Source organism: Canis aureus, chromosome 8 (genome assembly GCF_053574225.1).
Source record: "Canis aureus isolate CA01 chromosome 8, VMU_Caureus_v.1.0, whole genome shotgun sequence".
Classification (NCBI taxonomy): domain Eukaryota; kingdom Metazoa; phylum Chordata; class Mammalia; order Carnivora; family Canidae; genus Canis; species Canis aureus.
In genome coordinates this window covers 63,207,768-63,327,002 of record NC_135618.1, presented here as the reverse complement: position 1 = coordinate 63,327,002, position 119,235 = coordinate 63,207,768, and the positions used below count along the sequence as shown (strand labels likewise).

Here is a 119,235-nt window from a genome sequence, read left to right as displayed (position 1 = left end):
GTTTCCTAATTTTTGGGGCTAAGTCCCTAGGTCTTTAGGCTCAAAACTGGGTCCTCAGGGCCCATCAGGGGTGTGCCAGGGGGTCTCTAAGCCTGGGTCCTCGGGGCCCATCACTTGTGTGCCAGGGGGTCTCTAAGCCTGGGTCCTCGGGGCCCATCACTTGTGTGCCAGGGGGTCTCTAAGCCTGGGTCCTCGGGGCCCATCACTTGTGTGCCAGGGGGTCTCTAAGCCTGGGTCCTCGGGGCCCATCACTTGTGTGCCAGGGAGTCTCTAAGCCTGGGTCCTCGGGGCCCATCACTTGTGTGCCAGGGGGTCTCTAAGCCTGGGTCCTCGGGGCCCATCAGGGGTGTGCCAGGGGGTCTCTAAGCCTGGGTCCTCAGGGCCCATCAGTGGTGTGCCAGGGGGTCTCTAAGCCTGGGTCCTCAGGGCCCATCAGGGGTGTGCCAGAGGGTCTCTAAGCCTGGGTCCTCAGGGCCCATCAGGGGTGTGCCAGAGGGTCTCTAAGCCAGTGGATAAAAGCATCTCATCTTGGGGCACTGGGGTGGCTCAGTGGTTAAACCTCTGCCTCTTGATCTCAGCTCAGGTCGTGATCTCAGGGTCCTGAGTTCAGGCCTCATGTTGGGCTCCGCGCTGGGCAGGAAGCTTACTTAAAATAAAAAAATAAAATATTTTTTAAAAGCCTCATCTTTCTGGAGCATCAGTGTTACAGCAGGATATTGGGGGATACACCAGGTACATATTAGGATATAGAAAGCAGAATTCCTACCAGTACGAACATAAAAAGGAACTCTAAAAACTTTGACTTTGATGGGTGATCACTCTGGACACCCTGCCTCTTAGAGCTGCTTGGGTGAAAAGGCTTGACCTGCGCAGCTCTCTTCCCTGAATTGTGATCCCTCATTGTAAACACGGGGACAGGAATATTTGCGCGGCCCGGCAGTTGTGGGGATAGCATCTTAGGGCAGCACTGTGTTAAGTGCTTCATGTAATAGAGGTTTGCGTGATTCTGCACTAACTCTGGTGGGGAGGGGTACTATGACCATCCCCTCACCAGGGAACTCAAGTGCACAGAGGTTAGCTCCTAAGCTTACAGGGCTAGTGGGTTGTCCTGGCTGGGGTCCAAACCCAGGCAGAATGGCTCCAGAGTTGTATACTAGATTATGCAGGTCCACCATTTCTCACCTGAAACTTTTTTTAAAAAAGATTCTATTTATTTATTCATTCATTAGAGACACAGAGAGATGCAGAGACACAGGCAGAGGGAGAAGCAGGCTCCCTGCAAGGAGCCCGACGCGGGACTCCATCCCGGATCCTGGGATCACAGGCTGAGCCAAAGGCAGACGCTCAACCTCTGAGCCATCCAGGCGTTCCTCACCTGAAACTTTTGAGGACACGTGGTTCAGGAACATGTGAGCGGTTACCTGGTACACATACACTGTAATGTGAGGTTACATTCCTGCCAGGCTGTGATGGGCACACCATAATCAAATGCATTAAAAGTTCTGTGGTGAAACACATTAATATACAAGCGGAACGTGTGGACGCTGTAAATAGCTTCAGCTCAGACTTCTGTTGGCAAATGAGGTCAGGACAGCTTTTGCCAATACGTTTTGAAAGGCTTTTAGATGTTTTTAGAATTCAGAACAGCAGAGGGGATTCCTGGGTGGCTCAGCGGTTTGGCGCCTGCCTTTGGCCCAGGGCATGATCTTGGAGTCCTGGGATCGAGTCCCACGTCAGGTTCCCTGCATGGAGCCTGCTTCTGTCTCTGCCTCTCTCTCTCTCTGTGTGTCTCTCATGAGTGAATAAATAAAATCTTAAAAAAAAAAAGGAAGAAAAAGTCATTAAAAAAAAAAAAAAGAACAGCAGAGGAAAAAGTTGTGGACACGGAGTGCCTGGATGGCTCAGACAGTGAAGCGTCTGCCTTCATGTTGTGATCTCTGGGTTGTGATGGAGCCCCACATCTCAGCTCCCTGCTCAGTGGGGAGTCTGCTTTCCCTCTCCCTCTGCCCCTCCCCTGCTTGTGCTTGCTCTCTCAATAATAATTTTTTTTAAATCTAAAAAAAAAAAAAAAAATGGCCCTGGACTGTCCTGACAACTAAATGAGCGAAAGTAAGAGAAACAACACAAGCAGAAGAGCAAGGGGACTGCAGGAGCAAAAGTCACACGGGCATAGGTCGTTTAGGTGGTACAAGCTCTTGTCCACCTCGTGGGCAGTATCCCCAGGAAATAAATGGCAGTTGTGAAAATAAGCAGCTCAGTTTCTCCTACCGGTGGGGAGACAGCCTGTGTGCCAGAACTAGGGCAGTAATAACCTGCCAATAATTTCTGCTGCGCCGCACTGCAGCGGTGTGAGGAGTCAGTCATCCACCCCATCAAAGGACACGTGTCGCATCGCACTCATTCTGGGGCGGACCACCAACTGTACTAAGCACCTTACAGCTATTGCCTCACTTGATCCTCACGGCAACACTTTCCCCCACTAGATATTTGAGGAAACAGCGCCACAGGGAAGTCGCATGACTCCCCGGACTCCAAATATATATTAGTGGAGCACCTGCCTGGGCCAGACCCCGTTCCCAGGGATGAGGGGACGGCTGTGAATTAAACAGAGCCCCTGCCCCTAAGAGCTTGCATTCCAGACACGCAACGCGTTAGCAGATAATGCCAGTGGCTGGAAAAAGAAAGCAGGGTGAGGGGACAGAGCAAGTGCCCTTGCACACCTGTGCCAAGGTGCAAGGGCAAATCATATTCGCTATTCATGATTTAAACAAACTCTGCAGCCCGATGCTCCTAACGATCTTCATGATGCACACCGAGTGCGTGCAAACTCGTCACTTTTTATTGCCCTGGGGCTGCATCAGAACCCCAGCGCCTGGGATAGAAGAGGAGGAGAGCTCTCGGAATGCCAGGTGCCGGGAGCGAGCAGCCTGGGACCCTGCACACGCCCCTTTTGCCTCTCAGCGTCAACCGAGCACGCACTTGCATCCCGTTGGGGTGACTGCCGCGCAGGCGTGCCGCAGAGCCTCCGCGAGAGAAGGCGGGGGGCGCCCTCTGGGAACCGTTGCGCTCCACCCCCGGCTCCGGCACCGCTGCGCTCGCCGCCCCGCACCTCCCCGCGCGCGGCGCGTCGGCCCGCGGCTTTCTCTGCGCACGCGCACGGTCGGCCGGGCTCGCCGGCGCCGGCCACATCCGGGGCCCCGCCGGCGGCGCGGTTACCATGGCAGCGGGGGCGCGGCCGGCGCGCGGGCTGGCAGGCCCGGAGGCTGCGGGCGGCCGGGGGGCCCGCGGAGCCGCGCAGCGGGACAGCCGCGCCCGCAGCGCCCCGGGCCGGCCGGGCAGCGCCGCCGCCATGTCGCAGGGCACCGCGGAGCCGGCCTCAGAGACGGTAAGCGCGGGCGGGCCTCCCCGTTCCCTCCGGCTCCCGGGCTCGCGGGGCCGGGCGCGGGCCGGAGGAAGGGGCGCACGGCTGGCGGCCGCCGGCTCACAGCCGCCCTTATTGTTACCGCACAAGAGCGGCCCTCGGGTCCCCGCACCCAGCCTCCAGCCGCCCCTCGACCCCGCCCGCCCTTGCACAGGCCGCCGCTTCCAGGAAGCCCTCCCGGACGCCGCGTCCTCGCCGCTCGGCGCCTGCGAGGCCCCGGCCTGTGCCGAGCCTGCGACCGCGGCCCGCGGGGCTACGGAGCTCACTGCGTAAGTGCCCGCCCCTCCCCGTGCCTCGGGGCGGCGGGGTGGGGGGCGCAGCGGCCGGGTGCCCAGCCCGAGCCCTCCAGATGTGCGAGGCGTGGAGGTGGGGGGAAGGAAGCCCCGCGCCGCCCCCCCCCCCCCCGGACCTGCGTCCGGCCCAGCGCCGAGAGGAGGCTTCCCCGAGAAGGTGCCCCCAAGTTCCCCCCTAGGGTGAGGGCAGGCGTGCTGACAGCTCGCGCCTTTGCCAAGTGTTTGGGGGCGCCTGCCCCCCGCTGGAGGTGTCACGATGGGTGAATGAGTGGCACTGCGGTGCAGGTGCGGGGAGAACGAGGCCTGCAACCGCACTCAGGTGGCCCGAGCAGAACAGGGAACAGGCCCCTGGGGCCGCGGTGGGTTGCAGAGGGCTGCTTCAGGCCGGGTGCTGGAGCAGGTGCCCAGGACTCCCTGGATGCCCCTGCGCAAGGAGACCTGAGAGGTGGGAGGTGGGACGGTGGGGACTGTTCCAGGGCCTGAGAGAGCTTGCTGCCCCCTGCCCCTCCAGAAGGAGAGCAGGGCCTGACCACAGGGAGCCTCGCAGGCCATGCAGGGAGTTTGCACCTTATTGTGGGCACCGTGAGAAGCCTCTGGAGGGCTCCAGACAGGGACATTTTGGCCACGTTGCTTCCTTCTCAGAGGGCCGAGCCCCGCAGGGCTGCACAGAGCTTACCCAGTACCGGAGCATCCCTCAAGGCACCAAGGCCTGGCCCATCTCCAGCTCACCTACCTGGGCGCACTCCTTGCTCCTTCATCTTTAGAAAGTGACTTCCCAGGTCGTGATTACGAAAACCATGACTGCTAGAGAAAACGTAGACAGCTTACCCATGATCTAACCACCTGCGCCAGACCACCTCAATATCGGGTGGACTTCCTCCCAGTCTTTCCTCCGTGCATCTCTTCCCACGTAGATTTTCTAAAAATCGAGATCATTGTGTTTAAACACGTTTAAATTGTGTTGTGGGATCCCTGGGTGGCGCAGCGGTTTAGCGCCTGCCTTTGGCCCAGGGCGCGATCCTGGAGACCCGGGATCGAATCCCACGTCGGGCTCCCGGTGCATGGAGCTTGCTTCTCCCTCTGCCTATGTCTCTGCCTCTCTCTCTCTCTCTCTCTGTGACTATCATAAGAATAAAAAAAAATTAATAAAAAAAAGATTCTTTAAAAAAAATAAAATAAATTGTGTTGTGACCTTTACCATTTAATTTGTTGACGTTTTCCCACAGCCACGTGTTTTCAAGAGCGTGATTTAAAGTCTAACCTGTGGCTACTCCTACTTTACCTGTTCCCCAGCTTTCCCTCTCTTGTTTTCACTTTTATGTGACTATACACATTCTTACACGCACAAGCATTTGTTAAGCCCCCTATACATGGGAGTCCGAGGCACAAAACCAGTTATGCTCTGGTGCCTTAGTCTCAAGGAGTCCAGTCGTGGAGGAACTGGCACAAAGGTCTCTTGGCGCTTAGGAGACTCTCAGCCCTCGGTCCAGGCTGACCTGTGGCTTTCTGCTGATCTCGGATCAGTCTGAGATTAGACAAAAACCTCTTGAGAGCAGGAACTGCTCTGTCTGTCCGTTCCCTAAGTGGAATGGAGCTGCCTCCAGGCTGGCCGGTGAAGTTCACAGAGCATGTGCTGTGTGCCAGGGGCTCACTGTGCGGGCTGTAAGCAGCCCCGCTGACCACGGTACAGAGCCACAGGGGTGACATGGAGCCTGAGTGGGACCACCTGTGATGTAAGAGCCAGTGCTGGTAAAAGGGCTTGAACATATTTATTATGGCTGCTAGTCTATTACCTGAGCCTCTTCAAAAGACTCTATTTCTGCTTTTCTCCCTTATTCCACTCATGCTTTCCTGCTTCTGTGTATCATAGTTTCTCATCGAAAGCTAGACATTTAGATAGAATGTTATAGCAACTTGGTATTGATCCCTCCTCCCCATGGGAGCGATGGGGTTTGCTTGGTGGTTCGTCTGTTTGCTGAGCGATTTGGCTGGACTCACTCTGCAGTTGGTCTTCCCACACCTGTGCGGCCTCTGATTCCCTGCTCACATTCTTTCTTGTTTGCATCTTTTAGCCTAACTACCTAGGGGTCACCCCTGGGTCAGCAGAAGCCACTTTCTGGTCAAAGGTTATGGGTAAGCTCCTTGGCCAGTCAAAACTTTGCTCTTTATCACTGTGTGTACATGTGTGCATGCATTTGCATGTGTATGCATGCATGTGTGCACATGTGTACCTGTGCTGTGTTACATGCATGTGCATGTATGGTGTGTGCGTGTGCATGTGTGTTTGTGCACATGTGCATCTGGAGCATGTGTATGTGCGTGTGTGCATCTGAGGTATGTGGCCTGGGGGCTGCTGCCACAGGATGGGGATTTACGGTTTTGCCCCTGCAACCAGGGCCTAGCAGCTTGGACTGCTCCCCTCCCATGTCGCCTAAGAGGGCAGCCTTAGATGAGCACGTGGCCCCCCAGACTTCCAAGGATGTGTGATTTTACCTCTAAGCCTGGCTTCCTGGGAGCTGCTCTTGGGTCAGAGCTTCTTGTTCAACTAGTGTTTAGTTTAGAGTCATGCTGAGGCCCCAAGTGCTGGTGGGCTTGTGCCCCTTGGTTGATCTAGGTGCGTGTAGGGGGTGTTTCCATGTCCACCTTGAGCCTGCTGCTGATGCGTGCAGTCTAGTGCTTGTAGGCAGCCTCCCTGAGCCTCAGGGTTGACCATGACCCTGGGAAGGCTCTCCTGGGCCTGTTGTAGTTCTGCTTGCTCTGCTGGTTAGTTTTCTGTTGGTATGATTGCACCGTGAGGGGGCTTTGCAATTGCTCTCCATTGTGTCACTGTGGTCTTCGACTTGGCAGTGGAATCAGGGAAGCATGAAGATGCTCCACTACCTGCCACAAATAAAGCCAGTCCCCTTGGGCACAAGTGTTGACCTGCCTCTCCCCCGGGAAAGGACCTTTGTGCTACTGCACAGAACTGACAGTGGGGATGGCCACATGCTTCTCCTGGAGTGACACCTCTGCTCCAGGAGGGGTGCTGTCCTTCTGGGCCTGACCTTCCCTGTGTGGAACCTCTGCCCTACAAGCAAACTGGCTTAGGGGTTTTGGGGACCCAGAATCCCTAGCCTGCCACACCTGGGGCAGAGCTTACACTCTACTTCTGGAACACTCCCCCACCATTCCCCACCATCCTGCCTGCACCCACCTAGAGCAGGTCTCTCTGAAGTAGAGAGTTTCTATGGGATGGAGCTTGGGAGGCGAGGAGTGCCCCAGACTCTCACTCAGATTCTTCCTCAGATTTAGTAAATTTTCTTGAATGAATCTTTCTCTATTGCTGTATGCCTTTAGGTCAATTTCCAGAAACCTCAACCAATTGTTTGTTTTATAACTTTCTTGTTTGTTGAGACAATCACCCAAGCTCCTCACCTCACCATTCTGGAAGACGTCTTCCTCTCTGTCATGTACTGAGTCCCTAGAGGCCCCTGCATCTCCTGGACATGCCATATCTTCTGCCCCAGGGTTGAATTACTAGTGTATGTATACTTCCAGTGCTTTTAAACATCTGGTAGAGGAACATGTCCTCCGTTGTCAAGGCAGCTGAGCTGCGGAGGGTTGGTGGCGTGGCCAACATCACAGCTGGCCCAGAGGCCTGCTGCTACTCCCGGTCTTGCAGGACCCCCCTGCCTGCCTGCCCAGTGCCCAGAGGCCCCTGTGTTCCTGACGGGCCATGAATGGGTGCTGTCTAGTTCGCCAGCCTGCAGCAGCGCGGATCATGCTCAGGGAATCAACCATTAATGCTTTGGTTGTTTTTAACACTGTGTGTGGTCTCTCTCCTGGGGACTGAAGGGGCGGGTCTGAGGAGGCTCTGTGGTTCCAGATCTGACTGGTGGGGCACAGGTGGTGACCCGTGGTGGGGGACAGGCTGGGGAGAAGGCATGGTGGGTGAACAGACCTGTTGCAGAGAAAGGTAACACACATAACCTCAATCCCTCGTTGAGCCTTCAGGTTATTACACAGTTTTCAAGGTTTTATTCAGAACAAGTCATAATGATGAGTCTCCACAAGAGAAACTTTTTTTGGCTTCTGTATGTAGTTTTCCTGGGGGTTCACACGTGCGGTTGGCAGGTGTGTCCTTTGTGATGCCAGGGCACCAGGACATGGTTGCTGCTGTGGCTCCTCTGGTCTTGAACAGGATCTGCACATCAAATCCTCTGCCTTCCCTTCCTTAATGTCGCACATCATATTAATCCACTTTGCTCAAAGAAAACTCCTCTCTATAATGGGCATGTGCTATTTACACCTGAAAACGTCACCCGTTTAGTGACATCGAAAATCTAAGTGGCTGATAAAAGGTTCTGTTTATTTGAGCACACTACCTTCCCCCTGGTCCCACGTCAAGTCCCGCTGCACCATTAGTCCAGACTGTGTCTCAGAGAGGCTGTATAGCAACACCTGATCCATGTTCCGCCGCGGTCCTGTTTCCAGGGGACCTTCAATCTGCTAGCAGAATTATTGCTCAAAGTGCTGATGCTCAGCCTTGGATCATCTCTGTGCTTTTCAGAAGGCATCAGAGCCCCCCCTAGGATAGTAAGTGGGTTCCACCACAGATGGATGGATGGCTCGCTGAGACGTACTCACCCCAGCAGCCAGACGCAGTGTCATTGGTTCACAAGAGGGGCGTGCAGTCCTCTCAGCAGCAACTTCAATCAGCAACACAACAGTCTGAAGGATTTAAATTTTGTTCCTCCTTTCTCTCTCTCTCTCTCTCTCTCTCTCTCTTTAGGATTTAAACTTGGGTGAGTTAACATGGAAACACTCTTCTTTTGGGAAATGACATCCTAGTACTGAAATTAGGTGGTACAGATTTTATTTCCTAACTTACTGAAATTAGGTGGTACAGAAATATACCCCCAACCCCCAGTCCAGGGCAGGAAGCTTTATTAGTCCAAATAATAATGCATGTATTAATGAATGAATGTGTTTTTTAAAATGACTTTGATTTGCTCTTATAGGATCCAGTTACAGATTCCTCATGTTTTGATGTGAAGGTGATGCGAGCACATTTAAACAGTGCAGAAAACGAAATCCTTTTATCCTGAACTGTTTCTTTATCAACAGTACCCAGCAGTTCCCTGAAAATGGTGTCTCTGGACCAACAGACACAGAGCAGCCCCTCAGGCAGGGTTTCTGTGCTGTGTCCCCCACCCATTCCTTCTGCTGGATGGAGCCATCTGGCCACCACCTGTTTCGTGTGTCCTGAATTTCTTGAGTCTCTGCCTCCATAGCTGTGGATGAGCTCTTTCTACCTTGTGTATATGACTGTAGGGAGCCAAGCAGGTGCCCTAAAATTTCAATGTTTGCATCTCTTCTTCTAGGGAGATGACAGTCTATCTGCAATTACCTTTGACTCTGACTTTGAGACGGTGAGTGTGATTGAGGGGCAGCCACATATCCTAGCACCAGCTAGGCTATTTTGCCCCTTTTCTTGTAACTCAAACATGTGCACCAGGTCAAACCCCACAAATGTTGTGTTTGGAGCTGGAATACAAACTCCAAATGCTACTCAGCCCTTAGTTGGATGTAAACAACTGTGGTTATCATTTTAAAACTTGTATCCAGATGTTAGTCCTGAGCAGAGTATATTTGAGGCAGATTATAAACTCCTATTCTGCATCTAGTTTTGGCCTACAACCTGCACCACCCCCCTCCGGATCCCCAGTCAGGAGAGGGCTCCGGGTGAGAAAGAGACCCTTTGGCAGCCACAGCCCTGGCACTGCATGATGTCCTGGCCAGATGGCCCCTGGAGTCCCCAGGGTGCAGGGAGCTAGGCTGAAGCATCTCCAGGCAAACTAGCCCCCATCCTGGTCTCTCTGGGTTCATCTGGGAAGCTGTGCTGGATAGAAAAGCCCACCAGCCACGCAGTTGGGAAAGAAGAGCACAAGGAGCGTGTGTCTAAAAGGCAGGGTCACAGACAAACGTCTGCACAGAGTTCTGAGGGCATGTGGCCCCAGCAGATCCCCATTCCACAAGAGCCTCATAGGTTCCTTGTCTGTCGTGAGGAACCTCTGCAGAGTTAGGGATGTTCCCTCCACACCACTGAGAACAGGAGCCCAACATGTCCCCTGGAGAAGTAGGGATCCAGCCCGTCCACTGGGTAAAATTCAGAATGTAGAGTTCATTGTTTCTACCAGAAGGGAAGCAAAGGGGATCCTCTGTCTAGTGGGAAGCAGTTGAGGAAAACAAGGCGCCAAAGGTGTGTCATTTCCCAAGCCTGCAAGTAGTGGGTAGGAGAACCAAGTTGGTGCCCAGTTCTGCACTTGGCATCAGGGTTGGCCCGGGAGATGGTGAACCAACACATCTGTCCTCTGCTGGACCTTCCCTCCCCAGGAGGATTCGCAGGTGCCTTATTCATAAGGCTTTCTTCTTGTTGAATCTGCCCTCATGGACAGTCACACCCTGGTGCTCCAGGCGCTGACATGAGGACAGTGGCGTGGTCACAGATACACCATTTGTGTGGTATCTCCTGTCTGCACTTAGGTGGTGTCACCAGAGCTCCCAGGGACCTGGCCCAGCCAGAGTGCTGTACTCATTACGTTTCCTGGGGTCGCCCTGCTTTGCAATGGGTTTCTTTCTTGGCCCAGACTATGCTAACATCTCTGCTGGGTGAATCTCGCTGCCCTTGCACCTGCCCTGACCCATCCTGATCACACCTGTGCTTCACACCTGAGGCTGCTGGGCTGCTCCAGAAGGCTGGGCATGCTTTACCTCATTTTTTCTTTCTTTCAGAAAGCAAAAAGGAAAAGTTTCCACAAACCTCCACCCACATCACCAAGTAAGTATGACCAGGCCCCTCATCCCTCAAATTTCTTTAGTTTAACCCAGAAAATGATTTTCAGAAACTGTCCTTCCCTGGCATCTTGGGAGAAAGATCACGAATATCTTCTTCAAACACTTAGGGTCATTGAGCTAGGACACTCCACTGCTTGGCTCTGTTTTGTGTTAGGGTGTTTGGAGCTGGCGCTCTTGGGGTCCCTGCCTTCCCCCGTGGCCCCAGTGGTCCCCATGGGAGGAGGCCTGATGAGGGGCTGAGGCTCCTGAGTGGTTGCTGTCCCTGGGGCCTCTGGTAGACGCAGTGCTTCTGGCCTCTTGTGCTCTTTCCTTTCTCTTGTGCTCTGCTGTGGCCAGAGGGCCTTGTGCTCTAGAGTCAGAGGGGTTTGGCTCTAGAGTCAGAGCTGTTGTCAGCACACTGTGTTGAGCAGATGTAGTGGCTTTCTTGTGGGCTCTCCCTGGCTGCATTTGCTGGCAGGTTCTGTTCCCCATCCTCAGCAGGGGTGGCAGATCTGTCCGGGAGACACTGTCCTTGGCCGTGGGCAAGCATGTGGCTGCCTGTCGGGGAACCAGGTTGTGGGGATGGGTCCTCCACCCAGGCGGCTGAGTGCCTTCTGAATAACAGGCATTTACTTCTTATGGTCCTGGAGGCCAGAGGCCCAAGACTAGGATCCCAGCATGGTTGAGTTCTGGTGAGGCCTCTTTTGGGCTGTAGACAGCCACTACCATTGTATCTCACACAGAGGAAGGGATGAGGGAGCTCTGTGGGGTCCCTTCTATAGGGGCACCAATCCCATCACAAGGGTCTCATCTCATGACCCAACCATCTCCTGGAGGCCTCACCCCCTAATGTGATCACATTAGGGCTTTAGGTTTCATAGTAAGGCTTATGGGAGGCACAGGCATTTAGTCCGTGGTGCATGGAGTTAGTCCAGATGGCCAGCCCGGCCTCTCTCATTTTCAACTGTCTGACATTGCTCTAGAGCACAGTGAACCAATCACATGTGAATCTTATGCTTAGGAATGTTTTTATGACAAAGTTTGAATCCTGGATTGGCTTCCTTTTGCGACTCAAAAACCTGAGGCTGTCCCTGACTTTATTTTATATATATGTTTTTTACATACATGTACATTTCTTTTTTTTTTTTTACATGTACATTTCAAACAGACTGTGTCATGTATGTGACACACTCAGAGAATACTAATGGACTTTTCTATTAGCCCAAGAAAAACATAATTGGAACGATAAATTCCAGCAAAGGAGAGAAGCATGTTTTATGTTACAAAGTAATATAAGCATTAGAAAGAAACTATCAGCTTGAATTTTTGATGTCTCCTCTCCTTCCATGGAGGAAATTGACAGTCCATATGAAGTAGAAATGTGGTATTTGTGTTTTAATCCTTCTTGTTTTATTTTACTTTTTTTTTTAAGATTTTTTTTTAATTTATTCATGAGAGACAGAGAGAAAGAGACAGAGACAGAGACAGAGAGAGACAGAGATACAGGCAGAGGGAGAAGCAGGCTCCATGCAGGGAGCCTGATGTAAGACTTGATCCTGGGACTCCAGGATTACACCCTGGGCTGAAGGCAGTGCTAAACTGCTGATCCACCCAGGCTGCCCCCTTCTTGTTTTAGAACCATTTTGTTTGAAGTCCTTTTTGGCTACAAGGTACCTAAGGTAAATGTCACAGCATCTTTCATGATTCTTACTGAAAGTCAGTGTTTCGAGTGTTTAAAATCATAAAAATCAAATTGTTTTTAACTTGATTTCTGCAAATGTCAGAATTGCATTTCATGTAATATACAATGGTGAGAACCCCCAAATCACAACTCGAGAGGGTTGCTGAACCTCAGCGGCCCCACTTCTTCTCGTGCTTTCTCCTGGCGGCCTAGCAGGGCCTCTCGTCCAGCACCAGTGCCGATTATCAGTGTCCTGTCCCCCTGCTCTGACGCCTCTTTCCCTGGGCTGGCGTGGCCTCACACTGGTTGGCCTGATCTCCCTTCACGGCCTTCGGAACGCCCCTTCAGCAGGTGCACTTCTGTCTGGATTCCCCGGGCTACGACAGCAGCAACTGCGTTTCCTGTTCCCTTAGCTTGTTACTTCTCTGTAATGCCTAAGCCAGTTTCGCATGTTTGTAGCTTCCAAGGTGTGGGGGTTTGGTGCTTGCAGCCCTTCTCGCCAGCGTACTTCCCGCTTTGGTCTACGCGTATACATGTTCCTGAGGAATTCTTACTATTTGTTGATGAATCGCATACATTTAGGAGGGAAATGTTACTTGGGGAGCTGTTTTACTAACCACTAATTTACTTTATAAATGAGCACTTAAATGAACAAAATTTGGAAGGCTTTCATCTTCCGGTGAGGGAAAATGCATCCAGGTCTAATGTATCTTTATTCTCCTGTTCTAAATCATAATGGGAAATTTCTCATAAATTTTGAAGCCATGAAAAAAACATAGAAGTTTTTTAAAAATTTAAAAAATGTTAGCTTTTTGGGACCTGCTATAGACAGACATTTCTTTGCTAATTATAAACATGTTTTATGACGAACTAAGTTTTTCCATAAATTTGTCATATCTTCCAGAATTAAAGAGATGAAATCCCAGATTAAAAAAAGAATTTTAAAACATTTCCCTTGTTTTGATAAAACTAAAAATGCCATAGAAAGGTCATTTTTTCTCATTTCTTCTAGATTTTTTATTTTTATTTTTTTAAGATTTTATTTTATTTATTCATGAGACACACAAAGAGAGAGGCAGAGACATAGGCAGAGGGGGAAGTAGGCTCCCTGCAAGGAATCTGATGTGGGACTCAATCCCAGGACCTTGGGATCATGACCTGGACCAAAGGCAGACACTCTATCACTGAGCCACCCAGGCACCCCTCTTCTAGATTTTTTAATATATTAAGTTCTTGATATTATTGCTTATGTCACAAAATGGACCATTTTTTACAACGTTAAGTACAATAGACACAAAATTGTATGTTCATTATATCACAACTATGTAAAACTACACATGCATCTGAAAACGTCAAATATTGGTAGAATTAAGGATTTGTGTTTTTAGACAAATTTCCCATTATGTTGTCTTTATAATGGAATTTAAAAAGAAATATAAGTATATGTACATATATCATAGCTGTGTTTTTGACTTTTGTCAGAATGTTCTGGTGAGTATGCTGTTTTGCCTCTCTGAAGCACATATGTTGAGGGGGCATTGATATCTTGCACTTCTGAAACCATATATTGGCTTTCCAGAGTCACCTTATCACTCTAAACCGCGAAAAGTGGCATCCTGGAGATCTCTGAGGACAGCAGCAAGCATGCCTCTTGGTAACAGAATGTCCTTAACCCCACAGAAGCTGTGGCTGGGAAGCACAAAGCAAGGTATGTGGTTGCTCCGACAGAAACTTTTCCTGCTCCAGAGGAGAGTTTTAGGACTTGCAGGTGGTAATTTAGGATAGAGTTTCTGATATGACGTATTTGAATGACATTGTTTTTAATCCTCTCAAAGACGTTGCATTAAGTGTGCTTTCTGATGGTTTGCGTGTGTGACACTGTATCCCTTTGAGTCTTAGGATGTCTCAGCGGTGCTGGCCGTGGCCAGCTCCTACTGGCTTGCAGGAGCCAATTGTTCAGTTTCTAGGAATTTTGTGAGCTGGTCGATGTCACACTGCCAGCTTGAAATTGGATGTGGTGGGAATATTTATACCATGGAAATAGGTAGATGCTACAAAACTGGGCTTTGTTTTTTGAGAGCTGCTGATTAAACATCTATTAGCCTACCAAGATTGTCAGTATCTGCTGGTTGACTTAAACTTTCCTCAATCCACGAAGATTGATTATTAGGGGCAAAACCTCCTGTTTCATTTATCTGTCCTGTCCTATTAAATCCGTGCACATTCAAACCAGGAAGTCTGACCCAACCCCTGAAGTCAGACCTGACCTTGGAGCATGCATGGACCAACCCCCCGAGCAGCACTCCCGACTATCTGACAGAAGCTTTAAGAATGAAGAGGTCAAATCTCAGGCGTTCCGCCAGCAACGGTGAGCACGCTAATGGTGACGAGGCCACAAGGAGGGAAAGCCCGAGATTTGTGCTTTGACATAATGAGATTTGGGGCTTCCTGTACTGGCTCCATCCCTATGAGATCATGGAGAGAGGACAGGGACCCTACAAGTCCACTCTGCCTCCTAGAAAGCAGTTTCCCTAATGTGGACAGTGGTATCTTCCCGGGCTCCAATTGGGCCTGCCTCCCTAAGCTTAGAGTCTTATTGAAATCTATTGTGGGGGGCAGCCCCGGTGGCTCAGCGGTTTGGTGCTGCCTGCAGCCCAGGGCGTGATCCTGGAGACCCGAGATCGAGTCCCATCAGGCTCCCTGCATGGAGCCTGCTTCTCCCTCTGCCTGTGTCTCTGCTTCTCTCTCTCCTCTCTGTGTATTCTCATGAATAAATAAATAAAATCTTAAAAAAAAAAATCTATTGGGGGCAGCCCAGGTGGCTCAGCGGTTTAGTGTCACCTTCAGCCCAGGGCCTGATCCTGGAGACCTGGGATCGAGTCCCACATCAGGTTCCCTGCGTGGAGCCTGCTTCTCCTTCTGCCTGTGTCTCTGCCTCTCTCTGTGTGTGTCTCTCATGAATAAATAAATAAAATCTTAAAGAAATCTATTGGATAGGGATGCCTGGGTGGCTCAGCAGTTGGGCAGCTACCTTTGGCTCAGATCATGATCCTGAGATCCGGGATTGAGTCCTGCATTGGGCTCCTGCTAAGAGCCTGCTTCTTCCTCTGCCTATGTCTGTCTGTCTGTCTGTCTGTCTCTCTCTCTCTCATGAATAAATAAATACATTTAAAAAAAAAGAAATCTATTGGATAAACAATATTAGAAATAACAATTGCAAATAATAAAAAGCCCAAATCTCACCAGAAAGGCTGGGTCTGTTGTCCTGTCTCTGCCTTTCTGTCTCGCCTTTATCCATGTTTCCTACCTGGCTCTCACTGCTCTCCTTGGAGACTTGTGCAGGAGCATGGTGAGCCCATGTCACCTTGCCCCCTGAGCTGACCCCCTCCCTGTGTTTGCTGGCTCTGTGTTCTACTTTAGGCTTGAATGTTCTAGAGTCTTAATATATTAAGTATCCTCCTGAAACCAGAGTATGCTTCATTCACTACACTTCATTCACTGGACATTGGAAGGGGTGTTGTTCATTGCCTTTTTACTTGGTTTGCTATTTAAAAACTTGAACTTACCACTTCTTTTGACCCCTTCTTTCCTTTTCCTGCATGTGAGCCCTGTGTTCACACCTTTCCATTTCCTCCTGCTTTATCTTTCTGGATCACTCTCAGTTTTAGTCTCCTTACTTTTGTGGGGAGTATGGCGGTCAGTCTAAAAGTGTTGAAGTATTTTTACTCTTTTTTTTTTTTAAGCCTCCTTTTTTAAAAAAGGTAATTTTGTCAACTTCCAGGTTTTCCTTCAGGTACAGCCAAGAATTCTATCTACTGTTCAGATGATCTTATCCAACATTTGCTTGTCCCCCTCCAGGTCACGTTCCTGGAACCCTCATCTACAGAGAGAAGGAAGACATGTATGACGAGATCATTGAACTGAAGAAGGTAGTGTTTCTGTCTATCCCTTGCTGGTTTTCGACAGCAAGAGCCTTCTGCAAGGACAGCAGGGAAGGTCGGGGTCAGTGCTGACATGTCTGCCCGGGAAGAACATGAGCTTTGAAGGGACACCCGAGTTCAAACCCCGGCCCCGTGTCATGGAAGCTGGGTGTCCCACCTAGCACCACTGTAGAAGAGGCCTCCCCAAGTATGTAGATTCCATCTGTGCTCTGCTCTCGCAGCCTGGCAGGGAGGCAGGGGAAACACAGACTTGACCTCACAGTCCCTCTGCACAGAGATTTGGCATCGGGTAAGGTCACTGGTGTCATTATTATCAGTAGCCCCCCATGTGTGTGACTGTTTCACATTTACCGGATGTTCCACATGCCCTCACTCAGTGTGTCTCTACAGGAGTCTGGGAGGGAGTGCATGGTTCTTAGCCAGTGCTGACCTTGAGACTCAGACAAGGTAGTCTGTCCAAGGTTGACCAGTAGCAGAATGAAGACTTCTACCAAGGCCATCTGCCTCCCAGGGCCAGGGCTGCTTTTACTTTCCCATGCTATCTCCCATCCTTAAAGTATGAATTGCACTGATAAATGACCGCCATCCTCGTCACCATCACCATAACCACGAATGCCACACTGTTCTTTAGTGCTCATCCGCATTCCTGTGCCCCTGGAGAAGAGGCCAGGGTTCACTCCCTTACATAGCATTAATCTCTTTCAAGCCCTACCATCTCCGCCAGCTGAGCTTCATCCAGGGGCAGGATCCTCTGGGCACCCGAGGTTAAGCGGGGTGTGGGCAGCTAGCACGCCCAGGGCACAGCTGTGGAGAGGAGTCTGTGAGCCATCCTACCTGAGAAGCATGTGGTCTAGGCCGCTGTGGACAAGATGCAGCCCTTCTGTCTCGGTCCAAACAAGATGCTCAGATCTCAGATAGAACCAAGATACTCCTCACCCATGGGAGCCGCCTGGCGGTTAAAGTGCTATTCCATGCACCCGAACTCCCTTGTCCTTCGAAACTGTAAGCACATGTTGGACAACTGCTTCTCAGGCATACCGTGGGGAGAACCCTCATTTTGAACTCTGAATAATCACTGCAGCAACACTCGTGAATCTCCTTTTGGCTAGAATTGGGTCCCTGGGTAAAATTATACTGACTTTATTCAAACTTAACATTATGGGCTTCTGGAAAAAAAATCAGCCTAAGCTCCTAAATGCAGAGAGAAGAGAACGTCACTTCCATGACTCTGTTGCTCTGGGATCAGTTTTCTGTGGCAAGTGATGCCTCCCGATTCCTGTTGAAAAATGGCAATCATAAAGGGGCAGTCTCACAGGGTCACTGTGAGAGTTTAGCAAGGTACCCATGCGCGTGCCACCACTCCACGCCTGGTACTCAGCTGGAGGCCGGGAATGTAGACCGCCCAGGCAGTGGCAGAGATGTCATGGAGAGTCCTTTGCACCCAGCACCAGTCTCCCCTACCCGCCAGCTTAGTATCGAAACCAGGACACAGACACGGGCACAGTGTGAGTGTTGGATTCCATGCCATGTTGCCAAGTGTGTATATTCACATACCCGCCACCACAGTCAACACACATGCTGCTCCAGACTGTCCCTTAAACTGTCCCTTTGTGGTCACACCCACCTCCCCTCCCCACTCATCACTCCTCACTCCTGGTGACCACTGACTTTGCTCCCCATCTCTATAATTTTTGCATCCTGATAATGTCCTATACATGGAATTAAAGAGCATATGACCTCTTAAGATTGGTATTTTCTATCAGTGTCTTGCCCTGAGAGCCTTCCACAGCAGCCCATACAAGTGACTCCTTCCACTCGGCCCTGGTCCAGCTGTGTCTTTGTCTGAGTGTCTTGTCTTCACACTCTCTTGCTGTGTGTGTATGCATTTAGGGTCCCTGTTGTATTTTTTTGATGTGTTAATTCCCCGAAGACCCTTTGGCCTGTGGATTATTTGGAATTGTGTTGTTAAATTTCTGAGAATTTAAAGATTTTCACGTTATTTTTGTTGCTGAATTGAGTTTGACTCATTATGGCCACAGAACACATCCCGTGTAGTTTCATTTCTTTTGTGTGGCTCAGGGAGTGCCCCTTTGCAGCTTTGCCACGGGCCAGAGTAGAGAGCATGTACATTGCTGCCAGGCAGGGTGTCGTGTGCAGGCAGTCAAACCCTTTGGGGTGTCAGGGTGAGCTCCCCTGCACCCCTGCCGGGTTTCTGTCCAGCTGCTTGCTCATCACTGAGAGAAGAGTGTTGAAGGCCCCACTGTGCTCATAGGTTTCATTTCCCCTCCAGTTTTGTCACGTGTCTTCACACTCTCTTGCTGGGTGTGTATGCATTTAGGGTCCCTGTCTCTTCAGTGGACTGACCCTTAAAGTCACTATGTGACGTATCATCAGCTTTGCCTGATGATAATGTACCCACTCTTTCCATCCTATTACTGCCACCTTCTGTCTCGTTACGCTAAAGTCAGTTTCTTGTAGACAGCATATGCTTGGTCATGTTCTTTAATCTACTTTGCCAGTTTCTGTCTTCCAGGTGGTTTGTTTAGATCATTTATATTTAATACAATTTTTGGTATTCCGTGATATAATTCTTCCATTTTATTTTGTGCGTGTGGCCTCATTACCCTGGACAGTAAAGTCCTGACCCTCCCACGGGCCTCCTCTGACCACCCTTCTCCCTCAGCAAGAAAGGGGCTGGGAGCCTTGCTACAACCCAGAGGGTGGGGGTAAGGGGTGGGGGCTGGGCTCTGCACTCAGCCCTTGCTGACAGGGGTGGGGCTACGCTCTGTTCTGCAGGGTCTGTCCGAGGTGGAGCATTTGTTGTCTGTGAGTTTTCTGCCTAGGGAGGCTGCCCCTTTCCTGCTGGGGAGCAGAGGCTTTCCTGTCTGTGTCTGTGGACTCGTGTAGGCTGTTGGCATCCTCTGCACTCCACTGAGAGTGTGTAAGGCACAAGAGGGGATTCTGTGGTCCTCTCTTGGGTCCTGAGCCCCAGGCTAGTCTGCTTCTTCTCTCCCCCCCTTCTGATGCTCCTTTTGTTTGTGCTACGTACTATGTCCAAGGTTTTTCACTGTACAGAGCAGGAGGAAAGAGAACAGTGAGTGTATCCCCATTTCCAAAGCAGAATTCCCACTATTCGATTTCTTCTTCCCAATGACTGTGCATGAACTGACTTATTCATTAAGCCCTCACTGAGTGCCAGGAACTCTCATGCCCCAGAGCAATACTGGCCAATGGTGGGCATGTGGCCGACCTGCCAGGCCACCCTACGTGGGTGCACTTTACGAGTCAGCTGGCCGGTTGTAGTTTTGTTCAGATGCTGTCTCTCTGCTACGCGCCACAAGACTCCAGAAAGGAGAAGGTTGTTTCCAGGATGACTGGCTTGTTGACATGCAGGCTGATGCTGGAAGCTGATTAAATGTACACTGGCTACTCGTATGGGCGCTGGCCGCAGCGGCTAATCACTGCTGTTGGAACCTCATGCTCTCTGTACTGTGGGGTTTCACCACTTGGGAGAGAGCTTTTTCAAGTGAGGACATGGAAAACAAAAATGAAAAATTCCTTGCCATCACTGCTTCATAAAAGGGTGAAGTCCAGAATAGAAGGAGGGAGAAATTTCTAAGTACAGGGCAGCTGTGGGATTGAACCAGCTTAGGTTAGGGGAAAATTGACAGCATGGTCTTTTCTCCTCAGTTCACCACAGACTGGTAAAAACTTAGGAGCCATTGCTCTTGACCCCCTGAGCCTTAGCTGAGGACAAGGATTTTAAGTGGACATTAGTTAGCCTTTGATAAGTTTTAGTGACACCGGGATCCCTGGGTGGCGCAGCGGTTTGGCGCCTGCCTTTGCCCCGGGGCGTGATCCTGGAGACCCGGGATCGAATCCCACATCGGGCTCCTGGTGCATGGAGCCTGCTTCTCCCTCTGCCTGTGTCTCTGCCTCTCTCTCTCTCTCTGTATCTGTCATAAATAAATATTTAAAAAAAAAAAAAGTTTTAGTGACACCTGCTGTGACATACATGGGCTGTCAGATGGGCGTGGAAGGGAGTGTGATGGTAGAAGTTTCCAGAAGTGCTGTTGATGGTGTCGATGTGTAGGGCAGTGTTTCTCAGAGACGGAGGGTGTGCCTTTTAGGGCAGGGGGCTCCTAGTCGCTTGGGATGGTCCTGCACCTAACGGCATCTCCCCAGTCCCCGTCCACCAAGTGCCGGGGGTGCCCACAGGACTCCTTCCTGTGACATCCAGCTCTCCGTCCCCTTGCGCCACACACAGTACCCTGACTGGGCACCAGGCCACTTTGCCAGACCTGCTCCGGCTGCTATTTCCCCTGGCATTTGTGTGCGCACATGTGTGCATGGGTGTGCGTGTGTGTGGTTATGTTTCCCTTCAGTCCCTGCACATGCAGAAAAGTGACGTGGATCTCATGAGAACAAAGCTTCGGCGCCTAGAAGAGGAAAATAGCAGGAAGGACCGGCAGATAGAGCAGCTTTTGGATTCATCCCGAGTAAGTCGTGGTCCTGCAGTGGTGGCACCTGGCCATGGGCTGGGAAGGCACAGGCTCCACTCCTCAGGCTGCTGGGGGGAGAGGCCGTTCCCTCTGCCTGTGTCTTCATCTCTCCATCTGCTTACTGCAGGGCCCAGATTTTGTTCGGACTCTGGCAGAGAAAAGGCCTGATACTGGCTGGGTGAGTACGATCTCCAGCAGGACGCATAACCTTCCCACTGAAATCTGAAAACAGCCCACGGTTGAGGGATGCCTTTCCTCTAACACAGTCGTGCAACAATGACAGAGATGAGGGCCCAGAGCTCCCTAAAGCCAGTCTCCATGCAGCCAGAGGGCTTGCAAGAGGACGCCGCGGGCACTGTTAGGGGACGTGAGGGGGCTGAGCAGGCTCCGTGCAGAGCAGGAGGTACACTGTAGGGAACGGGGTCACAGTGGAGATGTCTCCCGCCACACCCTATACACACATCGCGCTGAACTAATGACGCTAAGTGGAAACAGAAACAGCAGACACACACACGACACCTCTGCTGTGAGACTGCACAACATGTGGTGATGGTTAAGGGAGCCATTCTGCAGTGGGTGCAGTGGCAGGAACCATGATACACTTTTGTCCAAAAGTGTATCATGATAAACCTCCTGAGTCAAGGGAGCACAGTTTTATAGAAATGCAAAATTCAAAAAGAAAGTGGGAAGGGACACGGTTTTGAGATTATTGAACACAAGGAATTAAGAAACATTAGTGAGATGATTGTTGGGTTTGGTGACACAAAATTTATAACCAAACCCTCTGAGACCACAGTGGGAACTGGCTCGACATAACGGGGAACGGGGGGATGTGAATCAGTTCAACAGAGTCCTCTATCCCGAGCGCACGGAGAGTCTGTGCTGGCCTGTACAGAAGGCAAGACTCAGCCCTGCATAAATGGTTAAAGCCTGGCTCTGCTCCGAGGACAGCACAAAGGAAATGCTTTCAGGGCCTGAGAACAAATCCAAGTGTTTCCACAAGAAAATCGTTTTTAGATAATAGCAACTCCTGGATCTTACATGGTCGTACATAATCTCGTTGGATTTTTTGTGGTAGGGAGTCAGTCTCCTTTTTTTAAAATCCAGAAACAGATTAAGAGATTCTCCCCACTTGGGTTCGTAGTGAATCCACAGGCCCCATGGAGGCTGGGTGGCATCAGCCTTGGTCCCCGCCACTACCTCAGCCGTCAATACTTGAGTGAAGATGTTCACTTGAACCACCATGAGTAAAGCCCTCATGCCCTAAAACAGCAGAATAAACAGATGGTCAAAACCAGTGTCCGCAGGGCTGAGAAGGCACAGGCATACTCGGAGCTGGATGCTGCATTTTAAGTTGGCACGACTGAGCCGAGGAATGGTCCGTGAAGTCATGCCTTCCATTTGTCCAGTACTGCTCTCTTTCGGGCTGTATCTCTGGGGAAAAAATCCAATATAAAAGGGCTTTCACATAAGGATATTTATAGCTGCCCAATCGCGAGGGGAATATTGCGGAGAAACCATTAAAATTAAAATAACACTACATTAAAATACATCTTAAGAAAAATGGTTTTTAAAGACTATTAAAAATGATTTATTTTTAAATTTTTTAATTTTTAAAAAATGATTTATAAAGAATATACAACTATGTTCAGAATCATGTGATTAATTTAGGTGAGGATTTAGAATTATGTAAATAATGCATACTTGTAGAGGAAGGGCTTTTTGCATTTTTGTTCTGATGCTGTGGGGTTTTTGGTTTTTTTTTCTTAGACTTTATTTTATTTAGAGAGAGACTGCATGTGAGCAGGGGGCAGGGCAGAGGGAGTGAGAGAATCTCAAGGAGACTCTGCTGAGTGTGGAGTCTGATGTGGGGCTTGATCTCCCGACCCTGAGATCACAACCTGAGCCAAAACCAAGAGTCAGAGGCTCAACCGACTGAACCACCAGGTGCCCTGCTATGAATTTTTTTTTCAATTAAAGTTGATTACAAGTAGAAATTCTAGATCCTCAGATATGTACCATTCCCACTTTCATATCCGTTGCCAAATCACCCTTCAGAGTCACTGCGTCTTGTGACTAGACACTTGTGCTGGTCACCATCTCCCCTCAAGAGACATTTGCACACATGCACAAGGAAGGCTGGATATCTCCTGCAGGCTTGTTTGTATTCATAGCTTAGACATCTGTCAGTGGAGAAATGCTTGTCTACACCAAATGATCGTACTGTGCAAGAATAACCTAGATCTCTAGGCAGCACAGGGTTAGACCACCAAGACCGTTTGTGCTGTGAAAGGAACGACTTGCAGACTGCGTGGTGGGATGGCATTTCTGCAAACACAACAGTGCCATAATGCCAGTGGGGACACATCCGTATAACAAGGTCTAAAGAATACAGATTCAATTGGTAATGATATTTAGTTGAGAGGTATGAGGTCAAGGAACATAGTTTATAATGTTTTAATCCTTTTTGCAAGGAGATGTATTCATGTGTTACTAATATAATTTAAAATTAGCTTTTAAAAAAAGTCATTTGGCTATTCAAGAAGAAAGGAAGAGCTATTCTTCCAGGAACATAAGGGTGCCAGCTCCCAGAATGGTACGTTAGCAGAGAGAAGGAAGAAATGAGGTGGATGAGTGGTCTTTCCCCAGAAGGAAACATGGGGCCATGGGGGGCTTCTCCAGGCCTCTACCGCTCTGCTCACTCCCAGGGGAATACTGTGGATGCAGTCGCCCTGGGCAGGGTCACAGTTGTCAATCTTTGTATCTAGCACTGTGGTGGCTCCTGTCAGCCCTCAAGTGTGGAATGAGGCCAAGGGGAGGGCCCTGCACCTGCTGGCACATCTCTGGGGCCCGCCCCACTGTTGCCACCACGTACTGAGCCAGGGGGACAGTTGGCCCTCTCTTTGCTGCGCCTAGAGACTACAAAAGAAGCCAGCAACAAAGGGGGCAGTGTGTTAGATGCTGCTGGGTCCACTGGCCAGGGACAGTCTTGAGTGTCCAGAGGGAGGAGGAGGTTGCGGACATGGAGGCAGTCAACTTGATGTGCTGGTGTTTGATTGGCAGGTCATTAACGGGCTAAAGCAGAGGATTCTCAAGCTAGAGCAGCAGTGCAAGGAGAAGGACAACACCATCAAGTATGGAGGCGCTGGCCATGGGCGGGACGGGGGGAGGTGAGGGAGGACAGCAGGTGGGACTCTTGAGGGTCACCACCTGACCTGGTCTCCAGTAGCAATGTCTGCTCTGTCTGCAGCTTCAGTCCCCCTACAACCCCATCCCATGTCCCTTATCCCAGTTTCCTCTTTGTACTAAAGAAATGAAAACGAGTATTAGCCATCTCTCCCAAACATCACTGGGGGACAGTATCTTCCTTAATCTCTTTTCCTGTCCCCACTGCATTTAAGAAATGCTTCCTTTCCTTGGTCTTCTGTGGATTGCTTGAGTATGTGCCCATGGGTCTGTGGTCTTGATGCCAGCTGTCAGTGCTGGGACACCAGCTGCCTGCCTGGCCCCTGCCTCATCCTGCTGCTGCTCAGGGCAGCGGGCAGCCTCACACACTCTCCCCTGGTGATGCGGTATAGAGGAGTGTCCATCCTGGCCCTGGTTCCCCTCCCTATGTTTCTTGCTGAAATTGTCACCTATAAAAATTTGGATTTTTTGCTGGTTTCTCCTATGTTACAGATTCCTGAAGTCTGTAACTGTACTTTCATTTGTCTGCAAAAGCTTTTTGTCTAAGTCTGCTGGATGCTGAGGGTGGGGGAATGGTACTGGTACTGCAGGAGGGAAGTGATGCTCCTTTCTTTTGAACTGCTCCTCCCACCACCCCCAGAGGCAGCTGTTCTCACCTATCGTGTACTTAGTAGTTACTCTGCTTCTTCTCAAACAGCCTTCTATTTAGTAAGAAATTGCTTTAGGGAATCTCTTATGGCACCTGGAGGTGGCTGGTCCAACAGGGAGGGGTTCCTGAGGGTGTAAGGATCCTCCCATGGGCCTCAAGGGGAGTCCATGAGGCTCCCTGCCCAGTTCGCTTCTCTTGCAAAGCCCTTCTATCACTGTTGTTATGGGAGACACACTTCCCCTTGTTGGTCTGCCCTGGGGATACCAGCACTGCTGTGCTAACTCTGAACTTGGGTTTCTAGCAAACTGCAGACTGACATGAAGACCACCAACTTGGAAGAGATGAGGATTGCCATGGAGACTTACTACGAGGAGGTGTGTGGCCTTCTCTGGGTGGGGTGGGTCAACTGCTGAGCTGGGCAGTCACCCCACAACGCCCTGGGGACCCTGTTCTCCCATTTCATCTTTGCTTGACTATGAATCCCAGAAACTCAGTGCTTACCTCCAGCCACTAGGCAGAAATCAAGAATCTGATTATGACTTTTTTCAGAGGAGGGCCTTCATGCTCATTTTGTATTGTAATGGACTTTAATTTGGTGTTTACAGATTCATCGTCTCCAGACTCTGCTGGCAAGCTCCGAGACTGTCGGAAAGAAGTATGGTCATCTCCTTGGGAGCTGTGTTTTGTGTTTGGTCCTAAGAATAGCATAGGCATTACATGGGAAGTGCTGGCAGTACCCACACCTGCATGGTTTGTTCATTGTTAGAGTGGACCTGTTTCCATTTGGGATGGTTACACAGGTGCCCTCGTGGTTGCCACACACTGGCTACTAACAGCGTGCTCAACTCTCCACACGTTACTTCCCTAATTCCTACTATGGAACACTTCCCTCATACAGTTAGAAAGCACTGTTGTTGAAAGCAGGCCTTCCTTGTCAAGAAGACATTTCATACCCAACAGTAAACACAAGTTCATTTTCCTGAAGGAGTTTATTAGGAGAGACATCAGGGTTTCCTTATCGCCAAGATTCCCTCACTGCAGATTTGGCCATGCCACTGGCCTCTGCACTGAGCTGCATATGTGTATCACGCATTCACCTTGTGCCACGCACAGCCTTCTCTTTGCCCCCTTTGGCTTGGCAAGCTTTTTCCATAAAGGACAACTGATTCTTGCTGTTTGAGGTAGGTATGTTCTGTGCAGCATCCACAAACAAATACAAAGCCATTCCCCTGGGGGACGTACAGAGTAGGTTCCTGCGAGCCTCAGGTCACGACATCACCACCCACCCTGTTTCTGTGTGTATTTCTGCTGAAAAACAACTTATTTAGTACATACTGCTGATTCCCAATATCAAGTGGCATCACACACATGTGCTTTCTGGTGATTAGGTCCATGGGGCAGACCCGAGCATTGTGCTGAAGAGCCCGTTTTAAACCGTGAGACCACCAACGAAAGACACAGGGAAATACACACTCAATATAGTGGAGGTGCTGCTTGAGGAGCACATGGGGACTCCACCCACCCTCCCACCAGGAACTCGCCCTGAAGCTTCCCGCCACCCTACCCATGTCCCTGAGTGACTGTGAAGCCACCCCAAGTATCAATTCAGGGGTTACAAATAAATTTTAGCAAGTAGGCAAATTTGCAGGTACAGAAACTGAACAGGCTGTATGTTAGACTTTCTGGGATAAGGGGCAAAATCAGAACTGTTAGACAAGTGTTTATGTAACAAGACTAAGTTCACACAAACTTTTTAGTGATGCAATTTAGGATATGTTACTGTATGTTCCTTGGAGTTCAAAGTCTGTGTTTCCTGTTCAATTGCAAATATGCAGAAATCTCTCTGAGCCAGGGCCAGACACCCACAGGCTGTTGTGCGCCCACCCCTCTTTTAAGGCATTTTATAAAGTCAGTTTAGGAGCTCAAACCTAGCTGTTGGTCTTGTTGTTCCCAGGCCTCCAGGGGAGAAGAAAATGGGCCTCAGAAGACAGAAAAAAGTGAGCAGCGCCCTCCTGAGCTTGTCCCGGAGCGTCCAGGAGCTCACAGAAGAAAACCAGAGCCTGAAGGAAGATCTGGACCGTGTGCTGAGCAACTCTCCCACTGTCTCCACCATGAAGGGTACCATCCCTGGAGCTGCCCACAGAGGGACGCTCAAGGAGAGGCCACCTCTCATGTTCTTTGAGGGAAGATGCAGGCAGAGGCTGTGGGAGAGTCTTGGCCCTCCCGCCCAGCCCCTGAGGCCTGATTTCAGTTGCCACAAATGCAGACAATCCTGCTAGGCTACACTAAAATGTATCCCAAAATCTAATGGGTACCTGCCGTGTGCCAAGCACCCATCTAGGGAGTGGAGTAGAGTGGTGAACAAAGCAGACATCCCTTGTAGGGGGTGACTGTGTCATGACTGTGTCATGCTGGGAGGGGAACAAGAAGTCAACCCATCAGCTGTGGGTCAGGTGGTAGTGTCGTGGAGCAAAATAAAGTGGAAAGTCAGCAGGGGTCGGGGCAGGGTGTGCACCTGTGAATAGGGTCTTCAGGGACAGTGACAGCTGACAGACCTGGGACAGCTGAGGGACAGCCAGGCCCATAGCCAATGCGTACAGCATGTGTCCGCAATGGCAGGGTGGAGCAATGAGACAGGAGCCGGGTCAGGTGGAGGGCAGGGTTGTGCCAGCCATGCCCAGGCCCTGGGGGTTTGGGCCTGGGGAGAAGACCAGCTACTATGCTGAGCAGACTGTAGAAAAGCAGATGGGGAGACAGGGCTGCTACGATGTCCTCATACAGGCTGCTGACCACTTGGAGCAGGGTGGCACCATAGGGCTGAAAGGTAGCCAGGTTCCAGATACCTTTGGGAGATCAGGTGCAGCCTCTGATGCAGGAGGAGCTAGGTTCCAGGGCTTTTATCTGAGCAACTGAAAGGACGAGTGTCCTTTACTGGGGTGGAGGTGACAGGAGCAGGTCTGGAGGAAGGGAACAGGTCTAGTCTGTGGTGTGTACTAAGTATCCAAGTGGAAACAATGTATCCATGAGTTCAGGGCAGAGGCTCAGCAGGTGATCACCAGCAAACAGAGGACTTGGGTGAGATTCAGAGCACCCACGAGTCAGTGGTGCAGAGGAGGGCCCAAGTGCAGACCCTGACATGACATGGCAGTGTGCAGAGGGTGACCGGCGAGGTGAGCCAGCAGCACTGCTGCCAGTAGCTGGCGAGACAGCTGGAAGAGCTAGGAGGGCCAGGGAAGGAAGTGCCCGCAGGAGGGAAGGGGCAAAGGATACAGCAAAGTGGACTCGTGTGACCTTGAGAAGGACCATCTTTGACCGGGGGCGCCAAAGCCCAACGGGTAGAATCAGGAGTAGGTGTCACACTACAGACAGCTCCACAGTGGGGGGAACAGAATCCTTTGCGGGGAGGCGCCACTGGGTTATAAGAACCTGCCGGGTGGGGGTTTCCCGGCTTTGCTTCTGGCTATGCGAGCTGTGCCAGCTTGTGGAGGGGGAAACTCACAGGCTGTGCTTGAGACAGTTGGGCTGGGCTGAAGGGGCCATCGGATGGTTGTATGAAGTACATCTTTAAAACCGTTGCTTCCGTCAGGTTACATGGAGTGGAGTAAGCCCCGGCTGCTGAGACGGATCACAGAGCTGGAAAAAGTGAGTGGTGTGCCTCTTAGCCCACCTCCTGTCCTTTAGGATCAGCCTGTGCTCAAAGAGAAGCCAGACAGCTTATAAAGTGGGAAAATAGACAAGTCCTCTGCTCATAGGATACTCAGAGAGGACATGTTAATGAATAGTCGCTGTCTACTGGATGGCACTCAGGGCAGACTCCTTGCAGGTCTGGATGAGACCAAGGGTCATGTCCTTCCTGTCTCTGATATTACAGGTGGTCACACGGCACATGGTTTTGGACTCTGTGTGTGACTAGGGATGGATGCAGGTGATCCTAGAGCCTTTTAGAAACTCAGCCTGACGTGTGCATGTGAGCTTTCTACAGGCCGGTCCCTCACCATCCTGTATATCTGAGTCATCAGAAAACTCTATGTATCCCCCGGAAAATTGGGGAGATGAATATTTCCTCATATCTGCCATGTGAATTTGTAAATTTGGTATCATTCCTCTGGTCAGTAATCAATCAGATTCTACTGGAGTTAGTCAGAAGTGTCAGCATATTCTGAGTAGCCTGGTAAAGTGGGAGCTGCCCCCTTATTTGGCTGAGCAGAGTAAACCTAGAGGGGAGCATTAAAAAAAGAACTTTACATATTTACACAGCAGAAAAACCTAATAAGTTTTATATATTGTGGGTATTTTGAAAATAAAGTTTGTTAGGAAAGGAAGTCAGCCAGAGGTGGCTCTGAAGTGCACGAGGGCAATACTTTGTCTGCTGATGCAGGCTGGCATCAAGCAAGCCACAAGGCATCAGGAGTTCTTCGTGGGCACAACTGGGTTATCACTTAAGATTAAAATCACAGAGTTTGAAAATTCTAGAAATCCTAAGGAAATACTAGAGTAAATGAGCACAAAGAAGAGAAGCTTATGAATTTCCCTTTCATAGGCCCTGTGTTCTGTTTTGTTAATGGTGCCTTGCCCCCACTTGTCCCAGGCTGGGCTGTGCTGGCAGGGGTGCTCTTCACTTCCCCAATGGGCTCCTGTCCCAAAAGGCTCCCGTGAGGTGGAGCTGTCCCACGATTTAAGGTCACACCCAGAGCTTGTCCCATACCTGGGCTTGGGACGAGTTTTGCTTGGTCACTATCTCTTCCTTGGGTTTCATAACCACAACATAAAATGAGAAAGAACATCTAAAAAATGCATGTGTTGCCTCTAGAAAATAAGTTCGATGGAAAGCCCCAAATTACATGCTTCAGAAGTGGTCAAGGCAAACGCTGTGGTGCACTCTGCGTCCAGCTCCACTGTGTCCAGGCAGCCACGAGGTGACCAACACGAGGACAACGAGCATCTGCGGGGGACTGTGCGGAGCCTGAAAGGCGAGCGGAATGCCCTACAGATGCAGCTGCAGGAGAAAGAGTAGGTCTCGGGGCACAACTGGCACTCTGGCCCCCTGGGAGGGCTTGTGGCTAGAGACTGGCATTCTGGTGAATACAGGGGAGATGCTCAACTCCTGGTAGTAATTCCTGGGGTAGTTTTGTAGGATTCAGAGACTTACTGTATTTTTTTTAAAGATTTTATTTATTTATTCATGAGAGACACAGAAGGTAGGGGATCCCTGGGTGGCGCAGCGGTTTGGCGCCTGCCTTTGGCCCAGGGCGCGATCCTGGAGACCCGGGATCGAATCCCACATCGGGCTCCCGGTGCATGGAGCCTGCTTCTCCCTCTGCCTGTGTCTCTGCCTCTCTCTCTCTCTGTAACTATCATAAATAAATAAAAATTTAAAAAAATATATTAAAAAAAAAAAAAGGCAGAGACATAGGCAGAGGGAGAAGCAGGCTTCTCGCAGGGACTCGATCCCTGGATCCTGGGATCATGCCTTGAACCGAAGGCAGACGCTCAACCACTGAGCTACCCAAGAGTCCCAAACTCCTACCTTTTTGAATGTTTACTTAGTGGCAACATTCAGAGGGAACAAAGACTAAATAATAAACATAACGAATAAATTATGTTCTTAAAGATTTTATTTGTTCATGAGAGACAGAGAGAGAGGCAGAGACGTAAGCAGAGGGAGAAGCAGGCTCCCTGCAGGGAGCCCGATGTAGGACTCCCTCCCAGAACTCTGGGATCACAACCTCAGCCGAAGGCAGAAGGCAGATGCTCAACCGCTGAACCACCCAGGCGTCCCAACTTCCTGTATCTTATTTGTGAAGTAAAAGTCACTTAGTGGTGAAAAGAAGACCTTAACTGACCATATTACATCATTGAAAGAAGGGGAGGTATTTAAATCTCTTTATGCAGAATTCTAGAGTGATTTCCAAATTCTTTTTTTGGGAAGAATTGACTTTCGTTGACTTTTGTAAAGTAGATAAGCCAGTTAAATCTTCTGCAGAGTGGTTCAGAGAGCAGTTATATGTTTATGACATCCAGTCTAAATGCCAAATAAGACACAAATTCTGTGAAGTGTTCAGTGTGACCCTCAGAGTTTGAAAGGCAAAATCTCCAGATTTTGCTTGTTCACTGTTTTTTTCTCTAGTGTCTTGATCTGTAGTTTACTGAAGATGTTTCCTCTGCTGTTTACTTGTGGCTTCTCTGGTCTCAGTTCTGTCATAAGTAAGCGAAACCCATGCATCTTCTGAGATGGGGTTTATCTCTCAGAGTGGCCTAGGGAAGCCACCAGCCTCAGCATCACGTGGGTGCTGATGAGAGATGCAAAACCTAGGTCCCGCCCACCCAGGAGCTGGTTAGATATGTAGAACCTAGGCCCTGTCCACCCAAAAGCTGGTTAGAGATGCAGAACCTAGGCGTGGCACACCTGGAAGCTGGTTGGAGATCTAGAACCTTGTCAGACCCAGATCTCCTGAATCTGACTCTGTCTGATGAGGCCCCCTGATGATTCATGTGCACATTTAAGTCTGAGAAGGACTCCCTAGCTGACTCCTCACCTACTAAGTTCTCTGCTGCCTTCTGTTTACAGCAGAGGAAAATCCCTTCACACTCCACCTGTTCTTAGTCCTCCAATCCAAGTACATCTATGTGAATTGGTAGGTTCTTTGTAAAAATTAGTATTTATCAAAAAAACTGGGCTAGTCGTTTTGAAAGGTAAATAATGCTAGTCATTTTGAGAGGTAAGTAACGTCTCTGATAATCTCTTCAGCTGTCACCTGACATGATAAGAGCTTCCACCTATTCAGCCCTTACTCTGTGATAGACCCTCTTTGAAATAGTCAAGGTTTTTCCTCTGATTCATAGAAGATTAAGGGACCTAACTTTTCTAGGTCCCTTTCAGTGAGCAGTGGAGCTGAGTTCAGACTTGGAGCGGTGCTCTTAGCCACATGCCACCTGTAGGACCAGGAAAGCCTATCAGGGAGCAGTTTAGTTGGAGGTCCCAGGTCACCCCCTTGTCCTCAATGGCTCGGCTCAAGTAGCAGCCCCGTGTGGTGCAGGCAGGACCCTCCTAGCACTCATCTGAGATACGGTTACATACCAATTGTGTGACTGTTGGGATAAAGCCTTTCTCCACGAGAGCAGGGCCACAGCTCATCTGAGCCTCCTCGCCACTGTATCCTGGGTACCTAATAGCTGCAGGCACATAGCAGGTACTCAGTGAATATCTGGAGGAACAGCCCCCCAGGGTGGCAGGCCTGTCGGGTCTTCTGGCTGCGTGTTTATAAACAAGTGCCTCTATCCATTTGCCCCCACGTCCATCCACTGTCATGAGGAAGGAAGTTGGGTGACCTGATGTTTTTGGAAAGCTCTTCCTGCTTTGGTGATAATTCATGTAACCGTGGTCCTTCATTTTCACGAACTCTGAAATGTTTCTGGTTCTGCATGTTCAGTTTGGAGATGAAGCAGCTGCTCCAGACAAATGCTGACCTGCAGAAGGAGCTGGAGGACATGAAGGGAGGTGAGGAGGAGAGAAGAGGAAGAGAGGAGGCTCTGAGGTGAGCATGCCAGGAGTCAGAGGCTGTCAAGAGATCCCACAATTCCAGGCATTTCCAGTCTTCCCTCCGTACAGCTTCTGGAGCATTTTCTTACAGCCCCAGCCTGAATCTGTCACTCACTTCCTGACATCCTGCAGGAGCTCTTTGTGTACCTTAGAGTAAAAATCCTAATTCTGGGAAAGAGCTCTTCACAATCAGGCAGTTTTTGCCTCTGTGTTGTGATGCCAGGTCCTCCACACACACCCTCCACTGCAGCCACAGCCACCACGGGCGGCCATCCAGGGCCAGAATCCTGCTCCTTCACGATTGTTCATAGACCCCAAAGGAGAGACAGCCCCAAGCCCATCAGCTGAGGCACAGATAAGAAATTCAAGTATGTCCACCTGAAGGAAGAAAAAGAAATAGGTTCTGGCACACATGATGGCGTGGATGAGCCTCCGGCACAGGGTGCCACATGAAGGAAGTAGACAGGAAGGGTCACAGACTGGATGCGCACGGGCAGATTCTCAGGGAGGGGTGGGGGCAGGGAAATAAGCAGGGGCTGCTCCACGCGAGGCTCCCTTGGGTGGGAGGAGTGTTCTGAATTGGTGGTGATGGTCGCACCATGTTCTATGAATTTTACCTCAATGAGAAGTGCCCCCCCAAAGTAGGCTAGAACCCTGGATGGAAATATATACCACTCAGAATAATGAGGAAGACACAGATTGCTAAAATGAATAAAAGTACTTGTTTTCAGGAGAACTGTGATGAGGTTTTGTCGGAAGGCAGGGCCGGAAGAGACCAGAAAGGGCAGGTATGCAGGGAAGAGCTATTTTTCTATTGCCATTAAAACCTATAGCAAGGACACAAGTCCTAGTTGCTTCCACTCACATTGTGCACTGAAAACCCCAAATGCTGCTGGCCCATGCATCACTCCAGCCACCAGGATTTTTCCCACACATCAGAGGCAGTGCTGGCCCTGGGGATCCTCCGACCCTGCCCTCCTGGGGCTGCCAGCCTGGCCACAGACACAGGCCACAGGGCATGGTCCTGCAGTAGGGACCCCATGCTGGCCAACGTGCAGGGAGGTGGTACTGGGGGCCTCAAATGGCTGCAGGAGAGGTACCCCCGCAGGCGGTCCTTGCAGTCACATACAGACATGGAGACATGGGCCACTGCATGATGACCAGTTAAGATGTCATCCTCTCCCTCCTACTTTAGAGAGGAAATTCAAACGCTTGTGAAGAAGTGTCAAGAACTGGAAGAGATTAGGAGAGCAGAGAGAGACAACCCCGTGGAAATGAGTCCTGAGGTATGGCTCAGCTGGGCTTCAGACTTCCTGTGCAAGTGCCGTGGGGCTCTCGGCCTGAGCGGGACATTCTGCTGGGTTGGTCCCCTGGTTCTCCTGACTCTGGCACTGATAGGCCGTTCCCCTTACCGTCCCCCTTGATCTCCACAAATTGCGTATGTTGAATCCAGGATCTGAACTGATTAATTGTCAGTTAAGTGACTTTTTTGAACAGTGTTTGAGTCTTAGATAGTGAAGTTGAGTGAAGATCTTCCCCGGATTTCACCTATTCAGAAAGTCTAATTGTCCAACAAGGGGTGTCTGTTAGTGGGTGAGGAGTTTGAGAAGGCCTTCTGGGGAAGGGGCAACGCTTGGGGAGGACCTCCTGTCCCCAGTCCTGCGTGTCTAATGTAAGCTTCAGACGATGACATGGACACAGCCTGGCCAGGAGAGTGCTCACTGTGGCAGAGCATCTTCCGAGACCCCCGTGCCTGCCACTGAACTTTGCACATGTCCAGGTGTTGAATGAGTGTGTGGCAAATGGCAGGTTCAAGGTGAGAGGTAAGTTGCAGGCACCTGCCCTCCTGTCCCTGTCCCCTCATGGAGGCAGCTACAGCTGAGCTGGTCTTTGTGGCCACAGGGGCTGGCTCCCCTGGCACCACCTTTGAGCCAGAGCAGCCCTCTGGTACCCACTGGCCCTATGCCACCTGCACTTGGACTTCTGGTGGCTGCACTGTGCCTCCTTGCTAATCCTTTTTTCCAATTGATGGATTTTTTTCAGGTGGCATGTATAATCTATTAACACAAATAACATTGGTATTAAAATTCTGTGGTAGCAGTGTGCTCCAAGAGGATTCCACCATGTAAACGTGTGGTAGATAAAACCAGGCTGGTGGGGAAGCGTCTACAACGAGCACACGTCAGAAATGGTAGATAACACCTGGCGGCCCCTTTACGATCCCTTTTCCATGAGCCCCCATCTACTTGCTACAGACACGGTAACACCCAGGGGATCCACCAGGACAGTGGGCCTTTACGGGGTACACATCATAGCCAAGAAGTTCTGTTGCTTCAGAAGGCGACTTACTGTTTTATAACAAGTGACCTGACAGAGATGGTCACTGGCCGCCGGGAAAAGAGAGTGTCCCCGGGCTCTAGGGCTGCGTTACCTGCTGAGGATGAAACAGACACGTTCTGATGTTTGAATCTGGGCTGGTTTGTGTCTTCTGAGGCTGGCTTCCTGAGCTGGAGTCTCCGTGGGGAGGGCTCTTACACTACATGACATGGTGTGTACTTCAAAAACAGAGAAGTGCTGACAGTCGGGAATCCGCAGAAGCTGATGGGTGCAGCTCTGGTGGCAAATGGAGATGAGCCGCAGCTTACCAGGGAGGCAAGGAAAGGCAGTCTCGTGGTGCACACGCGCTGGAGTTCCCGAAGGTTGCGTGACAGCCTTGGTGCCGGCATATCCTGCTGGCCAAGTGTGAAGGTTGGACTATGTGAGTCCTTCCTGAGCCTTTCTGGAAACTATTTTTGTGGTTCAGTAAAGTATATTTTTTGTGTTATCTGTGGGATGCATTTCTGTGCTGGTTTCTCCAAAGTGCTTTGGTTAATGTCCTGAGTCCTGTAGAGTCACGGTCCCAGTGTCCAGGAAGCCAGCCGTTCTGCATGACCGTCACCTTCCAGGGGACCCCTTGCCCCCCTGCATACCGTGCCCGCTGTCTGCTCTGGGTGGATAGATGTGAGGCCAGGGCTGCTGGGGTGGGGGCATGTGGGCGGTGGAGCTATGTTTGTGTGTCTCCGGGGACCACCTCACTGGCAGGGGCCCCTTTTCTTCCCGAGCAGGTGCTCACAGGGCTCTGAGCCGACAGGGCTCCCCCATCTGTGACTTGTCCACTCTGGGTGATCCTGACCCCTCGGAGGCACCCAACAGAAGCAAACGTCAACTCTTCTGCTTGTTTTAATTCATCTGGTTCTTGGAGACCCCTCCCTCTACAGAGAGACCCGCTCAGGGTTCCTGTAGACACTCATGTGGGAAGCAAAGCAAGTTTCTCCTATTGTCTCCTCAGAGTGTTGACGCGGAGACAGAGGAGAGTCACTGTAGCGCCAGGCTCCGCCCGTGCGCTGATGTTCCCCCACGGTCAGGAAGGTGGCTCTGGTGTGGGCTCCTCGTCCCCCAGGCCTCGCGCTGACCTCCAGGAGGATCCGGCACCAAGGTATTGGTGCCGGCACAGGCCCACTTCTCTGCACACCTTACCACAAGAATGCCGCTTTTCCTGTGAGTCCCAGCAATTCGGGATTTCGATCCTCCACTAACCCAGTGTGAGACACAGTGGCTGCACTGGTAGGGAGCCCTGATGAACGTTCTTTTTCTCAAGGTTTGACATCCTCAATCACCATCTCTACGTCCCCTGAGAGGGGCTTCTCGAGGTTTGCCCAGTGTCAAAGTTATACTCAGGACTTACTGAGGCATCTTATTCAACCTGGAGGTTTTATGTCCCTACTATCGGCAGGAGCCTACCTTGGGCCCCAGGTTTCACGCTGTTCATGCCAAGAGTGGGCCAAGGGAATAGCCATACCCTCTGCAAAGCCACAGGGACAAGGATGTTAGGTAGCCTGGCAGTAGTGGTGCAGACGCCATGGACAGGAGACCCACGGGTGAGCCGTGCATTTGCCAGCGGGAGAGCAGGACCCTGTCCAGCCACTGCTGGTGGGGAACAGGTCTCCACTGGCTGACTCAGAAAGCCACCTGTGACCTACTGTTTGGTGGAAACAAATCTATCTCTTCCAGAGAAGGTCACAGCAGCGATCCCCTGAGATTAGAAAAAAAAACTCACACTGGAAAAAAATCCGAACAAATTACCAAAGTATGGCTTGTTTCTGTGTGGTGGGACCACGAGCAGTTTTATTTACCCCAGCGTAGTCTGAATTTTTTATAACAGGCATGTATATTCTTATAACAGGCTTTGGGGTTTTCCTGCTGGAAATGCATTTCCAAATGGACTTGGCTCTCCACGTTTGGACATGGGTGATGAGTTGTAGGTTTAATCAGGGGGGCAGGGGGGCAGTTTCTAACAGTTGCCTCAAGGAATTTCTCTATCGAAATTTAAAATCCTTTCAGCTATTTGCCAAGAGTTTTGGAGTGAGTATCCCTTTATCTCTAGGTGACTGATGGGACTCTCTTGCTCCTATTGGGACAGGCCACATAGTGACAGAGGTCATGTTGCCACAGAGGAACAGCGATGTGGGGGCATATTGGTACCGAGGGAGAAGATAAGCCCCTCTCCGGCTGGATGTTGGGGGTCTCGGTGGGTAGTAACTGGGCACGCCAGGAGGGCCTGGTGACAGTGACTGATCCACTAGGGGCCCCGGGGTGTGGGTGGTGGGCCTGGCTCCTTGGACCTGGTACAGTTCAGTTTTTACCAGTTTCCATCTTCACGAGGGGGTCCTCCAGCAACATAGGCCCCCAGCGGTGAGGACGATAGTCCAGGGTGTGGATTTTTATTGAGAGATGTCATTGCAGATAATACATTTGGACTCTTTTTTTTTTTTTTAGTTTTTTTTTTAAAGATTTTATTTATTTATTCATGAGAAACACAGAGAGGAGAGAGAGAGAGACAGGCAGAGACACAGGCAGAGGGAGAAGCAGGCTCCATGCAGGGAGCTTCTTTTCATCATGAAAACTGAACTAGAAATCTATTGCCTTCAATCGCAAAGGTCTTTAGAGTAAAAGAAAGACCAAAAACAAGGTGCCTGAGAAGCAGGTAAACCTTGCAATAACACACACGTGTCACTGAGCTCAGGAAGTACATTGTAGCTTCGGAAGGGCCATGTGTCAGACTTACAGGGGTGTCACCCCGTCATCCTCTCATGGGAGTGCCATCACGCCGGGTTTAGAGAGGTGGATGAAAACCACCTTAAAGCCATTTATTAGCTGTACCTTCTTTCTGCAGAGATTTATTTATTTATTTTGTAGTACGGCATACTGAACGTGTAGGTACAGATTTTTCCTCCACATTAAAAAATCTAGTCTGATGAGCTCAGCCTGTATCATGCCAGCATCCTGCCACCTCACCCGGTACCCATCTTCCCTGCCCGGCTTAATCGTCCTTTGCACCTTTCTGCAGACCCCAGAAGAACCCCGACCTTCCCTTCCCACCAGCAGGCTCTCTCAGCAGGACCATGAGCCAGATCCAAGTGAGGAGGGCTTCTCTTGGCCCCCCTCCACCTGCTCCGAGGGGCAAAGAGACACGGCAGCCAGGATCCTGCAGGCCCGCTGGAAGAGATACTGCCAGCAGGTGAGAGCCCGGGGGGCCTCACTGTGGTCCGCTCCCTCTGCCGCACAGGCTCTGTGCTCGGTGCCGCTGGCATGCATGGAAATGTGGGACAGAATGTCGTGGGGGGTGAGGGGCAGACCAGCACCTGGATCCAAAGTAGCTCCTACAGGGACCCTTACAGGGTCATCTGGAGGTGGAGAGGGGCAGTGGCTTGTCCGGAAGCCTTTGTTAGCTCACTGACCACAGCGGCGGGTGGCTGGTTCCAAGGGAGACCCGCTCTGGGTGCAGCCCCTGACCGCACTCTGAAATCTCTGCCCTATCCCCCTAAACATGGCTGAGCATGGGCTCCACAGTGAGGTGGATCCAGTCTAGAAACAACTGGAAATTCAAACCCCCAGAGAAGCCCCTCTTCTGGGGTTGCCTGGGGGAAAGCAGCTCAGGCTGTGGTCTATTTTCCTGGGACTCTGAAAAACCTGCCTTGAGTGGCTGCTCCTCAGGGGACACCACCTATAAGTTAGGGTACAGGAAGGCCACCCATGAAAGCTGAGAATGTATATCTCAGACCCCAGGAGACAAGGAGCTATGAGTCTGTGCTGAATGCCTTCATGCTTGGGGAGAGGTGGAGCGAGGAGCCCAGGGCAGGGGAAATAGGGTGACGGGAGGAGCCCAGGGCAAGGGAAGTGGGGTGATGGGGGAGGAGCCTGGGGCAGAGGAAGCAGGGGAGATGACAGGGTGGGGGGGAGAAGGGGAGCCTGAGGTGGGGGAAGTGGGGTGACTGGCAAGGAGTCCAGGGCAGGGGAAGCAGGGTGACAGGGGAGGAGCCCGGGAGACGTCATGCTATCTCGTGGAGGGAGGACTGTGGCTCCATTCCTGAGCTTCTGGGGTAAGAGTGGCTGTCTCCTTGGACGAGCTCTGCGCTCTGAAAGAGCTCCTGGCTGTAGAACATGGCAGGGCCCTTTCTCCCCGGCTGAGGAGACTGTGCAGCTCTCTGGCTGTCTGAATATCATAAGATCTTAGTTCCAGAAGGCTGTCCATAGAGTTTCTTAAGCTACTGTTTCTTCGCAATTTCTGTTATGAGAATGTATAGAACATTTAGAATATTTGGAAGAACTCCATGTATTCAGGAAGGTACCACGCAAATTCTTGCCCCTACCTCAACAGTAGTTAACACTCAGCATTATTTCTTTTCTATGTGGATCGTTTCTTGGTACAACCTTATGAGAGTAAGTTTTAAACGTGAATTCTCGGCATCTTCTGAGCACGAGGGCACCCAGCTGACCACAGCAGGCACCCTCAGACACCCCAAAGTGAGGCAGAGGGTGTCTCATGGCCTCTGGCCTACCTTCATAGCCACATCTCCCCACGTGCCCCAGGATCCCTTCTCAAGGATCAACGTTGTCAGCCCCAATCCAGTCAAGGTTGAGCGTTGACCCACATCCAGTGAGAACTCTGCAGTGTTCCTGCACGTCCTTATGAAGAATGAGGGCCAGTCCCCTGCAGGGTGCCCACGTCCAGGATCTGTCCCATTGTGTTCCTGTGGTGGCCCTTGTCTCCTCCCTGTAAGTAGAAAGTCAGGGGTGCAGGCTTGATGCCGCTCAGGTTAGGCCTTTTGGGCCAGAGCATCATCTCCCTTCAGGCACAGGTGAGACCAGGGAGTCCTGTTCCTGTGTCTGACCGCAGGCACAGGGTAATGTCACGGCTGCCAGCTTCTGCCATTGTCAGGCAACACCTTTCTCATGACAGTGACCCCGTAAATCTGTGGGAAGAATGACCTCTTTGCACTCTGGTCCCCACCTTCCACCAATGGCTCTGCACCCTTCACACATCTTTACTCAGCCCATCATGTCACACAGTTATGGGGGGACTTCGGGGCTGGCACTCTTCTGTAAAGCAGCTTTGCTTATTGGCTGGTCAGCAGGGCATCACTCCATGGTCTCCCAAAAAGGCAGGCTCAAAACTTCCCTGTTTCCCATCAAGCACTAAGTAAACCCTGACTTCAGAGCAGGGGATTGTTCCGGTGGTCATTCTACAGGAAGCCAGCAAGCTTCTTCCCCCATTCTATATGAGGGCTGGGACATTTCTGGCTTTTAGATTAATTAGTCATTTTTTTCTTTTCTCGTTCAGCTTGTCCCACATCTGGTCAGTGGGAGCGCTCAGGTCTGGCTCCTGGGCCTTTGTTCTTGTCAGCGCACTCTCATCTTCTGGCTCAGGAAGGCATTGCAAGCTCCCCGTCCTCCTCACCCCAGACCTGGAGGGAGCTCACCATTACTGAGCCGCTTGTCTGTCTGGGTGCTGCTTTTCCCCTCACCTTTGTCCTCATCAGACCTTTCCTTAATTAAAAAGACCAAATGCGGGTGCCTGGGCTGCTCAGTTGGTTGAGCATCTGACTCATGATTTCGGCTCAGGTAATGATCTTGGGTTCTGGGATCAAGCTCCACATCAGGCTCCACGCTCAGTGGGGTACCTGTTTGACTTCTCTCTCTGCCTCTCTCTTTGCCCCTCCCTCTCCTTTTGCCCCCTTCCCTCTCAAATTAATTAAAAAACTCAAATTTAATTAATGAATTAATTTAAAAAGACAAAATGTAAGGTGCTCTCAGAGCAGTGCCCTAGCTCACTGCTCCCCACCAACTTGGCAGGACCTGTCACCCACATTGTCTTCCACTGCCTGCCCCTCCGGGAGCTGGGGCACAGCTGACTTCTTGACACGTGAGCGGAGTCATTTCTTCAGGATTCTGTGTTAAAAGAACTCAGAAACATCAGATGTACATGCCTACATCTGAGAATATAGCATTCAAAAGGCTACTTTTTTTTTTAATATTTTATTTATTCATGAGAGACAGAGAGAGGCAGAGACACAGGCAGAGGGAGAAGCAGGCTGCATGCAGGGAGCCTGATGTGGGACTCGATCCTGGGACTCCAGGATCACGCCCTGGGCCAAAGGCAGACGCTCAACCACTGAGCCACCCAGGCATCCCTCAAAAGGCTACTTGATTGGAAATTGGGGTCCTGGGACCTCAGCCCCAGGTCCTCTTGGTCTGCACGTCTCGGACTCATGTCAGGGTGTGATGGTGTCTGAAGCCATGAGGAAGAAGGCCCTGGGCCTTCCTGGAGCCCCCTGGCAGTGCAACTGCACCCCACACCCGGCTACACTTTCTGCCATCAACAGGCCTACAGCTGGCCACACTCCACCATGCCTCCTTGACTCAGAGTCCATTTCCGCAAGCAATGTGGTTCCATCTTTTCTGCCTGTCTCGAGTCATGGCACATTTCCACTCCTCCACTTTTGCACTTTTCAGGCTCACCATTAGACTTCCTCACTCTGCAGCTCGCCCCACGTCCTTGCTGGTGCTATCCTCATCTGCTGCTTGGTGGTTTCTTGGCCAGTCCTGATTGTTACTATTATTCATTCATTCATTCATCTTACATCCTGCTGGTCCTCATACTCCATTTTTCCTTAACCCGTCAAGGGTCAAATCCTCTTCTATAATGGCCGTGGGCCATGCACTCTGATTAATATCAAAAAGGATCTGGCAAGTATGTTTTGTTGGCTGTGGTCATTGACCACTATAGCTCGTGTATCATCCCGGGCTTTCCACATCAGAAGTACTCGGGCTTCCCTGACATCTATAAAAATACACATTCCTGGGGCCTCTGTGCTGGTTCTGGCTCAGCCTTGGGTGTAGCTCAATCTTTGTTCCTCCATTCCCTGGGTGCTTCTGACAATGGATTGGGAGTCAGTATGGGGACCCTTTCTGTAGCTTCTTCAGCAGACATGACCATCCAGAGAGGACACCTGTGTCAGGACCGCTCTGGCTGTGGGAAGGGTCTTCCTCACTTGGGGCTGAAGACAAGTGTGCACGGTGGTGCCTGTGAGTCATGTCTCACAGAGAGCTGCCATGGGCTCGCCCAGAGCCACAGGCGACACCGACCTGGCTCGTCTGCAGCTGACTCATCCTAAGAAAGTTGGCCATCTGGATATGGCCGCTGGCTCCCTCAGCACTGCCAGCTGAGGACAGGGATGCACCCAGCTTCCTGGGCTGCAGGTGGTGAGGAGGGCGCTCTCGATGAGGGGAGTGCCCTGGTACCCCAGTTCTGCTTTTCTCCATCTGTGATGACTGTGGCAGATACAGGATCAGGAAATGAACACTGTATTGTGAAAAATTCATCCTCGTGTTAATTCATAATGTATCTCTTTATTTCAGAAAAAAGAGGCTGTTCTGGCTGAGGTAAGCAAGGTTTATTTCATCTGTTTCAAAATATATAGTCTTGCACTAGAGCAAAGTCACAGTGGGATGTCTCACACACTGGTTTCCATGAAATCAGACCAGACCCGGGTGATACCAACGTCAGAGGAATATTGGGATAACTTCACATGTTCAGATATATTCAATCAATCATTCTTTCAACATACTTTTCTTGATCATCACTTCAGGTCTGGTAACCCGGTGGGCCCTCAGGACTCAGAAAGCTGTTGAGACAAGTCATTGCAGGTCAGGGTGTCAGGTGTGCCTTAGGGCTCTTGTGAAGGCCAGGCACAGGGCCTGGGGAGTGTGGGGGCTCCCAGGCGTAGGGAGAAGACAGGCGTGCACAGGAGCATGGCTTGCTGGGGAGAGAGCAGGTCTGTGTGATCAGTTGGAAGCAGAGGTTGGAGGCAGCAGCAGAACTGATGGGAGCCTCCAGCTACCCAGACCACCCTGGAGACCCACACGGCCCCGTGCTGCTGCTGTTGCCCGCCCTCAGCCTATTCCCTATGCAGCCTCCAGGGTGACATGTTTTAAATGATAAATAACACCATCACTGTACATGACTTGCTCTCAAACTTAAAAGCAAATGTAAAGCTATTGCCTAAAGACTCTCCATGTCACACTCTCTGGCTACTCCTCCAGCCCTGCTCATTCTTCTCTGGCCAATCTGGAGGCTTCTTCAGCACTCCTCGGAAATGCGAACCTTATTCCTGACACCAGGCCTTTGCACTTGCTGCTCCCTCTGCCTAGAAGGCTCTTCCTCTAGACACTTGCATGCCTTGCCCCCTTGCTTTACACAGGAAATGTTACCTCTTCAGAGACCCGGTCTCTGAATACCCCACATCGGCCATCACTCCAGCCCCATGTCCTGCTTTATTTCTCTTCATAGCTTTTATCCCCACTTGATATTTTGATATTTTACTTTTTTTTTAAATTGCTTGTCTCCCATTGCAATGTAAGTTCCTTGGAGGCAGGGACCACCTCTGTCCTCACACCACTGTATCCACAGTTCCTAGGATGTTGCCCACCACGTGATAGGCATTCAGCAGATTGTGTGGAATGAATGGGTGAGTGAATGGGTGAATCTGGGATTCCTCAAAGGACTGTATAGAGTGTTTCCCAGCCAGCTAGCTGGCTAGCATGTGCTGTCGTGTTCTCCTGCTTGTCTTCAGGGGTCTCCCCAGGCCTGGTTGTCCTCACCTCCCCAGCCAAGGGATGATGACAAGACCCCTGCAGGATGCTGCTGAGCTGGGCTTCTGTAGTGCTTTGGTGGCTGTCATGTCACCCCAGCCTGTGTCGCTCATTACGAGCCCTCGCTGTGGGTCATCTGCATGCAGCAAGCCCCCCACCCCACCCCAGGTCGGTCTATACATGCACTTGCTTATGCTCACCGCGCTTTGTTGGGCCTTGTCTCTGAACCCTGAGTTCAGGACATCTCCTTCACTGCCTCCAATAACAACAAAGCAAAGCTGTTTCTTTTAGTTACCGTGATGCTGGAAGCATCTTAACCTCGAAACACGCGACATATCAGGCCCCAGTGTGCTCGCGTGGCGCTCGCCTAATATGCGATGAGAGCTCAACCCTTTTGTCATGCTGTGACGTTTCCAGCCAGGGCTGCCCCTGGAATCCAGAACAGTGATCTCAGACTTAACAGAGCATCCATGTGTGTGTCTGAGGAGATCATTTAAGATTAAGGTCAGAGGATAAATAATCCCTTTGCTACCGTTTGAGATCATGCTCTGGCCCACTTGGTTTTGAAAGAGGTATATAGAAAGCAGGTTGCATGGGCTTAACTACCCAATATGGAAACATAACTGTGTTTAGAATATGGACGAATATGAGCAGCTAAATGTGATAGCATTGAACAGATGCCTGGGTTCAGATGCTGGGTATGCCTCTTCCTGCACGAGGCAGTAGGCAGGAGACACAGAGGCTGTGGCTATGCAGCAGTGAGAGAGAAAGTTTTCTCTGCTGATAGAGCTTTCCCCTCCAGCACCCCATTCTCTGCACCTGCCACCTTCCAGGGAGATTAATACCCATTTCCCTCTCCTCGTTCCCCACCAGGCGGCTACGGTGCTTCAGTCAGCTTTCAGGGGACACCTAGCACGGGTGAAGCTGCTATCAAGCCAGGCGTGTACTTCAGAATCCCCTGGGCCTCCCAGCCCGCCAGGCCAGGTAACCCTGGGAGCGGGACACAGCAGGGTGCTAACTGCCCTCTCTCCAGATTGCCATCTCATGCCCCATCATCCAGGGCAGCGCGGCATCTCTATGTCCGTGTCCTACCTGGCACCTTACTCTGTGTGTAGGGGGCCACACTGGGCCAGGCACCAGGACCTGTAGTGCAGGCTCAGCTGGATTTAATTCAGGGGCCACATGGCTTTGAGGTGCTCACATATTAGGTAGTGTGCCTGTCTCGCAATTAAGGCAGAAGTTTAAAAACACAATAAAGATAAGCATTTTCTGTATCTGTCCGTCCTCTGCAAAAATGACAAGACATTCATTTTAAGAATCTCTAGGATCTGAGGGTCAGGAGCCTGCTGAGCACATGGTTAGTGACGAGATAAGCCACCTGGAATGGGGCTGCACACCCACACGACTCTCTGGGGGCCTGGTAGGGGCCCTGCCACACCTGGAAGATGGGCAGAGGCTTCTAAATGGCTCTCTTCTCCACTGTGGTATCATAGCAGGACCCCCTACCACCACGTGTTCCAAGCCGTGCCATCCAGGCCCAGGATGACCCCGGGGAGGAAGAGGCCATCACCACCATCCAGTCCGTCCTCCGGGCACACTTGGCACGGGTCAGACACAGGTAAATCCAACTGGCAGGCCCCCCTCTGTTGCATGTCACTGGGAGACACCAGCCACAGCCATGGCGCAGGAAGCTGCCTATCCACCAGGCCACCCATGCACAGGCACAGGGCACGGGAGCCAGGAGATGTCACGTGATCACAAACGCGCCGTGCAGAGCTCCTCCTGCACATGCAGGTGGGGTAGCCCACCAGGTCTGCCTCTCAGGAGGGTGCCTTCCTGGAATGGCTCCCTTGTGCTGGGGAAAACCAGCAGAAGGGCATAGGCACCGTGTGATTCTGGTTCCCACCAATTTGTAGCCAGCTCTCTTGTCCTAACGCATTACCCTTTTAAAAAAATTTTTGAAAAAAAAAAATTCGACATGACCTGAGTGTTCAGGAGGGTGTGAGTGTTGTCAGGCCCTTCCCACAGCAGCTCACACTCATTCTCAATAGCCACGATCCTGCCAGACCTGCTGGAGCCCTGGATGCGGAAACTCAGACCCCATCTAGGTCGACTCGGGCAGAGCAGGATCTGCAGCAGGCAAGGGAGTGTCTGTTGAGGTGCAAGGACAAGAGGCTTGGGTTCCCGTTTCCCAGTCTACACAACAGGAAAGGCAGCCGCCCATCACTTTTCAGGCTATGCTTCCTCTCTGCCGAAGGAGAGCCAGGTGGAGCCAGGATCTCACAGTCTGGTTCCCAATGAGCTGGGGCGGCTGGGGATGCCACGCAGGTTGGGGTCTCACCAGTGCCACCAGGCACGGCAGCAAGCACTAGGGACCATGGGAGAGAAGGCGTCGACGCCTGACCTTGGCATGTGCCCGGGAGGCCGATGGCGGACGCGCTGTGCTCCGTGCCACCCACCCGTGCTGGTTCTGCCAAGGCCTTGGTGGTAGGGGCGTCTGTAAAGTCCAAGCGGCCAGCCTCTCTCTCTTCCCCAGTGCCGCCAGTCAGAGAGCCACCCCTGCAGCTTCCAGGAGGAGGAGACCCGCTCTGGCACCCGCCCGCCAGCCGCCCGCGCCACCCTGCCCTGCTTTTCCTGGTAATTTCATTTCGTCTTGGATTTCCATGCAAGGGGCAGCTGGCCCTCTGGGCTCCAAGAACAGTGTGGCCGCTGCCCCGGAAGCTCAGGGTGTGCAGGCACGTGCGGGGGCTTGTCCCAGGGCGACCACTCAGGCACAGAGTATGGCTGTCAGCAGGGAGGTGCCCCCAGCTTCGGCCCTCATCCCCCAGGCTGCTGGGAAAGGCGAGCCCACAGGAGGCAGCCCTGGTGCCAGTTGTAGCAGCTTCCAGGAACCAACGGGCCACACAGTTGGAGCTTCGTGGCTCATGTGTCTTTGGTTTTTATTCTTGGCTCTAACTGGAACTGTGTGGTTTCCCTCCCTTAGGCCAGCGCCTTTCCTATTTGTTAGTTTTGAGCAAAGCTTTGCTTGTATTTGCTTCTCTGCCTCATTATGGTCCAAAAGCTGCAGAAATCCCTGGACCTGGCAGGACTGCTATACCCCAGCTGCGAGGCCCAGTCCCTGCTCTGCCCAGTGGCTGACGTGGGGTCCTGGGCTAGGGCCTGCGGCCTCATGTGTGAGATAGAGCCCAATGTGAGCGGCCTGAGCATTTTCTTCAGGTCTTGGGATTCTGATGGCCCCTCACACTGGTTGGGGAGCCTCTCTTGCTGCCAGCTCCTGCTCCCAGTGATGCTGGAGATGAGCGGGAGGGGAGTGCGTGAGATCTGATGCTGTCTTTAGACCAAGAAACACAGTCTTGAGGTCTCATTTGTGAGGGCAGCATGCTGTCACCACGCGGCGCTATTGTGGAGCATGTGCACTGGAGGATTTTTCCGTGCTGCGCCCTTGGGTCGCACAGATGGAATCCGAGAAGGACAGGGCAAATTGCAAAAGGAAGCAGTTTTTCCAAACCAAAGCCCTCGGGGTAGAAAGACAGGTGGAGGTGACGAGCCCTGCCTGTGTTGGCTGTTGGCTTTGCGCACCGCAGGTGCTTTGAGTGTGCGTGTTGTTTCAGGCCAGGAGGACAGTGACATGAGCAGCGGGGAGACTGTGGAGGGGCCGGCAGCAGAGGATGAAGTGCTGGGGCCGTGGGGGCCAAGGAAGCCAGCCTCCCTGCAGCCCTGCTCTGGTGAGTGTGGGAGGCTGGGTCTGGGCCCTGGAGGATCTCCTGCATGAGCTGAGGGTTTCACGCCATGTCTGACCCGAAGATCCCCACTCAACTTTCACCCTGTCAGAGCTTGTGAACTGTGAATTGTGAACTGTGGTATTCGGCCGCCATATGACTGCGCATCCTCCACCGGTTGGAGCATAGCCCTGTGTGGGGCCAGTTGCCCACCCACCCCCTGCCCTCGCCTCCCCCGCCCTCCACCAAGCTGGCTCTCCGGGTGCAGGCAGTCATCAGGGGTGCCCCTTCCGGCGTGGACTGAGGATTTGGGAAATTGGCTGTGTGTGTAGAAAGCAGGGGAGGGTAGGCTGGAAGGCTCGCAGGACTCACTGGGCACCTCCTGGTCCTGCCTGCCTCCCCTGCCCAAGGGCCCATGTCATGAGGAAGGTGGCTGTTACCCATGCAGGTGGTCCCCAGCCCCACCTGCACTCGGGTCGCAGCCCCACCCAGGCCCCAGACTCAGGGTGCCACCATGAAGTGGTCCTCAGAAACCCCCGCCCACGCTCAAGCTTGCTCACTGCTGGCCAGCCATCACCTTTTACAGGAGTTGGCCTTTTGGAAATGGCCAGAATGTTCCGAGCTGAGCTTGGAGGCTGAGGTGGCTTTGTGGCTGCTGTGACACTGATTCTGTAGGCCTGTCCCACCTTCACTGCTTTGGGTGTGACCTTGGGCGTCCTGGCAGGAGCAGGTCCGATGCAAGGTGTTGGAGAGCAGCAGCCCAAGGCACACTCCAGCCCTAAGCAGCTTGGGTGACGACCCCCTCTGGTTCCTTGCAGGGCCGTTCTCTCCCTTAGGACTGCAACAGCAACCACAGCCCATGGGGCCTCCACAAGTGGATGACAGCAGCTCGGAGGATTCAGACGAGATTGTCGTTGCTCCAGCTCTGCCCACAAGGAAGATGGCCTCCCTGCCCTAGGCCCTGGCCCTGGGCCCTCACACGGTGCTGGCTCTGCCGGGGAGCTCAGGGTTCGTAGGACGAGGCGTGTTCCGGGGGACATAGTGACCAGAATTGGAAAGTAATTTATCTCGTTAAGAGAGAACTACCTACTCCACAGCTCAGCGCTCTCTTCTTTGGCTTTTCTCTTTGGTTTGGTTTTGTCACTTGTCTGGTTGTCTGTGTAGGAATCCTGAAGCCTCTCCTTAATCTCTGGGAAGGGCCAGCTGGGCTGGTTTTCAGGGTCAGATGGACAATGCCTGTGCCTGGAATGGGGTCCACCAGGAGCCCTGCAAACACATGCTCTGGGGAGCAGCTTCCTGGCCACCTTTGGCCTTGAGCTGGGAAGAGCTGCTCTGTCTGGAGCTGCTCTGTCTGGAGCTGGGCCGCCAGCACCTCCTTCTCCCCACCATGTGCTCCCACCTCTGCCCAGTAAGTAGGCCAAGCTGGACACGCCAGGGCCGCACCTTCTGGAAGAGAGAGATGTGACAGGCTTGTTTGGGGCAGGCTCTCCCCAACCCATGACAGGACACGAAGACGTCAAGGCCCCAAGATGGGCTCGGGCTCCTCAGGCTGCTCCTTTCTGCGCCTCTCCAAGCAGAACTCTCCTCTTCATTGTCCCCCACCCCCGGATGTGCCCAGGAAGGAGTCTGGATGGATCTTTGTCACTGTGTAGATTGAGCCTTAAAAGATACCAAACTGTAATCAAGAAGTAGCATCGACCTGCAGGGTCAAGCTGCCCCTGGCCCCAAGGAAAGAGTAGTGGGGAGCCCGCAGCCCAGCCTCTACTGCACAGAGCTCCACTCAGAAGCCCAGTCTCGCCCTTCATGAGATTAGCCCTTGCTGATGGTAACATGGAGACCTTCAGGCCTGGGTGGGATTCCGAGGGCCTCTAGAGCCCCACGTCTCCGGGTCCCAGAGCTGATGCTAGAAAGCTCACCCTGGCTGGGACAGAGTGCCTACTGGAGCCCTTCTGAGGTCACTCTTGAGGAGCACGAGGTTCTGCTTGGGGAAAGTCGTGGGCCCTCCTCCCTGTGGTCAGGAAGCTTCTGCTCCAGCACCAGCAGGACACGTGGCAGGAGGCGCTCTGCATCCCCCGCCCCTGGGCAGTGAGGTCCCCCAGCCCAGCACATCCATCCCAAGTCACCTGGGCCCACCCTGTTAGGTTCTGCTCATACAGTGGGTTGAGAAGAATTCAGCCAGGAGGCTTGGCTAGTTTAGTCTCTTCTCTTTGCCTGGTCTGTGGGCTGTCAGGTCAATTCTCTTTTCTCTTTATTTTCCCACTGGACTGATTGGTAACTTGACTGAATTCCTTGCTGGCCCTGACTTGGGTCATTCATGGGGTCTGTTCCACGGTGACCGGACCACCGTTCTCTGGGCGCCGGGTTCAGAGCTCAGGGTCTGTAGGGGCCGGGTGCGCACCCGAGGGCGAGGAAGGCTGGGCCCATAGGCCTGTGAGCTCGGATGCGGTTCCTCCCGCCCCTCCCACAAAACACGGGCATTTCTGCCAACTCTTCACTCTGAGGAGCGGGCTCAGGTCGTAGGGATGTCCCTGCCTCGGGCCTGGACAAGGCCTGCCCGGGAGAAAGGGGCAATTCCGCACAGCATCCGGGTTGGCTTGTGCGCCGCGACCAGAGGGCAGGATCAGCCCCCGGGAACTGTAAATATGTACACTGGTCTGTCCGTGCACCTCTGGTGTAGCATTGTTGATCTATTAAAAGCAAACAGTCTGGAAGCTGCCTCGGTCACTGACGCACCTCCAGGCCATGATTTCAGCCAACATCCATCACGCACACCCTCTGAGGGACAGCCCACCCCACAGCTCTGTGACCTTGCGGGCCCTGTGGAGAACCCCAGGTCCCCACGTGCTTACAGCGCCCGAGCATGGCAGCTGGGGTGGGGGTGGGGTTCCCAGGGCTGCAGAGCAGCCCAAGACAGGGTGGGAGAGGGGCCTCACCTAGGGGCCAGTCCCAGCATGGGGCCTTAGGGCAGCTAGGCTGATGCCTGGGAGACAGAGAAGGGAAAAGGACCCAGCAGGAAGGCATAGAGCACCCCAAAGGCCCAGGTCCCTGCCCTCCAGAGGGGAAGTCCAGGAGCATGTACAACTCACTTTGCCCTAGCTATCACCACAGCTCCTGTGCACCTGCTGGAGCCCACCCTCTCGAAGCACTGCTGTCCAGGGGCCCCAAGGATGCCCCCCAGGATGCATGCAGGCTGACCTGGGCTGGCCATCCAGATGCTGTTCCTTTCTCTCGGGAAAGACTATTCTGTCGCTTTTCTGAAGGAGCCAAGTGATGACAAACGAGTCCAGGCCATGCCATGGCCTCTGCAGCCCTTGGTTCTCTCCCAGCAGGCAAGAGCTCAGGAGAAAGGGCAGCGGGGGCAGGAGCTGGTGGGAAGACCATGGGGCAGGACCAGAAGCTACTCAGACACCCACCAGGCCAAGTGGTGGGTCACTTTCCTGGGCCTCCAGCCCTTTGCCTGGGTGGCTGCACTGGCTCAGGCACTGAGGACCAGCAGGAAGGAGGGGGCCCCCGCCGCCAACCCACCCCCTTCTCTCTCCTGGCCCACTGCATTCCCCCAAATTCTTCTTTAGGAGCAGGGAAGGAATGATTGTCAGGAATCCCACTATCCAGTGACATAAGGGAGCCCATCTCTGGGGAATACACTTCCCAGGAGTTTGCTGCACAGAGCAAGGTATCCCATGACTTGGTTCACATGTGGCTGTTTGCCGGGCCCTCGGGTCCCTTGGGATCTGCCTGAAGTCCTCTGGGGACTTGTTGGCTGGCTCTAGCGCTTGCCCAAGCCCACCTCGTGCCCCATCACTATGCGTCTCTTTAACCAATAGCTCATTGGGAAGGCTTCTTGCTTTGTCGGGGAGCTGCTTGGGCCTGATGGAGTCCGTGACAGCGGAGGGCAGGGCCCCTCAGACACCCTCCCCAGCCTTGAGCCCACCTCCATGGGTCCTTCCAAGAGCCTGAGGTCCACCAGCACAGGCGCAGCCTCCAGGGTTGGGGGGATAGCTCCAGCCTCGGCCCCGGCCAGCAGGTGTAGACAAACACATGGTACGCAAGTATGCATACAGATACACACCTCACCAACACACATAACCTCCCCGTTCCTGCCACTGGCTCTGGGCTCCCAGGAGTCACTGGTCTGGTGCCCAGTCTGGCCCGCAAGGACCGTGTGGCCTCTTTACCACTCGTGACTGCAAGTTACCCCCAGGCCCTTGGCCAAGATGACTTTAAAAGTGAGATTCTTCAAAAGTCACCAGGGAATATGGAAAAAAAAAAAGTCACACTCCGAATCCCTGGCTCCCAGCGCTGCTACTGGGCTGGGAACATGAATGAGGAGGAGGAACCGGCCCAGGTTGCTGGCGTGGGTGCCAGCGGATGGCCTTTGGCCAGCACCTTCCATTAACATGCTGGGAACCCAGCCGGGGCCGTTACAGCCCCGAGGGGCGGCCCCATTAACCAGAGCCTGCCTAAGGAGCCTGTGGGACGTTTCCATGGAGTCCTTTCTGAAGAGAGAGAGGGGTGCCCCGAGCTGTTCGTTAATTAAGCCCCAGAACTGCCAGGGATTCAAAGGAGAGGGTCCAATGTGTGCCAAGGCCCCAGGGCTTTCATTCAGGAGCCCAGCCTGGCCGCTTCTTCCTCAGCCCTCCCCTTCCTGGTTGCAGGGGGTGGGGAGGGAGGGGGTTGCTGGGGTCGGGGGCCCCAGAGTGGCTGTCCCTGCTGACGGCCTCACCCCGCCATCCACCATCCGCCTGGACTGCCTTTCCCCAGCTCAGCGCCAGGGCCGGCCCCCTCAGCAGCACTGACGGGGTGGCTGCTGCCCCATGTCTCATCTCAGTTTCCACCCTGCCCAGCCCCCGGGCTCTACCAGCCCCGTCCCCTGCCTGCCTGCCGGGCACGGGCAACCCCAGGGCCCTGTCCCTAACACGGGACTCCCCGGAGATTGAGATGAATGTCTGCACCTACGTGTCTCAGATGCCTCAAACTCAGCTTGGCCCAGCTTTGACTGACCTTCGCCCCGTAACCCGCGCCCTGCCCCTCGATGCCGTCTCCATGACAACATCACAGGCCTCTGGGTTTCCTGAGCCAGAAACCTGGCCATCACCCCTGTCTCCCAACATGCTCCTCACCCTACACTCGGTCACCAGGCCCCGGGCTCCTGCCCGGAGCCCCACTCTGCTGCCACATCTGAGCAAGGCCACCAGCCATCCCCACGGAACGGGCCACACCGCCCCTCACACAAACACCCGTGGACAGACACATGCCGATGGACATGGGCATGCGCACACACGTATGCACATGCAAACACGCATACAAACATGCACCACAAACACACACATGAATATGCAAAAACTCACAAACACATACACACGCTATAAACTCAGGCAGTGCTGAACTATATGGGGCACCTCTGTTGTTCCAAGGAGAAGACCACACAAAAGGGGAATGTGTGACCAATGTGCAAACAGTCACTTTTGAAAGATGTGGATGAAGTTGTCCAACGCCAGCTTGTCTGTAAGTAGTGCGTTCTTGGGTCCTACGGACGTATTTACAACCACTTATGAAATAAGCCACTCGTGGGTTTAGCCAGCTCACACCGGCATCTACACCACGCCATGTGAGTCACCTGACAGTTTCCAATGCACGTCGTCCTCACTTTGCCCATGCTGTCCGATCATCAGCCATGTAAAGATCCGTAAGGAAACCTTGGCCTCTGGAAACACTTCTACCCAAGCATTGAGGACAGGCGTGAGGACGTGAGGACGTCTGTGTCCCGGTGTGCTGGCTCCTGCCCGGCCGCGGATGCTCGTCTCTCACAGTGTAATCACAGCTGTGTGCGCCAAGAGATTTTCCAAAGGCCAGGGCCACAGGGGACACCCAGCATTTGAGACATGAGGCTCTCCTGCTACGATGGTGACAGTTTTAGCTGGTTCTGTTGGAAGGCCCCCCGGCTCTGGCTCTCAGGAGCCAGGCTGCCGTGTTGAGAGCCCCGCAGGACGAGATGCTGGGTAAGCACTTAAGCCCAAGGCGGGGTCCTCATTCCCCAAAGATGTGTTTCAGGGGGAAATCCTCCTCTTACATTTGGACCATCCTGGAACGAACCCGCCCACTGTCCCCGTGCCCTGACACCCCCAACCTCCGCCTTGTGCACCTCTGCCTCCTGCCCGCTGGCTCTCAGACCACTTCCCTCACATCTAACACATTATTGCAAAAGCTAGAAAAGCCTCGAGCTGCCACACAGGGTCCACGGTCCTTCTGCACAGAGATAACCGCCGTTGGCATTGGGTAAATATCACCGCGTCCATGCCTCCCTGCATTTGTATACGGAGGGCAGGGTAGATGGACCGGACGGAAGGAAGGAAGGCAGGTAGGTAAATGCCACGTAGACATAAGTTTACAATAGGCTAGAAAGAGACGGATATGTGCTGGTTTGGTTTTTAAATACCACCTTTAATGTTACTTGAATTCAACAGAGGAAAGGAGCCTGAGGGACCGTCTGATCGCCGGGCTCACGCTGGGCATTGGGTCCCGTGCTCCAGGCACCGGAGCCAGGATCTCCCGGTCTCTCCTGACGCTTGCTGACGACCTGGGTCGCCGTCCTCCACGGGCTGTGCGGGCTGTATCCTCCGTCCCTTCTGCCGCGCTGCGGGGTGGCTTCTGCTTCCAGGGATGCTCCTTGTCCTACTCGCTGGGACGAAGGGCGTGGTGCAGCCGTGGTTGCTCTGGGAGGCCCCCCTGAGCGGCAGCGCAGGGCCAAGGCTGCCCTCAGGCTCACCCCACATCCCAGGCAGCTTCTCTGCCCAGAGGCACTTGGTCGGCTTCCGACTGGCCCCCAGCAGGACACGTGGCGCTCTGAAAAAGCGCATCCTGCAGCTGGGGGGTGGGGAGGTGTCTCAGGGCATTCTGGAACATTCTGAACCATGTCTCTTGCCCACCCATCCACCCCTGCAGTGAGTTCTTTGGAAATCAGGAGAGGTCCTGACAAAGTCTCTCAGAATTCTGTGGACTCTGCTGCCTTCCTTCTTTGCTTCTGGAGGCCTGAGGTAGAGGTATGATCTGCATGTATGCTTCTGGAATCTTCTACATTTCTGTTTGCTACTCGATTGCATTCCCGTCCTTATGTGGTTACTGCTGATGGAATCTTGACTTCTCTCTCCTGTGTCGACTCTTTCCTATTCCTGCTGGGGACTGAGAGGAGGCTCTCTGCTCCAGCCTCAGATGCCCACCTTCACCCCGAAGCCCATGGAAGTTTAGACCTCCCAGCGACAGGTGACACCGCTGACCACCCCTTCCCTCAGTTGCCACAAAACCCACACCCCTGTGCCGCAGACCACTGCCACCCACCGGTGTCCTCCGCTCCTGCGAGCTCACAGGTGCCATGGCCTCCGTCGTCTGTGCTGCGTGGATGATGGCACATGTGCCTCTGCAGCCGGGGATGGTCTGCTCACCCCAGTCCTGGCTGCCCAGCCATCCCCTCCTCATTGCCTTGGGGATGTTCCAAGACCTCCACCTCAACTTGTCCAAAATTACACTCACCAACCTCATGCCCACCAGGATGGCTATGGCAGTAAAATCACACACAAAGTCATGAGATAGACTCACATAATGTAACATAAAATCACACAATGTCACAGGTGCTGGGGAGGATGCGGAGGAGTCAGCACCCTTGCCCAATCACTGTCGGTGGGAATGGAAGACGGGTCAGCCGCTCTGGGAAACAGTCTGGCAGCTCCTCAGAAAAGGAAACAGAATCAGCACGGGCCCCAGCCAGGAATATGCCCCCAAAGAACTCCAATCGGGGACTCAAAGAGGGATTCGCACACCCACGTCCACAGCAGCAGTGCTCCCTGGAGTCAGACGGTAACTGTCCACTGTCAGAGGAACAAACAAGATGCCGTCCACACACACAGGGGATCATTCCACAGCCTTGAAGAGGAAGGAAGCATGGACCCTTGCTACCCAGTGCTGAACTGGAGGACAGGACCTGGGGCTCATTGAAATGAGGTGGTCATGGGGCGCCTGGGTGGCTCAGTGTTTGAGCATCTGCCTTCGACCCAGGGCATGATCCCAGGGTCCTGGGATGAAGTCCCACATCGGGATCCCCATGGGGAGCCTGCTTCTCCCTCTGCCTATGTCTCTGCCTCTCTCTCTCTATGTATCTCTCATGAATAAATAAGTAAAATCTTAGAAAAGAAAGAAAGAAAGAGAAAGAAAGAAAGAAAGAAAGAAAGAAAGAAAGAAAGAAAGAAAGAAAGAAAGAAAGAAAGAAAGAGAAAGAAAGAAAAAGAAAGAGAGAGAGAGGGAGGGAGGGAGGGAGGGAGGGAGGGAGGAAGGAAGGAAGGAAGGGAGAAAGGAAGGGAGAAAGGAAGAAAGAAAGAAAGAAACGAGGCTGCACAAAAAGACTAACACTGCTTGAGTCCACTTGTACAAGGTCACTGGAGCTGTGAAACCCTCAGAGACAGCAGATGGTGGTGCCCAGGCTGAGGCGGGCATGGGGGTCCATGCATGATGGGGTCGGCGTCTCAGTGTGGGTGGTTGGAACATTCTGGATCCAGATGGGGTGGGTGTGCAATAGTGTGAGTGTGCCCCTGAACTGGATGCTGGAAATTGGTGAAAATGGTAAATACTATGTTATATATACTTTACCCCAATTAAAAAATCCCTCTAAGTGACTTGATTCTCTCCTCCCATCAGGCACAGCCTCAGAGGACCCCTCCTCCACCCGTCACCAAGCACACAGGCCAGAAGCCTGGAGGGGGTGCTACACGGGCCTCTCCCTCTCCTTCATTACCGTCCCCAATGTGTCGACACAATCTCCCATCGCCTTCACCTCCTAAAGCTGGCCCCCGTGTGTCCACTCCTCTTCGTATCCATCCCTGCCCATGACAGCCCAAACCAGCACCCCAGCCTTGCCTGCATGGCCCTGCCCCTTCATCCTGTGGGCCTGGACTCGCTTTGGCCAGGCCCCATCTGCTGTCAACCACAGCCAAGTCGGGGCCGCCAGGAGCAAGTGGGAGGGAGAAGCACTGGGCAAGTGGCTTTGGTCTAGGAGAGCCCTGGAGACACCCACCCCACAGGGCAGTGTCACAAAGCCCCTGGGAGCCTCCCGTGCCCTGACACCACCACCACCTCCTCGGCCCCTCCTCCCCGGTCTCGGGCAGTCACTCATGCTGAGGGCCTGGGATTCCCCCTGTAGCACTTGGCGAGTTCTACTCTGTCATTTAATGACAAGATCATTTGATGCTTGTCTGACATTCCCATCAGACTCCCTACCTTCCATACTGGGTTTGTGATGCCTGTTGCTGGTCCCAAGACCTAGCACAGCACCTGGTACATAGTAGGTGCTCAATAACTGCAGAACAAACGCACAAAGGGCTTCACGGCTGCTTCTTCCAGCAGAGCTCTTCAAGTGTCTGTCTGTCCCATTGAGGACCACAAGCTCCCTGAAGAAAGAAGGCATTCACCTGTATACTGAGCAGACACAGAAGGTGCCTAATGCATGCTGAACAAACCATTCTACCTCCCAATAGGACCTCAGAGGCAGCCTTGGCGCTCTCTTCTTGCTCCCCACACCCCACCAAGTTTCCATAGAGCCCTCAGAATCTGAGCCCTCCCCTCCATGCTTGCATTTGTTAGGTTTAGATCTGGCTGGAGAATCACAGTAAACCTAAAATCACAGTAACCCCAAACACATTAGAAGTTTCCAAAGGCCCCAGAGAAACAGTGCAGGTAAGATAGGGTGGCTGCACAATTTTCAAAGACCCATACATACTCTTGTTGCTTCACTCTCTGGAACACAAGGCTTCATGGCCCAAAGTGGCTGCTTGGACGCCAGCCTTGACACACACTCTTGCCAACAGAAAGGAAGGAGAAAGGAGGTGTCCCCTCACACTTCTATTGATGTCCCCTTGGTCAGAAGATAGTTACTTGCATATCCGGCTGCCCAGGAGCTTGGAAAATGTTGTCTTTATTCTAACTGGCCATAGACACAATAAAAACAGGAGGTTCTGTTACTAAGGAAGAAGGGGAGGTAAGATCCAGTGAGGTGGCTGGCACTCTCCTCCCTGTTCCTCATCTCCCTCCTGGCACCGTGATTCTAGAGTCAGGCCCTTGGGTCCACCCTCCCCACACTGCCCTGTGTTCCTTTGTTGAAAACCAGTGTAAACGCACACCTTCTCTCCCCAACAGACTCATTGAGGTTCCACGTGGCAGCTTGGACTCCCTCCATGTCCCAGCTTGGCACAGCTCCCTGCTCCTGGCCCTGACCCCTGCCCTCCCTTTCAGGCACACACAGCAACACCCCCTCCAGCTGACCCTCTTGCACAAGCTGTTTCCTGCCAGCAGCCTCCTGTCCCCCAGGCCAGCCCAAGTGGCCTGCCCGGAAGGTCTCTGGATCAGCCCCTCCTCTCGCACTTCCTTTGCCCACTCTACTATTTGCTACATGTTTTGCCATGTGCCCGGCACAGAGGGAGTAAGCTCTGTGCCCCTTCGAGTACCAGGGTGTATTTCATCTGTTTGCAAGCCTGTCAACTGGGCGGAGCGCCACGCAGACTGCAGTGAATTCCTGCATCCAGCAAATATGTACCTGCCAGGGCACCAGGCGCCCAGTGGGCAGAACTCTGGTAGGGCCTTCCCTACCAGGGTGGCGAGGGTCCAGGCGCCAGAGGCCTAGGGGCACAGAGTACAGAGCAAGCAGTGGCCAGGGGGCCCAGGGGAGGGAATGAGGGGTGGGGCTGTGTGGGTGGGGGTCCTCACCCTGGAACTGGAATTGGCTCCAAGGTGCCTGGGGCTGGTGGGCCAGGGTGGAAGCAGAGGCTGCAGTGGGGCTTCAGCCCTGGGAACCTTGGGAGCAGGGAAGGGCTGCTGGCAGCAGAATGACAAGCTCTGATTTGTATTTCAGGAGGTGAAGGACCCGCTGGCAGCTGGGAGGGCACACAATGGCTCAGGGGCTGGTGAGGAAGCCTGTCAATGCTGCTTGCCACCCCCCTCTAGTGCCCACTGGAGCCCAGTGAAGCCAGCCCCTCCCAGCCACCCCTGCAAAGAGAGAGAGGAGAGCACTCAGAGCATCCCGGGGTGGGGGATATGGGGACACCCCACCAGACAGGCAGCACATTTCCAGCACACTCCATCCTCAGTGATCTCGATGCATTCCCGGGGCCCTGATGGAGATAGTAGAGGCAGGCAGGAAGGTGAGCACTGTGGGGCCTCCCACTTGCCCACCTCTCCCCACCCATGCTGCAGAGCCAGCTGGGGTATCTGAGGAGGAAAGGGGTCCTGTGCCTGCAGACAAAAGAATCCAGGCCAAGAGTTCCAGCCAGACCACCCTGACCAGTGACCTGGGGTGACCCGAACGGACCTCAGCTTCCCCATCTGTAAACGAGGGAGTGACAGGGGCCACGTTGTCTGTGGGTGGCTGTGAGCAGGTGGCTGGAGCGGGCCTATGCCAGCCAGGGCACCTCCCAGAGATCATGAGGGTGTCCATTCCAGGACAAGCACGGAGCACCCATCAAGGGCCATGGTGACATCATCATCATAGCCTTGGTTCCGGAAGCCTCCACCTTGCCCCTCTCCTGACCCTTGCCGCCCTGCACCTCCGAGAGAGATAGGGAGGATGAGGGCGGCAGGGGAGTGGCACAGTCAGCGTCCCTCATGCAGACAGGGGTGGTAAGGACAAGCTCAGGCAGGGAGCACGGCCCTGTCTGCCCCATGTGCCCAGTGACCTGGGGGAGGTGCTTCCTCTAACAGCCCTGGGTGGGCTGATATTTCCTTCTGGACCAAGGGGAGCAGGAGGTCTCCACAGCGTCCCAGAAGAGGCAGCCCACCCTGGGGAGGGAAACCTGGCTCACCCTGACTCCCTGGGCCCCACCCTGACCAGCAAAGCCATGTGTGAGGGAACGAGGCCAGTCTGAGCCCCTGTGGACTCTGGGTCCCCAGGGTGCTGACGTGGGCAGGGCCATAGCAGTGGTGGGGTGAATGACAGGCCCCCAAGGGCACTTGGGTGCATCATGTGGGACAACAGCTTACAGTGATGGAAGGAAGCTGGGTTTCGGCTGTGAACATCCCCTTTCTAGTGTAATCCTGGCACCCACCCAGGGAGGGAGGCAAGATTGTCCTCCTTTTACAGACGGGGGGACTGCTATTGGAAGGCTGCCCGACCCAGGGGGCTCAGCTCTTGGAAGGGGAACAGTGTCAGCAGACAGCCCAAGCCTGGGAGCAGCTGGCAGGGCTCCGGAGGAGGAGGGGAGAGCCTATCTCTCCCACGGCCCCAGGCCAGGGGCCCCGATCCCTCCCCATGCTGCTGGCCTGCTTCCGAGGTCCCAGGAAGACATCTTCTCTCCCCCCAGCAAGGGGACCCTGTGATTGGCAGCCCATCCTTCCAATGGCTGCCTGGCCAGCCTTTGTTACCAGCTAGAAGCTCGAGTCCCCTTCCCACTGCTCCTGGAGACGGTCATGAGCAGCCAGGAGGAGACGACGAGTCCTTCAGCTTCAAAGACCCTCTTGTGCCTCCTCTGTGCCTGCCAGGGAGGAAGAGGATGTACTCTCATGGCCATTGAGAGCACCAGAACTTTAAGCAATCCATTCCCCTTTTGGAAGTCCACACAGTCAAGATTGCTGTAGTCACAACCCTGAGTCTACACTTCCCTGTGTCCATGTCTTGTTCTGTCCTGCCTGTTGTCTCTGGGCTTGGCTATGACCGGCTTTGGCCAATGGAGCATTATTAACCAGGACATGAGCAGACAAGCGCTCATGCTTCAGGGCTTGTGCTCTCCAGCCTCCCAAGACACCAAGGAAGAAGCCCAACGTGGCTGGCAGGAACCACATGGCCCACAGGGTCAGCACCAACGACCAGCCACCAGTGAGAGCATCTGAGACCATCCAGCACCGGTGGAGCTGCCCCATGACCACAGGGTGACAGCAGCCCAAGAGTCACCCAGCTGCACCCAAGCAGCTGAACCCCGGAGTCATGAACGAATAGGGCAGTCGTTGTTTTAAACCAGCAAGTTCTGAGGTGGTTCATTATGCAGCAATAAATAAGTCCTACACTGGCCTTTTCAAAATACATGACTTGGTGGTCTACACTGCAGAGAGGTTTAGATGAAAAAATTTGAGAGACAGGGGTTTACATCTTGTATGTGTAACTAATTCTCTGAGCCCTTTTTTCTCCTCCTAACACGAGTGGTCACCCATCTCGTGCACGGTTGAGCAAGATCGGAGTGTGACAGGGAAGTTGCCTGAGAGTCTGAGGGCATTGTCCCTGAGATTGTCTCATTGCTCACTCCACCTGCCATAAGTCTGGAGAGCTCTCCAAACCACACTGAGATTTGAGAATTCACTAGGACTCATTCATGGATGTCGTGAAAGCAAGATAAACTCCCCAAAACAGTTCATTACCACGAAGGCTTAAAACCAGCCAAAGTTAGTGCTGCAAGACGGCTGCCCAGGAGGTGTTCACAGGAGACATTTCTGTTGCCCTCAGGGTGGGTGACCCTCCGGCAGTGACATATGAGCAAATGCATGGAGCGTAGCCAGCCAGGGGGCCCCACCCCAGCCCCGCCCTGCTGTCCAGGGTTTGTGTTTGGGTTCTGTGACATAGGCACGACTAATTCATTCATTCATTCATTCATTGCCCACGTGGTTACCAAGTCGGCTGATGCTGTGGGACCCCGAAGCCCCCATCCTAAATCATCTGGCTGGTCTTGTCTTCTCTCTTTTTTTTTAGATTTTATTTATTTATTCATTCATGAGAGACACACAGAGAGAGAGGCAGAAACACAGGCAGAGAGAGAAGCAGGCTCCATGTAGGGAGCCCAATGTGAGACTCAATCCCATAACCCTGGGATCACACCCTGAGCTGAAGGCAGATGCTGAACCACTGAGCCAGCCACCCAAGCATCCTGCATCCCATGCAGCTGGTCTTCTAATGGGGCCAGTCCCCACCCTAAATGAAGACACAGTTACAGTCTTGACGTAGATCTCCCCAAAGCTGAAGGCAAAGGCTGGACCTCAGTTTGGACCAGGACAAGGTGTGCACTACCCAGGGGCCCCAAGGCGTCTCCAGCTTCCTGGCTTGGGACTTGGGGTGAGCAGCTTCAAGTCCTGGGCCTTAGTATCCTTGTCTGTAAAATGAGGGAGCAATGGTTCTCTTGCAGGCTGTGAAGATGAGCCATCCGGCTCGGGGCTGGTGTCCGTGCTATGTGCAGTGCACAGATTCTCATCTTCTAGCGTGAGATGAGCCACTGGACACAGCTTCCTGCTTTGTTGACGAGCCAGGCTTGTGGTTTGGAAGCTCAGTTTTCTCAGCTGTAAAATGGGGAGGCTGTGCTTTGTGAGCATAAAGCCCTGGAAGGTGACACGTGGTTTCCAATGGACTCAGAGTTGGTGGACAAAGCCTGAGATGAGCCCGAGTCCCTCCGGTGACTCTTGACGCGGTGCTCCTCACGGTGAGACCTGGCGGCCCTGCTGGGCCAGGCAGATAGGCAGGCGGAAGGGCCATGGGGAAATCGCCCCACCCCGGAGGTGGGGGTCTCTGTGAAAGCTCTTCTCCTGTCATATCAGCCCGGGGGCCCAGAGACCAGCCCTGTCTGTGCTGCGTGTTGGGCCAGCAGGAAGGAGGCTCTGAGCAAGACGAAGCTTGCAGGCTGGGACTTGGGGCGGGGTCCCTGGCTGCCAGCGGCCGTCCCTGTTGATTTACTGTTCCAGGGGCTCTCCGGATAGGCAAGGCTGCTGGGGAGGTGGTTCCAGACAAGTGAGGGGTGCTCACATCCTCACTCTGGCTGGGACTGTGTTCGCCTTGCCCTGTGGACCTCTCGGGGACCAGGCAGGCTGGCATCTCTCCACCAGGTCACCTGGTGGAGTGAAAGCAGTGCTCCCACGGCTTCCCCGTGACCAGGACCCACGAGCCAGGTATCCACAGGGAGCATGCAGCAGAGCATCACCCAGCCACACTGGGCGCAGCAGGCGCCAGGGAAACCCGGCCCCTGGCTTTCTCTTCTCCCTGCCAGTTCTCATGAGTGCTATCTCCATGGAAAATGTGAACCTCTCTGGAAGGGGTCCAAATGCAGGGGATGCTATTGTTCTGGCTTCCGCCCCAGCATCTGGGGACCTGGCCCTGCCAGGCCTTTCTCCTGGCGCCCACAGGTCTTGGGACAACCATTCAGGAGCCTCAACTCAGCCACCTTCCTGGCCTGGGACTCGGACCCTGGGGAGTTCCTGGGCTGGCCTGTCCCTCCCACTGCATTCCAGATGCTTCTACCAGATGCGCCTAAGCAGCTTTCTCATCTCTGTCCTTTGCTCACAAACTCTACTTCACCGGAAGGAAGGAAGGGAGGGGGGTATGTAATCATATTTTGTGTGTGCAGTAAGATATAACTATTCTGACTGTTTTTAAGTGAACAGTTCAGTGGCATTCAGTGCATTCACAATATTGTGCAAGCACTACCTCTGTTCCCAAAGTTTTCCCAAGAACACAGTACAAACAGAAACCCCAATACCCATTCATCAGTGACTCCCTGTTCTTCCTCCTACCCCTAAAACCCCAGTCTCTTGCATCCACTCAGCCACTTTCTGTTTCTCTGGGTTCACTTACGTCAAACACTTCTTAGAAATGGAATCACACAAGATGTGGCACCTTGTGTCTCGCTTCTGTCATGTTTTTTGAGGTTCGTCCACGTGACAGCGTGAGTCAGCGCTTCATTCCTGAGTGAAGGATGACTCTACCCATTTTAGCCATGAGAAGGCAAAGGCTCACAGAGGATCTGAGGTCGTCATGTAGAAAAGTTAATTCAGAGATAGAGGTTTGGAGGCGGAGAAGTCATGGGAGCACCAGAATGGTGCCCACACACGGAATGTGCATGGGAACCTGGTCCCTGCTGCCGTTTCCAGGCACGGCCTCCACCACACAACCTTCCCAGGACATGGGACTGTTTTTTGTTTTGTTTTCTTTTTTTGTTTTTATTTTTAAGATTTCATTTATTTAATTGAGAGCCTGAGCTGGTAGAGAGGCAGAGGGAAAGGGAGAAGTAGACTCCCTGCCGAATGTGGAACCCAACCTGGGCCTCCATCCCAGAACCCTGGGATCATGACCTGAGCTGAAGACCAGTGCTTCACCAGACGCCCCAATATGGGACTGGTTCTAATCCCATTTTAAACAAGGACACTGAGGCCCATCTGTCTGCCACCTGACTGTGTGGATAAAGAACAAGTTTCTTCATTCCTGAGGCTTGAAACCCCCCTCACTACCCCTCTGTGATGTGGGCACCTGGTGGGGAGCTGGAGGACACATGCATGGGCACTCCAGGGGTGCCTGGCTCAGGGATGCTCAGCTGGAGACTGCCAGCTGTCCTTCCTGCCTTTGGGCTCCTGGCTCCAGGTCCCCATGGTAGAGGTGATGGGATGTCCTCGCTGCTGATCACCCCCTGGGATGCTCCAGCTGCTTCCCTAGCTGGAGGAGGACCAGCTGTTTCCCCTGCCTTCTCCTGAGTCACTGCTGAGTCACTGAGAGTGTGTCCTTTGCTACCCTGTTCAGGGGCCAGCAAAGCAGACGGAGTCCTCTCTGACTTCTTGGGTCAGCAGTGCCCTATTTCAGGTCATTCGGTCTACGGCCAACAGCACAAGGCTGAGTCTTGGTTTCCTGCTTGGGTGGTGATTCTAATGCTTTCAGAGATATGGTGGGGCTTGGGACTCAGTTTGTCCATCTGTAGAGTGGGGCCAGAGTCTGGCCACAGCTGTCCAGGGTAGGCAGGAAAAACCACCAGTATCACTTGAGCCAGTACCACCAGGCAAAAGGATGGTGTGTGTGAGTGGCAGACAGGACTTCCTTGTAGCCTCTCCCCTCCACCCAGGATTCTCCCTTTACCTGTCACCCTTCTGGGTGTGGGGCTACAGGAACCCCTTTTGCCCATCAGGGACAGGAGTAAAGATGTTTCCCCAAGATCACACAGCTACAAGTGTCAGACTCCAGAACCCCTGGATCCTACTTGCCCACCAAGGAACTGTGGTTTCCTGGGGGCCTTTCAGTCTCAGGGAGGGGGGTTTATCTCTAATACCTGGGGGCCCTAAGCCACAGTAGATTTGAGGCTCTTGAAGTGCTTTTCTAGAACTATGTGTTGTAGGTTCTTCCTTTTCTCCACCCTGGGCCCCTTTATTACTTTCCCTCCAGGGCCCATTCCCCTCCCTCAATCTTAGGAAAAGTTTCCACAGACCAGACACATTGTGAGTATTGATCAGCAATGACCTCCTTTGCTGTTCCGGCCACGCAGAGGTACAGAACACCTGCCATGTGGAAGCTCTGAACAGCCCAACGTATGAGTTTCCTGCAGATGCTATAACAAAGCACCACATACATACTGGACAGCTTGAACAATAGGCATTTAGGGTCTCCCAGTTCTGGATACCCACATTTGAGGTTGAAATGTCAGCAGGGCTGTTTTTTTGTGATGCTGTGAGGGAAACTCTACTGCAGGCCTCTCTGTCCTGGCTGCTGGTGGCTCTGGTGACCCTCAGGGTCACTTGGCTACAGAGACATTACCCCCAACCCTGCTTCTGTCTTCATATGGTGTTTCCCTCTGTGTCTCTGCATCTCCGAGTCAATGTGTCCAAATTCCTTCTTATGAAGACATCGTCATTTGATTAGGGCCTGCCATAGTCTAGTATGACCTCATCGTAACTTGTTCACATTTGCAATGATCCTATTTCCAGATAAAACCACAGTTACAGGTACCAGGAGTTAGGACAAGGACTTATCTGTGTGTGTGTGTGTGTGTGTGTGTGTGTGTGTTGCGGGGGTGGGGGGGACACAAGTCCACTCAGGACAGCTGAGTTATCATCTCACATGTTTAGGTCAGGATTTCTGGCCTTATCAGATGGAAATGCACAATGTTTTGGGGCTTCTGGAAACATGGAAAAGAGCTCATAGACCCCATGCCTCCACATGGGGACCCTGGTCGGCCTGATACACTGGTGCCTGGGGGCATGGGAGTCAGGGTGATGCAGGGGGTCTGTGGCTGTGTGACCTGCTGCTAATAACAGGACCCAGACACCATGCCCTTTAGGGATGGAGAATGTGACCTCTCTCTTCCTGCAAGGCTGTTATTCCTCAACTGGGTGGTATCTACATTATCCCATGGGTGGACACCATAGTTTTGCAAAGGCTCTCCTATGCCCATGGGCCTTTGCAGGAGGCCAAGTGAGGCCACCCAGCCTTATTACAAGAAAACAGACAAGTCAGGTCAAGCAGGTGAGCAGATGGACAGGCCTCTTGGGAAGCCACCGCCCGGAGTCTACAAGAGCCCAGCCCAGCCTGCCAGAAGGGGCCTGTCTGCCCACAGAGCTGGCTGAGCCAGAACATAGCAGGTGACAAAGTCCCAGATGTAAGGAGGGCCCTGTTTCTCAGGATGCAAGAGGTCCAGAAATAATAGTAAGAGGCCAGCGCAGCCCCTCCAGGCTGAACCCCCGCAGAAGCTCAAGGAACGTGCAGTGGTCGAGCCGACGAGCGAGCACCCTGGGAACCCTGGGAAGCGCAGCCAGGCGTGCGGATGTGCCGCGGGGTTCCGGCCCCCACCCCCACCTGCGGGTGGAGAATCAGCGGCTGGGCGCCTGGGTCCGCTCGGTCCTCCCCGCTCGGCGCCCCTTGGCCGAGGGGCGGGGCTCCGGGTGGGCGGAGCCTCCTCTAGCGAGCCAATGGCGGACTGGGGGCGGAGGCCTGCGGGCGGGCGCGCGGGGGCGGGGCCGGCGGGCGGCGGACCAATGGCGGCGGGGGGCGGGGCCGGCGGCAGAGGCGGGGCCGGCGGGCGGCGGGCCAATGGCAGCGCGGGGGCGGGGCGGCGGGCGGCGGGCGGGGGCGGGGGCGCGCGCGGAGGCGGCGGCGGCGGCGGCGGCGGCGGCGGCGGCGGCGGCGGCGGCGGCGGCGAACAAAGAGGCGGCGGGCGCGGGCGGCCGAGCGGAGCCGAGCGCAGCCGAGCCGAGCCGAGCCGGGCCGAGCCGGGCCGGGCCGGGCCCAGGAGCGCGCGGGCGATGCGGGCAGCCAGGCGGGGGGTGGCGGACCCCTGAAGCCCGCGCCCCCGGGCCAGCGAGGGAGCCCCGCGGCGGCGCGCGCCCGAGGCAGCGGCCCGCCATGGCCGGGGTCAGCTACGCGGCGCCCTGGTGGGTGAACCTCCTGCACCGGCTGCCCCACTTCGACCTGCGCTGGGAGACCACCAGCAGCCAGTTCCGGCCCGAGGACACCGACTACCAGCAGGTGACGCGGCCCCCCGGGGTCGGGGGTCAGGACCCGGGGTCCGGGCCTCGCCATGCCGGAGTCTGGGGGCCCTCGACCCCCCCCACCGCCATCGAGGGTCTGGGGGGTTCCCCTCCCCGAGGGTCGCCGCCCCCGTCCCCCTGGAGGGTCAAGGCCTCCGCCTTCCCCAGGGTCCTCCTGCGTCCGGGGGCCCCCCTCCGTGAGCGTCTAGAGACCCCCGTCCTGCATCGAGGGTCCACGGCCCTCCTGCAGATGCTAGTCTTCTCCCCTGGTGTCACTTGGGCCCTCCCTTCTGGGGTCTGGGGGAGCCCCCTGTGCCAGCTGTCAGCCCCAGCCCAGGCCCCTGCCCGACTCCTGGGGCAGCCCTCACCTGTGGCCCTGCAGAGCCCCCAACCCACAGGGGCCCAGGGCTCTGAGACCCAGCTGATACCTGAGAGTACTGGGTGCAGCCAGGAGGGGATTCCTTGCTCCCTTCCCCCCGGCTGGGGAATCCCACTCCCTGCCAAGATTTTGGTGGGTAAGTGAGCTGGGCAGGTGCCAGCCCTCTGTGGCTGGCCGTGACCCCCGGCTGGGTGGCCAGGCTGTGGGGATGCACAGTGCTGTGTGTGCGGTGGTGACACCTGGCCTGCCTAGAGACCCGGCTGCCAGTAGCCCCTGAGGAAGGAAGGCCTGACCACAGGGACACTCAAGGTGGGCCTCAGTCTGGGAGTCTGGGCAGAGTAGGGGGCAGTGGGAGCCTCTGCAGCCTTCTCCCCAAGGGACCAGGCTCTCCCAGTAGAACCCGAGGCCTAGGGTCATGCCAAGCCCAAGCACCAACCCCCCCCCCACACTTTGCTTGAGCCACTGTCATTTGAGTGCAGGGCAGGGGACCAGGCTGTGGGCATTTCCTTCCTGCCTGGGGATCCGGATTCCAGAAGCCCCATGGCAGGGATGCCTGGTCACCCAGAACTCCCCCAGAGTGCTTTCTCTCCAGTGGTCATTGCAGAGCCCCGGGTGGAGTAGAACGGCCTTGCTTGTCAAGATGGCCTGGGAATCCAGGATTCCATGATATGATCACACCTCGCCTTTGTAGAACTCTGTCTTCTGTGGCCACCCTCATCTAGAAGATGAGAATCGGTGAGAATCGGAAGCAGAGAGCAAGGGCACCATGGGCACCCCAACTCTGCAGAGGAGCCCACCACTCCCAGCTTCAGTGCTCACCTGAGGCCTGCCCCCCACCGCCCCACCCCCAGCTCTGCTGATTTGTTTCTAAGCAGATTAGAAAGGGGGCCAAGGATTGGCCCAGGCATGCCCAGAGACAGCATGATTTTTATAAAACTCAACGCCCACATTCTAAAAGCCCAGCCCTGGGGTGCCGACCAGTGTGGGAACAACACCCTTCTGTGCTCCCAGGGGCTTCCATATGTCATGGCTCTGTCACGTCCATGTCCATCTCCTGGCTCCCGCGGGCCAGGGGCTCTGCTGTACTTAGGAAGTTCTCTGCCACTTCTCAGTTGGGAAGCTCTCGGGTTGCCCCTGGGGCCACCTGGGGTGTCTGGGACCTGCACAGAGCTGGCCTGCTGGCCTGTAGGCGGCACCTGCTGTGGGCCAACCTCCTGCCCTCTGGGGCTCCTGGGACACGTTGTGGGGAAGGGAATGAGGGGCCAACGCTTGCAGCCTGTGGAAGCCTCCAGAATGGTAGCCAGCCCCCCAGCTCAGCCTGACCCCCTGCAGGGCCCTGTGCCCCTAAGAGGTCCCTGGTGTCTTCCCCCAGCCTCTGTGATCACTGTTCCCTCCTCCGCTGTGGGAGGGCTCTGACTCACTCTCCTGCCTCCTCTCTGTGGAGCAGAATTAGCCACTGAATAATTCACGGCGTGGAAACCAGCCTGTCTCCATCCCCCGCCGCCTCCGCTCCTGGCTGGGGGCTGTAGAATGAGCCAGGCCTGGACATACATCCTGCCCCCTGCCCTCCCATGCTGGTGCTTTTGGGCAAGCATTTGACCTCTCTGATCCTTAATTGCCACATCCTGAAATCTGGGCTGGCACACTTTTGTGGGGTCACAGTGGGGAATGCAAGGGCCCTGTGTTCCTGCTCCATTTTTGGTTGCAACAGACAGAGCTCCCTTCCTGGGTGGCTGGGCCATGGGTCGGTGTGGGCGGTGGCCTGGAGCCCCTTCCTGCCTCCCCTGATGCAGTATTCCTAGCTGTGAAGGGCAGCTGTTCCTATCCCATTTCCCACTGCTGGGTGGTGGACCCCTCATCGTCCTGACCTAGGCACCCCCTCTTGGCCTGGGAGCCTGTTATGCCAACCCCCACCTGGGCTGCAGCTGGACCCCTTGTGAGCTGGGTCCAGCTGGGGAGGAGGGCTTCTGCCTCCTGGACTGCCCAGGGGCAAAGCGCAGCCCAAGTCCAGGGGAGAGACCAGCTGTTGCCTTTCTTTGCTATTTCCTGCCCCCACCAGCCACTGCTGGGAGCCCTGGTAAAATCCACTGGAAAACCCCATAAGCTAGGTCCTGATTTGAGGCACCATGTGGAGCTATCACTAGCCCTTTCTCTCGCAAGCCTGGGGTATGAGGATGGTTGTCACCATTGTACAGATTAGCAAACTGAGGCTCAGAATCACATGATGAGTAGGTGGTAGGAGCCAGAGTTGTCCTGGGAGGGTGGGGGCCTCCTGGGTCCCCCTCTGCCACCCCCTGCAGAGGTTAGGAACAGTTGCAGGGCTATTCTGAGGACTCCCAGAGCCCTGGCTGGCTGTACACTGGGGGCTTTGGAGCCTCTGCAGGAGCAAGGATGGCATCTTTCTAGGGGATGAAGGTGTCAGGCTCCCCTGTTCCCAAGACTTCCATTCTGCAGGGGAGGGGCTCCCCGGCCTCTGCATCCATCTCTTAGGGGCCCGTGACGTTTGCTGAATGGACAGATTACAGGAAGGGTGCTGCTGTGGTTTCTGTGGGGGCTGATGGGATCTGTGAGTGGACAGGTAGTGGAAGGAGGCAGAGAAGCTTCTGGGTTTGGTCTGTGCTACCCCACCCCCCACATGTCTGCCAGGAAGGTCCGCTGGCCTTGTTTCCTTGGGGTTGGGCCCAGAGCCCCCCGTACAAGGGGCAGCTGAGTGGATGGGGACTCTCATTTTATGGGGGGCAGTGGGAGGGATTGCAGACCCAGAGGAAAGAGGAGACTGGTGGCCGCTCAGCTAAGCTGAGCTGGCTGGGCCCCATGTCTGGGGGCCTGATGTGGCTTGAGGCCAGTCTGTGCCTTGATGAGGTGATGGTAGGGCCTGTCCTGGCTTTGGGGCGGTGTCCCAGAGCCTTCTTTTCAGGCTGGAGACTGGGGGCCTGGGTGCCAGCTCTGTTGCTTCCTATTTGTGTGACCTTGGGTGGGACCAGCCATCTCTCTGGGCTTCCCTTGGACTCTCCACACCCCCGTGTCCTCAGGCAAAAGTCGACTTCACTCTCTTGGCCCTTAGCCTCTTTTATCTCTTATTCTTGCTTGTTATCTCTGCCAATTCAGGGGCGGGGGTGTGGGGGAGCGGCTGGAAGCTATGAGGTGATGGAGGGGTCCGGACAGGGCCTGCAGGAGCTCAGTGGTCAGGGAAGGCTTCTTGGAGGACATGCTACCTGGCCTGCCAGGCTGTGAATGCCCAGAGGACTGGGACTTGCCTGGAGCCCGGCATTAAGTGGACACCGGCCTGGCTCACTTTCCAGGTCAGATGGTAGCATTTACTTCAGGTTTGCCCAGAATGTGGGACCTATTTCCTGTTAGAACCCTGAGCTCTGGGATGTTTCAGTTGAGACCCTAAAGATAAGACTGAGGTAGCCATGCAAAGACCTTGGGGAAGCTGGTCCTGGCACCAGGACCAGCACATGCAAAGGCCCTGAGGCAGAGAGAAGCTTCAGCCTCAGCCCCAAAAAAGGGAGTCTGAATATCCTGCCTCAGGGGGTAGTGAGCACTCAATGCCCGGAGGTGTGTGAACCCAGGCTGGGTGGCTGCTCAGAGGGCCTTTTGGAACTCTGGGTTGTATGACCATCAGGCACCAGTGGTCTCCTAGCTAACACCACAGCATCTTGGTTAAAGCCGTGACTCAGGCAAGGTCAGCCACGTACCTGACTGTAGGCTGCCTGTGTCCCGTGGGTGGGCTAGCCCTGTTGTCACCCTTCTCGTTAACCCAGAGGTTAGAAAAGTGTTTGTCGCCTGCCTTCTCATTTACAAAAATTGTAAACATTCATGGGACATTTGGAAAACACGAACAAGCATGAAGAAAACAACAGAGAGCCCCTGTGGCTGGATTTTGTCCATGCAGGTATCCCGTGGGCCAGGTGTCCCCTAAAACTGGAGTCACACCATATGCCCTTATCATCACCATCTTTTGGGCCATTTTGTTGCCCCTTGGTTCTTGGTGCCAGCGTCCCATGGTTATGGCCAGGATGCTGAGTGGTGGCAAGACCAAGTGTGACAGAGCTCCCCGAGGAGTGGAACATTCTAGAGTGCCCTGTGCATAGACAGAGCCGAGGAGCTGGACTTGGGGGATGTGATAGTGGGGGACAGTGTAGCCCTGCTGGGACAAATGGACTGGCTGTTTCCTATTTGGTAGGGGGGAGGGGGAACTTGGCCTTTGGTTACCTCTACGACCGAGTCCACACCCTGGCAGTGGTTGGGGGAGGTGGGTAATGGGAAGCCTGGCACATCCGCCGCTTGGCATTGGCATAGGATCCATTGTTAGGCCTTTTGGGGACTCCTGGTTTTGGAGGGCCTGGGGATGTGGTGAGAAGCTGTGTCCCCAGCACTGTACTGTGACCCAGGGGACATGCAGGGAGGGACACCAGCCGTTTCAGCGCTGGCTGGGGGCTCTTGGGCAGGCTTTAGGCAGGCTGTACTGTGGCTCTTAGCCCAGGCTGCAGCCGATCTGCCAGAAGGGGCTCCTGCTGTTCCTTTTCCTAAGCATTTCTCTGGGCAGCCACATAGCAGCCCTCGGGGCGGGCGTCGTGGCCTCTCTAGAAGCAGAATCGAGGCCACTGGCCAGCCAGCATCGGTGGGCTAGAAGATGTGGGCAGGCTTGCGCTCCAGCCTGGTACCCCCATTTCCGTGGACTCAGCCCCCATGCAGAGACTCCCTGGGTCCCCAAGCAGGGGCCAGTTCTGGGGAGCTCAGCGGGTGTTGGGACCGGGCCCCCTCAACCACAGGCAGCTCTGCTGAGTCTTCGACTGGGGAAGAGGAACTGAATCTGCAGCCCAGGGACTGGGTCACAGATACAGGAAATGTCCCCATGTGGCCCCCCCCAGGAATTGGGACATGTGACCAGGCTGATGGTGGGTGGAGCAGAATCCCAGGAGTGCATGGCTGGACCCGTGCCTGGCTCCCGGAGTCTGCGGGGAGTCTGCCCTTAGCCCTGTGCTGGGCCAGCACACACACATGGCCCTCACATGGCTCTGGGGGGCCTCTCGTGGTCTTGGGAAGGACTCAGACCCATAGACAGGCCATTGCAGCTAGCATGGTGAGGCTCTGATAGGCACACACTGGGCCCTGTCGCCCAGAGCAGGGAGTCACTCGTGCTATCGTTGGTGGGGGCTGCTTTCCAGAGGGTGCCCCTGAGCTAAGGTCCTAAGGCGGGGCCTGTAAGTGCCAGGGCCTGCCTAGGGTCCCTGCGAGGGAGGGAAGGGATGACGCATGTCTGCAGAGTTGTGCTGCTGCCTGCCCAGCAGGACTCCTGGGGGGTCCACGCACAGCAGACATCTGCCGAGGCAGCGAGTGTGCTTCACACTGTGGAGGGGGCTGTGAGGGCTTTGGTGGGCCTTGGTCAAAGGCAGGCCTCAGGTCAGTATCAGGAGCAGGATGAGGGCTGCAGAGAAGGCGTCTGGATGTGGGGTGTGCCCCCAGGAGCAGGACCAGGTAGAGAGCCCAGGCTGTGCCAGGGTCTGCAGGTGGCCTCGTGGTTATGTGCCCAGATGGACTCGTGCACACACACGAGCCTGCACATGTGGGCCACCGTCAGGCCTCAGCTGGCGTGCCCCTTCCACTCCCCAGAGGAATCTGGCTCCTGGCTGCATCTGAGGCCCGTGGCCTAGGTCTTAGGGGTGGCCATTGGAGAGGCGCTTGCAGAGAAGCCTGGGGAAGAGCAGAGGACTTTTCTGGGTGTCATGTTGGGAAACATGTTAGAGCACCAGGACCAAAATAGATACCCTCACCCCGGGGAGGGCAAGCTCTGTGCCGTGTTCTTCTGTGTCTGTTCACTCCGTGAGCTCATGTGGCCTGGGCAGTAGGAGAGCAGGCTGGAGGGTGGCAGGCAGGCAGGGTCGGGGTTGGGGGATGACCCACCCCCTCCCCTGTGGGGACATGAGGGCTCAGCTGCTGCGTGTCCATGTGCGGCCTGGTGCTCCGGGTCTCAGCCCTCAGCCCTCAGCCCTCAGCCTGGGGGGACAGCCTTGGACAGACAGCTGGGCCCCTTCTGGGCTCCTGCTTGGCCGGCCGCTGGCTGTGCTTTCTCCAGGATGGCCACGAGCTCACCGTCATGGAATTCGTGAAACCCAAGCCCAGCACAGTGGAAAATCTGTTTTTAATTTCTGGTCGGCATTTGGGAGCCACAGCCAAGTGTGTTAGAGGGGTGGGGGGCTGTGGGCCGAACAGCCAGCCCGGCGCCCAGCTCTGCTGCATGGCCAGATCCTTCGGCACCCACTTAGCCTGGCCCAAGAACTGAGAGGGGCCTTTTCCGGAGCTTTCCTCAGGAGGCTTATGTGGGCTTGGACCCTGCTTCCTGTGTCACTGAAGTGCACGGGCCTCCAGCATCCCTTCTGGCCTCAGGCCCCTGGCCTGCAAGGTGGGTGCTACCCCTCCCCAGGTGGTCTAGGGAGCAGGGAGTCCATGCGTGAGCCAGAGGGCCAGCCCAGGGGAGTGGGCAACATTGTGTGGTGTGAACCCTTTCCAGTGAGGGACCCCGGACGTAGAGGAGCCATGGCAGCAGCCCAGCTCAGTGCCCATCCCTTGGCTCAGCCCAGACCCAGGCTCCAGCCGAGGCACGTTTGGGTTCCTGGGTGGTACCTTGCTGGCCCCTCTCGTGCCACGGGCAGTGGTGGGACGTCAGGTTTGGTTCCACCAGCCTGGGCTGGGGTCCTGGCTCCGTACCTCCTGCTGTGTGATCATGAGGGTTCCTGACTCCCTGAGAATACCAGTCACCCCTGGACTGCCGGCCCCCACGTCTCCCTAGCCCGCGAGCGCTGGTGCCTGGGTGCACGTGACTTCCCACAAGGAGGCTGGCTAAGGGGGTGTGTCACTGTGGGTCTGGGATTAGGGGGACCTGGAGGCCCACACATCCCATCAGAGCCCCAGGGAGGGACTTCCAGGGGGGCAGGGGTTCCCTAGCCTGGCTGTTGGCAGTGGTGGTCCACAGGGGGATTGACTGTTTGGGTCCCTGTCAGGAGCAGTTGCCGAGGGCATGAGGCTCCTCCCTGGGGAGGTGTGTAGGGAGACGGTTCATCGGGGGTTCCAGTGTAGGTTCCACAGGTGGCGTGCTCCCATGCAGGCTTGTGTGCGACTACTGCTGGGCTGTCTGTGTGCAGATGGCACATGGGTGTGCTGCCAAGGGCCCTGTGTGGCTACCCTGGCCTGGTGGCCTCTGGCACATTGGGGTGGCCCATGCTGACATGAGCCTGGTGTTGCACACGGGTGGGGTGCACTGACAGGCCATGTTCAGGCCAGTGGTGAGGCTGAGCCTCCAGTTGCAAAGCTCTTAGTAAGGTTTGGTGGCATGCCGCGGGCCCTCCCCTCACGGGGCTAGCGTGGGGCCCCCAGTACCCTGACTGCCAGCAAGCCTGGGGCTGAGCCAGGAAACATCCCCCCACCCCACCCCCACCCCCGCCCCAGGCAGGGAACCAGTTCAGGCTCACACAGAGAACAGCTGCTGCCCTGGGCCCCCTCCTACCCCTGCTCCCCCACTGGGGCTGGGGGCTTGGGTCCCTCAGTGGGCCTCAGACCTGGGCCAGGGTAAGGCTGTAGACCCCCAAGCTCTGGCTCACTGGGTGTGTCCAGAGTGGACGGGGGCCTTGGCAGACCTCAGGGCATGCAGGAGAGTGTGTGGGCACAGGCTGGGGTGGAGGCTGTGCTCTGGAAGGGGCTGCGGGAGCCTTGAGAGGATGGGATGGTCCAGGGCCCAGAAATGAGCTGTGGGGCCAGGAGGGGTGGGAGGGCCACGCCGAGTCCTCGCTGCCGGCGCCCGCCCAGAGCCCAGTGCGTTCTTAGCGCTTCAGGCGGCTGGCGGCCAGCACTGTGGCCAGCGGTGGGGATCCGGGCCCGAGCATCTCGCCTCGCCTGACCGAGTGCTGACATCACTTCCATCACAGATGGAAGATTCCATGTGGTTAGAGCCCAGATGCTGATCAGACATTTCCCATTCTCTCTTTGAATGGGCCCAGGGGAAGGGGAGGGGGGCCAGGGGGAGGCGGGGCTGCCCCTGGGAAGGCCGGCGGAAGGCTGTCCTCTGGGAACGTGGCCTTAGGAGTCAGGGGCAGAGGTCGTGCTGGGCACCCCCGTGCCTGGCTCGTGCCCCCAGCCAGCGACAGGCTCTGCACGTTCACCATGATGGGCCGGACCCCAGTGCCCTCCTGTGTGATCCAGGGCGGGGGCAGGGTTGGGTTCTGGTGCATTCCTTGGGGGCTGAGGGAAGCTGTTGTGGTACCAGCCCCGGAGCCTGACTTCCTGCCAGAGAGAGAGCCCCCAGCCTCTCAGACTTTCGAGGTGGCGCGAGGGGCACGGGTGAGCGACCCCTGTGTGCCAGGTCTCTGTGCTGGGGTTGGGGGCACTGCCTCTGCTAGACCGGTGAGCTTCATGAGGCCTTTCCAGCACTGTACTGGGGCAGGCCTGGGCAGACACACCCAGTGCAGAGATGATAGAAACAGGCTCCTCATAGTCAGGGGGCTTCTTGGAGCTGGGATCCTGGCTGTGTGGATGCCTGGCTCCCAAGGTGCAGTGTTACAGGGGGGACGTGGGGGCAGAGGGGCACCGGAGCTTCTGACTGTCCTTGCCTCCAGGGAAGCCTCTGGAGAGTACCCGGCTCTGAGCCCCAGAACATAGGATCACCGTCCAGCCTGGCTCTGGGGTTCCTTGGGCAGTGGCCCCAGCTCCTGGACCCACTCCGTGAGACAGGCACGGGATAAGAGTGTCCTCTGCCACCGTGGCTGTGGCAGTGATGCCCCCAAGGCGAGCAGCCTTCCCCACTTGCCAGTTGCTGCAGGTATCCCAGCACCCAGATGCTTGGGAGCCCCTCTCCCTACCCACGACCACAGGGCCACTGTTCCTGCCACTGCTGGGGAGATACAGGATGACACCATCACATGAACGTGGGCGTGCACATCTGGGAATGCATGGGTGTAGATGTTTGAGTGTGGATACATATGTGTGAGTGTGCATGTGGGCACAGGTGTGTACATGCTCAGCTTGTCCTTGAGCAGCCCTAGACACCCCCCCGCCCAGCAGCCTAGGTGCCCACTCTCTGCCCCCAGCCCCCTAGGACCCTAACCTTTCCTGGGTGACCCCTGTGGCGGGGCTGAGTGTGTGCAGAGACTAGCTGCTCTAGTCCTCACAGTCCCCCAGCCAGGAGAATCATGTTCCTGTCTGCACTTGATAGGTGGGGACACTGAGGCACAGAGGTCAGAGTCACTGACTCAATGTCATGTCTTGAGCCAGGCTTGGTGCTTTGGTTCCCAGGGAGCTGGAGTGCCCCCCGTGGGCATGAGTTTTAGGGTGGCTGGGGAGGAACCCTCCCTCGTACCTTTGTCTGGCAGTGGGCGGTCCTGGGCCTTCTGGTGGCCAGCCAGGGGTGTCTTCCCCTTGGTCTTGGCTCCCTCAGTCTTGGCTTTCCCTCCGTCTTGGTCTGGGTACCAGCAGGTCTTGGGTGACCATGCCATAGACTAAGAGGGGCCCAGCTGGGCTGCCAGGGGCCTTCTCCCACAGGAGAGCCCAGGGGGTCTGGTGAATGCTCGTACCACCTCACAAAGGCAAAAGTGGGGTCCAGAGAGTGGCAGGGCCTGGCCGGGGACCGCACAGGAACTCTCATGTGGCAGAACTGGGCGCCGACCAGGGGCCTCCCACGCTTAGCTGGAAAGAACGAACAGGTTTCTGGTTCTGCATTTTAATTATAAAGTTAGTACAAGTGTGTGGTTAAAAAAAAACAAAACCAAAAGACCCACAACAGCAAAACAAACCACGATCAAAGCAGTAGGAGAGGACCCAAGGAAGGTACCAGTGTGATTCTCACCCAGAGAGACACAGCACCCTTCCCTGACCTCCTGGAGGAGGACGCACCCACTCAGGGAGGTGCCCAGTCACTGTAAATCACAGACCTGCCCCTGTGCGCTTCCCTGTCCTGCTCTCTCTGGTTTCTGGGGCCCACCTCATGTCCAGCAGGCGCTGTCCCTGCTCCCTCTGCTGGGTGGCTCCAGGGGCTGTGAGTGAGATCCGTTGTGGACCTGCCAGGCCTGGTACCTGCCATAGCTCCCAAAGGAGCGGGGAGCCCAGCCTTATTCCAGGTGTGATGTCTCACCTGGCTGGTGGTGCTATCTTGCCTCAGTTTTCCCATCTGGCAAATGGGAATGGGTGGTCCTGACACGCCTGAGGCAGTGTTCTGGGCCTGCAAGGAGCTTGCTGGTGAGTCATGATGACAGTGAGGGCTGAGTGGGCTCTCGGGACTCCAGCGTGGGTGCCTCTGGTCCCAGCTTCCCCACCTCAGGAGGATGTGTGTCCATGTGTGTATTTAACCACCTGCTCCAAGCTTGCTGTGTTCTGGACATGGTGGGTGGGGGTGGTGGAGGTTCAAGCAAGACAGGAAGTGGTGGGGTGGCAGGGTCAGGATCAGGCGACTCCACCCAGCTGGGCCAAGGGACGTCTGTTAGAGCAGAGGGTGGCCTCCAGGGGGACTACCAGCATGGGCCAGGCATGGGGCTGGTGGGCACAGCCACAGTCTGGGAGCCAGGGTTGGCAGGGCTTTGACGGGGGGTTCTTTCTGGGTGGGGGTGTGGTGTGGTCTTTGGGGGCTTGTGGGAGGAGAGGAGCCTGCAGGCAGGATGGAGAAGAGGTGGCAGCATCAGGACATGGTGGCAATGGAAGCGCAGATGTCCCCTGTGAGCCATGGCCCCAGGGACAGTGCTGCGATGTGCCCTTTGCCTCTGACCGGGGAGGAGGCAGTGGGTGGGACCCGTGCATGGGAGGGCCAACCCCTGGAGACATGCTCTTCCACTCTAATGTTAATGACATCCGGTGCTGGGTGGGGTGAGGGCGGGGCCTGATAGCAGGACTGTGAAGGTGACCCCCCTCCCTGACTGGCCCTTGGCCCTCTGACAAGCCTTTGATTCCTGCCTGGAGACTCCTGGCTGTGGCCTGGGTCTTACCAGTACCGAGTTACCATTGTGACATGAGCGCCCCTGACCTCCAGGAGCCTTAGGCTGATGAGGGGGCGCTGACTCCAGCTTGGGAGCAGGGGTGGCCAGGGCCCATCAGGCCCTCCTGCCAGGGCAGAGGTAGTGGGCAGCTGCACCCCCAGTCTGAGGGAGGGACAGAGGGCGCCAGCCCCCAGTGACCATGGTCCCCATATGGAAGGCGGGGCGGCCAGCAAGGCCAGACTGTGACATGTGACTACAGCCTCATGGTGCCTGCAACCCTGGTCTTCCCCAAGATAGGGCCCCCATCTTGTGCCTCATGGTGGGGCGTGGGGGCAGAGGTGTGAGCCCTGGTTAGGTGGGAGGTGGGAGGCCCCCCTCAGGTGTCGGGGTGGGTAAGGGATGGCGGGCCTGGTGGGAGACCTGTGGGAGCAGCGGGCTCCTGGGAGTGCAGGGAGTGCCATCCTGCCTCTGCTGCTTGGCAACCATCTCTGGGGAGACGGCTGCTGGGTATCAGGGCCTCTGTGGCTGAGCCTCTCTTCCCAAGGGGGTGCTGCAGGAGGCAGGTGGGCCTCCCACCCCTCAGGAGCACTCCAGGGACAGCCACATTGCTGAGTATTCAGACATGGGGAGGGAGGGTGTGTTCAGGTCCCCCCAGGCCCAGGGAGGGCAGCTGTGGGGTGCCTATTGGTTGCACCCCAGATCTGATGGCCCCTGTGGGGTGGATGCTACTATGCATTGGACCTCGTGCGTGGCACTTACTTGCCTCCTGCCGTGAGTTTCACATGGTCAGGCCCAGCCTGCATCCCTGTTAGATGGTCACTCCCATGCCAACAAAGCATGTATGTGAGTAGAGATCCCAGAGGGGCTGTGATGTAGGAACATGGCTTCTTCCTCCATATCTCTGAGGGCAGTTTCTTTCCCGGTGAAGTGGAGGTGACACACTGGGCCAGGCAAGAGGGAGAGCAGGGTGCCCAGGGGAGGCCAGGCTGGCATGTGTTCCAACAGAGGGAGGCCCAGCCCGGGGCGGGGCCCACAGTGGGAGTCCCTGCTGGATCAAGTCAGCCCCTTCTTTTTTTTTTTTGGTATATAATGCAATTTATTTCTGCCAGGAACAAACCGCCCCTTGGTAATGGAAGGAAGGTATGATGGTAGAGGCTAAGGGAAAGTCACATCTTTCTCCAAAATGTTGCAGCAGATGCAGCTTTCTTGTGGGCTACTTGAGAACTACAGAATTTCTGCTATTTCACTTCTGCACATAGTGAGCTCACCAGGCTCTACTAATAATAAGATGACTTGGCACCACTTGGCCTTGGCCAAGTTGACCTGTGGGCATACATTTCTGGAAAGTTAGTAACTTTTTAACAATATAATCAGGACTTTATTCTAAAATCTATTTTAATAATCATAGATGAGGTAGAAAATATCAGCCAAGATAATAAGTCTGTTAATAAACCCAAAGTGAGACAAAAGCTTTTAAATTTACTTAGCATGTTCATAATTCTTAGGAAAGTTCAAGTCAGCCACATCCATGGTGGTGCCCACCTCCGTGACAGGGGGGTGCTGCAGGAGGCATTTCCTCCTCCCCTGGTGATGCCCGGGGTGTGGCCAGGGAGTTCAGGGCCCTTCGGGCCACCCAGGGCCCAGGGGCTTGTGAAGGTGGCCAGATCCAGAGCAGGGTCCAGGCTGACGGTGAGGGCTCTGCTGCGTGCCTGGCCCTACCAGGCGTGCCCTCGCTGACACTCTACCAGTCTCTTCTGAGGAGAGGTTGCCCCCTTTATACAAAAAAGAAAGCAGGCTCAGGAGGTTAGGGGCCTTCCTGGGCCGCGTGGCCATCCGCCCTCCTTCCTGGGTTTGGTCAGAGGCCCCGGAATAGACATATCCTGCTTTGGGCTCCAACGCGGAGGGCACAGGGCCTGGAAGGACCCCATGGCCATGACCTCCTGGACCTCCAAGTGTAGCTTGGTTCCAGTCCTGATGGCCAGTACAGGGTTAAGGACGGGGCGTCCGTGGGATCTCAGGCCTGCTCAGGCCAGCCACCCAAGCATTGGGGGGACGGCTGGGTGGGAGTGTGCTCGGGTGCCGCGTTAGGTGCAGCAGAGCCCGGCAGGGGGCCACACCTCCAGCGCCTCCCCACCTCCCACAGGCGCTGCTGCTGCTGGGGGCCACCGCGCTGGCCTGCCTCGCCCTGGACCTCCTCTTCCTGCTCTTCTACTCCTTCTGGCTGTGCTGCCGGCGACGCAAGAGCGAAGAGCACCTGGACGCCGACTGCTGCTGCACCGCCTGGTGCGTGATCATCGCCACGCTGGTCTGCAGGTGAGCGCGGGCCCTGGCCCGCCGGGTGGGGGCGGGCCTGACAGGCCGGATCTCCCCAGTGCAGGGCGCCCCGCCCTCACGCGCCCCTCCCCCCTCCCCCCACCCTCCACCCTGTCCCAGCGCCGGCATCGCCGTGGGGTTCTATGGCAACGGGGAGACCAGTGACGGCATCCATCGGGCCACCTACTCGCTCCGCCACGCCAACCGCACAGTGGCAGGGGTCCAGGACCGCGTGAGTGGCCGCCCGGTGGGGAGGGGGCCCCGTGTCTGCGTGTGTGAGCGAGGGGTGGGTGTGTGCGGGGGGATAAGCGGGGAGCCCGTCTGTGCCCGGGCTCACTGGCCGCTGGTCCGGCGCAGGTGTGGGACACGGCAGCCGCCCTGAACCGCTCGGCGGAGCCTAGCCTGCAGAGCCTGGAGCGGCAGCTGGCTGCGCGGCCAGAGCCCCTGCGTGCGGTCCAGCGGCTGCAGGGCCTTCTTGAGACGCTGCTGGGCTACACAGCTGCCATCCCCTTCTGGAGGAACCCCGCCGTGTCGCTGGAGGTGCTGGCTGAGCAGGCCGATGTCTACGACTGGTACAGGTGCGGATGGCCCTCTTTTCTGCCCACGCAGGAGAGGTGGACCTCCCTGGGCTGGTTGGGGTCAGAGCTGTGGTTTGGGGCCTAGTTCCCCTGGACCCCTGGCTATTTCCCTCAGCTCTGCCCCTGCGCTAGCTCCGCCCCTGCAGTACCACCGCCCCCACCCTCTGTGCCCCACCCACACCCACCATGTGCCCACAGGTGGCTGGGCTATTTGGGCCTTCTGCTGCTTGACGTGGCCATCTGCCTGCTGGTGCTGGTGGGCCTCATCCGCAGCTCCAAAGGCATCCTGGTTGGGTGAGTCTGTGGGCGTGAGGGGCAGAGGGGCAGAGGGCAGGGGTGGGGTACCCACAGCACCATCTTCTAAGTCAGCCTCGCCCTCCCCCATCTGTGCAGCTAGCCTCAGGTCGGCCATGGGGAGCCTCTGACATTCCTCCTGTGTCCTGGACCTGTGCCCCTGTGGTGCGCACATCTGCCCTGCCTGTCCTCAGTTCCCACTGGGCTCCTTGCCCCTTAAGTCTGCACATTGTAACCCAGAGGCCACTTAGTCATGAGGACACCAGAAGGTCCAGCTGGGGGCTCTGTCTTTGGCCTGGAGGCAGTCTGGCAGCAGTCCCTGCTGCATCACTTATTCAGTTGGCCACCTTGGGGAGGTGGCTCACTGGGATGGGGAAACTGGAGCGCAGGCCCAAGGGACCCAGGGATGTCTGACCATCAGGGCACAGCCTGCATTGGCGGGGGGCGGGGGGTATGAGGAGCAGCGGGGAGGCCTGAGTGACTGGACCAAGGGAGGCAGGTGAGGTCAGGCCTCCAGTAAGGCAGGGGCCAGCAAGAACCCTGCCTGGTGGTTTGAGGAGGCACCCCGCAGGGTTTGAGCCCCATAGGGTCTGGCCCAGGCTACCAGGTCCCTCTGGCCACGCCATGGAGAGCAGGGTGAAGGCCAGGACCCATCGTCTGCTAGAGGGAGGGGTAAGCAGGAAGATTGGCCCTCCCTGGTCCTACCCTGGGCCCTACTCGAGCCCAGCCCAGGTAGGAGGGAGATCATCTGTGCCCAGCCTTCGGGTCACTCTAGCTAAGGCCAGACTGCAGGAGGAGCAGCCCTTGTGTGGGCAGACCCCTAGATGTTCCCAGGATGCTGATCCTCTGGCCTGCAGCCACTCTAGCTGTAAGGGTGCTGACTGGCTTTCTTTGCCCCAAGGGTCTGCCTACTGGGGGTCCTGGCCCTGGTCATCAGCTGGGGCGCCCTAGGCTTGGAGCTGGCCGTGTCTGTGGTGAGTGGCAGGGGGAAGTGTGATCTGGTCTGCTTGGCCTAGGCATGGGGTTGGGGTGGGGAATGTCACACTTCTCTCCCTTCCCACCCTCCCCTGGGACACTGACGTTCCCCATGGAGTAGGGACCTTTCCATGGGCACGCAGCAAGTCGGTGTCTTCCCAGATCCATATTCTACCTTCCTGGGCTGAGAGCAAACCCAGGGCCCAGGCTCTATCTGTGAGAGCTGAAGGTTGGGGGGCCTAGCTTGGTCACCCCATCTTCCTTGCCTGCACCCATCAGGGCTCCAGTGACTTCTGTGTGGACCCCGACACCTATGTGACCAGGATGGTGGAGGAACACTCGGTGCTGAGTGGGGGTGAGTCTGCAGTTATGTCTGAGCTGGCACCCCCCACCCCCGGTGGCCAGGCTGAGGAGACCCACCTGAGTGAGGCCAAGGCATCCTCTCCCTCATGGGCTTTCAGTCTGGGGGAGGCAGGACTCCCGTAGATGAGGAGGCTAGTGAGTGAACAGGAACACCTTCTGTGGGGGGGGGTGTGCTCTGAGAATGATGACAGGTGCTGTGTGAGGCCAGAGACAGTGGAGCATGGGATGCGGGTGGAGGCAGGTGACCAGGGGGCAGGCAAGGCAAGTGATGACAGGCTGTTTCAGAGCAGTTGGTGTGGCTTGCCAAAGAGGTGGCATTAAAATTGAACCAGAGAAGGCTATGTGTCTTATGCAAAGGCCCTGAGGCAGAGACAGACTTAATGTGTTTGTAAGGCAGAAGATAGACTACCTGGGAAAGGAGAGGATGGGGAGGCTGGCAGGCAAGGTCGAGGACAGGAATCTGAGCTTAATCCTGGGGGTCCGTTGGAGGGTGGGAAGCCCAGAAGAGACCTGATCCAGGATTGGATTGCCTTTTAAAAGCTGCTTTGGGCTATTGGAGTGCCAAGGAGGTCAAGTAGGAAGGCAGGGAGGCTGTCGTACTCCTCCAGGCAGGAGATAGGATGCCTCCAGCCAGCGGGGTAAGAGGTGGATGGGGATGTGCTGTGAGGCAGCATGTTGGGGCACCTGGAGAAGCAGAGTGTAGGGAGGGAGCAACCCAGGGCTCTGCTCTCTGCCTGAGCCACTGTCGTCATGGGAGCCACGGGGGCCACGGACAGAGGAGGTTGCCGGGAGCGGGTCTGGGCCATCCCAGGAAGCAGGTACATGCAGGACTCGGGCTCAGGTGCAGCCAGAGCTGGAAGGTGCTCAGCTCATCAGTTTGCCCTGCTGTGTGTGTTCCTTGAGAGAAGGGTAGAGGGGCTGTCTCCGTGGGGACAGGGGTTCTGAGTAGCCTTCAAATGCTGGCCCTCTTGGGACCATCTTCCCCTCTTTGCCTGAGAAAGCCACAGGGAAGAGAATATGGGCTGGCTTTAGCTTATCTGGTTGAAGGAACTGGTTCCACCCAAGCCCGAGGAGGCCCCTGGAGGGCAGGTTGTCTGCCCCCCAGTGGGGGAGGGGTGGGCCTGCTGTGCTCACCAGTGTCCCTGGCCTCCCCAGGTCCTCACTGCTCAGGACTCTTAGGTCCTTAGCAAGCTCGAGCTGCCCCCACCTCAAGTGAGTGTGGGCTCCCACCTGCAAGCCACAGGCCACCCCTCCCAGAGCCAGGCAGAACCACGGCCAGCGTGCTGGCTCCATTTACAGGTGGCCAAAGTGAAGTGGGTTTCACACAGGCTGGGTGGGAGCCCAGGCCAGAGGGGCGGAGTGTGGGAGTGTGGGAGCTGTGTGAGAAGCTGCCCGGGCTGTGGGAAGCCCTGTGCCCAAGCTCCTACTCCTGGTCCCCATCTTGCACCGGGCACTAGAGGGCTCCTCCCAGAAGGGAGGTGCCTGGAACTCCAAAGCCAGCATCACTGCCTCAGGCAAGAGCCCTGACCCCACTGGGGGGAGGTGGGGCAGGCAGACAGGGCTTCTCCCCCAGCTCCAGCCAGGCTCGGGTCTCCCAGGGTTCTCAGAATCAGAATTGTAAGTGAATCCCCATTTTCAAATGTGAGATGCCAAATTGACATGTTTTAATGGGGAGACAGGCCACCTGAGTCCTAGGCCTCCTGGCTGCAACACACATGTCACATCCCCTCCTCCGTGGGGTAATGTTCTGGCCTAAGAACTGTTATTCTGCCCTGGTGACCCAGGAACAGATGCATGCCTAGGTGTCTTCTGACCCCATGTCCACCCCTGGTGCCCTGCCTGCTGCCCCAGAGGGAAGGGAGGAAGAGGGCTGCCCCCCGCAAGGCAATCATGCGTGCTGCAGGGACGCCGCTTGGAGCAGAAGGGTCTGGGCCCTGGGCCTGGGCTCTCTGCAAGCCACCTCCCCTCTCACACATCTTCGAACACACACAGGCACAACAGACAGATGCACGTACCCATGCACATGCGTGTCACACACATGTCTACGTGTGTGCAGACACACATGCAGACCTATATAGAGCTACAAAATTACATACCAGTGTGGACACCCACACACGTGTGCCTATGTGAGCACACATGTGGGCACACACATAGACACAGGCATAGCACACACGGATGTCTGGCCTCACACAGCCACCTTGACCTCTGTCCACAGACATCCTGCAGTACTACCTGGCTTGCTCGCCCCGTGCCTCTAACCCCTTCCAGCAGGTGAGTGCCCAGGTTTCTCCTGCCCCCAGAAGGCCAAACTGGCCCTGACCCCCACAGCCCAGATGTCCGCAGCCCCCCAGTCCCTCTCTCAGACCTCAGTAGACCCCAGGACCCAAGGCGCCATCAGGGACAGCTGGATGAATGCCATATTGACCTCATTAATTGCCCCTGCGGTTGGCGCCCTGATGCCCTTAGTGTAAGCCCCTTGGGGTAGACTGCTTAATGCCCCCCAAATACCTGGAGTTTCTTTCATTTCTTGGGTTGCCCTTGGCCACCCTGCAGGGCAAATCCAACTGTCTTTGGCGACTCAGGGATGCCTCATTGTGGGAGGGAAATAACTGGACAGGTGTCATGGTGAAATTTGGGGGGAAACGCTTTGGCCCACTGCCTGTCTCTCCACATGGTTGCGTGGCCTACTGGTCCTGAAAACCACCTGCTCTGAAGATCATTTCGGTGATCTGTGTTATCTCTGGACACTGGGGAGCTCTGTTCTCTAGGCCCACAGAGTGGAGTGCCTGGGGCTGGCCTGAGCCCCAAGCATCTCAACCTGGCTGACCTGTGTGTGGGTGGGGCCGTGGGACCGGGAGCCAGTGCCCCACCCCTCCTGAATCAGCCTGCCTCTCTGTGGAGCAGAAGCTGTCTGGCAGCCACAAGGCGCTGGTGGAAATGCAGGACGTTGTGGCTGAACTTCTGAAGACGGTCCCCCGGGAGTACCCGGCCACCAAGGTGAGTGGGCGGCAGGGTGAGCAGGGCTCAGTGCAACACCTGTCCCGGTGCCCCAGCTCAGGCTGCTCGTGCTGGGACCTTGCTGGGAGTCCTTCCATGGAGAGGCTTCTCCTCCTCCCCTTCATCTGTGGCCCTGGGGACTTGGGAGAGGTTTTTAAAAATAATTCTGTTCTTTATTTGAAAAGTAATACAAACTCTTTGAATTTGAAAAAAAGAACATCAAGGGAACATGGGGACAGATGTAGGAACAAAGTGAAGTCCACCCCCGGCCCATGGGGGCTGTTCCGGGAACTGGAGAGGTGGCAACTTTTCCCCTGAGGTGTTCTGGGGCCTGAGCACTTGGTCCCATACATCCGTCCATTACCATTCTCCTGACAAAACTCAGCCTCCTAGGAGGTGCCAGTCTGCCTGTGGGGGTCATCCCGTGGGAATCATCCCACGGTGGTCCGCCTGCAGGAGTCATCCTTGGGATCATCCATGGGGATCCACCCATAGGAGTCATCCTCAGGGGATCATCCATGGGGGTCCACCTGCAGGGGTCATCCTCAGGGGATCATCCATGGGGGTCCACCTGCAGGGGTCATCCTCAGGATCATCCCATGGGGGTCCACCTGCAGGGGTCATCCTCAAAGGATCATCCATGGGGGTCTGCCTGCAGGGGTCATCCTCAGGGGATCATCCATGGGGGTCTGCCTGCAGGGGTCATCCTCAGGGGATCATCCATGGGGGTCCACCTGCAGGGGTCATCCTCAAAGGATCATCCATGGGGGTCTGCCTGCAGGGGTCATCCCACAGAGGTCATCCTGTCGTAGTCATCCTGCAGGGGTCATCCCACGGGGGTCTGCCTGTGGGGGTCTGCCTGCGGGGGTCATCCTATAGGGCCTGCCTGGTGCGCACACTGCCAAGTGGGTTGGGCACCACCCATGCGCACTGCTGACCTCTCAGACTTCTCTTGTGACCGGCTGGACCTTCTGCAACAAACTTCACCGAATTTAAGTTAAAAAGATGCACATATACATACATACATTAAAGCTCCTTCCTTTTCTTTCTTGTTTCTGTCAGGGCCAGGGCATCCTCTAGGTGTTTTGTGAGTGGGTGAGTGGGTATGTGGGTGTGCTGTGTGCTGTGTGGGAGTACCACGCACAGGGGGTGTAGACCACAGGGATTTACTTCCTTACATGCTAAGGCTGCAAGTCGGGGTGATCAAGACCAGGCTCAGGCTGGGCTGGCTTCTCTCGCAGCCTCTCTCCGTGGTATGTGGACGCCTTGTTTTCCCTGTGTCCCCGCGTGGCTGTCCCTCTGCACATGTCTGTGCCCTGACCCCTTCCTCTTACAAGACCTCTGTCCTGTGGGGTTAGGGTCCCCCTGATGACCCGCTCTTACCTTAATTACCTCCTGAAAGACCCCACCACCAAATAGTCCCATTGTGAGGTATTCAGGGTTAGGAATGCAATGTATGAATCTGGGGAGGGGGTGAGAGGACGCAATTCAGCCCCTAACAGTGAGTTAGGTCATTCTGAGGCCCATTTCAGAATCACAGGGCGCCCTTAGAATACACACCGTAACCTGCAGTGTTGGGTCCTGTGGCTGGTATTGGAGGAACCCTATCCGCCCTGGAGGGTTTCTGGGAGGTCATCATTCCATGGAGAGGGTGTGCACAGCGGTGCCCGTAGACACACAGATGCACAGATGCACACACGCACACTACAGCATCCAGCTATACAGAGCATTTGGATGATGTTTTGTCACCTGAAATATCATGAAAAATTTCCCTTTAACTGTCCCTTAAAGTAGAATTTTTAAAACACCAGGGCCCCCATCAGGAGATAAATGGGTATTTGCCGCTGCTCCCCTTCTGACAGGCATTGGTGGGTCTCACTTTGCCCACTACACTCATGTCCTCAGCAGTGCCCCTGAGCCCAGGACCCAGACTACTGCTGTCGTTTCTAGAAGACCAGGGTCCGTGTGCCAAGACTGCAGGGTCAAGGGTGGTCTTGACAGCAGGGTGTGGGTGGACAGGCACCGGAGGGCTCTCAGGGGACCTGTGCCTGGCTCGAGTGCCCCCTCTCGACCGTGGTACTGACCCTGTGTGCTATGTGTCCCTCCAGGATCCCCTGCTCCGAGTCCAGGAGGTGCTGAACGGCACAGAGGTGAACCTGCAGCATCTTACTGCCCTGGTGGACTGCCGTAGCCTGCATCTGGTGAGAGCCAGCCTCTTGAGAGGGTGCAGGGGGAACAGCTGGGGGGCGATGTGCGGCAGGAGGAGGAGCTAGGGGGGTGGGGGTAGAAGGGAGCAGCTGGGGACAGGGTTGCAGCTGAGGTGTTGGGGGAACAGAAGAAAGCAGCTGGGGGTGGAGGGCAGAGGGTGTAGCTGAGGGGGTACAGAGGAAGAAGCTGGGGTGTTGGGGGAACAGCAGGGAGCAGAGAGGAACAATTGGGGGATGGGGACTTAGAATGGGAGCTCACCAAGGGCTGGTGGGTCCAAAGCCCAGACTGGAGCCAGCGGGGTCCAGGCTGCCAGGAGCGGGCTGGACTGAGGCTCTGGCATGTCTCATCTCACCCTCCCTTCCCCGTCTCTCTCCTGGTCTCTGTGGGCCGTGCTGTCCCCGTGCCGTCTGGCCTCAGGACTACGTGCAGGCCCTGACGGGCTTTTGTTATGACGGCGTGGAGGGCCTCATCTACCTGGCCCTCTTCTCCTTCGTCACAGCCCTCATGTTCAGCTCCATCGTCTGCAGTGTCCCCCACACTTGGCAGCAGAAAAGGTGAGGGACTCAGCGCTTGCCCCAGGCCATATGGCATGGAAGGTGTTTTAGGGACGTGCCTTCCGGACACCCATGTCTTAGTCCCCAGGGACAGGAACAAATGCTTCCTCACCTCCTGACACTCTGTAAGCCTCTGTAGCGCTCTGAGGCTGGCAAGTCCGAGGGGAGTAGCCCCGTTTCACAGATGGAAAACTAAGTCTAGAGGAGCTCCCAGCCCAGGTGACATACAAGACCAGAGCAGGCAAGTGGAGCCAGGTCTCCTGCCTGCTAGTGCTGGCTCCGTGCATCATGCCCCTCCACTCTTCTGCCCGGCTCTCCTCACAATGTCTTGTCCGTCTCCGTGCCCCTGGGTGCACATGTGCAGGGCTTGTGGGTGGAAAAAGCAGCTATCCAGCTACAGGGACCTGCAGCTTCTACAGTGAGGGTCCAGGTGGCTGTGGCCTTCGTGGCCCATTCAGCTGGGTGACCAGGATGGCAGCTACCTCCTATGGGGCTGTTATGTCCTGATCTTTGATGTGGGGGTCCTGGCAGCCCCTGCCTCAGTCCCCCTGATCAGCACTGAGTTGAATGGTATATGGAGGAGCCAGGCCCCTTCCCTTGCTTGGGCCCTTACACTTGATCTCCCAGACTTACCAACTCCTATTGGGCTGTGACTTCCTATTGGGCTGTGACTGCTTCTTGGTGGCCCAGCTCTGATAACAAGTAGCTCAGCTCAGATCTCTTCCTTCTGTCTGGATTTCTACTCTGTTGTATTCTGTAGTGATGCTGTCAGTGGTGGTGTTGGTGATCATGATGATGAAGGTGATGGTGATAATGATGGTGGTGGTAATAATGATGATGATGATGATGGCAATGATGATGATGATGATGGTAGTGATGATGATGGTGATGATGGTGCTGGGGATGGTAGTGATGGTGGTAGTGATGGTGTTGATGGTCATGATGACGGTGATGGTGGTGGTAGTGATAATGATGATAGTGATGGTGATGATGATGGTGATGGTGGTGGTGGTGGTGGTAGCAGTGAGGAATCTGGTAGTGATGGTGGCAGAAATACTAAAGATGGCAGCTCTAGGGAAGTGGCTAAGAGAACAGACCTGGAACCACATGGCCTGGATTCAGATCCTGGTTCTGCCTTTGCTTATTGAGTGACCATGGGCAAGTCGCTTAGCCACTCTGGACCTCCATTTCCTTAACTGTAAAATGGGGGTTGTAAGAGTATACCCTTCTTGGAGTCAGGTAGACACTAGATGAACCATTGCGTGTAAGGGCCCACCCTTGGGCTTGGCTGGTAATTGACCCTCAACCAGTTGCTACCCCTATTCTGTTTATCTCACTGCAAGGGGCCCAGAGAGGAAGGCCCTCTGCTCAAGGTGACCCAGCTGGTGGTTGGGAGGTGGGACGTGAACCCAGGCCTGGCTAACCTGTGCCATCACCACCAGGCAGCCTGGCCATAAATCTGACCTGGGAACAGGCAGTTCATGAAGATCCTTAAGCATGCCCAAGGCCTAGCTCCAGCTTCTTGCCTCGCTCTGCAGTAGCCTGAGCAGAGAGGATAGAAAGCCAGAGCACAGCAGAGCAGGAGGATTGGGCTCAGGCCACCCAGAGGTGCAGGCTGGGACCTGCAGGGCCAGAAGAGGGCACCCCTACCTCCAGGCCCCCAACCGCTTCTGCCCCCAAGGAGGCACTGCACTCCCTTTCCCTCAAGGCAGACAGCATCCCTGTGCACAGGCTGAAGGTCAGGGCCCTTGGTACCCCCGACTCACAGAGGACGAAGCCAGGGTGCCATAGGCCATCTGTGACCAAGCCAGGATTGGAACAAGGTATATCTACATCCAAGCTGACCCCACTCAGGTGTCCTGGCTGGCTGCCTTGGGCCAGGGTGTGAACCTGTGCCGGGTGTCCCTCCTTGCAGAGGCCCTGACGAGGATGGGGAGGAGGAAGCGGCCCCAGGGCCAAGGCAGACACACGACAGCCTCTACCGTGTCCACATGCCGAGCCTGTACAGCTGTGGCAGCAGCTATGGCAGTGAGACCAGCATTCCAGCTGCGGCCCACACCGTCAGCAATGCCCCTGTTACCGAGTACATGTGAGTAGCATCCGGAGCTGGAGGTGAGGGAGCAGAGCCAGGCAGACCTGGGCCCTGGGGTAGGCGTGTGGAGCTCAGAGTGCCCAATACAGCCAAGAAGCTGTGGGGGTGCCGGGGCAGGGGCCTCAAGACAGCGGGGTCACATCAGAGCTGGGCCCCCCACTGGGGCTGCCAGGGCTTGGTGGGGGGTCATCCAGGCAAACCTGTGTTGTGGCCACAACAGTGAGGCCACTCGGTCAGATGGAGGCCCTGTGTCTAGGGTGTGAGGGTGCCGTGGTGGAGGGCCTGGGGCCAGCCATGTGGCGGGCAGGCTTCCAGGCTGGGGGTGGGCTCCAGCGGGGCTGAGGCAGGCAGGTGGGCCACTGAGCTCTGGTTACTCTGCCAAGATCACGGGCACCCCAGGCACTTGACTGTGGGCCACATGCAGGGAGGCAATGAGAACGCCCAGGGCCAGAGGCTGCCAGGCAGAGCAGGGTGGACATGGGGTCCACCTGGCTCCAGAGTGGCCTCTGACCAGCGCTGGGACTGCCGAGGCTGGAGCCACTCACGGCCCCTCTCCCCACACCGCAGGAGCCAGAACGCCAACTTCCAGAATCCACGCTGTGAGAACACCCCCCTCATCGGGCGCGAGTCCCCGCCGCCCTCAGTAAGTCCCAGGCCTGGTGGGTGGGGGGCAGGCCTGAGGGGGGCGCCCTGCTGCCTTGGGGTCTGGTGTCACTCTCCTGCTCAGTGTGGCCCCAGGGGCTGCTGCTGTGAGCCCCCAGCGCCGGAGTGAGGGGTCTCCTGAGCCGGGGCTCTCCAGTGGACATCTGGCCCCAGGAGATGGTGGTGCTGGAGGTGCCCTGGGGTCAGAGTGGGCAGCTGGGGGCTGGCTACCTGGTGGGTCAGCTTGACCCTAAGGGGCCCTGGCTCTCCTTCCCCAGTCTGTTCCACTTCCTTTCATTTCCTCCACGGACTTCCTGAACTCAGCCCAGAATTTAGCCTCAGGCTCTTCTAGCCAGTGTCCCCTCTGGCCTCAGGGTTGAAACAGAAAAGAGGGGACAGGTTGGTTTGGTGCAAAAGAGAAGGAGCTTGCTGACTGACAGGGGCCCTGGTGGCCTTCCTGGAGGTGATGGGCTGCAAAGGACAGGGCCAGAGAAGCTGAAGCTCACCCACCTTCAGAAATAGGTCTGTGCAGTGGCCCCAGGTGCCAGGAGCTGTGTGGGCTTGCAAGCCATCGTCCTGCTCCAGCGGCCCTCCCCATCGCCACTCTGCTCCATCCCCTCCCCTGCCCCAGCCCCAACAGTCTGGCGTTCAGGCCGCCCTCTCTCTTCTCTCTCTCTCTCCTGCACCCCTCCCACCCCGGGCCCTCCTAGCGCTATCTGGCAGCCCTGGACTCTGGCAGCCACGCGGGCTGGCAGTTTAAGCCCATGGATAGTGCCTGAACGCTGTGGTGGCCGTGCCCTCAGAGTGACAGGTACTGACCCCCCAGGTGCCCTTCCCTGCACCGCCTGCCGCGTGCTCTCTGCTGATTGCTGCCCCACAGCAGGGCCGTCTCAGCCAGGCACCCGCTGGGCCAGCTCTGGGTCCTTACAGGCCTGCAGACTTGTCAGCCACCAGCCCCGCCAGAGACTTCATGCTGGCCTTGGGCCGTGAGCCCCTTCCCTACCCCTGGCCCAGCTGCAGCTGCTCCCAGCCCTCTAATTGCTTCCCAGCAAGGAGACCATCTGCCCAGGCCCGAGGGCGTGCCTGCACCTGGGGCCTAGGCTCAGTGAGCTAACCCCTGGGGGTGCGGCCAGCAGGCCCGGCCCTTGAGGGGCCACCCTGCATGTTCAAAAGTACACACAGGTGCATGCAGGCAAGCGTGCAAGCTGTTCCCAGCCGACCCCACATGTCTGTGCCCGCCTGCTTGGGCTCCTTCAGGGGCCTGGGGTGCTGCGCCCACCCCCTGCTGCATGTCCGTGGAATGACATGGCTCCCTGGTGCCCACTGCTCCTCCTTCCGACAATGTCCTGGCCGGCCCACCGGCACTCATGACCTTTTTCCCTACCAGGAGTTCCAGGAGGGCTGTCAGGTCCAGGGAGCGTTGTCCCTCCTGAGCTAGGGGCCGTGGTGCGGAGACTGAGGCGCGGGGTCAGCCTGCCACGCTCTCTACCACCAGCAGCCCGGGGCATGGCCCTCATCCACACCCCGTTGGGCTTGTGGCTGTAACACCCGCCTCCTCTGTGTCTTTCCCTGTGGACCCCACACATACATCGAGACCCTCGTGCTTCAGGTTGGACGAGGGTAGCCAAGCAGCCCTTGCCCTCCCCCACCTGCCTCACCTCCCCCACCACCTCCATCCTTGCGTCCGTTCTTGCGTCCGTGAGCTGGGAGGACGCGTGCTTTGTTCCCTTCCTGAGCAGGCAGCAGCATCACCCCGGCCTGAGGGGCCCTCCTTTCCCCAGGTGACAGGGCAGAGTGTAGCCGTGGGTCCTCCCTGTTCCTGTGGCCCATGGCCCTGCCTGTCTGGGCCCTCGGGGACCGCCTGACCCTTTCTCGAACATAACCTGACTCCGCCTTTGCATGATGCTCTCCTCGATCAGGATCTTGCTCGGAGAGGAGGCCTCACCACGTCCCCTCAGCCCAGCCGTTGAGGGCAACCTGCCTGTGGCCGCAGGTCCTGGGCACCTGGGGGTGCGGCTGGGGAGCCTCCAAACGCTGCCTCTTTGTAGGGCTATGCTCTGCCTGGCCGGGGGCCCAGATGCCTGAGTGTGCTCCTGTCGCCAGAAGAGGACGCTGGTCCCCATCCTGAGCCTGGGGCGCAGGGGCTGTCCCTCTGCTCACGGGCCAGCCGGCTCCTCTGAGCCCCTCTGCCAGGGCTCCGCCAGCCGTGCCACTCCCATCCTGTCCTGCCCGCAGGGGTGCTTCTGGCTCGGCTCACCAAGGCCCACAGGCCACGTCCGACGCCCTGCTGACCCCCTCTTCCCCTTATCTCCCTCCAGTACACCTCCAGCATGAGAGCCAAATACCTCGCCACCAGCCAGCCTCGCCCCGACTCCAGCGGCAGCGGCCACTAGACAGCCCCGGCCGGCCACCCGCCCACGTGCCAATCGCCCTGCTCCTCCCTGTGCCAGCACTGCCGCTTACACCCGTGACCACCCGCCGGACCCTCCGCACCTTCACCAGGCCTGCTGCAGGCACCCTCGCGGCCGCTCGCCCTCCCCTCCCCTTCCCACAGGGGCCTGGAGATGCAGGAGCTCTCCTCGGGTCATGCACCCGGACCAGGGCAGCGATGCCACCAATGCTGGGCCCTCCAGCCCTCACTCCCCACACCCCTCCACCTCTGAGGATCTGGGTTCGCAGAGCCCTGCTCGGGGCTGAGCTCAGTGCTGTGTCCCCGACACTGTGCAGCACGCCAACCCTGCGGACCCCCATCTCGGCTCACGCCCCAGCCTGCTCTCTCCCTTCCGCAGCTCCGATGCTTCTCCTGCGCCCTCAAGGCTTCTGTGCGTCACTTGGTTCACAGGCTGTGCAGCACCCCTCTGCGCCAGGGAGCTGGAGGGGCCTCGGCGTGCACCTGCCCGGTAGGCTCCTGTGCAGGAAGTTCCCGGGGAGCTCCTCTTTCTCTCACTCCACCTGACCACAGGCCCCCTCCTGCCGGTTGCCAGAAGCCTCCTGGGGAGGCCCCCATTTCTCTGCCTCCCACCCAGCACCGCTCTCTCCCCTAGCGCCCACCCTGCCCGTGGAGCCCAGCCGTCCACAGCGGCAGGAGGACGGCAGGTGCCACGCCGAGCCCAGGCTGCACCCCCCAGGGCTGGCCATGTTCTTGGTGCCAAACCCCTCCCTCACCCCAGGACTTGGCAGCTCGTCCGGTTCATTTTTGCACTAACCACATTTGTCATCCTAGGGCAGGCGGGGCTGCGGGCCGAGCAGCGCTCCCTTGTCAGCTCCCTCTCTGTCCAGGACAGGCGCAGTGTCCCGAGTCCGGCCTTGGGGCTGGACCCGAGCTGGCTGTGAATGTGCCCTCGGCCCCTGCCACCCCTCTTGGGACTAACCACTAACCTCACCTCTGCGAGCGCCCCTGGCCGACCCCAAGCCGAAACATGTAACCCCTAGTCCAGGCCAGAGGTGAGCCTAGGACAACCGGCTGGGAGTCGGGCTGGAGTAGCCGTTTTCTTCTTGGGGTGCTGCTGGGGAAGGGCTGTAGACTGACAGGCAGCCTGAAAGCCTGGAGACCTGTCCCTGGGCAGGTGCTGCCCCAGGACGACTGTGTCCTTGGGAACCAATGTCCCTTGGGCTGTAGGACCGAGGTCCCTGCGGCCTCATTCTTCCTACCTGTGAAGTGGGAGCAAGGCTTCCCTAAGGTGCTTTGGCTTTAGTGTACAATGTTTGCTGTGTTTCCTGCCGTGGAGGGTGTGCCACCGGCAAGTCAGGATGGGAAGTCCCCTGCCAGTCTCAGCCCTGGCCTGGCCAGCCTGAAACAGAGAGGCTCTGGCCTGTGTGTCAGGCCAGGGGCTGCGGAGCACCAGCCAGCAGCCATGAGGGAGGGCCCGGGCCAGGGTCCTGCAGTGGGAAGCAGGCAACTGGCCAGGCCGCCTACGGGCATGTGGGCTCTTCCTTCCAGAGCGGGACAGTGCCCTTCCCTGGGACAGGCCTGGGGAGATGCCACCCGCCCCTCCTCCACGATCCTTTCTCTGTGCTGGTATCTGGGACCAAAAGGGCAGGTGGGCTGGGGGCCAGGCCACATCTGCCCCCTCCTGGGGCCACCTCCGCCCCTGGGAAAGGAGGGGAGTGAGCAAGCAAACACGGGGTGCCCCAGGTGGGCCTGGGGCCCTGAGCCTTGCATCTGAGCCCATGGGCGTGGCCAAACCTCACCGCAGGGCCCTGTGTGCCCCAGGCCTCCCCGGCCATTGCGCTGGGCCCCCACGGCAGGCCTGCCCAGTGCTCCCTCCGGGCTCCACCAGTGGCGAGAGCGTCCCTGGCCCGGCGTCAGGAGGGAGGCCCCGGCAGTCCTGCCTGGTCCCTGCCGTGCGCTCTGTCGCTGCTCAGAAGCACAAAGGCTGCCCGCGGCCCTCGAAGGCCGCCCGCAATGTGAATGTACATAGCATGAGAGGCGGGCGCTGCCTGGACAGGCTGTGGACCTCGGCCGTCCTGGGAGTCCCCACCGTGCGTCGTATGCGTGTGTGCCTGCCCCGTCTGTGACTTCATCGAGTTCCTTCTACTCACCGAGGTTGAATAAAGGAAAAGGAGAATCATCAGCGGGGGTTCAAACCCAAGCCTCAGTCTGGAGGGGAACAGGTCCCGCCATTGGTTTTCTTTCTGAGTTTTCAGGGTCCCCTTCCCCCCCATCCCAGTGACCTGTCCACATCCCTCCCCGGCCTCGCTCCCTGCAGGCCCTGCATCTGGGGGGCGGCCCTTGACAAAGTGGGTGGCAGGTGGGAGGGAGGACCACCAGGGGCCTTGGAGCCTCAGAGGGTCCAGCTGGCTCCCGGGCCCGGACAGGCTGGGCAAGTAGGCAGGGGCCAGCCGGGACATCTGGGCCAGCATCCACCCACCCCATCTCACTATGCAATTCCAGCCCAAGCACCATTTCCCGCGGTACCCGGGACCCCTGCCCAGCCCTGTGGGAGGTGGGTAGCCTCCCTGGGCCCCTACCAAGGGGCCAGGGCCTTCTGTTTAACCATAATGGTTGTGTGCTGTACCATTTTGTTACATATAACATATCAGTCAATATAATTTTGTTAAGACTCCAACCCTTCCAATTCCCCTCCCGGCCCTGGTACCCGTTCCCCAGTGTGATTTAGGGCCCTGAGCGGGAAGGGGGTACTGAGGCCTGAACCACTCGGCATCTTCTTCCAGCATCTTCCTCCAACCTCTGTAGGGCCATGGCTGTATGTGCTGTCGCTGTGTTTTTTAATTTTTTGTTTTTGATTTTTAACTGGGTTTGGGGTTTGATTTTTATTTCTTTGGGGGCTTTATTTTTCTTGGCAGATAACTAAAAATCTCGTCAATGTAATTTCTGTGGTTTCTATTCAGCTTGGGTTTCATGTTTTAAAATAAACAAATTTTAAAAAACAAGCCCCGTTTCCCGAGTTGATTTGGCTCCTGACCCAGTGTGTGGGCAGTGTGGTCACCTGCTGGGGAGCCAAGAGCCCTGCCCCCCTCCGCCCAGGGGGAGGTAGGTGGGGACCCGACCCAACCCAGGAGTTCAGGCAGTGGGAAGCCTGTGCAGAGTGTCCTCTGAGTGGGACAGGTCTGGCCTTAGGCAGGGGTGTTGAAGGGGGCCATGTGGGAACGATGGTGTGTCCCCAGGGAAGTGCATTTCCTGGGCCCCATTATGGGGGCATCTCCAGGCACTGGCCTCCTTGGGGCCCTTCCCATTCCTACCCCTACCCCACAGGCAGGATGATGGCCAGAAAAGGAATAAAGGAGCCCGATGTGTGCCCGGAGGCCAGCAGGGACCATGGGCCCCAATTGCCCACCCAACGCGAAGACACAGGTGTATCTCTTCCTCCAGCAACAGCCCAGCCAATGAGAGGCCTTACCGCTTAGCCAATGAGAAGCAGCCGCTCGGGTCTCCTCCAATGGGCTTCTGTCCAGAGCAGCCCCGCCTCCCCTGTGGGGATATATAAGCAGGCGCCGCCCCTTGGCTGCCAGCCGTGTTTGTGATTCGTGCGCAGGTGGGGGTCTCAGGGGCTGTGCCCTTCCCAAGTAAGCTCGTTTTGCTGGTGACAACTGGCTGCTGTGTTTTTAGGGTTAACAGTCACTCTTATTCTCATCTGAGAAAGGGACTCTGGAAGGTGCCACATAATCCAGCACGGAGCTCTGGAGGGGTGCTGGTCGGCTCACTTTCCTCTCCCGAAGGTAATACCACACACCTCCCAGGAGAGCTCAGAGCCCCGGGCATTGGGGGACGCACCCTTTCACCAGACAGCATTGGTCTCCCATGCCTGGGGCACAGGTGGCCGAAGCACCTGCAAGGCTCAGTGGAAGACACCAGGCGGAGCTACGGCACACCCCAGCTGCCTGGACAGCTGACCCCAGTTTGGCTCCTGAGGACACCCAGCACCCAGGGGTGGAGACATTTGAGGCCTCCAGGGTGCAGTAAGGAGAGTGAACTGGGGACATCAGGCCAAGGAGCCCAAAAGGCAAGAGAGCCCCACAAGGGAAAGAGTCCAGGCACTTCCTGACCCTCTGGGACCTCAGTTTCCCTGTCTGTGTGTCAGAGAAGGCACAGTGACATCTCAGTCCAAGAAGCTGTCACATTCCTTGATTCACGGCTCCTCCATCCTCAAAGCCAGCAGTGGCGGACCTTCAGATCCCTCGGTCTGACCCTGACACTCCTGCCTCCTCTCATGAGGACCTTTGTGATTGCATGGGACCCACCTGGATAATCCAGGATAATAATCTCCCCATCTCGAGGTTCTTAATTTACTCACATCTACAAAGTCCCCTTTGCTGTGAGGTCAGCATACTCATCAGTTATGGAGATTAAGATGTGAACATCTTTGGGGACTACCCTTCTGCCCACAGTGTGGAGAATATCTGGGGAATGAGTGTTTCGGGCAGAGAACAGCCTGTGCAAAGGTCCTGAGGCTGGTGTGTTCACGAAAAGAAGCGAGGGTCACTGGAATGGAGGGGCAGAGAAGAGTGGTCAGAGATGAAGCACAGGTGTGAGGATTGCAAAGAGCCAGTGGGTCTCCTAAGGACTTGGGAGGCTGACTCTGCAGGAGGAGGATGCCGTGGAGCATCTGACACGACCTGACATTCATTTTAACAGGATGGCCCTAGCTGGCGAGTTGGGAAGGGAGGAGGGGCAGAAGCAGGAGAGCAGGTAGGAGGCGATGGCAATGGTGCAGGCCAGAGCGGAGGGCAGCCCAGCCGGTGCTGGCCAGCCGAGGAGTGGTGAGAAAGGAGTGGGTTCTGGAAGGCAGGCCAATAGCACTTCCCCCACACTGTGTGTGGGTGTGGGGTTCAGGTCGAGCCGTTGCAGGTAGGGGTCTGTGTTGTCATAAAATAAGACAGGCAGCTGGGGAGGGAGCAGGTTTGGGATCAGAAGGTCAAAGGTCCTGTTTTGGACATGTTGAGCCTAAGATGCCTATTGGTTCCTCCAGAGGTGGCACAGGGAGGGGTGGAACAATGAGTCTGAGAGTCAGGGGAGAGCACTAGGTGGCAACAGTCAGCTGGAGTCTTTGGCTTGAACACTGTTGAAAGCCACGATCCTGGGTGACATCCCTCAGGGAATGGGTGCAGAAGAGGAGACCGAGCGCCAGTGTTTGGGGTCTGAGAGTGGGGAGGAGCGGCCAGCAGGGCAGAAGGAGCCCAGGATGGGGGGGTGTCCCGGCAGCCACATGAGGACAGTGTGGAGGAGAGACGAGGGACCATGTTGTGTGCTGCTGATGGCCAGGTTCCTTCCAGGAGCACCAGAAGAGACCAGTGGGCTCAGCCACCTGGACACCACGGGAGCCTTGGACAAGCCTAACAGCTGGCTCTGGAGAGCACCGGAGAGGATGCGGGGACAGCAAGATGTGACTCCTCCTCTTTGAGTTTAGCTGCAACGTAGAAAAACTGCCACACCTGGAAGGAGTGTGGCCCCGAGGAGTGTGTGTGTGCCAGCCTGTGTGTGTGTTTTAGGACAGATAACAGCATGTGGGACAGACTGACATGGCATGGCTGCAGAGGGAAGAGGGGACAGCTCATTATGGAGTGGCCTTCAGTCACCAAGAAGGGTGGGACCCAGGTCACAGTGGAGGGCTGACCAGAGATGGGAGTGTGGACTCCCTGCTGGCCTGGCTGTCAGCTGTTTGGGCAGCAGTGGGGGCAGATGGGGGGTGGATCTCATGAAGTAGAGGGGCCGAGGAAGTGGTGGGGGGTGGGGGCAGAGACTGCAGGGGAGCCAGAGAGCAGGTGGGGACAACGCGGGCACAGGGGACTCACCACGGCCAGAGGCTCCTTCTGGAACTCCCGGAGGGCAGTGTTTCCCTTCAGCTGCCCAGGCGCAGAGGACAGGCTTGGCTGAGAGAGAACATAGAAGCAAGAGCCAAGAGAGGTAGAGGTGAGCTCAAGGTTATGACTGAACCTGGGGAAGGGAAGGATGAGCCCATGAGGTGTGAGGGGGGCTGGGGGTCCGCCAGGGTCAGGAAATGGAGGGAGGGAGTGGCACAGACAGGAGGTGGATGCAGAGTGGGGTGTTGGGGCAGGTAAGATCTGGGGAGTGACCATGTAGTGGGGACCAAGGGAGCAGGGCTGGGGGAGGGGAGGCCAAAGCAACCTGGTATGGACACAGGAGCAGGGTGGGCGAGCGAGCTTGGGAGCCAGGAGGCAAGGTTTCCAGGAAGGAGGGGCCTTCGGAGCCCCAGGGCGGGCTGGGGGGCAGCAGGTGTTTTGATCCCAGCCCTGGGAGGTCAAGGAGCAGGGTCTGTAAGTGGTGGAAAGAGCGTCTCCAGGAGTCAGGCAGATAGATGGCCAGCAGGGGGCGCTGGGTCCTCAGAGGACGGGAGACTCCGGGCAGGGCCGGTCCCAGGGACTGCGGGACCCATCCTGGAGCTCAGGACACTCCTGCATTCCCGCAACGCTGCTGGTCTGGGGCTCACCGTGGCTCTGCTGGGTGGAGGCCCCAAGGATCCCGCCAGGACGGCCTCGAGGATGTGGCACGGCCAGCCCCCCATCAGAGCCAGGGGTGGGCAGGATGGTGGCGGGGGTGGCCTGAGTGGCCTGCTGCTGCCGGCTGGAGCTTTCTTCTTGACCACATACTGGTAAGAACTTTCAGGTTCACGATACGAACTTTTAAGGGCAAGAATGGGGCGTGCCCGGGGATTTTGGTGGGTCCTGGGGAAGGCTGATTTGGGCAGGGAGAGAGAGCAGCAGCTCTCCCCAGCAGCTGGCACCCAAGGACCAAAGTGGACTGCACACGGCAGTAGGGGGAGGGTCCCCACAAACCTGCACCAGAGCAGGTAGGGGACACGGGAGGGGCAGCCACAGCTCTAAGCTCCCAACCCAGAATGCTAACATAAGCCCAACCACCTCCAGGGGTGCAGTCAGGAGCCCCAGGTCCCTGGGTTTCTCCTAGTGATGCCCCAAGGGCCTTGTGTGTTTGTGTCCCACCCTGGGCTCAGGAAGGGGTCACCTCCAACATTTGGCCAGGCTGGGGCTCAGTCGGGGGGGGGGCGGGGGCAGATGGGCCTGGGGCAGAAGCAGGAGGGGCTTGTCCGTCTGACAAACCGTCTCTGGTCATTCCCCACCCGCCCCGCCCCAGGCCCAGAGAGGCCGGAACTGGAGGAAGCCCCCAGCAGGAAAGGGAGCCTCCAGGCAGTCCCGGGGTTGACCACCGGGGGGTGGGCCAGGTTGGGGAAGGGTGGTGGGGACCCAGTCCGCTGTCTGTCCTCTGTCCCAGGCGTCTGGAGCAGCCCCACCTCCGCACCTCTTCCCCAGCTGTGCGGAGACCCGGACCCCCCCCCCCCCCCCCCGCACCCCAGTGAAGCCTGGAGCTCAGATGCGCCACTGCCTCTCAGGAAGTCTAGTCGGCTGTGATGGCCCCAAGGTGAAGGGAAGTTTGTTTAAACCGAGCAGGGAGGGGCCCCCCAGCCTGGACCTGGCGCGCTCAGCCGCCTGGCAGCACGGAAGCCCCAGGGGGTGGGGGTGGGGAGCACCCAGCTGCCCCCATGGCTGCATGGTTACTTATTTTGAAAGCCCCCAAATGACAGGCAGTGTGGGAGGGGCCGGGCTGGGGGATGGGCACCCCCGTGGGTCAGCCGGGACCCTGTGTGGCAACCAGCCACTAGCCCAGTGCAGGGGGGTGGAGGGGAGAGCATGACACCCTCAGGCCTGCTGCGGGGGGAGAAGTGAGGTCAACTCTGTGACTCATCTTCCTGGGGGAGGGCCCCTTCCCCACACCCCTGAGGGCAGCAGATGGAAGAAATCGGGCTGCTGGTTCCCGTCAGGCCCCTCCTGGACCTGCTTCCCCTTCTCAGGAGGAACTGCCCGCCCTCCATTTCTTGAGAAGAGGGAAGGGCTAGGTGTCTGTGCCCCTGGGTGGCAGCCCCCCACACCCAGAGCCCTGGGGACTCATTTACCCCTGCTCTCAGACGAGGACCCAGGGCCTCCTCCCCAGGTCCCCAGCTCTGAGGCCAGCCCTACCTGTCCCAGCAAGGGCTCTCAGCTCTGTGGGGCTGCGGCCAGCGGCCTGGGCCCTGGCTCTGTACTCAGGCAGGCAGCAGGCTCCTCTGCCGGTGGCCGCCCTCCGCTCCCTCTCCTTGGTGATTAGTTAGGATGGCCCCTTGCACCACGGAGGGGGCACCCTGGACAGGGGGTCAGGCTGTGATGCTTAGGGGTCCTCCTCCCCTCCCTCTGTCCCAGACACTGCCCACAGCCCTTCCGGAAGCCACTCTGCTGACTCAGGGCTATACAGGCCCAGATGGGGTCAGGCCCTGGCCAGGTGCCCCCAGGCCCGAGGAGCCACCACCAGCAAGGGTTGTGAGGAAGGAAGGATGTCCTGGCCCATGCCCTCCATTTGGGGCTGCTGAGTATGCAAGCACATGGCTGGTGGGGATGGGACTGGCTTTTTAAAAAAATTTTTTTTTTAAAGATTTTATTTATTCATGAGAGACAGAAGCAGAGACATAGGCAGAGAGAGAAGCAGGCTCCATGCAGGAAGCCTGATGCAGGACTCGATCCCAGGACCCTGGGATCACGCCCTGAGCCAAAGGCAGACACTCAATTGCTGAGCCACCCAGGCATGGGACTGGCTTTGAGTCCCCGGCAGGTCAGGGCTGGGGAAATATGGCACTTTTCAAATGACTGTCTCTATTCTGTGTTGAGAAGTGAATGAAGGGGAGGCCAGGACCCAAGACCACCAGGCCTCTGCGTTTGAGCTCTTTACCACCCCGCCAGCCTAGGTGCCTAACCTTGGCGGTCCCTGGCTCCGAGCCTTAGTTCTGGCATTTCCAAAATGGGACAAGGATATGGCCTCCGTGAGTGTGTGATGGGGATGAAGCCAGGTAAGAAGGTCCCAGGCTGCGCCATCTCCAGCCCCCGTCCCTCCCACAGGGAAGGCAAGGCTCCCTGCAGCCTCCAGAACCAGGCCTGACACAGGATGGAGCCTTAGGGCCACTCCGCCACCCCTGACCATATCCACAGTGCCTGGGGCTGGCCGCGCCTCCCACGCACCTGCCAATGGCTGCTCCACTTCCCTTCTATCTCTCTCCCCCGCTCCTTGACAGCAAACAAGCCCCCAGGTCCCCTGGATCCACCTCCCATGGACTTGCACCTCAGGCCCAATTTCCAGCAAGATCAGAACCCAGGGTGCCCCAAAGAGCACTTTATTCACAGCAAAGGACGTCACCATAGTAACCACACTTCAATTCCCTGAGAACTTTTCCATTATCGGTGGCTTTCCTAGCTATGTCTTTGCAGAAAGAAAAACAGAAGACAAAACACACCCCACGGGCCAGGTGTGCCAAGCTGGGCCTGCGGGGGACAGGTACGGTACAGGAGGGGGCGAGGGTGGTCCAGATGCTGGGACATATAAATATATGGAGCAGTAGACATTTCCATCAGCTTGAACAACAAAGATCATCTCAATTTTGGCTTCTGCTTTTTCTGATCCACAGAAAAGATAAAATAACACCCGCCCCACCCACCCCCCAAAACAAGAACACCTTACCTTTTACCCACCCCCTTATGAAAAACAAGCACAGTAAAAAAATACTGTCACAATATTTACAGACACGCCCATTATGGGCGACTTTCTCTCTACTTCAGAGAGGAGATAATATGCTCAGCTCTGTCTTCCCATCATGGGAAGACAAAGAGAAGACCTCCGCAAGGACTGGAAAGACACCCCACCCAGGATGGTTGGGAGGGAGCTGCTATTCACCTGGCCACATGGTCGCAAGGGGCTTCATGGGGTGGCTGCACCCAGGTGCTGGCTGCTATTCCTCTGAGCGCAGTGTGTGGGAAAAGGGGCTCGGAGGCAGGGCCCCCCTGGCACAGAGCCTGCACCCGACAGGAAGGGAGAGGCACCTGCATATCCCTGCAGAGCAGCCCCTGGTCCTCATGCTGTCGAAAGACCCCAAAATAATAAAAAGGCCACAGTGACCTCTGACTCACATCCTGGGATGGGGCACCAGAGCCTGCTGACCCACGGGGCATGGAAAGGCAGACAAGTGGCACTTTGGCCTGTTCCTTGGCAGAGCAGAACTGCCCAGCAGCCTGCTGCACACAGGCACAGAGCACACACACGCAGGCACGGCCCTGAGGGAGCCTCGAATGCCAAGGCCAGGGCGGCACAACACAGGTCCCCGGGCCCTTTGGATACCAGGGGCGCCCGAGGACGGGGTCTCAACCACGGCTGCTAGAAGACGGTGGTGCGGGGACACCAGGGTGTGTCCGGGTACAGGTGGCAGTGGATGGAGCGGAACCTGTAGGGATGGAGTAGGGGGCTGGTCTGGTGGGGGAGTGGGTACTGAGACCCATCTTCAGACCCACCGCCGCAGGGGGGGCCCTATTATACCCTGAGCAAGGCTCCTGGGGGTGCTTCACAGGACCAGCTCCTGCAGACCCCCTACCCCCACCGCACCCCAGGGGACCTGCCGCACATCCCAACCTCTATCTGGACCTGCTTCCTCACCTGGACGGGTCAGCCTCCACTGAGAAGGGCCCCTTCATGTGGATGGCATTCCGCTTGTTCTCGAACATGCCATAGCTGAGGGTCACCTGTGGGGAGGAGGCACAGAGTGAAGCTGGGAGGGGCCCCCATGCCCTGGGCTCTGTCAGTGGTGGGCCCTGTGGTTTTAATCCAGGGGTACAGCTGTGCCTTCTGTCCTCCCTTGGACCAAGAAGGAAGGCCCACGAGTCACACTGTACCTTGCCCCACCTGCCCTGCACGACCCAGGATGAAGTCTAGAGTGGGGGCTTCAGCGGAGGCCAAGAGTCCTCTGCTGCTATATATAGGAAGAGCCCCCGGGAGCCCTGCTGGCTCAGCGGTTTAGCGCTGCCTTCAGCCCAGGCCTGATCCTGGAGACCCAGGATCGAGTTCCACATCAGGTTTCCTGCATGGAGCCTGCTTCTCCCTCTGCCTGTGTCTCTGCCTCGCTCTCTGTGTCTCTCATGAATAAATAAATAAAAAATCGAAAAAAAAAAAAAAAAAAAAGGAAGAGCCCCAGACAGCACAGACTAGGCATGTCGCGCAGGGATAGGAGCAGGGTCCTGCCGGAGGTGGGGGTGTCCAAGGGGCAGCCAACAGTGGGGCCCTTCTTAATGTCCCTGCTTACAACAGTGACTCCCCATTCCCCCCACACCACCTGGTTCCTCCTCTGGTTTTCCCCTTCCCTCCAGCCCAGCAGCTCTCCTCTGCCCAGGCCGGGGCAGCACACCTGCTCCCGGAGCTCCGATGCTGGCACCTGCTGCAGGTTCTCCAGGTGGGAGTGAAAGAGGCCGCTGCGGATGAGGGGCACACCCAGCAGGGCCTCCACGATGTAGCCTACGGTGCAGTCATCCGGCAGGCGGATCCGCTCGGCCGTGCTCATGAAGTGGCCCCTGCTGCAGGAGGAAAGGACCCAACAACCGCTGAACAAAAAGGCAGGAGCTGGTTGCCCATCAGAAGCTTGGTAGGACCCAGCAGGAACGAAGAAGCCAGACTGGGGAGAGGAGAGGGAACATGCCCCTGGGGAGCTGGATGCAGATCCCCTCCCAGTGCAGCACCCTGCTCTGAACCAGCCTGACAATTCTGAATTGGAAGTTACTGGGTGCAGAAAAGAGTCCTGCCCAGTGGTGCCTGGGTCTGGTGCTGACCAGCCCTGCTGCCCAGTAGGCAGGAAGTGACCAGTTGGGGGGCGGATGGTGGGAATTCATGACTCAGCCTGCCAACGAATGAGGTTAGGGACACCTGCTGCTGTGAACGAGGCCAGGGACCCAGAGGGGGAACCTTGGGACCCAGGGTAGGTTCATGGCGGGGGGGGCACGGGACACCAAGAGCACTCACCTGGCCCACGGGCTCATCTTCAGGGCCAGCCCACGGCTGATGCAGAAGCCAGCCCCGCCGGTGGCAAACCAGAAGTGGACAGGGCGCTGTGGGAGGGGAGCATGGTGAGACCCTTGCCCCAGGCTCCAGGGACACCTTTGGCCTCCTCCCCGCTCAGCGCAGGCCCGAGAGAGCAGGGCACTCACCACCTTGTTCTCGCTGACCCTCTCTGTGGCCTGGATGGGCCTGTCAGACTGGGCTTGCCGATGTACACATCCTGCGTGTGCGGGTAGCTGGCCAGCAGTCGCAGCAAAGCCCTGACGTTGACATAGTTGTCATCGTCCACATGACAGAACCACCTGCAGAGAAGCGGGCAGCAGAGGGGACAGAGGGCAGGGCGTCAAGGGGTGCAGAAGGCCAGGGCAGGGACCTGGAGGGGATGGGGCACAATCCTTGGGCGGCAGCCTGAGGCCAACACTCACTTCCTCCCGATTCAATGAAGTGGTCATACTCCACGGCCATCTTGCAGGACAGGGCCTGGCGGCTGTGGGCAGCCGAGCAGTTGGTGTTGACCACGTTGCCTGTGAACAAGGGAAGGGGGCCGTTAGCAGGTTCGAGCTGGCTCAGAGAGGACCGAGCACCCTGTGAGAGCGGAGCAGCGGGGGGGTGGGGGGGGGGGCGTCCCAGGTGCCCTGGGTTCAAGCTGTGCCCTGCAGCGGGCTCCCTCCTTGGCCCCCTCCCTAGCACAGGGCTCACGGCCCAGTGATCCCCCCCACCCCCCCCCACCCCCGGCCCAACCCCCTTCAGGGCAACCCCAGCCCGCCCCAGCCCATTCAGGCGGCTTTTTCCCAGCACCGGCCACCTGTTGCCGCCACATCAGCTCAAAGGGCCTCGGGAGCTGAAAGGACCTCATTTGCATGAGAATTGGGTGTCCCCCCCCCCCTCCGAGTGGTGGGGCGGGGCATTGAGCAAACCAGTTGAGTAAACTGCCCTCTCTGGCCCGTGGCCTCTGTGACCTCTCTGGAGGGGAGGAGGGCGAGTGGAGGAGACAGTTCCTCCCAGGAATGGAGTCCCCCTGGCCTCCCCAAGCCCAGGGCTCACCCGTGCGCCTGGCCAGGGCTTCATCTTCCCCGTCGGTGAAAATGAACGTCTGGAAGGAGAAACGTGGCCTTGAACAGGCAGCTCTGTGTCCCCCAACCCCGGGGCCGCTGTGGGAGCGGAGCTGGATACCCCAGGGCTCCAGCAGCCACAGCTCAGTCACGCCCACCCTTCAGTCGGCCTGTTTCCCCACGTGCACAGAGTGGGTCTCCAATGCCCAACCTAGGCAGAAGCAGGGCTGGGACTCCTGCAGACCCCACCCCCCATGTCGGCAGCTGGGCCCCCAGGTCGCTGGGCGGCTGTGCTGGCACGAGCCAGGTGGGGCGCCCCGCCCACCCGCCAGGTAACCGGCTCCCTGCTGCCCCGCACACCTGGCGGGACACACACCCTTATTGACACAGCGCCCAGCCTGCAGGAGGGGGCAGAGGGGCTGGGGGGGGGGGGGGACAGGCGGAGGAGGTCGGCTTTGGGAAGCCAAGTCTCAATCAGGGACAAAGGCCTCTGCTGGGCGGCTGCCAAGCCCTGGCGGACAAAGGGCCGGAGGGAGGATGAATCACCAGGCATTGTCCGCCAGCTTTGTCCTGGGCCGCGCGGCGAGGGGCGCCGGGCTGGCCTTAACTCGGCCGCGTTAAGCAGGAGTGGCCGAGCTGCCCATTACCATACAGCTGGCCTGGTTAACTGGGCCGGGCTGGGCGAGAGGTCCAATGGGCAGGGGTGAGCACAGCACTACAGCCTTCTGGGCTGGGCCTTCAAGTCTGCCCCTCCCCCGCCCCCACCCAACACCCTGGGCAGGGTGACTAGCCAGGCAGGTCACCTTCTCTGAGCCTAAGAAGGCACCGTTGTTCTCCGGAGACGCCGATCATCAGAAGGGTTGAGGCAGGAAACCGCATGTGCCCCAGCCCCAAGATCAGTACCCCAGCCCCCACGAGGCCCGGCAGCCCCCCTCCCACTGCTCAGGCAAGGAAATCCAGGCTGGCAGACAGGCCTGCCCAAGGCCACATCAAGGCTCCACCTGTGCCAGCTCGGGCCACCCTGCCAGGATCGCTCCGAGGAAGGGGGAGGGGGGCAGTGGGGCGGGGCCAGGAGCTGCCGGCACCCGTCTGGGCCCGTCGGCACACGGGGAGGAATGTTCCTTCCTCTGCCTGGCCCGCCCAGCGCGTGCCGCCCAGCGCACCCAGGCATGGCTGAATGCAAAGCCGGGGCCCGGTGCTGGTGAGGGGGGTGCTCTGAGCCTAAGAAGGCAGAAGACCCCCACCTCCATGCCCACCGGACCTGTTTCCTTCTGTGGGTCCAAGGGAGGATCTAGCACGTGCAAGCCTGGAGCACAGTACACATCCAGGAACCTGGGGGGACCCCACCTCGAGGTGGCCCTCTGGGCAGCCCCCCGCCCCTTGCCTGGCCTGACCTCAGGCTGGAGCACATACTCAGGTGAGGCCACTAGCTGCTGATCACAGGCTGAGAACTGGGGCAGACCCCACGTAGGCCCTCTCCATACACTCTTTCCAGAGCCCTGCAGGCACCCCAAGGCAGCCCGCACGCACAGACCTGCACCCAGCCCCCCACCCACTCCCCAGCATCTCAGCCCAGGAATGCTGTGGGAGGCTGAGACCGGCCAGTGCAGACGCGCCACTGCCGTCGCTGGATTAAAAGGAAAATGCTTTCTTAATGAGATCAAGCGGGGCCTGTTCTCCCGCGCTTTGGTGGTGCCCTAAAACCCAGCCCAAGGCTATGGAGATTAAAGTCACCTTTGTTCAGCTGTGGGGAGAGCGAGGCAGGCGGCCTGGAGAGGGTACCGGGGAGGGTGGGGCTGTGGGGCTGTGAGGGTGCCAGGCCTCCGGTCTCCCTACATCAGAGCAACCAGCAGAGGAGGGGATGGGCTGTCTGGCGGTTAAGAGCCTCAGTATCCCCCTCTGTCAAATGGGCATAACAAGAGCTCCCCTGTAGCCAGAGCAAAGCACAGAAACAGAGTCCTGGGCCGCCCAGGACTCCTTCGGTCTCCCTAGCAGCCCAGAAAGGTGGGCTCCATTACTCCCTAAATGTACACTAGGGACAAGGAGGACCAGAGAGGGGCAGCCTCCAGCCTGTGGTCATGCCCTGGGGGCAGAGGGGGTGCTGGTCTAGCCCCAAGAGCCTTCCAGAGACCGAGACCACCCCCACCCCACCCCCGGCAGGCCTCCTCCCCACTTCCCCAACGATGGGGCTGGAGGAGGAAGAGCAGGGCAGCAGGGGCAGCAAGGCTGGCCCAGCGCGGGCGGGAGGACACCCACAGGAAGCGGCATTGTTCCTGGAGCTGCGATTCAAAGAAACACAGGATGCCAAGCTCTCCCCCAGCAATTGTGGTCGCTGTGGTGGCAGCCGCAGAAGCCTGGCCCACTCCTGTGAGGGGGGGCATGGGGGCCAAAGGTCCAGCCCCTCATCCTGGACTCATTGAGCACTGTCACAGTGTGGCCCCTGCTGACCGCCCCTGCCCCCCACCTACCCCCACCCCTTGACTATGATGCCAAGTGCTGGAAGTTTCTTATACATGCTCTGTGCTTGTGCTGTCTAGCTCAAATGGCACCTCCTCCAGGAAGTCCCCCAACCCTCCACGTCAGTTAGATGCCCACTCTCAGCTTGCACAGCCTCTCTGGGTTTCCCCCACCAAAGCCTGGACTTCTCAGAGTCTTCCCCCATCACACTGAGTCTGAATCACCAGGCACAGGACTGGGAGAGGAGGACCCTGGTTGGGATAGTTTCAAGGACCCCCTCGCCCAACAAGGCAATGTGAAGCCCTCTGGCACGCCGTGACACACGAGCTGATGCTGGGGCAGATGCAGCCTTTCCTGGGTGGGTTCAGAAGGAAACCTGAGTGGCCCCTTCAGCAGGGACCTCGGGGCCCAGGGCAGTGACAGCCCCCACCCTGACTCATTCCCTCCACCTCCACGTTCTGCCATTCCTCTTACAACACCATACTAGAAGGACAAGGCTTTCCCCATTTCAGAGATGAGGAGACTGAGGATCAGAAAGGCCTCAGGTCTTGCCCAACATTACCCACCTCGGCTGGCACTGGTACCCAAGACCCCTCGACCACCCCCTCTGCTGGAGAAAGCCCTAGGGTCTGCACTCAGAGCTGGTGGCAGCCCAGGGGAAGCCGAAGGCTGCCAAAGGTCACACAGCAGGGAGGCAGGGTCCTGGGGGGGTAGGGTGCCTGGCTCAAGGATGGTGCCCCACAAGGGCTGTCAGTCAGGGATGGGGGGGGCCGTCGGCCCCCTCATCGCCAGGCAACCTGAGTGGCCAGCACGCCAGCGGCGGTTCCCATGGAGCGCATAGCTGCACACAAGAGGCCGGACGCCTTTCTCCGTTGGAGAAAGGGCTTTGTTACCTTGCCCCAAGCGGCCGGCGTGAGAGCCGCCGGGCGCTGGGAATCCTAACGGCCCGGCGGCCAAACAAAACCCCCGGCCCCCGCCGCCCCCTCCCGCTGGCCCGCTGAGCCCCTGGGAAAGGGGATGCTGCTTTCCCAGGAGGCTGCCACGGGGCTCCCAGGGGGCCCCCTCCCCAAACGGGAACCAGAGAGGACCCTTCCCACCCCCCACCCTGGCCCCCATCATGACCTCACCAGAACCCAGTCCCAAAACAGGGCGCAGCCACTCCAGAAGATCCCAGGACTTCATCATGAGGTTTAAATAGGGAGGAAGGGGGGTGGGATCTTCTCTGAGCCCTCACCCTAGTCAAGGGTCTCTCAGCTTCATCCCAAATGCCCACTCAAGCCTTTGAATGTCCTAGCCCAGGGCTACCCTCCCTCTGCTGCCCCTCCCCTGGCAGGGCCCACACTGCCCGCCCCAACCCAACCGTCCTGCTGCAGCCTCCTGCTGCAGCCTCGAGGAAGATTTTCAAAGTGGGGTGTGTCTTGATTATGTGTAGGAAGCCAATGTGCAACGAGCGTGCAGTTAAGCACAAGGTTCCAAACTCCAGAGACTCCTGTGCTGTGGGGACAGGGTCTCTGCACACCCCCCCCCCGCCCCGAAAAACAGTTTTCTTTGAAGATGGATTCTCCAGGGCTCACCAACACACGCTCTAACTCCAGGTTACCTTGAACGATGACTTGTCCCCTATCCTACAGCAGAGACTTGGGGGGGGGGGGGAACACCAGCCCTATGCTGGAGGTTCTCATTCCCCATTCCACCACTGAGAACAAGTCTTCCTCCCCAGGGAAGGGTCTGCGCCCAGTGCGGGTGCCCCACGAAGAGAATCGGCTTTGGGGGATTTGGAAACGACAGCACCTTATTAATGGGACTCCAGCGTCTGGGGGGTTGGAAGCGTCACAGGGCACCGACCCCAAACACTGGCAGCTGGTGTAGAGTCATCGCACACCATCCAGGGCTCTGGGAGTTGGATGGGGTCGCGTCCCCCTGTGACACTTCCACAGCTCTCCGGGGAGAGCGGCCCCGGCAGGCACACCGGGCTGGGAAGAGAGGGACCGGCGTCACGGCCCCCAGGAGTTCCCGGCGCTGGACGGAGGCGCGGGCTGGCGCCGTCGGACCCGCCGCCGGCTGCACCGCACGGGCCGCGAGGGCTCACCATCTCCTTGTGGCGCGAGATCCAGGTCTCCAGCAGCAGGTCGAGGCGCGCGCGGTGGAACTTTCTGGTGGTCTTGACGGCGATGAAGACGTCGTGGGGCGCCAGCGGCTCGGCCGGGGGCGGGGGCGGGGGCGGGGCGGGGGGCGGCCGTCGGCGGGGCGGGGGGCGCCCCCGGGCGGCGGGCCCGCGTCTCTGCGCGCGCGGCTCAGCAGGCCGAAGTACTCGGACAGGCTCTGCACCTCGCGGGCCAGCGCGGCGGGCGCCGGGGCCGCCTCCAGCCCGGGCGCCGGGGCCGCCCCCGCGGGGCCCGCCAGGCTGCGCAGCGCGCGCCGGCCGCGCTCGGCGGGCACCGGGGGCGGCGGCGGGTCGGCCGTGAGCACCAGCAGGCAGGCGAGCAGCGCGCCCGCCAGCGCCAGCAGCAGGCGTCGGCCGCAGCGCTTGAGCATGGTGGGCTGGTGGGCTGGCGGGCTGGCGGCCCCCCGCGCCCTGCCCCGCGCCCTGCCCCGCGCCCCGGCCCGCCCCGCGCAGCCACGCCGAGCAGCCCGGGTCCCGCGGCGCGTCCAGCCGCCCCGGCCCCGCGCCCCGCGCTCTTAAACCTCCCCGCGCGGCCCGGCCCGCCCCGGGGCGTGGCCTCCCGCCCGGCCCCGCCCCCCGCCCCGCCCCCCGCGCTCACTGGCCCCCGGGCCCCGGGCGGGGCCGGCGGGTCGCCCCCGAGGCTCGCAGCGCCCACGTGGGGCCGCGGCGGGGGTCTGGGAAAGGCCGGGCGGGCGCGCCGCCCCCGCCCCTGCGAGCACGTGCGCGGCCCGCCCCGCCCAGGTCGTCCCCGCGGGCGGCTGCGGGCCGCGGGCTCCGGGCGGCCCCGAGGGGAACCGGGCCGTCCTCCCTCCCCCCCCCGCAGGCCACTGCACCCCCGACCCCGCAGCCTCCCCTTGGGGCGGCGCCTAGGCGGAGCGTCCGGGACGACCGAGAAGGTTCCAGCGAGAACGCACCTGTGCTTCATTCCGCCTTCAACGCCCCCCTCCCCCCCAGCTACCTTCCTCGCATCCCAGCCCAGCGGCGGGGGGTGGGGGCCGGTCCCCGAAATCCGCCGGGCGCCCCGCCCCTCGCGGGATGAAAGGCTGCCCCTCCGTCCCGTTTGGTCCCTCTCTGCTCGGGCCAGATGCGGCCCAGCTGCGCCCCGCCCCGCCCCCGGCACACGGCGCCCCGGTCCCCAGGCCTTCCCACGGGCCGGGCCCGCCCACCGCACGAGCAGGGGCGGCAGGAATGCGCGGCAGCCCGGGGTGAGCGCGAGGGGCCAGGGGCCCGGAAGGGGCGGGGGGCGGGGGGCTGGGGTCCGAGCTCCTGCCCCCCGCATCTTCCGGAGGCGCAGCTGGGGGCGGCTCTGCGCTTGGCTGCGCCTCGGTCCCCTCCCTCTCGTCTCTGGCATCCCCTCGTCGGGAGGCCCCCTGCGACCACCGGAGCCAAGGTCCCAGGTAGCGCTCACTCGCCCACGGCTGGTTACCTTCACGGCGCTTAGCCCTCCTCCTCCACCTGAACGTCAAGGGCAGGGCCTGAAGGCAGTAGGATTGACTGGGTAAAAGTCTGGCCCCGGTACCAGATTCCTGCCCCCACCCCGGCGGGGGGAGGGGGGAGCCTGTGGCCCATTTGCTCTTGGGGCCCTGGGGCCCTACCCCAGCGCCTCTGTCCTGGGGTGTGATGGGGGATAGTGGTTCCCAGGCGTCTTCCTGCCCCCCTACCCCAGGTAATTAGCAGGGCGCCACCTCAGGGCAGGCAGATGCCTGAGCAGATGGTGCTGGCCATGCCCAAGTGACAAGCCTCCCGTGGTGTCACCTCCTGCCATAAACCCCTCCCCCATCAGCCAGAGCCCAGCCTTGGAACCTCTAGGCAGCAGGAGAGGTGGGGGTGGGCAGGGGGAAAAAGGACCCTGTGACTGCACGGGCTGTCCCCACATAGCCAGCTGAGCTCCGCCCAGCCTCAGGTCTGAAGTCCCCATGGCCCGTGCCCTACCACCAACTCCCATCTATCCTCAGTCTGGGCTATTTTGAGGAAAGAGTCCTCTTCCACCACCTTCATCTCTCCTCTTGGCATTCTCTGCCCTGGTCTCCCTGTCCCCGGTCTCCCTGCTGTATTTATTCTGCACTCAGCAACCAGGCCCCTCTGATCATCCCACCCCCCCACCCCCCCGCCAGCACACACATACACATGCACAAACAGATCCGAATCTTCCATGGCTCCTCGGTGCCTCTGAGTTCAAATCCTGGCCTGGTGTCTACTTGCCTTGGGACTCATTCCCAGCCCCATTTCTTGTTGCACCCTACAATCCTTCCCATTCTGATACAGCCCAAGCACCATGGAGCCCCAAAATTTTTGCATGAGCCTGTGCCCTGTACCTGGGAGTCAGGTCAGTAGCATCCTTGCTTGCTACCCTCTAGATGCGGAGCCTTCTATAAGAGGTAGAGGGAGCGCAGCACACAGCCGTGTTGCCCCATACGCCCACCTGACAGGTTGCTGAGGAGATGGCACTCCCTGCTTTCTCTGACGTGTGCCCTGGCTACAGGGCCCTTTGACGCACCAGACAGTTGGCGCACTGTGCCCATTGTACAGAAAACAGGGTGAAGCTCGGTGGACTGCTGTCTTGCACTCAGGGAGGGAGGAGAGGAAGCAAGGTACTGAGAGAGGGACTGGTCCAGCCTGGTGGGGGAGGATGGCCTACGCCCGGCAAGGGGCTTTCCTGCACCCCCTTGCATCCAGGCTCCGGGAGTGGGGGCCCCGGGTGCGGTGCGGCTGTCTGTCTGGGAACACAGGACAAAGCCTTATAGCATTCTTGTGGGGCCGTGGACTTTGGCAAGAGTGATTCAGTTTCTTTGCTGTCAGGAGAATGGAATTTCGTGGTGACTCCTTGAGGTCTAAAAACCATAAGGGGGTGGCCGGCTTCGCTACCCCCCCCACCCCTTCCCCAGCCTGAGGCGCTCTCCTCCCTGCCCTTGCCCAAGGCCCAAATGCTCCCACCAGGGACCCACTGAGCTAAACAGCCATGGGAGAAGGGGAGGTGCTGGGCTCAGGAACAGGAAATGGGAGCCTGAGAGGGGAGGGGGGTGACCAGGTCGCCAGGAGGCCCCCACCTGGGGAAAGGGGCTGGGGCTGCTCCAGGACCCTGCTGCAGGCATAGGCACAAGCACAGGCCAGGGGCTGGGGGCCCCTCTGGAGCCAGAGGGCTTGCCTCGAAAACCCCAGGTCCTTTCTCAGCTCCAAGCCTGGGACCCAGGACGTTTCTGCTCTGAACTTCAGGTCTCCTCCCATGGCCTGAGGATAACACTACCTTGCGTTTTATAAGGTGCTTATGGGCAAAACGTCAGACAGGCAGTCTGGCCCTCTCGTCCAGGGACATGGTGTACATACCTTCTGGGCAGCTGACCTCATGGTGTCTCCACCAGCCCCTGCATGGGGCTCCTGGGCAGCAGGTGGCTGAACGGCTTCAGAACTGCCCCTTAAAGGGGTACAGAGAGGTGCCCAAGGAAAATGTCACCACGAAGTCTCGTTGGGGCTCTACTCTCCCCACCCCCAATCAGGCTCAGAGGCAGTACGGTGCCCCCACTTGAGTTCAGGCCTGCGGGCTCAGCCTGTGGCCTTCCGTGGATGGAGTCGGTCCCACCAGGTTCTGGAAGCCCCTTCTCCACAGGCTCCTGGGGACCTTGGAGCTGGCTTCCTGTGGATCGTCTCTTTCCTGGGAAGATCCAGGGGACATAATCGGTGGTTAACTCGCAAGAAGTCATCAAAGGCAGGCCTGTTCCATGTCACCGGAGCAAGCCTTCTCCAACCCAGCAGCGGGGCCCAGAGACAGAAGGCACTGCCTCTGAGATCTGGCAGCAGGAAGATGGAGCTGGGCATCACGCACCCTGTTGGACAGACAGACATGAGGGTTCCTGCCCCCCACCCATGCCTCGTGCTGCTGTGAGGGCATCAGAAGATACCTGGGAGTTAGGGAGGCTTCGAGATGCCAGGGCGCATGTGGGCCCCCTAAAGGGCAATGAGTCACCTGGCCACAGGGGCTCAGGGAGGGCCCCAGCCCCAGAAGCTTCTGGACAAAGAGTCCTGCTGGCAGGAGGGAGGTAATGAAGAGGGATTGGCTCAGAAAGCCCAGTGCAGCCGGCTCTGTGGCAGGAGGGAGAGGGCACAGCAGGCGGGCGGCAGCTGATTCCCATTACTGCAGCTGGGGTAGGCACTGCCCCCACGAGAAGAATAGACAGCCTACAGCTGTGAATGGAGCCCCTGGCCCGGCCCAGCCTGCCTGCACACCCACTCTACCCAGAGTCCCTCACCCCAGGCCGCGCTTTGTGTGGTCTTGGGCCAGTTCTCTCCCCCTGTGCATCTCCAGGATTTTACTTGACTCTGTAAAGTAATGTGGCTGCTGCCTTTCCTGCCCTGCCCTACCCACCCCAGGCTGGTCCTCTGCAGCCGTAGTGGCAATGAGCACTGGTGGTATGGCCCTTTGGCCTGAACCCTGGGGCCTGGCATGGTCAGAGTGGCCAGGTGACTCAGCCTACGTGGCTGAGTAAAGCTTCAGGGGGTACCCTTCAAGGCCAACTAAATGCTACTTCTTCCAGGAAGTCTTCCCCACCCCCTGGGTACCCATCCCCATCCCCCTTCCCCCCTGGTACCCCCTAACTGCCCATTTCCCTGCCTGCCTCCCCAGCTAGCCTGGGAACTATGTGAGGACAGGGGCCACATTGTGATCCTCATCAGTGCCTTCCCCAAAGTAGGTACCCAGTAAACAATGCCTGAACAGATGAGTAAGGGAAGGGACAGATGGATGGAGACACAAAAAGAGAGATAGATGGATGGTTGGGAAGGTGCTGGATGCTGGCTACATGACCGCAGAAACACTATCATCCGTGGCTGTGCCCCAGTGCTTAGAACAATACATGGCATGTATTAGGTATTTGAGAAACATTTGTTAGATGGGTGGATGGGTGGATGGATAGATGGGTGGGTGGATGAACAGATGTGGCTGGATGAGTAGATGAACAGACTGGGTGGTTGGCTGGCTGGCTAGATGAATGGGTGAGTGGATAGATGGATGGGTGGGTGGGTGGGTGGGTGGATGAGTGGATGAACAGACTGGGTGGGTGGGTAGCTGGCTGGCTGGGTAGGTGGGTGAATGGGTGGATGGATGGATGGATGGATGGATGGATGGATGGATGGCTGAGTGGATGAAGAGGCTGGGTGGGTGGCTGGCTGCATGTAGATATATGGACATACAGGCTCAAGGGAACACCTCCTGCCTCTTTCCCCCAGGCACCAGCCCCAGGGAATGTGGGTTTCCGGGTAAGGAGGCATGGCTGCCCACTGAACTCTGGAATGGCACCAGGGATGAAGCCTGAAGGCAGATCTGAGGTGGGTGGCAGGGGCTAACACCCCTAGATGCCCCAATGACCACCATATACTGTGGGCCCACCGTGCACTGGCAGCGTTTCTGAACACCACAGTCAGAAGGCTTCTAAAGGTCTCACTTAAACTGTTGTTCTTGCAGATGGGACATGGGAGATCCAGAGAGGAGAAGAGGCATGCCCCTGACCCCACAGCAAGTCGGGGAGAAGGAGCCTGTCAGCCATGGGGCAGGGTTTCTACACACCAGGAGGGAGACAGGCCTCTGCCTGGCAGCTGCATCTCTTCCTGGGGGCTCTGTGTGGAGGCCAGACTGGGCTAATCTGATTTGCAGCCCCCAGGAGCAGAGCCCTGGCTGTGAGAACACATTACTGACGTCCTACAGAGGCCAGACACCCACCGGGGAGCCACCAGAGCCACTCTGCCCCAGCCCGCCTTTGTCTTACCAAGAATGACTAGCTTGTGCTGTGGCCACAGGGTGGGGCGTGGCTGTCCTGGAGCCTGGCAGGCCCCAGGCATGACCCCTTGCCCCAGGCATGACCCAGTGCCCATGTCAATGGGACCAGACCCTGGGGGCAGTGGAAGGAGGGGCTCCTGGCCAGATGGAGGTAGTAGGGATCAGAGTCTTGGCTCAAAGGGGGCCTTGCTCACCATGTGATCCTGACTTTATCTCTGTAACTCCATGACCTCAGGCTCCTCTGCAACAGGAGTGGGGTTGAGTAAGTCCCCTCACTCACGGGGATGGAGAAGGATATGGCATTGGTGTCTATTTCAGGCTGCCCTGGAAGTGAGGGCTGGGAGACGTTATATGCTCAGGAGTGGCCATCATACCCACAAAGAGATGAGCCACCACCATGGAAACGCTTCATCCACCTGTCTGTCCGTCCATCCATCTTTCCACTCACCCAACCATTCAATAGGATCCCTCGACACTTTCTCCACACCTGGCTCTGCTTGACTCTGGGATAATGAAGGAGGTGACTCAGACACAGCCCCTGGCCCCAGGCAGCTCATAGTCTTGTGGGGAGGATTCTTCGGGCTCTCAGGTGTCCTTCAAACAGGTAGAGCATGGTCGGGGTTGGAAGTTGGGTCAAGCCCAAGTGTGTCTGGGGCCTGGGTGAGGGGTAATCCACTGTGTGCCAGGGTTGGGAGAAGGGGGCTTCATGCAAGTCTTCCAGGGAAAGATGGTGACCATTGACCAGTAGCTCAGAAGTTTGGGCAGGGAAGGCAGGGAAGGGGTGCCGCCCAGGGGTGTCTGGAGAGGTTGTACACTTCGGTGGGGGTGTGGGTAGAGAACGGTGGGACATGATGCTGAGGAGGTAAGCAGGGGCCTCTAAGGCCAAGCTCAGGGTCAGGCTTGGGAGGCAATAGGGAGCCACAGAAGGTCTGTGAGTAAAAGGGATGTGGTTTGAATTGCGTTATAGAAGGGGACTCGACTCCAGTCCGGCTCAGACACCAGGAGTCAACCCTGAGCCTCCATACCTGTCTGTCCCTCTGGGCCTTGTGTCCTTGTGGCCAGGCCTTTGCTTTCCCTCCTGCCTTCGTTGGGTGGCCCCAGCAACAGTGAAGCTTAGTCCAGGGAGGGTTCTTGGAGGAGGGCAGGGCCAGGCTCCTCAGAGGTAGGTAGGCCCTGGTGGGAAGGGATGAGGGAGGCAGGGGGCGCGGGACAGAGACTGGGCGGAGGCCCGCACCAGCTGGAAGGCCTGGCCTCTCTCTGCAGCCCTGGTTTCCTTGTATGCACATGGTCTGCAGGGACTAGCCCTGGGCTTCTCAACCCCAGAGTGACTGGGGCTCTGGGGGGTATTTGGCAATGCCTGGAGACATTTTTGGTCGTCATACCTGGGGGGAAGTCAGAACTAGTACATCGAGTCAGCAGAAGCCAGGGATGCTGCTAAATGTCCTACAACGGAGAAGACAGGCCCCAGGCAATTTCCCAGCTTGCCACATCAGGTGACCCAAGTGGGAAAATCAGCAGCCAGATGATGGGCCTCTGTGGGGCACTTGGGGGGGGCTCTCCTGCCATGCCCAGGGTCCCCACCAGGTAGGCCTGTGCTGGCAATGAGGGCTCAAGGCTCCACTTGCTCCTCGCTTCCCGCAGGAGGGTTACATGAGGGCAGAGGATGCAGTGGGCAGGGCTGCTGGGACAGTGCGCCAGCCCGGAAGGATGACACGGGGGCTTCTGGGGCGGTGGCCTCGGCGGCAGTGGGGGCAGTCAGTGGGGGCTGGGGCCGGGCCGGACCGCCTGCGCTGCAGTCTGGGGCTTGATGGGGTTGGGGGTTAGGACAGCAGAGCCAGCCTGGCCTGGTCACCCTGGACAGCCACCAGGTGGTTGTAGCCAAGGCCAGGCTGGGTTTGGGAAGGTGACAGGGAGGGGCCTCCTTGAAAGCTGTTTGCTCAGCCGAGGTTTAATCTCCAAAACAGGAAGGCTCATATTGACAGAAGCAGCGGACGGAACTGCCGAAGCGCCCGCCAGGTTGAGCTCCCGTCCCCCACCTCCTGCCCCCACACTGGGGGGCCCCCCCCACAGACCCTGCCCTCCTGTGCAAACGCTCCTACCCCCTCCCACAGCCCCTAAGCTGTGCCACCCTATGCCAACCAGGCCTAGGAGGGGGGGCACCCCAGCTGGCTCTGCCAACGGCAGAGGGGGGTTGGTGTCAGGAAAGTAGAGGGGAAGGGGGGGCCCAGGGTGACAGGCTTAGCAGGGCGTCTCCTGCTCTCATTTTGCAAATGAGGAAGTTGAGGCTCAGGGAGGGAAGTGAGCTGGTCTGGGTCATACAGCGTTCGGGTGGGGGGGTTATCTGCCCCAAGTACCCCCACCCCAGTTCTGGAACATGCTGGGCTCAGTGCCGACAAGCAGAGAAGCCCGGCCCAAGTGGACTCCCCAGTGCCCTCCCGTCTGGCACCCCCTCCCTGGAGTACCCAGGGTGAGGAGGACCTGGCTTTGGGCTGCAGCTGCTGCCGAGGCCGTAAATCTCCCGGCTGCCAGAGGAAGCTGCAGGAACGAAGGGGCAGGGTGGGCATGCCCCAGGCAGCTCTGGGGTCATTCTGGGCAGCCACTTTGGCGACGGCAAAGTCAAGCAGGCAAAGCAAGAGCCTAGCAGCCCCTTTCTCTTCCCTGGGCAGCTCACTCCGTGGGACTAAGGTCCAGCAGGTGGGGCTAAAGCCAGTGGGCCCTCTGGACCATCTCGAAGGCCACAGATTCCCTGGCCGCCGAGGCAGGAGGTGGATCATAATTCCAGGTCCGTTCCGAGCCCAGAGCTAACAACTTGCTGGACCTACAAAGGGGCAGTAAGGGCTGAGATCGTTTCACAGGTAGAAGGCAGGGTCCTGCCCAAGGCCATGCAGCGGTGAGCATGTGTCTCCGGCCACCTGGGAGAGCAAGAATCTGTGGGATCAAACCTCCTGTGGGTCCCCAGCAGCCCAGGGGCTGCTGAGCTCCAGGACCCCCACGCAGGGTCTGCAGGAGGGTGGAGTGCTCAGGCTCAGAGGCAGGGTGGCGATGGTGAACGGGCCGCAGACAGAGAAGTGTTGGGTCTCTGCTCCCAGAAGCCACTCTTGGGCCTGACTCTTCCTGGCTGCCCCAGAATGCTCTTTGAGGGCCAGGAAACCAAGCAGGAG

The 119,235-nt window shown here is 57.0% G+C and overlaps 3 protein-coding genes across 15 annotated transcripts; 2 read left to right on the top strand and 1 right to left on the bottom strand.

The window, feature by feature from the left end:
- The first annotated feature begins 3,268 nt into the window (after positions 1–3,268).
- On the top strand, positions 3,269–49,430 carry IQCE (IQ motif containing E). Of its 12 annotated transcripts, none has more exons than XM_077907607.1 (24): positions 3,279–3,385; positions 9,078–9,125; positions 10,489–10,534; positions 13,791–13,919; positions 14,445–14,579; positions 16,070–16,140; positions 20,538–20,651; positions 20,782–20,832; positions 23,718–23,788; positions 24,791–24,863; positions 25,095–25,144; positions 26,444–26,607; positions 28,076–28,131; positions 29,300–29,499; positions 31,920–32,024; positions 32,761–32,817; positions 33,225–33,315; positions 37,416–37,586; positions 41,768–41,791; positions 43,874–43,984; positions 44,497–44,618; positions 45,537–45,637; positions 46,612–46,725; positions 47,538–49,430. In XM_077907607.1, exons 1-24 carry the CDS (start codon positions 3,350–3,352, stop codon positions 47,675–47,677), a joined length of 2,280 nt encoding a protein of 759 aa, XP_077763733.1. In that variant the 5' UTR covers positions 3,279–3,349; the 3' UTR covers positions 47,678–49,430. The 12 variants fall into 12 exon arrangements, with proteins under 12 accessions (XP_077763742.1, XP_077763737.1, XP_077763733.1 ...); XM_077907606.1 differs by having other exon boundaries at positions 44,494–44,618; XM_077907614.1 differs by lacking the exon at positions 3,279–3,385 and adding an exon at positions 3,656–3,690 and having other exon boundaries at positions 44,494–44,618.
- A 16,257-nt stretch (positions 49,431–65,687) lies between these two features.
- TTYH3 (tweety family member 3) lies at positions 65,688–95,696 on the top strand. Of its 2 annotated transcripts, XM_077907605.1 has the most exons (15): positions 65,688–65,944; positions 79,430–79,599; positions 79,720–79,831; positions 79,957–80,177; positions 80,376–80,471; positions 81,373–81,445; positions 81,726–81,801; positions 84,025–84,080; positions 84,714–84,806; positions 86,915–87,007; positions 87,432–87,568; positions 89,484–89,657; positions 90,228–90,303; positions 91,013–91,113; positions 92,621–95,696. In XM_077907605.1, exons 1-14 carry the CDS (start codon positions 65,822–65,824, stop codon positions 91,079–91,081), a joined length of 1,569 nt encoding a protein of 522 aa, XP_077763731.1. In that variant the 5' UTR covers positions 65,688–65,821; the 3' UTR covers positions 91,082–91,113; positions 92,621–95,696. The 2 variants fall into 2 exon arrangements, with proteins under 2 accessions (XP_077763731.1, XP_077763730.1); XM_077907604.1 differs by lacking the exon at positions 91,013–91,113 and having other exon boundaries at positions 65,694–65,944.
- A 6,198-nt stretch (positions 95,697–101,894) lies between these two features.
- LFNG (LFNG O-fucosylpeptide 3-beta-N-acetylglucosaminyltransferase) lies at positions 101,895–110,714 on the bottom strand. Its single transcript, XM_077907603.1, is given in 10 exon segments — positions 101,895–103,036; positions 103,246–103,331; positions 103,991–104,156; positions 104,599–104,684; positions 104,784–104,830; positions 104,833–104,936; positions 105,056–105,158; positions 105,679–105,727; positions 110,233–110,373; positions 110,376–110,714. Coding segments are annotated over 10 exon segments (1,152 nt in total). The 5' UTR covers positions 110,679–110,714; the 3' UTR covers positions 101,895–102,969.
- Between the last annotated feature and the right edge of the window lie 8,521 nt (positions 110,715–119,235).

Excerpts from the sequence above, each read along its gene's own strand:
- IQCE (XM_077907606.1), top strand. The coding sequence starts at position 3,350 with ATGTCGCAGGGCACCGCGGAGCCGGCCTCAGAGACG. Across the intron at positions 10,535-13,790 it reads ACCTCCACCCACATCACCAA|AGTCACCTTATCACTCTAAA; the intron begins GTAAGTATGACC and ends TTGGCTTTCCAG. Across the intron at positions 41,792-43,873 it reads AAGAGGCTGTTCTGGCTGAG|GCGGCTACGGTGCTTCAGTC; the intron begins GTAAGCAAGGTT and ends GTTCCCCACCAG.
- TTYH3 (XM_077907604.1), top strand. The coding sequence starts at position 65,822 with ATGGCCGGGGTCAGCTACGCGGCGCCCTGGTGGGTGAACCTCCTGCAC. Across the intron at positions 79,832-79,956 it reads TGGCAGGGGTCCAGGACCGC|GTGTGGGACACGGCAGCCGC; the intron begins GTGAGTGGCCGC and ends GGTCCGGCGCAG. Across the intron at positions 87,008-87,431 it reads ACTGCCGTAGCCTGCATCTG|GACTACGTGCAGGCCCTGAC; the intron begins GTGAGAGCCAGC and ends GTCTGGCCTCAG.